The 144,179-nt window shown below is 36.7% G+C and overlaps 1 protein-coding gene across 1 annotated transcript; it reads left to right on the top strand.

The window, feature by feature from the left end:
• Nucleotides 1–45,787: 45,787 nt before the first annotated feature.
• On the top strand, nucleotides 45,788–48,323 carry LOC128659457 (beta-1,4-galactosyltransferase 6-like). The gene is given in 2 exon segments (XM_053713081.1): nucleotides 45,788–46,515; nucleotides 46,517–48,323. Coding segments are annotated over 2 exon segments (951 nt in total). The 5' UTR covers nucleotides 45,788–45,937; the 3' UTR covers nucleotides 46,890–48,323.
• The last annotated feature ends 95,856 nt before the right edge of the window (nucleotides 48,324–144,179 follow it).

Genomic DNA, 144,179 nt, shown 5'->3' with positions numbered 1-144,179 from the left:
TGATAATTCTGATATTTAGGAGTGTGATGGTATTAATGAATTTGTTGTTCTGATAGCTCCTGGAGATAGAGTAATATCTTTCTGACTTATCAGTCCTATTACCATAATAACTGTGAGGTGTAACCTTTATAGGTCTCCTAGGTGGCATCCTTGGTTGATTATAAGTATTTTCATACCTCTGTCTGCTAGGTGGTCTTTGTGGTGTTTCTTCCCATCGGGACATCTCATTTGACTCTGGGTTATTTTTAGGTTCTATAGTCAAATCTTCTCTAGATTCATTTTTTGCTAGTATATCTCTATTGAGTTTTTTTAGTCTTTTTAGACATAATATTGTCTTTAAAGGTATTCATTTTTTTGTAGAGATTGTTTAGTTTCTCTTTAAAGGTTTTTGAAGATCTAAAGTTGTCAAATTTAGTTTCTTCAAGAGATATTTCTTTATCGAGATCTTTGATTAGACTCTCTCTATATTCAATAATAATCTTCATTAATTTAAATGAGGCTTCTGAGGTGACATTAGTCCACTTTTCGGTATATTCTAGTGTGTTAAATGGGAAAGCACAATCTTTTTGAATTATGAGACCCTTAGGTATAATTTTTAATTCAATATATTTCCTAAGGAAAGAGACTTCTGTATTTAGTCTGATTTCTTTAATTAGGAGTTTTTCTAGAGTATTGAAGACCGTGTTTATATCTACAAGATGTGTGTCCAGACTATATTTTTGTCTTGTAGTAGGACTGTGGAAATTTAGACCTTTTCTGAAGTCCCTGATAATAGGAGAATTAGAAGAAATGTCTTCATTACATATTTTGATTTGGTTATTAAAAAGAAAATAGATATTATAAAAATGTCAGCTAAAGTCTACTACTTATTGGGTATCAAAATAACTAAGAGTAAAAATGGTATGTAGTGGACAGCGCCAAAGAATAACAAAGTACTAGACTCAACTTCTAGAAAACAGCCGCCCAATACGGTCGTTATATATTATAGTGAGAAATGGAAAGAATTAGAAGGAGCGCCAAACAAAGAGGCTTTAGTACTTGTTATGTAGTTAGAAATAATAATGACTTAACCTTTTCTTGATAAATAGCTCTTGGGCTAGACAGATTAGGGTTAAGGTTTATCCCTATAGGTTATGTAGATAGCAATAATTTGAGAGGAAACAAGGAGTATTCTAATAATCAATGGATGATTGATTAATGGGTTAAACACTAATTGGATGAGGAATGGATCACTCTAAAATGTATGTTAAAAGATATATTTGATACAATTATAAATAAGTTCAAATAAACATAATACATATATGGATAGGTTACCGAACACAATTTAAGAAACATCTGCGCTAATCACTTTATATGCGCAAAGTACAATTTAAAAAGCCTAAATTGCAATCTAAAATATCTTATGAAATCTGTGAACAAGTGAGTCCACTAGAAAGGTATCTAATAGAACAATAATACAAATGAGTGTAATTTCAAAAAACAAATAAATATAGTGAAACAGTGTTATCAATGTGAGAACGACCACTCGTTAAGTGTGGATAGAAAAGATGCTATGTATCAGTGTAAGAACGATAATAGAGGATTTTTATTTTATATATTTATTTTATATCGCTATTACTAATTTTGTGCCCATAAGGCAGTTTCTATCTATGTGTTTATAGTTAAGATTATCTGACATTATTTGTATTTTTAATGCGGTTTTTAAGTTTCATTGCTTATTAGATCTAACAGCTTTTTTAATAACACAAATCTGTGTCGGATTGGCCAATCCATTTATACATTGTTGTCATAATTTGCAAAATCTTTTTAAGTCCTATTATTAAGCAGAGGTTTATCTATAGGAGTGCCGTCTTCTTCATGTTCAAAAATAATTCTATTTACTGAATTTGTCGCAAACCAATTGTTTTCTTTTGCTGGATACTTAACTTATCCATTATACATGAATTGTAGTTGAGAGTGGCGCTACTAAAAGCTAAAAAGTATTAAAAACTAGGATATGAAATAAATATGTTACCTACTGATTTTATGTATATATTTTACCCAAATTAATAAAAAATCAAATTTCCTTAAAAAAATACGTATACCTCTGATAGATTATGAATTTAGAAAAAACACAAATGTTCTATTCATATAAATTTCAAATACATTTTAGTATAATCAAAAGTTTTTATTAAATTACAATCATATGCTAAAAATAAACTAAAATTTATCAGATAAAATACACAGCTGTATAAGGGCATCACAGACCTGTTATTGCTCGATCTCGCGTGGCTGAACGCCACTTGTCCCTCTAAGAAGTTGGACGCCGACCGCCGGGGGTCGCGTAACTAGTTAGCACGGAGGAGTGGTGGTGCATGGCCGTTCTTAGTTGGTGGAGCGATTTGTCTGGTTAATTCCGATAACGAACGAGACTCCTCCGTGCTAACTAGTTACGCGACCCCCGGCGGTCAGCGTCCAACTTCTTAGAGGGACAAGTGGCGTTCAGCCACGCGAGATCGAGCAATAACAGGTCTGTGATGCCCTTATACAGCTGTGTATTTTATCTGATAAATTTTAGTTTATTTTTAGCATATGATTGTAATTTAATAAAAACTTTTGATTATACTAAAATGTATTTGAAATTTATATGAATAGAACATTTGTGTTTTTTCTAAATTCATAATCTATCAGAGGTATACGTATTTTTTTAAGGAAATTTGATTTTTTATTAATTTGGGTAAAATATATACATAAAATCAGTAGGTAACATATTTATTTCATATCCTAGTTTTTAATACTTTTTAGCTTTTAGTAGCGCCACTCTCAACTACAATTCATTTTAATTTCGTGACCAGGAAGGGGGTTCATAGAGAGAGGCAAAAGTATTTTAAGTCCAAGCGTTGTTTTATATATATCTTTATCCATTATACATATTCCACGAACATTGAGCACATATTTATTTTTACAACAATATTGGATACAAACCTTTCTACTATCACACAGTTACATTAGTGTAACGCTTTTCTATTGATCACGCAGTTGCATTAGTGTAACGTTTTTTATCCAGTTACAATAAGTATCGATTCTAAGCACATTATTCAATAGCGTTCACGCCCATTCTTATTTGCGACGCCAACCAGCTGTCCTCTCGTTCTGCATCTTACACATCTAAATATTTAGCAAATTGGAAGTATATTCCTCAACAACGTTCTCTTATAACGTTTAACCTTTTCCTGTTATTTGCACACAATAAGTGTTCTCAGAAAATCCTCTATTATCGTTCTTACACTGATACATAGCATCTTTTCTATCCACACTTAACGAGTGGTCGTTCTCACATTGATAACACTGTTTCACTATATTTATTTATTTTTTGAAATTTACACTCATTTGTATTATTGTTCTATTAGATACCTTTCTAGTGGACTCACTTGTTCACAGATTTCATAAGATATTTTAGATTGCATTTTAGGCTTTTTAAATTGTACTTTGCGCATATAAAGTGATTAGCGCAGATGTTTCTTAAATTGTGTTTGGTAACCTATCCATATATGTATTATGTTTATTGGAACTTATTTATAATTGTATCAAATATATCTTTTAACATACATTTTAGAGTGATCCATTCCTCGTCCAATTAGTGTTTAACCCATTAATCAATCATCCATTGATTATTAGAATACTCCTTATTTCCTCTCACATTATTGCTATCTACATAACCTATAGGGATAAACCTAAACCCTAATCTGTCTAGTCCAAGAGCTATTTAGGAAGAAAAGGTTAAGTCATTATTATTTTTAACTATATAACAAGTACTAAAGCCTCTTTGTTTGGCGCTCCTTCTACTTCTTTCCATTTCTCGATTGCACTACTAGCCAGTAGTAGATCATTTCTATTGGTGCTTTTTTTGAATAGATCCACCCTAATTCTTCCATTCTCTTTAATCACCAGGATGTCTAAGAATGCTAAACTCTCCTCATGGACCAATGTGAATTTAATATTCAATGTTGCTGAATTTAATGTCTCTACAAATTACAATAAGGCTTCCAATGTCACCCAGCCATATGCCAAACACATCATCAATATAGCGCCACCATGTGGCACCATATTGCTTAAATAAATCGTTATTGTATACTAATATCTCTTCATATATACTCATGAAAATGTTGGCATATGTAAGGGCTACATTGGAGCCCATTGCTGTACCCTGTTTTTGTATATAAAAGTTGCCTTTGAATTGCATTCTACAACATTAGCAGAATATTACCGGGTGAGAAGAATTCCCCAGGGGCTACAAATGAGTGCGAGACCAACTCTGATGCTGGACAATACAGAGTACTGCAAGAAGTTTGAGCTGATATTAAATAAGGGCTCTTTTGATCTAATTGTACTGTGGATTGCCTGCAAAAGAGCTTGATCTACAAAGAACTGAGGTGAATCGGTTAGAGACAGAGTTGAGGGCTTCACTCACCGTAGATGAGATTTATGGATTTCTGGCAAGTGTGAATTCCCAAGTGGCGGAGTTGCTCAAAATGCTGGAGGAACGGAAACGTTCCAAATTCCTCCGTGATGAATAGAATTACTCGACTGATTGAGTCTATCGCTGGAAGTATGACCCACTCCTTTTGCCATCAAAATAAATGTAATTTTTTTCAGCTTGATCAAAATTTGTATCGCCTGTTTAGAAATATTAAAGTCATTTTTTGCATTGAAAAATGAGGGGAATGCTATTCCATCAGGTAATCACACAATAGATACATCTAGTGCTATGGGAATGTTAAGCATTAAACGATTACATTTAAAAACCAAGAAGAAATTTAACCCCCAGCATTATCATAAGTGTTGATACATTTATGTCCCTAGTACATTCAGATGTCAATAAACTGTGGAAGAAGAACAGTGATATTGATGCTAAATTTGAACATAGAGTATCAAACTTCTCTAGAAAGGAGAGAGACAGTTTATTGAATATTAAAAAGAATGATCAGATAATAATTAAATCAGCCAATAAGGGGCGGGCCACAATAATCCAAAATAAAAGTGATTATGTATCGGAAATTTTATGCCAATTATCTGATAGAGAGATATTTCAGCCAGTCTCATATAATCCTGTTTTTGTTGTTCAAAAATAAATTAATAATTGTATTGATTGTGCAATCCAGAAGGGCATTATTGGGCTGGAGGAAAAAGAGTTTCTGATCAATAAACATCCGAGAACACCAGTCATATATACATTACCAAAAGTCCATGTTAAAACCCCCAGGTCGCCCAATTGTGGCAGGTGTGGACTGTGTGTTCTCGAATGTTTCAGTATATTTAGATTTAATACTAAAGAGGTTTGTGATTGAATCCCAATCATATATCAAGGATACTGGAGACTTCTTAAATAAATTGGAAAATATCTCTGTCCCTTTAAACAAACGTATTTTGTTTAGTATGGATGTCTCCAGCCTCTATACCTCCATCAGTCATGATGGGGGTGTGGGAGCTGTAAAAAAGATAATGACAGACTCTAATTTATACACCAGAGAGGAAAAGGAATTTATATTAAAATTATTAGACATCATATTAAGGTGCAATTACTTTTTATTCCAGGATCAATTTTATATACAAAAACAGGGTACAGCAATGGGCTCCAATGTCGCCCCTACATATGCCAACATTTTCATGAGTATATATGAAGAGAAATTAGTATACAATAACTATTTATTTAAGCAATATGGCGCCACATAGTGGCGCTATATTGATGATGTGTTTTGCATACTGTATGGCTGGGCGACATTGGAAGCCTATTGCAATTAGTAGAGACATTAAAATCAGCAACATTGAATATTAAATTCACATTGGTCCATAGTGAGGAGAGTTTAGCATTCTTAGACACCCTGGTGATTAAAGAGAATGGAAGAATTAGGGTGGATCTATATAAAAAAGCACCGATCGAAATGATCTACTACTGGGTAGTAGTGCCTATCCTCAGTCCTTAAAGAATTCCCTTCCCAAAAGTCAATTTTTGCGGGTTCGCCACATTGTGTCAGATGACAAAAGAAGTGAAGAAAGACTCAGGGAAATGGGTAATCTCTTTATGGACAGAGAATTAATTGAGAAAGGGATTAGTAATTTTATGGAGATCCCCAGAGATAATGTGCTAAAACCACATGTAAAAATCAAGGAAAATAGTAAAGACAGGATAGTATTTGTTTCTAAGTATAATGAATTAAGTACGAAAATTCAGAGGATTATCTGTAGACATTGGTATATTTTAAAGAACTGTAATCCAAATATAGCAGAGTTCCAAAATTTCCCAATGCCAGCCTATAAAAGAGGGGTTAATTTGAGAGATACCTTAGTGAAAGCTGATATTGGCACTGCCAAAACAAACAGGCAAAATTATATAACAGAAAAAAATAGGGGTTGTTACCCCTGTCTGGGATGCTCACATTGTAATAACATGACAATCTGGGAAAAAAATTTGGATTAAAGATTTCTTGACCTGTAATACTGACTTTGTAATATATCTTCTTAAATGCCCGTGTGGGCTTATTTACATTGGTGAAACGACCCACAGGGTTAGGGATAGGATTACTGAGCATAAGTCGAGTATTAGGAGAAAAAAATCTAAAATCACCAGTAGCTACTCATTTTTTAGAGGCCCAACATGGAGTCAGTCAACTTAGATTCCAAGTAATAGAGCATATTCCCCCTTGTAGGCGAGGGGGTGATAGAGAGCAGTACCTTAAACAATGAGAGATACCTTAGTGAAAGCTGATATTGGCACTGCCAAAACAAACAGGCAAAATTATATAACAGAAAAAAATAGGGGTTGTTACCCCTGTCTGGGATGCTCACATTGTAATAACATGATTAAGGGGCCAAATTTTGTACATCCTCAATCTGGGAAAAAAATTTGGATTAAAGATTTCTTGACCTGTAATACTGACTTTGTAATATATCTTCTTAAATGCCCGTGTGGGCTTATTTACATTGGTGAAACGACCCACAGGGTTAGGGATAGGATTACTGAGCATAAGTCGAGTATTAGGAGAAAAAAATCTAAAATCACCAGTAGCTACTCATTTTTTAGAGGCTCAACATGGAGTCAGTCAACTTAGATTCCAAGTAATAGAGCATATTCCCCCTTGTAGGCGAGGGGGTGATAGAGAGCAGTACCTTAAACAAAGAGAGGCATTTTGGATATTTAATTTCAACTCATTAGCACCAATGGGTATGAATAAGGATTATAAATAAAAAGAGAGAAGCGCTCAACATGGGAACGAACAATAGCATAATAACTTGTTCTATGGCTAGTTACCACCCTAGAAGCAGCCTCTTTTTGCTCAATATATGCCTTTCACAGAGAAGAACTTTCCTGTAGCATATCAGTCTGATCCTGACTTCACAGTACAGTCCAGCCCCGAAATACCAGGCAATCCCTCTCTGAACAAGAGAAATAGCAAAACCCCAGACGTACGTTTCGGCCTATTGTGGGCCTCGTCAGTGAGGTGCAGCCATATCCCTCTAGGCAAACTGAGCAACGGGTCCACATCTGGATTCCTGCATCACACTTAGGGAGACTTCCCTAAGTGTCATAATTTGCATAAATAAAAAGAGAGAAGCGCTCAACCTGGGAACGAACAATAGCATAATAGCTTGTTCTATGGCTAGTTACCACCCTAGAAGCAGCCTCTTTTTGCTCAATATGTGCCTTTCACAGAGAACTTTCCTGTAGCATATCAGTCTGATCCTGACTTCACAGTACAGTCCAGCCCCGAAATACCAGGCAATCCCTCTCTGAACAAGAGAAATAGCAAAACCCCAGACGTACATTTCGGCCTATTGTGGGCCTCATCAGTGAGGTGCAGCCATATCCTTCTAGGCACACTGAGCAACGGGTCCACGTCTGGATTCCTGCATCACACTTAGGGAGACTTCCCTAAGTGTCATAATTTGCATAAATAAAAAGAAAGAAGCACTCAACCTGGGAACAAACAATAGCATAATAGCTTGTTCTATGGCTAGTTACCACCCTAGAAGCAGCCTCTTTTTGCTCAATATGTGCCTTTCACAGAGAAGAACTTTCCTGTAGCATATCAGTCTGATCCTGACTTCACAGTACAGTCCAGCCCCGAAATACCAGGCAATCCCTGTCTGAACAAGAGAAATAGCAAAACCCCAGACGTACGTTTCGGCCTATTGTGGGCCTCGTCAGTGAGGTGCAGCCATATCCCTCTAGGCACACTGAGCAACGGGTCCACGTCTGGATTCCCGCATCACACTTAGGGAGACTTCCCTAAGTGTCATAATTTGCATAAATAAAAAGAGAGAAGCGCTCAACCTGGGAACGAGCAATAGCATAATAGCTTGTTCTATGGCTAGTTACCACCCTAGAAGCAGCCTCTTTTTGCTCAATATGTGCCTTTCACAGAGAAGAACTTTCCTGTAGCATATCAGTCTGATCCTGACCTTACAGTACAGTACAGCCCCGAAATACCAGGCAATCCCTCTCTGAACAAGAGAAATAGCAAAGCCCCAGACGTACGTTTCGGTCTATTGTGGGCCTCGTCAGTGAGGTGCAGCCATATCCCTCTAGGCACACTGAGCAACGGGTCCACGTCTGGATTCCCGCATCACACTTAGGGAGACTTCCCTAAGTGTCATAATTTGCATAAATAAAAAGAGAGAAGCGCTCAACCTGGGAACGAACAATAGCATAATAGCTTGTTCTATGGCTAGTTACCACCCTAGAAGCACCCTAGAAGGGTGGTAACTAGCCATAGAACAAGCTATTATGCTATTATTCGTTCCCAGGTTGAGCGCTTCTCTCTTTTTATTTATGCAAATTATGACACTTAGGGAAGTCTCCCTAAGTGTTATGCGGGAATCCAGACGTGGACCCGTTGCTCTGTGTGTCTAGAGGGATATGGCTGCACCTCACTGACGAGGCCCACAATAGGCTGAAACGTACGTCTGGGGTTTTGCCGTTTCTCTTGTTCAGAAAGGGATTGCCTGGTATTTCGGGGCTGGACTGTACTGTGAAGTCAGGATCAGACTGATATGCTACAGGAAAGTTCTTTTCTGTGAAAGGCACATATTGAGCAAAAAGAGGCTGCTTCTAGGGTGGTAACTAGCCATAGAACAAGCTATTATGCTATTGTTCGTTCCCAGGTTGAGCGCTTCTCTCTTTTTATTTATGCAAATTATTACACTTAGGGAAGTCTCCCTAAGTGTTATGCGGGAATCCAGACGTGGACCCGTTGCTCAGTGTGCCTAGAGGGATATGGCTGCACCTCACTGACGAGGCCCACAATAGGCTGAAACGTACATCTGGGGTTTTGCTGTTTCTCTTGTTCAGAAAGGGATTGCCTGGTATTTCGGGGCTGGACTGTACTGTGAAGTCAGGACTGATATGCTACAGGAAAGTTCTTTTCTGTGAAAGGCACATATTGAGCAAAAAGAGGCTGCTTCTAGGATGGTAACTAGCCGTAGAACAAGCTATTATGCTATTGTTCGTTCCCAGGTTGAGCGCTTCTCTCTTTTTATTTATGAATAAGGATTATGTCCAGTGTTCCCTCTAAGACCAGTTTTGTGTGCGGCCCTGCAGTGAAACAGTTAATTAGGTAACCACACCCTGCAATAAGCAAACACTACACAATGCAGATGGCAAGGTATGGTTCTCTTGTTAACTGTTTCACTGCTGGGTTGCACACAAAACTGTCCTCAGAGGGAACACTGATTATGACCTGTCAGTATTCCTATGAAAGATTATACTTTGATTTTTGATATATATATATAGTAAAGTTGCTTACTGATGATTAAGGGAATTGTCTTTTGAGAATATTATTCTCATAGAATGGTTATTACTGCACATTAATACATTTAGATTTATTTATTTTTTAAATAGTAAAAATATTCTTGATATATATTGTTTTCTCCATATAACTGTGTATTGTTTCATTTCTCTTTTGTTTAGGAGAATAAAGTTATACTGTGTATATAGTAATTTTAAAAAAAATTGAATACTGTTTGGGGTATATTGAGAGTTAATTGATATGAGGTAGGTGTGTCTTTTAGGGTATATAAGGTGGAAGAGGAAGTGATGTATGTATAGCATGATTAAGGACATGTAGTCCGAAACGTTGCTGCTGTTTTTTGTGCTCCTGGCTGCAATAAAGATTTGGTAAATATTATCTGTTGGAGTGCTGCTATTCTTTGAACATTTGGATATCAAGACCATACAAGCACTTAATAGAATACACATGTGCATAGTGTAGTCCAGAGAGGCTAGTAAGGGTAAATGTGTTCCCAGAGGCTCCAAACACCATCATGGAGTATTTCCCTTAGTCATGTTGTAGAGCATTTTAGCCACATCTTCGTGCAGCAGCGACTGCTGGGGCCCCAAGGCGTCGCCACAGCCGTGGTATATAGCGTTAGAGCAGGCTTGGCCCTCTTGTCCGAAGGGATGTAAGGGGCCTTGCAAAGCTTCTAGAAATGTGGATTGATAGCCCTGTAGTAAGTTACCGATCTCCGTCAGGAGGTACTCCGCCATTGCTTTAGGAACGTTTAACAAAGCTTATTGTAAAAAAACAGATATATCTAAAGATAGAGATATGTTTAAAGAACCTACTATCTCAGTCTAAGATATATCAAAAGTGCATTGGTCACAAATAAAATCTATAACTCTCTTCAAGAGGAATATCTCCCAAAAAACCCTCTATATAACAGAAAAAAATACTAAGGCCTAGATTTAGAGTTCGGCGGTAGCCGTGAAAACCAGCGTTAGAGGCTCCTAACGCTGGTTTTAGGCTACCGCCGGTATTTGGAGTCAGTGATTAAAGGGTCTAACGCTCACTTTTCAGCCGCGACTTTTCCATACCGCAGATCCCCTTACGTCAATTGCGTATCCTATCTTTTCAATGGGATCTTTCTAACGCCGGTATTTAGAGTCGTTTCTGAAGTGAGCGTTAGAGCTCTAACGACAAAACTCCAGCCGCCGGAAAATAGCAGGAGTTAAGAGCTTTCTGGGCTAACGCCGGTTCATAAAGCTCTTAACTACTGTACCCTAAAGTACACTAACACCCATAAACTACCTATGTACCCCTAAACCGAGGTCCCCCCACATCGCCGCCACTCGATTAAAATTTTTTAACCCCTAATCTTCCGACCACCACCTACGTTATACTTATGTACCCCTAATCTGCTGCCCCTAACCCCGCCGACCCCTGTATTACATTTATTAACCCCTAACCTGCCCCTCACAACATCGCCGCCAGCTACTTACAATAATTAACCCCTAATCTGCCGACCGCAAAGCGCCGCCACCTACGTTATCCTTATGTACCCCTAATCTGCTGCCCCTAACACCGCCGACCCCTATATTATATTTATTAACCCCTAATCTGCCCCCCTCAACGTCGCCGACACCTGCCTACACTTATTAACCCCTAATCTGCCGAGCGGACCTGAGCGCTACTATAATAAAGTTATTAACCCCTAATCCGCCTCACTAACCCTATCATAAATAGTATTAACCCCTAATCTGCCCTCCCTAACATCGCCGACACCTAACTTCAATTATTAACCCCTAATCTGACGACCGGAGCTCACCGCTACTATAATAAATGGATTAACCCCTAAAGCTAAGTCTAACCCTAACACTAACACCCCCCTAACTTAAATATAATTTACATCTAACGAAATTAATTAACTCTTATTAAATAAATTATTCCTATTTAAAGCTAAATACTTACCTGTAAAATAAATCATAATATAGCTACAATATAAATTATAATTACATTGTAGCTATTTTAGGATTAATATTTATTTTACAGGCAACTTGGTAATTATTTTAACCAGGTACAATAGCTATTAAATAGTTAAGAACTATTTAATAGTTAACTAGTTAAAATAATAACAAAATTACCTGTAAAATAAGTCCTAACCTAAGTTATAATTAAACCTAACACTACCCTATCAATAAATTAATTAAATAAACTACCTACAATTACCTACAATTAACCTAACACTACACTATCAATAAATAAATTAAATACAATTGCTACAAATAACTACAATTACATAAACTAACTAAAGTACAAAAAATAAAAAAGAACTAAGTTACAAAAAATAAAAAAATATTTACCAACATAAGAAAAAAATTACAACAATTTTAAACTAATTACACCTACTCTAAGCCCCCTAATAAAATAACAAAGACCCCCAAAATAAAAAATTCCCTACCCTATTCTAAATTAATAAATGTAAAAGCTCTTTTACCTTACCAGCCCTGAACAGGGCCCTTTGCGGGGCATGCCCCAAGAAAATCAGCTCTTTTGCCTGTAAAAAAAAACATACAATACCCCCCTCCAACATTACAACCCACCACCCACATACCCCTAATCTAACCCAAACCCCCCTTAAATAAACCTAACACTAAGCCCCTGAAGATCTTCCTACCTTGTCTTCACCATCCAGGTATCACCGATCCGTCCTGGCATCCGGTGCTGAAGAGGTCCAGAAGAGGCTCCAAAGTCTTCCTCCTATCCGGCAAGAAGAGGACATCCGGACCGGCAAACATCTTCTCCAAGCGGCATCTTCGATCTTCTTCCATCCGGTGCGGAGCGGGTCCATCTTGAAGCAGCCGACGCGGATCCATCCTCTTCTTCCGTTGTCTCCCGACGAATGACGGTTCCTTTAAGGGACGTCATCCAAGATGGCGTCCCTCGAATTCAGATTGGCTGATAGGATTCTATCAGCCAATCGGAATTAAGGTAGGAATATTCTGATTGGCTGATGGAATCAGCCAATCAGAATCAAGTTCAATCCTATTGGCTGATCCAATCAGCCAATCAGATTGACCTCGCATTCTATTGGCTGTTCCGATCAGCCAATAGAATGCGAGCTCAATCTGATTGGCTGATTGGATCAGCCAATCGGATTGAACTTGATTCTGATTGGCTGATTCCATCAGCCAATCAGAATATTCCTACCTTAATTCCGATTGGCTGATAGAATCCTATCAGCCAATCGGAATTCGAGGGACGCCTTCTTGGATGACGTCCCTTAAAGGAACCATCATTCGTCGGGAGACAACGGAAGAAGAGGATGGATCCGCGTCGGCTGCTTCAAGATGGACCCGCTCCGCACCGGATGGAAGAAGATCGAAGATGCCGCTTGGAGAAGATGTTTGCCGGTCCGGATGTCCTCTTCTTGCCGGATAGGAGGAAGACTTTGGAGCCTCTTCTGGACCTCTTCAGCACCGGATGCCAGGACGGATCGGTGATACCTGGATGGTGAAGACAAGGTAGGAAGATCTTCAGGGGCTTAGTGTTAGGTTTATTTAAGGGGGGTTTGGGTTAGATTAGGGGTATGTGGGTGGTGGGTTGTAATGTTGGAGGGGGGTATTGTATGTTTTTTTTTACAGGCAAAAGAGCTGATTTTCTTGGGGCATGCCCCGCAAAGGGTCCTGTTCAGGGCTGGTAAGGTAAAAGAGCTTTTACATTTATTAATTTAGAATAGGGTAGGAAATTTTTTATTTTGGGGGTCTTTGTTATTTTATTAGGGGGCTTAGAGTAGGTGTAATTAGTTTAAAATTGTTGTAATATTTTTCTTATGTTGGTAAATATTTTTTTATTTTTTGTAACTTAGTTCTTTTTTATTTTTTGTACTTTAGTTAGTTTATGTAATTGTAGTTATTTGTAGCAATTGTATTTAATTTATTTATTGATAGTGTAGTGTTAGGTTAATTGTAGGTAATTGTAGGTATTTTATTTAATTAATTTAATGATAGTCTAGTGTTAGGTTTATTTGTAACTTAGGTTAGGATTTATTTTACAGGTAATTTTGTTATTATTTTAACTAGGTAACTATTAAATAGTTCTTAACTATTTAATAGCTATTGTACCTGGTTAAAATAATTACCAAGTTGCCTGTAAAATAAATATTAATCCTAAAATAGCTACAATGTAATTATAATTTATATTGTAGCTATATTATGATTTATTTTACAGGTAAGTATTTAGCTTTAAATAGGAATAATTTATTTAATAAGAGTTAATTAATTTCGTTAGATGTAAATTATATTTAAGTTAGGGGGGTGTTAGTGTTAGGGTTAGACTTAGCTTTAGGGGTTAATCCATTTATTATAGTAGCGATGAGCTCCGGTCGTCAGATTAGGGGTTAATAATTGAAGTTAGGTGTCGGCGATGTTAGGGAGGGCAGATTAGGGGTTAATACTATTTATGATAGGGTTAGTGAGGCGGATTAGGGGTTAATAACTTTATTATAGTAGCGCTCAGGTCCGCTCGGCAGATTAGGGGTTAATTATTGTAAGTAGCTGGCGGCGACGTTGTGGGGGGCAGATTAGGGGTTAATAAATATAATATAGGGGTCGGCGGTGTTAGGGGCTGCAGATTAGGGGTACATAGGGATAACGTAGGTTGCGGCGGTGTACGGAGCGGAAGATTAGGGGTTAATAATAATATGCAGGGGTCAGCGATAGCGGGGGCGGCAGATTAGGGGTTAATAAGTGTAAGGTTAGGGGTGTTTAGACTCGGGGTACATGTTAGAGTGTTAGGTGCAGACGTAGGAAGTGTTTCCCCATAGGAAACAATGGGGCTGCATTAGGAGCTGAACGCTGCTTTTTTGCAGGTGTTAGGTTTTTTTTCAGCTCAAACAGCCCCATTGTTTCCTATGGGGGAATCGTGCACGAGCACGTTTTTGAGGCTGGCCGCGTCCGTAAGCAACTCTGGTATCGAGAGTTGCATTTGCGGTAAAAATGCTCTACGCTCCTTTTTTGGAGCCTAACGCAGCATTTGTTTGAACTCTCGATACCAGAGTTAATTTTATGCTGCGGCCAGAAAAAAGCCCGCGGAGCGTTAACAGCCCATCTACCGCCAAACTCCAAATCTAGGCCTAAGAGAGTTACAGGTAGAAATATGTTTACAATTCTACTATTTTATTAACATCTATATAAAAACATGTAATTGCTGTACCACCGGTGATTTCACATATAAAAAGCTGATAATTCGGTAAGAAACTCTTTATAAAACATGGGAATATTTTCCCTTTTTTCAAGGGTATATGTATATAAAACAGTAGAAAATACTGGTTTAAAAATAGGGCTAATGAAACCTTTTTAGGCAAAGTCTTATTAAAAATGGGTCAGGCATAACACTTTTTTTTAAAGTCTCATTTAGATCGTTGATAAATACTATTGGATTCAGTTCATTGTTTACAAGTCTGTTTTATACAAGTGCCCTTAAGCCACTATGTGTTCACTCACTCTTACCCCACTTGTAGTTCCTGGTGATAGATACCCCAATCACAAACACCAACCTCCAACGGAAATCTCGTGACCGTACTATTCGCCGTCTCTCACTCTAAATCAGAAATTAAACGCCATTTTAAAAAATACAGAAGAAATTAGCATTCTAAATAAAAAAGAACGCAAATTCATCATAATCACACATCCAAGAACACCCATCTTTTTCTTCCTCCCTAAAATCCACAAGTCCCTAGAAAACCCCCCAGGTCGCCCAATAATTTCAGGGATTGACTCAATTACCTCCAATCTATCAGAGTATATAGATCATTACCTTCAGAGATATGTAGTGACACTCCCCTCCTATATAAAAGACACCACTCATTTTTTAAATTAAATAGGACAAGTTAACTCGGATAAAAATTACACCCTAGTGGCATGCGATGTGAATTTGCTATATACAAATATAAAAAATAACTTGGGTATAAAAGCAATGGAATATTATTTGAACAAAGACACATCAATAACTAAAATTCGATCAAATTGTCTTTTGGAATGTATCAAGTTTATCCTAACAAATAATTATTTTAATTACAATGGTAATTATTATTTACAAATAAAAGGAAAGGCGATGGGCACCAAGTTTGCACCAAGCTATGCAAACCTATTTATGGGGTGCTTTGAGGAATTTTTCCTCCCAGCTTGATGGGAAAACTTGGTGATCTATCGTCATTTCATAGAAGGTATTATAGTAATCTGGATTGGAGACACAGAACTCCTAGATATGTTTCTTGAGGACATGAACTTTAATGAATTAGGATTGCCATTCACTCATGAATTAAGCAAACAAACAATAAGTTATCTAGAAATAAAGGTTGAAATAAAAAACAACACTATAAAGACCACAACTTTCTTTAACCCCTTAATGACCACAGCACTTTTCCATTTGCTGTCCGTTTGGGACCAAGGCTATTTTTACATTTCTACGGTGTTTGTGTTTAGCTGTAATTTTCCCCTTACTCATTTAATGTACCCACACATATTATATACCGTTTTTCTCGCCATTAAATAGACTTTCAAAATATACCATTATTTTCATCATATCTTATAATTTACTATAAAAAAAATTATAAAATATGAGGAAAAAATGGAAAAAAAACACACTTTTTCTAACTTTGACCCCCAAAATCTTTTATACATCTACAACCACCAAAAAAAAAACCATGCTAAATAGTTTCTAAATTTTGTCCTGAGTTTAGAAATACCCAATGTTTACATGTTCTTTGCTTTTTTTGCAAGTTATAGGGCCATAAATACAAGTAGCACTTTGCTATTTCCAAACCACTTTTTTTCAAAATTAGCGCTAGTTACATTAGAACACTGATATCTTTCAGGAATCCCTGAATATCCATTGACATGTATATATTTTTTTTTAGAAGACATCCCAAAGTATTGATCTAGGCCCATTTTGGTATATTTCATGCCACCGTTTCACCGCCAAATGCGATCAAATAAAAAAAATTGTTAACTTTTTCACGAACTTTAGGTTTCTCACTGAAATTATTTACAAAAAACTTATGCAATTATAGCATACATGGTTGTAAATGCTTCTCTGGGATCCTCTTTGTTCATAAATAGCAGACATATATGGCTTTGGTTTTGCTTTTTACTAATTAGAAGGCTGCTAAATGCGACTGCGCACCACACGTGTATTATGCCCAGCAGTGAAGGGGTTAATTAGGGAGCATGTAGGGAGCTTCTAGGGTTAATTTTAGCTTCAGTGTAGTGTAGTAGACAACCCCAAGTATTGATCTAGGCCCATTTTGGTATATTTCATGCCACCATTTCACCGCCAAATGCGATCAAATTAAAAAAAACGCTAAATTTTTCACAATTTTAGGTTTCTCACTGAAATTATTTACAAACAGCATGTGCAATTATGGCACAAATAATTGTAAATGCTTCTCTGGGATCCCCTTTGTTCAGAAATAGCAGACATACATGACTTTGGCGTTGCTTTTTGGTAATTAGAAGGCCGCTAAGTGCTGCTGCGCATCACACGTGTATTATGGCTAGCAGTGAAGGGGTTAATTAGGTAGTTTGTAGGGAGCTTGCAGGGTTAATTTTAGCTTTAGTGTAGAGATCAGCCTCCCACCTGACACATCAGACCCCCTGATCCCTCCCAAACAGCTCCCTTCCCTCCCCCACCCCACAATTGTCCCCGCCATCTTAAGTACTGGCAGAAAGTCTGCCAGTACTAAAATAAACGTGTTTTTTTTTAAAAAAAATAAAAAAAATCTTTAGCATATTTACATATGCTTTGTAGGATCCCCCCTTAGCCCCCAACCTCCCTGATCCCCCCCAAAACAGCTCTCTAACCCCCCCTCTGCATTATTGGGGGCCATCTTGGGTACTGGCAGCTGTCTGCCAGTACCCAGTTTACAATATATTTTCTGTTTTTTATTTTATTTTTCTATGGTTTTCTGTAGTGTAGCTTCCCCACGACCAACCCCTACCCCCACCCCCTCCCAGATCCCTTAGATTACTTTTTTTGGGGCATGTATTCCCCCTCTTCCTCCCACTTACATAGTGTAGTGTAAGTGGTTCCCACCCGCTCCCTCCCCGTGCACGCGCCCGCCCGCCGCCCCCCGTGCACGCGCGCGTGTCTGTGCGCGCCCCTGACTTTGCCGCCCCCGATCCCGCCCCCCTCTGTGTGTCAGCAACCATCGATGGCCGCCCACCCGCCTCCCACTGCAGCTCCCACCCACCAACGATTGCGGCCATCGATGTCCGGTGTAGAGAGGGCCACAGAGTGGCTCTCTCTGCACCGGAGGGGTAAAAATTGTTATTGCAGGATGCCTCGATATTGAGGCATCCTGCAATAACCGGAAAGCAGCTGGAAGTGATCAGGATCGCTTCCAGCTGCTTTCCAAACCGAGGACGTGCAGGGTACGTTCTCAGGCATTAACTGCCTTTTTTCTGAGGACGTACCCTGCACGTCCTCGGTCGTTAAGGGGTTAAGAAAATTGAGGCAAATAATTAAATCCATCAGGACAGCTGCCACCATAAAAAATGGGTGGAAAATATCCCCAAAGGACAGTTCCTTAGAATTAGAAGGAACTGCACTGATATAAAAGATTTCAATGAACAAGCAAACATTCTAGAAATGAAATTTAAAGAAAGGGGATATGACGATACATGCATAGAGAAAGCTAAGAATTTTGCATATAAACAAAATAGGGAGACACTTCTAATTACTAAACCTAAAAAAGATAAGGAGGCAAATTTAGACTTCACTATTCCTTTCATAACAAATTACAAATGTAAATCATAGACAAATAAAAACAATTTTAAACAAACACTGGTACATTATGAAAAAAAAACCTATTATTGGCAAAGAACTACCAATACATCCACAAGTATTTTTCAGAAAAGTGAAAAAACTTAAAAGTATGCTAGCTCCCAGTGAGTTTAAATCAGAGAAAAATAACACAAGAACTTGAAAGGCCAGAAATTAACAGGTTTCTATCCATGTATAAGTTGTAAAGCCTCTAAACATGGGACAAAAAGAAAATAAGGTAGTATCTAGAGCAGTGTTTTTCAACCAGTGTGCCGTGGCACACTAGTGTGCCATGAGAGATCCTCAGGTGTGCCGCGGCAGACTGACAAGAGTGAGGGGGTGTCCCTCTTTCAAATTTTGAAATATTGGGAGATATGTGACAGGCTCATCAGGCATCATTTACAACCATGACATTGACATTCATTCACAGACAATCATTATGATTGTTTGTGAATGAATGTCAATATGTCATGTATAGTTTGTAGGAGGCATGGCATGAATGCACAGCACAGTGTGTGTGTATATATATCCTGTATTAGGCTACAATGTGTGATTTTCTAAAATTTTGGGATGGTGGTGTGCCGCAGGATTTTTTAATGTAAAAAAGTGTGCCACGGCAAAAAAAAAGGTTGCAAATCACTGATCTAGAGTAACAGTCAGAGAATTTGAAATAAGAAAGAACCTTATCAGATGTAGTGATAAGAAGAACATGATGGGTTAAAATATTGGGGAATAAAGAAAGTACACAAAAACTGGAGAGGAGGACATTTTGAGAACAAACTGCTGAAAGCAGAAGCAGAATTAATAAACCTCTTCAAGACACTTCACCCAAGAGGTTTCAATAAAGAATTTTATTTAAGCTTCATTTACTAAAGAAAAGAATAGACACAGTTTTTATTTCCTTTTTATTTTATTTATTTCACTGCAACAGATTAATACAGCCATATTTTGTGCTCCACTCGTAATCTGGCCCTTAAAGTTTAAAAAGGATTCGGTAAAGGAAAGACAATTTTTTGGAGCTTTTACAGAATATTTTTTGATAAAGTTGATCAGATATGTAAGTTATATTATTTAGTTTGTCATTCATTTTTTGGTGGTTTTATCATTTCTGTCACAGAATAAAAAAGTTTAGGTGGTTTGAGAATGTTTTCTTGGAGCTTTATTAATTTACTATTTTTATCAGGCAGTCAAATTTGGACATTTATGATAAGGGACATTCTTTTCTTTTTGTCTATATATTCCTCAGTTTTTAATGTTAGCAATTATTTACTGTTCTGTCCTTGGCTCCAGAATAAAAATTTAGAGTGTCCCCAACCTGTATCCATAAAGGGTTAAAATAGGAGACGTCTTTAAAGTGATCAGAAGGATAAACACTAATATGGTGAGCAGTTTCCGTGCTAATGTAGTTGTGGCCAGCAGTACCTCAAGTAATGCATAATATAACCATGCATATTGCAAGTACAATAGAATAACTGGCCTTAAAGCTGCACTCTGTGTGGGTACCAAACATGTAAATAAATCTGAGTATATAACATCATAGATATACCAAAATATCTTTAAATAATTTTATAAGTTGAGAAGAAATGTATTAAACTGTTAGCTAATATAACCATTATCAATATAGCTTATAATTCATTGAATTCTATAGTTGCACTGTCCTTGAAAAAAGCCAAAAAGCACTTCCCATAACTTTAAAAGGAAAACATTTTAGGTGTGATGTATCTGAAAGAAGAACGTTTTTGTGCTTTGTCTTTGTCTTCCAATACTAATGTGATAGTCCCCTAGATGCACTAAGTCTGGAATGATCTTTACAGTCTCTTCAAAACCTATTATCATTCTGCCCAACATTTCCACTAAAGCTCACTCATTTATAATAAAATCCATTTTAAAGTTTATATCACATTCAAAAAAATAACTTTGAAAATACTTTCATTCTTTATTGTGATTGCTTTCCCTATAATTTAACTCTAAAATTTTTTCCTCTGTCCCCATAAAGACTATAGTGACAACTAACCCTGCAACATCCGAACAGTGATTGCTTTATCAGTTCAACATGAATAATTTATATATATCCCTAATTGGGCAACACAAGGGATATAGGATAACTATACTCAAGAGGATTTAGCTGAGAACATTTTTTTCCCCTGTGGATCTGTTACCATGCCATATCTATCTGTTTATATATTGTTTATATATGTTATGCATATGTTTAAAAAAAAAACAATATCCCTTTAACAATTAATCCTTACCGCTACATTTTATACCTAACCCTAATCTCTAAACCTGTACTAACCACTAATACCTGTAATTTCTTCCTAGGGGATATTTTGTTTTGTTTTGTGCTTTAGCTCCTGAATGCGTTTGAATTTGCCAATATCCCAGATAAATGATTTCACTTTCTAAGAGTAAAAAATTGATCAAATCTATTTATTAATAGTTGTGGCTGCCCCAAAGCTTTCTTAAGCTTGGTATATTATTTATATAAATGTTTATATATTTTCTAAATATTTATTGAGGGTGACTGAAGGTAACTATTCTACACTCAACATTCTTAAAGTATCAAGTATCAACATTGTATTACTGTGTTTTTAGTCATAAAGAAACATCACTTTCTAAATACTCGGAGCTATAGAAAATGAATTAAGATTAAATGAAGATGAATTACATTATTGATTATGTAAACCAGAAACATATTGATAAAATAGATGTTTTTATAAACACTGAATTGTGGCTAGAAGGAGAGGAAAGTTTGCTGATAGACCACTATTCACTTTCAAGAGACATATAAATGGATTTAGTTATTTACAGAAGCTCTTGACAAAATCAACACTTTACAGCAAGTGTTTGCCAGATCTTTCAAAACAAAACAAAAAATGAAAAAACATGTATCCATCTAGTGAGGCATTGCAAATGCTTCTTTAATTCTATGGGGACTGTTTTTTTTCAGTTAGGTGTCCTTGGTTTAAAGGGTATGTAGGGCAAACATCATGAGCTATAAAATCTGACAATGAACATAAGAGTACAATTAGGAACTGACATCCAGAAAGCTCTTGAGAAAATGTTTTTTGAAATTTTGTAGAACGTGGCATAAATGAGTAAGATTTTGAATGGAAATAACCCATACATCTTCACATTAATCTCAACAAAACACTGCTGGGAAAAATGTTCATTGTAGGTGATGATGTTAAAGTTTTTCAATAAATGACTCATCAACTTCCCTTAAAAAACTGAGATTCAATATTGAACATATGATTTTAACTATGGCAAGTGTAATGTTTGTGTTGTGTATGTGTGGTGTGTAGTGTGTGCTTTGTATGTATTGTGGGTGTGTAGTCTTAGTAGTGTGTGTAGTGTGAGTGAGGAAAGTGTGTGTAATGTGTGTGTGTTTGTGTTGTGTATGTTTGTGTAGTGTATGTGTGAGTAGTTTGTATGTGTAGCATATATGTAGAGAGCATGTGGGGGTAGTGTGTGTTTGTGTGCAGTGTGTGGAGAATGTGTGTAGTATAGTGTGTATCTGTTCTGTGCATGGTTTTTATGCAGTGTCTGTGGTGAGTGTGATGTGTGTGTTTAGTCTGACTTCCCCTTATACAGTGATACATTAAATAGATTTAATGGAAAGACAGGCGGCTTCATATTTTGCACCAAATCTTTACTGAACAGCAGCAAAGAAAATGTACAGAGAAAAAAATAACATACTAACAAGACTTCACCAATCAGCACCCTAATAAACTGTTATGAACAAGTCCATCACTCCCTCTTTTCTTTGCTGCTTCCAGACAGCAGGTCATGTATTCATTTTCCCCTTCAAATTTTAATGTATTTTGATTATCTTTGCTTAAAGGGCCATGATACCCAAATGTTGAAACACTTGAAAGTGATGCAGCATAGCTGTAAAAAGCCGACTAGAAAATATCACCTGAACATCATTATGTAAAAAAGAAAGACATTTTACCTCAAACATTCCTCAGTAGCTACATCCCATTGTAAAGGACTTCTAAGCAGCAAATCAATATGTCTGTCCCGAGACAGCTAAGGAAGTGAGCTTTCGTAAACACTCATCTTATTTCCCTATTCAGTTTAAGGAAGCTTACTATGAAATCTCATGAGAGTTAAGTGAAATCTCATGAGATCACAGTAAAAGAGTTCATGACCTCAGCACTGTTGAGGCTGATTGGCTGCTGTTCATTTCTTCATTTTTTATTTTTTTTACCTGCAGCTGAGTATAACTTTTTACACAGAACTTACTCTAGTGAGCTGAGGAAGTTGTGAGGTAAAATATTTTCCTTTTTTACATAGAGATGCTCAGGTGATATTTTCCTGTCAGCTTTTTACAGTTATACTGTATCAGTTTCAAGTGATTTAGCATATGAGTATTATGTCCCTTTAAGATCACTAATCTGTTTATCTTTGTTTTAGAGTATACTATAAACCATTATATACAGGTGAAACTCGAAAAATTTGAATATTGTGCAAAAGTTCATTTATTTGCCTAATGCAACTTAAAAGGTGAAACTAATATATGAGATAGACTCATTACATGCAAAGCAAGATAGTTCAAGCTGATTAGAGTGGGACACTTTGAGCCTAGAATATTGCACCTTTTCACAATATTCTAATTTTCCGAGATTGTGGATTTGGGGTTTTCATGAGCTGTAAGCTATAATCATCACAATTATGACAAATCACGGCTTGAACTATCTTGCTTTGCATGTAATGAGTCTATCTCATATATTAGTTTCACCTTTTAAGTTGCATTAGTGAAATAAATTAACTTTTGCACAATATTCTAATTTTTCGAGTTTCACCTGTAGGTTTCTTTCCTAGGTTCTTTAGTCTCTATTCTGTTTATCTTGTTTAAGACTTTTCTGTAAAACTATTATATATGGTTTCTTTCCTAAGTTCTTTATATTCTTATCCCTTTATTTTTCATATTCTTACCCTATATAAAATTGTTGTTTTATATTGGAGCAGGCAATAGGTTTACAGCCTGCTTGCCTGCATGATGTTTGTATATTAGGCCGGTTTCCAGGCCTTATTTCTTTTCTTGCAAAGCTTTATTTAGTACAGTGTGCAGAGTGTGTGTGGCCAGTAGCCAGGCCTCATTTTATTTTTCATAGAACTTCTTTCCATCAGGTGCCGTGCTTTTTTCTGCTCATATTAAATTTAGACAAGTCTGTATTTGCTAAACTTGTTTTCTAGCTTGCCTTCACATGGACGCGCCCCTGACCAGTGTTATAAACCGGTCGGTCACGTGAGACACGCCTCAATACGACCCTGGATGGCTGTGTGGCGGTAGTGTTTTAGGCCCTCCTTATTGTCTTAGTATGATGTCAGCCTTATGGTCTAAGATTATATATAGTAATTTTAGGGCCGTGTCACTCCTTTTCTAGCAGCCCCTGGCAGCCCCATCTGAGTGACCTATCTATTTATATAAAAATCTCTCTTAATGATATGAAATCCTTTATGCCTTGCCTTCCAGAGCTTTCATATGGGGGATTTTTAGACTGTTTTAATCTAAGCCCTTTCACTTGTTAGACCCAGGTTTGATGGCCCTCTGGGTCTGACAGAATTAAAAAGTATTTCTTGTTATAGACTGTAAAGTATTATAGACTCAGATGCTGATCTAAGGATCCAGTATTAACCTTTTAAAAGCCTGCAGGAATCTGTATTTAGGTGAATATTTGTGTGTGTGTATGTATATATATATATATATATATATATATATATATATATATATATATATATATACATACACACACACACACACACAGGTCTTTGTGTCTAGATGTACTAGATGTACCTATGCATGTTTTTATGTAGGTATATTTATGTGTGTATGTACATATTGATGTGTATGTGTGTTCCTATACATGTTTTTATGTAAGCATGTGTAGGTGAGTATATGCGTGTATGTGCGTGTATATTCACATGTCTAAGTGTATACATGTACATGTTTTTATGTATACATATGTATGTATATGTACGTGTGTATTTTGTCTCTTAAGGCTTGGTTTGGAGTCTGTGGAGTCGTCATAGAATAATGCTATAGAAGCTTGTTTTACTTAAATAGTAATATACGTTCAAATTGTTTTTTATGCACATATATACGGCTTAATTTTGGAAACTTGTATTGCACAGGCTATTCAACCTAAATTACTCTTAATACATCTCTATCAGAGCGCAGTTTTAAATTCAATAAAAAATGTCATATATATATATATATATATATATATATATATATACACACACACACACACACATACACATTCAGCTGCTTCATATTCAGCTGCTTCAGTTTCATTGAATATAAGGTGTGCTGCCTCAATGAGGCATAGAATATTACATAGCCTCTGTTATGTTCATGTTGTTATAGTTAAGAAATCATATATTTTATGCCATTGTTTTCAAGGCTTCCCTGTGTTTGTTCTGTACTGCCATCTAGCGACCCTTTTTGGTAATGCTCCTGTTTTCTAGAATGTCTAACCCCTGACCATATTATGCATTTCCTTTTTGTGTATTGCTCCACCCTTGTAGTTTTATGATGTTTTTCCTGTGTCATGGCCACAGCTAACAGGCCTCATGTAACAAGCACTCATGTTAATTCATTGCAAGCTACGATCAGTATCATCTTTTGACCGCAAAATACTTTAACCATTCATTCATCTGCTGTATTTATTATCTGCTGTAACCTGATATTCAGAATAAAGCAACTTTGTGGATGAACAAGGTATTGGTGAGTTCAGCTTTCTGACAAGGATTGTCTGCAGTGATTGTATCTTCTTATACAGGCCAGGCATAGAGGTCTCAGCAAGGGATAGATCATTATTACAACTATCTGAGTCAGAATAGTCAAAAGATGTATAGAATTCCTACAGCCTGCTATGTATATGTGTGTGTTTAATCTGCAATCAAGCTCAGGGTCATCCGCCATCTTGTGAAAGCACATGTCGCACAAGTTTACTGCACTTCATCTGAATGTTAAAAACTGTTTCTCTGCATTGAACTGTTACCCCACCTGTCTAAGCTGCTGTTTGTCTTCTTAAAGAGACAGTACCATTTTTTGCAAAACTTGAAAAAATATCTAGACAAGGCTCTGAGCACTCTTTTATAGCCGAACCTACGCAGATACATCATGCCTCTGAACCCACAGACGTACAGGAAGCAGATCCTGCAGATATTGCTGAACAGAGTTTAAGACCCAGACGTACAATAAAACCGACACATAAACTCAGAGAAAACTATGAATTCACTAGAGATGAGTTCTCCAGCAATCTGTCAGACCTATGGGACAGAATTTCACAATGCATGTCAGTTTTGTCACACTTTAATGATCAACCAGCCAAATTGAGAGACTCTATAGATCACCTATCTGCTGCATATGAACGCTACTAGCGGCTGTCTGCAAAATACACAGCCTTCTTACAGGACTTTAATATAGAGGACTCTTCAGCAGAACTTACTAGGACTGATGCACTGGACCAACATAGAGATCTCTTAGTACAAATGGCTAAAGAAAAGGCAGAGTTCCGTATTGCTCAACTGCAAGAGACCAGATCTCATAGATCCACATCAACTAAGCTCACTGCACGTTCTTCTAGATCCTCTCGCTCCAGAAGTTCAACATTAAGCGACAAGCTAATAGAGGCCCGTGCTGATGCAGAATAAAAAAAAGTGCAAATCTCCTTTATCAGAAGGGAAGCAGAAATGGCTGCCCAGCAAGCAGAAATGGCTGCCCAGCAAGCAAAGGTGGATTCCCAAATAAAGGTTTTGCAAATGGAAAAGAAAGAAGCAGCAGCCATAGCAAGGCTGAAAGTCCTTGAACAAGCAATGGGAGAAAGTACTAATTCAGATTGCCATATCCCAGCAGATCTGGAAGACCCAGTTGAACGCACTAGTAAATATGTGCTAAAGCATAATATTTGCAACGATACAGAGTCATCTCTTGTGCCTACTACTAACACCATCGTTCTCAATCTCAACACAGAGACCTCTCAGCACCAAATGCCTGAGCCTCTTCAAATCCACAACACAAGTGCATCTAAGCAGCAAACCGCATCACCTCCCGCTGACAATAAGGTGACTTCCAGTGACAAGCCACAGCTCAAGCCACAGCTAGCAGAAGCCTTAGAGACTACACCACAGTTGAATGCTCTTGCAACATCATTTTATCCTGGTAAACTTCACCCTTCTTCACCAAAGAACTTTCACACCCAAGGGGTTCCTCAAGTTACTTTGGCACCAAAGAGTGAGAGATCAGACTTGACTGACTTTGCCAGATACATGATACGCCGTGAGCTCATTAACACAAGCCTCTCAAGGTTTGACGACTGTCAGGAGAGCTACAGGGCCTGGAGATCAACCTTCAAGGCTGCTACCGATGATCTCGACCTTACAACCAAGGAGGAACTTGATTTGCTCATAAAGTGGCTGGGGCCAGAATCTGCAGATCGTGTTAAGACTGAGAACAGTACATGTTGACCACCCAGATGCAGGCCTTGTTGCTGCATGGGCAAGACTTGAGCAAGCCTATGGTAGCTCTGAAGCCATAGAAAGCGCTCTGTTCAAGAGACTGCAAAACTTCCCAAAAATAGGAAACAAAGACTATCGCAAGCTCCAAGAATTAAGTGACCTCCTCATGGAGCTAGAGTTGGCAAAGACAGACTCACGTCTACCTGGACTAAGCTTTCTGGACACTGCTCATGGTGTCAATCCTGTGGTGTCTAAACTGCCATATAACCTGCAAGATAAATGGGCACAACAGGGCTCAAGATACAAAAGAGACTATAACCTATCCTTTTCACAGGAAGCCTCACCCTCTTAAGAAATGTCGTGGGCTTAGGGCAAAGACTTTACAAGAGCGCAGGGAGATTCTCCAGAAACTTGGAGTATGCTATAGGTGTTGTGCTTCTTATGGTCACTTTGCTAAAGACTGTAAAGATGTTATAAAGTGCACAGAATGCAGTAGCGACAGACACGTTACAGCTATGCATCCTACTCCACTTCCAGACAACCCACAGCAGCTAACTGACTCCACCCCTGTCGCAATTCATGGTGGGGAGCAACAAAGTCGTGCTCCAGTCACAGCGAGTGTTTCCTCTGCATGCACAGAAGTTTGTGGAGAAGGCTTAGACTACAAATGCTGTGCCAAGGTATGTCTAGTCAAGATTTACCCACAGAATCAACCTGAGAAAGTTGCTAGGATGTATGCTATAATAGATGAACAGAGCAACAGATCCCTGGTTAAGCCTAAATTCTTTGAGATCTTCGGCATAGAGGGTCATGCAACACCGTATACTCTTAGAACCTGCTCTGGTCATGTAGAGGCCTTTGGCAGAAGGGCCAATGGATTCATGGTCTCTTATATCAAAGGAAATGAAGGCATACCCCTACTAACATTAGTCGAGTGTGACCAGATACCAGGCGAAAGGGAAGAGATTCCTACTCCAGAGGCTGCCTATCACCATCCTCACTTAAGGCACCTTGTTGATGAGATTCCGGCAATGGACATGAATGCTGAAATCTTGGTCCTGCTAGGAAGAGACATTCTCAGAGTACATAAAGTACGCGAGCAGTGCAATGGACCTGACAATGCCCCTTATGCACAAAGACTTGATCTAGGCTGGGTGATAGTGGGCGATGTAAGCTTGAATAGTTTGCATACATCATCTGAGATCCACTCCTTCAAAACTTACATATTAGAAAATGGACGTGCATCCCACTTCAAACAGTGCTCTCGCCATCATGAAGTAAGGGAGAAGCCTCCTGACATCATCCAAATACCTGATGTTACTCCTATCCTTTGTGATGACAATCCGGGTACCACAGTGTTTTGTACTACAAGTGATGACAACAAAATAGCCTTGTCAGTTGAAGACAGGAAATCATCTAAGCCCAAACAATGGCATTATGTTCCATCTGAAATTAATCCTGCAGATCATGCCACCAGGCCAGTGTCTGCAAGTGTCTTTGCAAATTCTTCTTGGTTAACAGGCCCTGAATTCCTGCTGGATCATCCAGAAGAAACCACAGCTGATGTCTTCAGTCTTCTAGAACCTGACAACGATCCAGAGATTCGTCCTGAAGTAAAAACCCTTGTCACCAGAATTGAACAAAGACTCGTCTTGGGCTGTCAACGCTTTGAACGTTTCTCCAAGTGGACAAGGCTTGTACGTACCATTGCAAGGTTAGTCCACATTGCACACTGCTTTCACACAAAGCCCACAGATGCTCACTGTCAAGATTGGCACATGTGCCAAAGGTTTCTTTCTGCAAAGGATATTGCTGAAAGTGAACTGTTCATAATACGCAGTGTACAACAGGATGTCTTTGGCTCTATCCGTGACAAGAGGGGCATTCCAAAAAACAGTCCTATAGCTAACCTGAACCCATTCTTTGACAATGATCATTCAGAGCCAGCTCCACCACTTCAAAAACTCCAAGAGTGCTGGTACCTGCCTTTCTTCGAAGTGTATCATCCACATAAGCCAAAACAAATCAGGGTAGTGTTCGACTCCGGTGGCCAAGCAAATAGCAAACGATGGGCAGTGCTGTTCACTTGCATGAGTGTGCGTGCAGTACACATTGAAGTAATAGAATATATGGATGCCTCAAGTTTCATAAATGCTCTAAGGTGATTCCTTGCCATCAGAGGACCAGTCAAAACATTAAGATTTGACTGTGGAACTAATTTCGTTGGAGCTTGTCGAGAGCTACATCTCAACACTAGGCCAATTCAAGACCTTTTAGCTGAAAGGGGCTGTACATGGATTTTCAATCCTCCTCATTCTTCCCATATGGGTGGCTCCTGGGAGAGAATGATAGGCATCACACGTAAAATACTGGACTCCATGCTTATGGACTTGAAATCCACAAGACTCACCCATGAGATTCTAACCACTTTCCTGGCAGACGCATCTGCCATAATCAATTCAAGACCACTTGTTCCAGTTTCTGTAGATCCAGAGGCCACAACTCTCCTCTCTCCAGCTACTCTCCTTACCCAGAAGCTTGGGTCTGTTCCTGTTCCCCCTGGAGACTTTAAAACAGGAAATCTGTGCTACAATCAGTGGAAGCGAGTACAACACCTTGCCAACTGCTTCTGGAATCGTTGGAAGATGGAGTATTTCTCTACTCTGCAAGGACGCAGGAAATGGCAACGTCTGATCCCTAACATCAAGGTTGGAGATCTTGTTCTCCTCAAGGACCAGCAAGCTGAAAGAATTGAATGGCCCATGGGACTGATTGTAAAGAGCATTCCTAGTGATGATGGAAAGGTGCGTAAGGTGGAGGTGAAAGTTGCAAGACAAGGGACTATAAAAACTTTCATCAGACCGATCACGGATCTTATCTTGCTCTTGCCCCTTGGAGACTGAACTTACTTATGTATGCTGTTGGATCCTTCCTGTGACTTCAAGAAGGAAGTATCTTGATTCTTGAACTTTAATTGACACAACTTGAAGTTTATATTATAGTAGTTGCATTATATGTATGTTCTCCTTACATCTTTCAGGTCTTCAAGACATCTCTGCAAATTACATTGTTATGCATAACTTCCGTTATGATTTAAATAGTGACATTTATTATGCCAGACGGGGAGTGTGCTGCCTCAATGAGGCATAGAATATTACATAGCCTCTGTTATGTTCATGTTGTTATAGTTAATAAATCATATATTTTATGCCATTGTTTTCAAGGCTTCCCTGTGTTTGTTCTGTACTGCCATCTAGTGACCCTTTTTGGTAATGCTCCTGTTTTCTAGAATGTCTTACCCCTGACCTTATTATGCATTTCCTTTTGTGTATCGCTCCGTCCTTGTAGTTTTATGATGTTTTTCCTGTGTCATGGCCACAGCTAACAGGCCTCATGTAACAAGCACTCATGTTAATTCATTGCAAGCTACAATCAGTATCATCTTTTGACCGCAAAATTCTTTAACCATTCATTCATCTGCTGTATTCATTATCTGCTGTAACCTGATATTCAGAATAAAGCAACTTTGTGGATGAACAAGGTATTGGTGAGTTCAGCTATCTGACAAGGATTGTCTGCAGTGATTGTATCTTCTTATACAGGCCAGGCATAGAGGTCTCAGCAAGGGATATATCATTATTACAACTATCTGAGTCAGAATATAAGGAGATTATCTTGTATTAGGCTATATATATATATATATATATATATATATATATACACACACACACATACTCATTCAGCTGCTTCATATTCAGCTGCTTCAGTTTCATTGAATATAAGGAGATTATCTTGTATTAGGCGCTATATATATATATACACACACACATACTCATTCAGCTGCTTCATATTCAGCTGCTTCAGTTTCATTGAATATAAGGAGATTATCTTGTATTAGGCTATATATATATATATATATATATATATATATATATATATATATATATATATATATATATATATATATATATATTTATTAGGTCTTTATTTTCATTTTTTAGCCTATATGATCCTATATTATAAGTTCTTTTGGCCTGTTTTCAGGCTATATATTTTAGGTTATATTTATATAGTATTTTAGCTGGTATTATGTCTATATTAGATATAAGTCAGTATAAAGGTTTTTCTGAATATAGTAGATCTGCCTAATTGAGGCATCATTGTATAATAAGCTTGTATTAGGATACTTTGAATATAAGTATATTAGGCTATATTATGCAATGAACCCTTATTAAAGGGACAGTCTACACCAGACTTTTTATTGTTTAAAAAGATAGATAATCCCTTTATTACCCATTCCCCAGTTTTGCATATCCAACAGTTATATTAATATGTTTTACCTCTGTGATAATCTTGTTTCTTGGCCTCTGCAGGCTGCCCCCTTATCTCAGTGCTTTTGACAGACATGCATTGTAGCCAATCAGTGCAGACTCCTAAATAACTCCACAGGAGTTAGCAAAATGTTATCTATATGACACACATGAACTAGTACTGTCTAACTGTGAAAAGAGTTATAATGTTCAAATAAATAATTTGCACCTACTTGCAGTTTCAAATGATCCTTCTAATATATATATAAAATTTAGTTTTAAAATCTTCTAATGATGTAGGCTAAGACAGCCCACAAATATGGGCTATACAATCGTCCGTATATTCAACCAATAATATTCAGCTTTTATGAATCTAATTAAATGGATGGATATTTTGGAGTTTGTTTTGTTAATGACTGGTTCTGCTGTCTTATGATCAAAGAAAAAAAGCAAGTGCTGGACTTGTTCATTACAGTTTATTAAGCTGCTGTGTGCTGATTGGTGCAGTCTTGTTACTATGTTATTTTTTTCTCTGTATGTTTTCTTTGCTGCTGTTTGGATTCAGTAAAGATTTGATGCAAAATATTTGCCTCCTGTCTTTAATAAAATCAAGATTATTTATTCACCATAGGCTATAATAATCTGAATTAGTGCAGCAGGAACTCACTGCCCTGCAGGCTAAAGCCCCAAACAGACCAATATCCGTTACTTCAACTCTCAAAAACTTCTGCTGCCAAACCACAAATTAGCATGTTTAGACTTATTTTTAAATCTATTTGCTTCTACTGGCCATGATCTATATATTTTACAATAAAGGCTTTAACCCTTTATATCTCTGCATCCACTCTGGGGGGTTTTCTAAACAAATTTAAAAAAAAAAAAACACGTATGAGACAATAAAATCTGTTTACATAACAAATTGTAAAGATTTATGCAACTACTTTTCCTGTAGCTTAGATAATTGTTTTTATCTTTAAGAAATAAGGAAAAGTGCCTGTTTTTGAACACTTAGCAATTCACTAAACCAACTCAATTGACTATCCACCACCACTTGCTTGATTTAAGGGAGCCCCCTCTTTCCTCTTTTCCTCCATAATACATTTGCTGTATGGTGCATAGTGGTTCCAAAGTAGCCAATATCCTCTAAAGACAGCATACAACCCACGCACAATACGCCTCAATAAAAGAGGAGATAACCAAATTTCAAATAAGGGGTCTCATACACATCTAGGTAGCAGGTCATAACTATAGGATTTGCAATTACCTGTCTACTAGGTGACTTTTAGGGTGCCCTAGACTTTAAAAGGGACAATAACACCACCATGTAAGAACTAGAATATGGCAAAAGGCCCCTCTATTAAAAAAGTAAAGGTTCCTCACTGTTTTCACCTGTAATCACCTAATAAAACCATATGTATATGGAACAAATTCATGAGGGTTTGGGGTAGTCACTCTGTTTCTCCCCACAGTACATAAAAGGATGGGAGACCTCATGGTAAAAAGAGACGATCATCCTCTTTCAAATGAGTGAGCTTTTGTCCGAATAGCTACAAGGTGATTGTCATACCACTACCAGTCATTAATAACTCACAGCATTGGTACTATTTTGGGGATTCTGGCAATGGCCTCTCATTCATTCCATGGCAAAGTAATACAGATACATACAATGGATCTAATAAACCAAATTAATGCAAGAGGACTGTAGGATACTGCTTTGAAGGGCTTACAATAAACAGGTTGAAGTGCAGGAAGACATGAGTAGTTTGTCACATGGATTGTAGTTGCAGCAGTTAGGCAATGCAGTCCATTAACTAAAGTTAATTTGTAAAAGAGCCTGATTTGCTGAAAAAATAAAGGTGTGATTTGTGTGGGTATCTTTGCAAAAAAAAAAAAAAAACAACACTGAAATTTATGTTTCAATGCAATGAGTGTAAAAGGCTAAAAACAGCTTTAGCAAAGTGTGTGAAATTACTTAGTAGAAAAAAAGTATGAAAAATGCCCTCCTGGCTAGAAAAGCACAAATTTACAGGTTAATAATGGGGAAAGAGGGCATAATAAATTAGAAATGTTTTTTTAACGGGTAATAAAATATATTGGGCTAGATCACAAGTTGAGCGTAAAATATCCTCAAAAGCGATATTTGCACTCAACTTAATAATACAAACACACACAAATGTGCACTGGCATTATGGTTTTACAAGTGATGTGCAATGTAAACGGGACCTCGTGTTCACATTGCACGGAAGCATTGCGCTCATGAGAGCACGCTTCCATTGGCTCAAATGCTTAGGGCAGTTTTTTTAAATAAAAAAAATACTAATATTTATTTTACTAAAGCCTCTAGACACTTACATTTGGGGCAATTGGGGGACATTAAAAAAATTAACCAGAGGTCTGACCTCTGGTTCATTTTTTGAGCGTGAATTGCTACCGCAAGCTCACGGTAGCAATAACCAGCCAGTTGTAATGGCTAGTTATTTAACGCACACTCGTAAACGGGTTTGCAGGCCCGCAATAAAGTAGGGCTCCCCTGTTATTTAGCCCTTTATGGGGAATTTAAATTAAATTTCTCTTTAATTTAAAACAAACAAACAAAAAAACACCTTAAGATAATTAATTTAGAATAATAACCTAAAAATGTTGAACTTATTGAATAAAATATTTGAAATGCCCTTCTTGTGTGTCAGTGCTCAAGTGAAGTATGTGTAGTTTTCATATAAAAAATTGCAAAGAAAGTTGGAGTTTATGTCCTTTTATCTAGGGAGTTAAACTCAATCCTACAAAAGAGAGTTTTAGAAACTTGTTTCCTCTGCGGTTACATAGTTTATATAGCCTTAATATTTAATATTGTATTTCAGAGCCCTACTTCTCTCATCATGGAAAAATAACATCACAGTTTCCCAGCGGTATGTGACATTTAATTTACTAAATGATATTTCATGATCTTTTCTTATCTAGCTGGTGGTGCTAGTTGTCCTTGATATGAATTATTTGTCTTCCCTGATAATATCTTACCTCTATTGAAGCATCATGCAAATCATTTTGAAAAAAACAAAAATTACCTTAAAAAAACAACTTAGAAAAATATACTTTAGATCTTCCTTTTTTTTCAAGACTGCTTTTTCAAAACAGCTTTCACTCTCTTTTTTTATTCATTTAAAGTAGAACATTTGTTTTGTTAACGTGTCCTTCATTTGACTATATTTCTGTTTGTCAAGTCAGGAGTTAAATAAATACTACATTTGAAATATATCTGTGATCTATATGAAATAGCAGCATTGTTGAATTTATTACGTTTTACTTTTTTAACGTGAATTATAAACGGTTTGAATTCAAACTGAAACAGCTGTATTAGTTATGTACTTCCTACTAATGCTTAGTGGCTGATAGGAACTTCCTGATAATGCTTATTGGCTGATAGACTATTCATACTAATGCTTATTGGCTGATAGACTATTCATACTAATGCTTATTGGCTGATAGGCACTTCCTACTAATGCTTATTGGCTGATAGACACTTCCTACTAATGCTTATTGGCTGATAGACTATTCATACTAATGCTTATTGGCTGATAGGCACTTCCTACTAATGTTTCTTGGCTGATAGGCACTTACTATTAATATATATACACAAACATGAGACAATAAACGCATGAGCTTTAATATGATGTTTTGGGAGGCTTTAAAGCAAGCGGTCTTGGGGCCTTTTTGATGGTTTATTATAACTGCCTAGAGACTCCCCTTATTTGCATAACATAGATCTACATCCATACTGTTGGCAGCCCAAGAAGTCTCAGTTGTAGGCTGACCATATTGCCGCTTTAAAAAGGGACAAATATGAAAAATACATATATCAGGGCTGTTTAAAGAAATGGTTTGGAATAATGTTCCATTATAAGAACCCTGACTTATGTATTTTTCGTATGTATCCCTTTTTGAAGCGGCAATATGGTCAGCCTACTCAGTTGTCGACAGACAATCGAGGCTTGCTGTTCGTGGGCTTCCAGCATCTACTACATGAAGGCAAATTGCCAGATCTGTGTCACTGTCTGTATCGATCTCCATTCGTGCTGGCAGGAGCTGTGGATGGGAAGGTGTGAGTGTGGCCCAGCAGCAGAGGGGGGAGGGAGTGTAAGGGAACCTACGCTACAGAAAAATGTCAGATAAGTGGCTCACCTAATTGTATATGAAAGCCTGTATCCAATAAACTTATGGATATACTATGGGACCCAGCGTCTTTTTTTTCCTCGCTACAGAAAATTACTTTGAAGGGAGAAGGAGGAATAGGGGACTGCACCACAAAAAAAGGTTGGAATAGGGGGGCACCATGCATAACAATTGTAGGCGAACCATTACACTACAAAACATTTTTTTAAATACATTAAAAACAAAATGAAAAATGTTCTATAAATTAGGTAAACCAAAGATCGCCGCTGTTAGTAGTAGGATAGTTAGAGTGTGAAAGGGGGACAAGAGAGCTGTTTGGGAGGGATCAGGAAGGTGGGAGGCGTCAGGTAGGAGGGTAATACATACATTACTATACTATTTCCCATACCAGTCAGTGATGTGCAGTCACTAGAGGCAGGTGAGGCAGTGCTTCACCTCTCATATGGGCAAATATATATATATATATATATATATATATATATATATATATATATATATATATATATATATATTTTATGGGCTTTAAAAAATAAAATAAAAAAATTGCAATTTTTTTCCCCAGCATTTTTTTTCTTCACAGATACATGTTGTGCAATGGAGAGGCACAAGCAGGTCTGCCCACCATTACACAACATGCTGCGCCATCTACTGGATGACAGTGGTTAAGATCATTGGATGGCCCATTAACTGCTTATTTGAGGCAGTCCTATTTGGGCTGAACCAATCCAGTGAGAGGCATTAGTAAGTGGAACTTAGGGTTGGGGCTGGATGTTAAATCATATAAAACAAAACAAAAACGGAAAAAAACTACTTTAATTTATTTTGTTGCTGTGCTGTGAAGCTGCCAGCTTTTGCTAAAGTGAAAAAGAGAGTTCTGTACTTCCCCTCTAAGTGCAGTGGAATGTGCCACTGTCACTTCCTTAATACAGACAGAGGCAGAGCAGGAAGAAATTCAGTCAATAAGCAGTGTTTAAGACACATCTTTGAAGTAAGTTCTACAGCCTTAGATTTCACTGAAAGGGATTCTGTTAGTGAAAATTATAATTTAATGAATGTGGTTTAGTGTTTTTTTACTCTTTTACAGCAGGGTCGTTTTTGTATTTTGTTTCCTCAACCTTTACACCCACTAACTTAACAGCTTGCCTTCACTTTCTGAACTCTCTGTAGCTCTGCTGTTTTATTACTTAAAAATGCAGTGGTCTCTCTCCCTCCCCCCTTGTATGTGTGTCTCTCTCTCTATCTATCTATATATCTATATCTATCTATCCATCTCTCTCCTTATGTGTTGTTCTCCCCATGGTCTCTCTTCCTCCCCCTCTGACTCTCTCATCCCTTATGTGTCTCTCTAACCCTCTGTGTTTGATTGTGTCTCTCTCTCTTTCTCTAACCCTCTGTGTGTGATTGTGTCTCTCTCTCTCTCTCTCTCTCTCTCTCTAACCCTCTGTGTGTGTCTCTCTCTCTCTCTTTCTCTCTTTCTCTAACCCTCTGTGTCTCTCTCTTTCTCTCTCTCTCTAACCCTCTGTGTGTCTCTCTCTCTCTCTCTCTCTCTCTCTCTCTCTAACCCTCTGTGTGTGTCTCTTTCTCTCTCTCTCTCTCTCTCTCTCTCTCTCTCTCTCTCTCTCTCTCTTTCTCTCTAACCCTTTGTGTGTGTGTGTCTCTCTCTCTTTTTCTCTCTCTCTCTCTAACCCTCTGTCTCTCTCTCTCTCTCTCTCTCTAACCCTCTGTATGTCTTTCTTTCTCTCTCTCTTTCTCTCTCTCTAACCCTCTGCGTGTCTCTCTCTCTCTAACCCTCTGTGTGTGTCTTTCTCTTTCTCTCTCTTTCTCTCTCTAACCCTCTGTGTATGTGTTTCTGTCTACCATTTATTTATTTAATTAATGAATTGGTAGTGCCATCTGATGGTGTGGCTTTATTTAAAGGGGTGGGGTCAAGCGCCCCACCATCTTTAAATTTCACCAGCCGCCACTGGATCAAGACATTTTTATATTTACTGAATAATGAAATAATCTATAAGCATAATTTGCAGCATTAAAGTAAAAAGTATGTTTTAAACATATTTTAATGGGCATGGATTTCTAGATCTCATAATCAGAGCAAGCATTTTGTTATCTGGCAAGTGTTTCTGTTACAATCCTTTAGACTAAAATCAGATGTTTACTAAGTTGACCAGTTTTCCAAGACACCATTTAAAAGAACATGAAACCCATATGTTTTCTTTCATGATTTAGAAAGAACATGCAATTTAAATAACTTTCCAATTTACATCTAATATCTAATTGTCTTCATTCTTTTGATATCCTTTGTTGAAAATCATATCTAAATATGCTCAGTAGCTGCTGATTGGTGGCTGCACATAGATACCTCATGTGATTGGCTCACCCATATGCATTGCTATTTCTTCAACAAAGGATATCTAAAGAATGAAGGCGTATCCAAGCCACTGCCTCACCAGCCTCTGATGTCACTGCACGTCACTGACCAGTTAACAGGGATGTTAGAAGTGTGGTGAGCAGCTGCAATTAGCGGCCTTCTATATAAATAATTTCAGTGAGAAACCCAAACGGCTAGATTACGAGTCTTGCGTTAGGGATAAAAAGCAGCATTGAGAGGTCCCAACGCTGCTTTTTAACGCCCACTGGTATTACGAGTCTGGCAGGTACAGGCTCACCGCTCACTTTTCTTCCGCGATTCGAGCTTACCGCAAATCCCCTTACGTCAATTGCGTATCCTATCTTTTTAATGGGACTTGCCTAACGCCAGTATTACGAGTCTTGGAAGAAGTGAGCGGTAGACCCTCTCCTGTCCAGACTCCTACCGCATTTAAAAGTCAGTAGTTAAGAGTTGTATGGGCTAACGCCGTAACATAAAACTCTTAACTAAAGTGATAAAAAGTACACTAACACCCATAAACTACCTATTAACCCCTAAACCGAGGCCCCTCCCCATATCGGAAACACTTTTATAAAAATTTTAAACCCTAATCTGCCGACCGGACATCGCCCCCACTTTAATAAATATATTAACCCCTAAACCGCCGCACACTCCCGCCTCGCAAACAATAGTTTAATTGTATTAACCCCTAATCTGCTGTACCTAACATCACCGACACCTATCTACATTTATTAACCCCTAATCTGCCACCCCAACATCGCCGCTACTATATTAAAGGTATTAACCCCTAAACCTAAGTCTAAACCTAACCCTAACCCCCCTAACTTACATTGTAGCTAGCTTAGGGTTTATATTTATTTTACAGGCAACTTTGTATTTATTTTAACTAGGTAGAATAGTTATTAACTATTTAATAACTACCTAGTTAAAATAAATTCAAATTTACCAGTAAAATAAATCCTAACCTAAGTTACAATTACACCTAACACTACACTATCATTAAATAAATTACCTAAACTACCTACAATTAATTACAATTAAATAAAATAAACTAAAGTACGAAAAACAACAAACACTAAATTACAGAAAATAAAAAAATAATTACAATTTTTTTAAACTAATTACACCTACTCTAATCCCCCTAATAAAATAAAAAAGCCTCCCAAAATAATAAAATTCCCTACCCTATACTAAATTACAAATAGCCCTTAAAAGGGACTTTTGCGGGGCATTGCCCCAAAGTAATAAGCTCTTTTACCTGAAAAAAAGACAATACGGCCCCCCAATATTGCAACCCACCACCCACACACCCAACCCTACTCTAAAACCCACCCAATCCCCCCTTAAAAAACCTAACACTACCCCCTTGAAGATCACCCTACCTTGAGCTGTCTTCACCCAGCCGGGCACAAGTGGACCTCCAGAGGGGCAGAAGTCTTCATCCGATCTGGGCAGAAGAGGTCCTCCAAGCGGCAGAAGTCTTCATCCAGACGGCATCTTCTGTCTTCATCCATCCGGAGCGGAGCGGGTCCATCTTCAATCCAGCCGACGCGGAGCCATCCTCTTCAAACAAAGTCCAAGCGAAGAATGAAGGTTCCTTTAAATGACGTCATTCAAAATGGCGTCCCTTGAATTCCGATTGGCTGATAGGATTCTATCAGCCAATCGGAATTAAGGTAGGAAAAATCCTATTGGCTGATCCAATCAGCCAATAGGATTGAAGTTCAATTGGATCAGCCAATAGGATCGAGCTTGCATTCTATTGGCGGGGTCCGGGATCGGCAGGATAGGGGTTAATAACTTTATGTAAGTGGCGGCAGGGTCTGGGAGTGGCAGGATAGGGGTTAATAACTTTATGTAGGTGGCGGTGGGGTCCGGTAGCGGCCGGATAGGGGTTAATAACTTTATGTAGGTGGCGGCGGGGTCCGGGAGCGGCGGTTTAGGGGTTTATAAGTTTATTTAGTTGTGGGGGGCTCCGGGAGCTGTGGTTTAGGGGGTAAAACTGTATAGTATAGTGTGGGTGCTTAGTGACAGGGTAGCAAGAAAGCTGCGAATAAGCCAAAGAGCAGCGAGATCGATGACTGTTAGTTAACACCAGTCCACTGTTCATCACACCATACTTGGTGCGCAGCTTTTTGACAGCTTTCTTGATAAATTTGGCAAACGTATTCAGGTCAGCGGCGGCGATGTTAGGACGTCATTTAAAGGAAGCTTCATTCTTCGTTAGGACGTTGATGGAAGAGGATGCTCCGCGTCGGATGGATTGAAGATGGACCCGCTCCGCTCCAGATGGATGAAGATAGAAGATGCTGCCTGGATGAAGACTTATGCCGGTCTGGATGTCCTCTTCTGCCCGGATCTGATGAAGACTTCTGCCCCTCTGGAGGTCCACTTGTGCCCGGCTGGGTGAAGAGGGCACAAGGTAGAGTGATCTTCAGGATGGTTAGTGTTGGTTTTTTTTAAGAGAGGTTTGGGTGGGTTTTAGAGTAGGGTTGGGTGTGTGGGTGGTGGGTTTTAAAGTTGGGGGGGGTTGTATTTCTTTTTTTACAGGTAAAAGAGCTGATTACTTTGGGGCAATGCCCCGCAAAAGGCCCTTTTAAGGGCTATTTGTAATTTAGTATAGGGTAGGAAATTATATTATTTTGGGGGACTTTTTTATTTTATTATGGGGCTTAGATTAGGTGTAATTAGTTTAAAATTCTTGTAATTTTTTTATTCTCTGTAATTTAGTGTTTGTTTTTTTACTTTATTTTATTTTATTGTATTTAATTGTAGGTAATTGTAGTTAATTAATTTAATTTATTTAATTGTAGTGTTAGGTGTAATTGTAACTTAGGTTAGGATTTATTTTACAGGTACTTTTGTATTTATTTTAGGTAGGAAGTTATTAAATAGTTAATAACTATTTAATAACTATTGTACCTAGTTAAAATAAATACAAACTTGCCTGTAAAATAAAAATAAATCCTAAAATAGCTACAATGTAACTATTAGTTATATTGTAGCTATCTTAGGGTTTATTTTATAAGTAAGTATTTAGTTTTAAATAGGAATAATTTAGTTAATAATAGTAAATTTATTTAGATTAATTTAAATAATATTTAAGTTGGGGGGGGTGTTAGGGTTAGGGTTAGACTTAGGTTTAGGGGTTAATAAAATTAATATAGTGGCAGCAGTGTAGGGGGCAGATTAGGGGTTAATAAATATAATGTAGGTGGCGGCGGTGTAGGGTAGCAGATTAGGGGTTAATAAATATAATTTAGGTGGCGGCAGTGTAGGGCGGCAGTTTAGGGGTTAATAAGCATAATGTAGGTGGTGGTGGGCTCCGGGAACGGCGGTTTAGGGGTTAATAAGTTTATTAGAGTGGTGGTGGGCTCCGGGAGCGGCGGTTTAGGGGTTAATAAGTATAATGTAGGTGGCGGCGGTGTAGGGGGGGAAGATTAGGGGTGTTTAGACTTGGGGTACATGTTAGGGTGTTAGGTGTAGACATTTCCCATAGGAATCAATGGGATATTGGGCAGCAGCGAACATAAGCTTTCACTGCTGTCAGACTCCCATTGATTCCTATGGCATCCGCCGCCTCCAGGGCGGCGGATTGAAAACCAGGTACGCTGGGCCGGAAAAGTGCCGAGCGTACCTGGTAGGATCTTGATAACTTCCAAAAGTAGTCAGATAGTGCCGAACTTGCGTTCGGGACATCTAGAGTGACGTAACCATCGATCTGTGTCGGACTGAGTCCGGCGGATTGTATGTTACGTCACTAAATTCTACTTTTGCCGGTCTCTAGCCTTTGATAACTAAGACGAATCAGGCTCGCCACAAATACGCTGCGGAATTCCAGCGTATTTGCGGTTGACAGCTTGATAAATAGAGTCCTCTGTATCAACTTTGTATCAGCAGCTCACCGGATTCAATTGAATCTGAGTATTGCGGTCAGAAAAATGTCAAGACTCACTGTGTATTACAGCATGAATTAAAAAGCCTTTTTACCACCAACATCATGTGTTTCACCCCTAAGGCAGACTCACACTGGGGCTTTTTCAGGGCAGTAATCTGCTGGACTCACAACAGCCTTTTTAAACCTTAATTGGCCCAGCCTTCTTTGTGCAGTTTTACCTATTGCCCTTAAAGGTACATATCACAATAAATTTCACATGCTAAAAAGTATGTTTAAAGTCAGATAATCTATAAAACTTTTTACAAAAAAAGCCCCACACCTCCCCTGAATAGACATTTACAGTTGCAAAATCTATTACCTCTGATAAAATTACTTTATCTACAAAATATAGTATATTACTAAGACCCAGAATGACAGAAAACATGCATAATCTACTTTATCATTAAGGCTTAATGGAAGCCTTGTCTTCAGTACAAAAATCCACATCGCTTCCTTCTGAAGTAAAATTTTGTCAACATCACCCCCTTTATTGCTGGTATCTCCCTTATCAATGGCAATAAACTTTAAAGAACAAGGATCTCCTGCATGATACTTTTTAAAGTGTCTAGCAACATTGGTATCTCTTTTATAAAAAATATCATCCTTATGTTCCTGAATTCTATCTTTAAGAACATGTTTTGTTTTTCCTACATAGAACCGAGGGCAGCCACAGTGTAACAAATATACCACCCCCACAGAATCACAATTCAAAAAATACCTAATGTCATATTCTTTACTCCTATTATCATTTTTTTCGTTCTCTTGCTATCTTTATTTGAAAAATAAGGCATTTAAACTTTTTTTTTTGGTTGAGAACTCTGGACAGCAGTTTTTTTTTTATTGGTGGATGAATTTATCCACCAATCAGCAAAGACAACCCAGGTTGTTTACCAAAAATGGGCCGGCATCTAAACTTACATTCTTGCATTTTAAATAAAGATTGCAAGAGAATTAAGAACATTTTATAATAAGAGTAAATTAGAAAGTTGCTTAAAATTTCATGTTATATCTGAATCACGAAAGAAATTTTTTTGTGTTCAGTGTCCCTTTAAGCGCGGTGGACACCGCGGTTGAATTTACTGAAGTTTCTGCTTGGTTCTATGGTTATCTCTCCATGCCCATAATGACTACTTTCACCTTTTAAACGGACGGTTGTTTTCGTGTAATTTTTTATGCACATCATAATAATGCAGGCTTCTCTGTTTTGTACCACGATTATATAGTCAGCTCACATATAATTGTTACATTAGGTATGAGATTTTGTGTGCAACATGATGTATCCTAAATGTTTCATATCTTTGGTTTATGCATGAATGGGTTTGCGTATAACTTTTTATGGAAAGTGTAACAAAGAGACCCTTTTTGTAGTTTTATTGATTAATAAAATATAAACGGTATTCAAATTTAAAAGAGTGCTGAATTCCCTTTCTTTATTAATAAGGAATACTTAACCTCCTTATATTCTTCTTTAATATGGTTCTATCTATTTTATAGGATCTGCACCATTGCCTTTTAAAAAAGGTTAATAGTTAAACACTATTTACCAGGTTATTTAATCCTGGTATGGGATATAACTTTTTTTCCTCTCATTTATATATATATATATATATATATATATGCATATAGATATATAGGTATAAATATATATTTTACATTTATATCAGCAGAAATATATATTTAAAAGTAAAAAGAACATTTTTTTTCTATGTGACTAAAAATTTAACCAAATGTGCACAAAAAAAAACATGATATATATGAATAAAAAAGTGTTAATACCAAACATATAATGTATTATACAGACCAATGATTGGAAACAAAAAATGCTAGAGTCCTTAATGAGGAGTCTTTATTGGGAATTCAATCAGGATCTACCTCAAAGAGAAGAAGAAACAGATACATCCATAGCGGGATTCTGCTTTCAATATAATTCAGCACACTTTTACTTTGCAGAGTTTCTACTCATGTGATGCAGAGCTCTCATCACCTCTGGTTATAGTGCTCTATTCAAAAAACCTCTGGCAAAACTGGATACCAGGTATTACATTTTTTAAAATATAGACAGGTATATACTGTAAATCAGCAAGCACAAACAGCTATTGTACACCTGCAACGTGCTAAAGTCAACTCAACAATTTTAATCCACACAGTGTCCAAGCTGCTGCTGTCATGTAGTGCAGGCCCTTCTATGTGATTCACCTGCTGGTAACTCCAACGATTGTTTCACTATTTGATATAGCTATATCAAGGAGTCGATTTTTTTCTATGTGAAGAACATTAGAATATAAATTTGCCAAAAATAATGATATAGCTGCACCACCAACTGTATTAAAACATCATTATTTTATTGTGCCACTTAAAACAGACAACGTTTCGGACCCATGTCCTTATTCATGTCTAGACATGAATAGGGACATGGGTCCGAAACGTTGTCTGTTTTAAGTGGCACAATAAAATAATGATGTTTTAATACAGTTGGTGGTGCAGCTATATCATTATTTTTGGACTGACTTCTTGGGACCTTGGTGCAGGTCCAATAGTTGGCACACCTGCAAACAAGCTGATTTATACCCTTGGTGCTTGTGCAATTCTTTGCTTTCTACAGAATATAAATTTGCGTAGCACGCTTCGGGTTTCGTGCTGTAGGCCTAGGGCAGTGTCGGGTTAGCGCACTTGAAGAATTCCTTTTTCTTTTTTAATATATATTTCTACATATCTCATGACGTAATTGTAAAACATACAGTATATCTATATGAATATATACATGTATAGATATATAGAGATAAAAATAGGAATATTAATTTAATAATACAAAGAACCTTTCCCCTATATAAAGAACTGGTTATGGGTAATTGTTATGAGTGGACCCTAATATATGTACCTCTAGCTCCCCTCTGGAGTTTCCCTAGTAAACCTCAAAATTTAACGATAGTGTAAGTGATGAAGCGAGCGCCAAAAAGGCAGAGGTAGGTGAGTGAAAAACTTGAGGAATTCCTAGACTTCTAAATAACAATATGATATACAATTTAATACAATTCAATCTAAAACAATAAAATTCATGGATCCATGTTTTACAGAAATAAAATACAATAATAAAATTACAATAATAAAATCACATATAAAAGTTAATAAATACAAGCAGTATCTAAGTAAGAAGCAACTGTGTATACGTGGTAGATCTAATGGTAAATCCCCCAAAAATAGATGATATATAGAATGTAGTAAATGTGTATTCCAAAGAGAGTCCCAGTTCAATATGTTAAAAGTTCAATATGCTAAAAGTTATGTCCATTGTGTTCTTAGAGATAAAGTACAAATTGGTGATAGGTGGTGAAAAAATAAAAATAAAAATTGCTGATGAGTGGTGAAAAAATGGAAATAAAAAAGAAAAAGAAAAAAATGTGAAAAAAATCCTGAGTGTGGTTAGTCACAAGAAAATCATCATCAAAAATGTGAAATATGTGATGACATAAATAACATCATAAAAAATAAAAAAAGATGTAAAAAATGTTATCAAATTTGTGAAGGAAGTTGCAGGTGTTGAAAGAATGAAGTAGTGAACTTCTTATGTCTTCAAAATCAGTAAATATCGCCAATGGATATACAAACTCTCCTAAAATAACCTATTGGAGAAAAACAAAAACAATACTGCAGAATACATAAACCATTAAGTTCAAATAAAGGTAATTGGCTTACTTGTGGTTATGTCGACGTGTTTCGGCCTAATACTAGGCCTTTATCAAGACTGAATAACCAAGTAAGCTAATGAGATATAAATAGGGTAAATTATCCAATGATTACTGGCTGTTTGAGAGCCAAAGTTAAGTCTCGCCTCTTTCCTGTGAATTGCATTCTGGGTGTGGGCACACAATCTGGTGTACATACTCAAAATGGTCCTGGATCTGGCCCTTCCCCTTCTTGCATTGCTGCTGTCCTGGGGGTCTGTGTCAGGTCTTTCCTTCCCGCATCTCCTCTTTTCTTTCCTCCGTGTATCCTCCTCCCCCCCTCCCGTCACCCGATGGGATTGCCTTCCCGGAGTTATCAGGCCGCCCGGGAGCTCCGCTGAGAGCAGCCTTTATCTCCCCCGGGCATCATGTGGCCGCTGTTGCGGAGGCTGCTACGGGTCTCCAATCGATCCATCTTCGCCTTCCTGTTCTTCTTCTCATTGTCATCGTCTTGCCTGTACTTCATCTATGTGGCCCCCGGAATAGCAAATACCTACCTCTTCATGGTACAAGCTCAAGGCATAATGCTCAGAGACAATGTTAGAACAATCGGGCATATGATAAGACAGTACACCAGTAAAAACACTACACTCAATGGAACAGATTATCCTGACGGTACCAATGCAACTGACCTTACTGCTCAGGCCCCAGTATTTCTACCATATTCTCCTCACCTTCCATGTCCAGAAAAGCTGCCTTTTATGCGTGGACATGTAAGTGTCAATATGAGTGAAATTACTTTGGATTATGTAAGTGAGCTATTTTCAAAGAATATGAATATTAGACCAGGTGGCCATTGGAGACCAGTGGATTGCACTCCAAGATGGAAGGTGGCCATTCTTATTCCATTTCGCAACCGACATGAACACCTCCCTATTTTCTTCAGACATCTTATACCAATTCTGCAAAAACAGCGTTTGGAATTTGCCTTCTATGTCATTGAGCAGCCTTCCCTCCAATGAATTCTTTGGCGGTGTTAGTGGCTTGACCGTGCACCAGTTTAGAAAGATAAATGGATTTCCCAATGCCTTCTGGGGATGGGGAGGTGAAGACGATGATCTGTGGAACAGGGTCCATTTAGCTGGTTTCAACGTGTCTAGACCAGAAGGGGATATAGGAAAATACAAGTCAATTCCTCATCATCATAGAGGAGAAGTCCAATTTCTTGGCCGATACAAATTATTGCGGTATTCCAAAGAACGTCAGTACCTTGATGGGCTAAATAATTTAATATATGCTCCAAACATTGTGATTGATAAACTGTTCAAAAATATAACTGTAAATCTTGTACCAGAGCTGGCTCCTGTAAAAGACTACTAATGGATGTACACTGTCATGAACTATGCCTATCTGTGGGTTATCTCACAAGTACTTCCCCAAGTTGAATTTTGGTAGCTCAAGTACTATTATTCCTAATGAATGTGTGACCATGCATTCTGAAGCCAGCAGCTGCTATATTGATGTTTACAGCAGAAGACTTCTCGTAATGCAAGCCTTGTCTCACTCACCAAATGCTACGTTTTTATTCAGATTCACTGTATATAAATGGGAACCGATTTTGAAAAAAAACGAAGACTTTTTTGTTTTGCACCGATCAACTGTAATTTGGTTAAAATAATTGCTTTATATTTCTGTTTTAAAATGTGATTGCATTGAATTGGATTTATATACCAGTTTGTATGTAAATATGTTTGTGTGTGTGTATATATATATATATATACATAAATGTTGCAGATATTTGGATACACACACAATACGTTTCTATGTTGTAAACTTCTTTTTTTCTTTATAGTTTCTTTCCATTTTTCCCCCTATCCACCACTTTGTTTAGCATGTATCGGTTGCATTAATGTATTTTGCTTTGTTTTAGGATAATACACATTTGTTGATAATTGCATGGTAAAGAGTGTAAATATTAGAATTTTAAAACCTATTTAAGCTTTACATATAATGAAGGAATACTTTGTAAGTAATGGCCAGCTATGACTGTAAACTGTTAAATTGGTTTGTGAGCTTCAGGCCTTTTATAGATATGTCTTGGGGTTTATCCTCAGAACTTGGATCTGCAATATGACTATCCCATGCAAATTTCTTCTTGTGTGCACAGAAAAGGCTAATGCTATGAACAGTTGTTTCCAAGATTTGTAATGGCGTAATTTATTCTTTGGCATAATAATCATTCAGTATGTCTTAAATACATATAATTTATATACAAGTTGTCAACAAAATAATGTGCCAACTGTTTCAAACGTCAGGGAGCTTATGCCAAGAATTATTTTTTATATATATATTTTAGGTTGCTAATTTATTTTCATGATTTCTTGTTTTATCTGTATATTTTGGTAGAGCATACTTTTAGTTAAAATGTGAATGAACCAACATGTTTTCTTCCATCGAAGACTGACATATTGGTGATGTTTTCCTAAAAGTATACAATATAATTAATGTTGCTTGCATTTTAAGTGCTTTATTCTCCATTTTTGGAGGTGAATACATTTGGTATTTTATTTTTTTATTGTTGACTTTAATTTTCAAAGTTGAAAGAAATGTCTTTTACCATTTTTGTGTGTGAGGTGAACTTTAATTACTTTATACTGAAGAATGCAAAACAAAAATGCCTTTTAGATTGGAACATTTAATATATCTTGTGTTAGGAAGTTTATATAATCTGCATACATTGCTAAATGTGGAGCACAAATATGTTACTTTTTTTTTTATTTATTAATAAAACTGCTCTGTGATATCGAATAAGGATATTATGTATTGAGCTTTATTCTTACATTCACCTACTGCACTCCTAGAAAGTTTAAATGTGTTGTCACCTTTCAAAAGTAGGGTGAAAACACGGCCCTGGTAGAAACCTATACGGTCTCAAATTTAAAGAACTGAAATAATCTAAAAAAATCTTTCAGGCACGATAATATTGCCTTACAAAAATATGGCGCAAGCCATGCACTTATTTATTGGCATTTAGTAATCAAACAGAAAATGCAAACTAAATGGTAAATCTTTTTTTGTTATTTAACATTTATAAATCATATAGTAAATGTATCTCTGCCAGATAAAATCACATTTGCATTATACTAGTACTTTAAACTGTTTGTTAACACAATATTACATGCATTGTTATGAAAAAAAGTGGTCACATTATTGTTAGTCCTAAATAAGCATCTTTAAAGTTAAATTATTAATGGGACAGTAGAGTGTTAATGAAACAAATTGACTGGATAAAGCATGAAATAAATAAACACCAGTTTCCAAATTACTTCTTAGTCAAATTTGCTTAGTTCTCTTATTAAAGAGTAATCCTACGTGAGCTCAGGAGCGTGCATGTGTCAAGTCATCTAGCAGTAGTGTTTTCAACATTGTTAATAGCAATGCTATTCAATATACATAGTTACAAACACTGCTGCCATAGACTGTTATAGATGTGCATGCTCCTAAGCTACTACCAGCCTACCTAGGTTTAATCTTCAACAAAGAATACTAAGTGAACAAAGCATATTTGATATTAAAAGTATATTGGAAAGTTGTTAAAAATGTCATGCTCTGTCTGAAACATGAAAGTTTAATTTTTACTTTACTGTTCCTTTAACTAATAAAGTTAAACCTAGTAGATGATATCACATCCTTATTTTGATCCTCTACACCCAGTTTTGCTGTAGTTTACAATTTTTATTTTTTGTTAGAGAATGTAGGTCATCTTTTTTTCTTGCTCTTTTAAATTGTTTAAACAATTTAGCCTTTATCATGGCATTATACTGTGGTTATTTTTTTAACTTTTTTTGCACTTTTTAATAACCTACTGAAGCTTGTATGTTGCATATTGAACACTCCATGCATTTTGGTACAACACTTATCCAAATATGCAGACTAATGGTTTTGGTATCTTGGAAGAGAATGTTGCTCTTCTATACTAGCAATAATGTCTGTGAACAAGGGTCCATACATGATCTCATTTGTAGAAGAATATGAATGAAATATACAGTAGGGTTACCATTTGTTTGCATTGCATGTTTTAATTATGGTTACATTGTTTTGCTATTCTTCCAGTGTAATTGAGTATGATTAAACATTGTCAAAAAAAAAAACAAAAAAAATGGTCCTGGATCTATCTTAAATCCAAATCTGTCTATTTCTCTAGGTCTGAGCTTAAGAGTAACTTTTCACCTTATTACTAGGTGCCATTCACTATTCGGATACTTTAGACTGTTTTAGATTTTTAGTCCTACTTCCTGAATGCCATTTCCATTTTTTTTTGGTGTTTAGCGTAACTTCTGGAATATAATTTCTGGTTCCGGATGTATGTCATCATTTCCGGAATAAACACTTCCGGTTTCGAATTGACCGGATGCTCTTTGTGGGAAACAAAACTAAAATTTTGTCATGGATTTCATCTACCATTTAAATTTAAAGTTAAAAAATGTAAAAACTTGATTTGGTTACATAATGGAATTGATACCTCAATCATTAAAACAGTAGTTTACAGAGTGGATAATAGTTGCATATGTTCTACAAATCTTATCAATACGAACAGCAATTGTAACTTCATAAAAACAGATTGGTAAGCTAGAAAACGAATTGATAAGCTAAAAAATAATGATATAGACTCAAAACATGATAAATAAATTATAAGCGTTAATGGGCTAAAAGAGCAGACTATTAGACAGTACTTGCTAAACTCACATGTTTATAGGGCATTTGCTCCCACATAGTGGTATGACTTTAAATGGAATAGAGAAATAAATATTTTATATAGTGGATGTTAAGGTGTAAAATACAGTCAGATGTCCAATGTTATAGTTGATCTACATATAGAGACATATCAGCCCCTGTTCTATATCACTTTGGGGAAAATCTCAAATAGTGCCAGTGAGTGAATTACATAACATCTATCTTTCAATAATCCTGTTAATGTGAATTGCAAATGGTAATGGTCTAATATTGCAACACTGAGGCTAAATGTGTTAGTCTAGTGCATTGAACTAAAATTGGGAAGTGTGTTTCTTAAGTTAATAGTCTCTGAAGTTATATGCCTTTTAATAGGTGAATTAGAAACGTGTCCCACTTATGATTCCCAATGTTTGTATCCGGTTTGTTTTACAATGTGCGTGATATTAGTGCATATTCAAGTGGAAAAGATCTAATAAATCTTCTTTATTGTTTAATCCTTTTGGATATAGACAATCTAATGCGAAAATCCATTTGGACTCGTTCAATAGCAGTTTATGTTCGTAATTGCCACCTCTCCAATTCTTACTCACTTTTTGTATCCCACAATAGTTAAAGTCTTTAAGGTTTCCACCATGTTTTGTGGTGAAATGTCTATGTTCTTTTTTCTATGCAAAGTATATGCTCTCTAATTCTGTCCCTTAATAATCTAGTAGTCTGTCCTACATACTGTAAATTGCATGAGCATTGGATTAAGTATATGACGCCCTTATCACAACACCTAATCAGATTTATGATCATATATTTCTCTTTATTGTGTTGTGAGGAAAAGGTGTTGGTTTTCCAACCATTTTTACATGCCTTACAGCTTGGACAGGGGTAAAATCTTCTTCGTTTAGGGATACTTGGAGCTGGCATATTTTTCAGATTATTCGTTTTTTTTGTATATAAATTGTCGGTGCGGGGTCAATTTTTCTCCAATTATGTTGTCATCTTTTAGTAATGACCAATGTTTTTTAAATATTTTCTCCATTATGTGTTTATTGGCACAGTATTCTGTAATCATTGGGACATTGATGGTGTCATCTTCAGATTGTTTTACTTTTGTGTTCTTATATTTTATAAGGTATTTGCGGTCAACAGTCCTGACTTCCTCAATCTTCCCATCCAATATTGCCTCTCTGTATCCTCTTTCTAGGAATCTCTGTTTCAAAACACTGACTTGCTCCTCTTACTTCTTGGGGTTGGAGCAATTCTTTTTCACCCTTAATAATTGGCCCTTTGGAATATTTTCTTTACAGGTGGCATGATGACAACTTAAACTATGGATATAATTATTACAATCGACCTCCTTAAAGAAGGTCGATGTTTCTATTAGCCCATCTACAATCTCTATTTTCAAATCTAGAAATTGGATTGTCTTTTTGCTGTATTCATAAGTGAATCTTAGATTCATCCTGTTCATGTTCATTACGGCAATGGTATGTTGCAGATCTTCAAGTGTACCTATCCAAATAAGAAAGATATCGTCAATATATCTTACATATAGGACCAGGTCCGCGCTAGCTGGGCAGGAGTCCCAAAATATTTGCTCCACTTGCCCATATAAAGATTAGCATAGCTCGGTGCAAACCTGGTCCCCTGGTATATATATACACACAGTTACACAAACACACACACACACCTTTACACACATGCATAAATACACACATACACTTACATACACACATTATACAATATACATACATACACACACATACAGTACATAAACACAAATACATACACATAAATACACATAGTTAAACACACACACACCGACACATACATACACAAATACACATACACACAAATTAAACATACACAGACATATACATTATGCAAATTATACATACACACACCTTATACATACATACATACACACTTACACATTATACAAATTATACATACACACACACACACACACACATAAATACACATACATACACACAAATTATACATACATACACACACATACACATTATACAAATTATACATACACACACATACATACACATTATACATACATACAAATTATACATACACACACATTATACATACACACATACACATTATTCCATTTACAACCAACTTATTCACACAGTCCCCAGTATTTATTCCAATCACTGCAAAGTCAATACATCTTTTGTGAGTTCACACAAACTGGTTGTAAGTTATCTCATCTTGGTCCCACCTGAACTAATTATAGAGCCTGCCCTGTGACACACACACACACACACACACACAAGCACCTGCACTAAACAAGCAGTTGGAGTAGAATGTTGCAGGGTCCCAGCTCTGAAACATGCAAGCTGCTTTCCTGCTTGGTCTGTGTTCATATGAACATGTCAGTAATTTTTTTGTAACAAATTGTCCATTTACTACAAATGAAGCAAAATAGGTAAAGCAGTTCCACAGTGCATCACACCCACACAAAACTGCATTCATTTTAAGATGTTATCCATCTAATGTACTTAGGTGATATTTAAGTAGTAATCAAGTATTACTATACAATTTAGGAGTAATAAGATAAATAACAGTATCCCTTCTATATTGAAAATATGTGAGAATGAAACTTTATATGTATAATGCACTTTTTAAAATCACTTGTGAGCAACTGTATATTATTAGAATATGGCGACAGTAAGTCATTTTTTAAATAAATAATCTCAATATAAACAGTACAAAAACATTGAGACGGGGGTAAACACTTTCCCACATAACAATGTATTTGTTAAACAGGTGAGGAACTATCTATAATCCCATGAGGTAAACAAAACAAGGAAATGAAAACCGAGTCTTCACCAAAGTCTCCTCAGTGTTGTCCCGGCAGGGCACACAAAGGCAGCTCGGTGCAACGAGTATGTGAGCTGTTAGCTTTAGCTATGTCCACTCCTGTTGTGTGACTTACCCCGGCCCCAGATCTTCGTTTTCTGTTGTAGCCTGCTGATCCTGCTCTGCTCGGCTCCTTCCCGTGCTCTCTAGCTCTTTTCCTGACCTGCACGCCAGGTGGCTCCTCCCTCTTCCTTTCCAGTCTCCGGTCATGTTCCTGTTGTGTAGGAAGGAACGTGACCGGCTGGCTGGAACTGAAGGAGGCTACTAGGCTAGCAGTGTGGGGGTTCTTCTGCTCCTCAAACTGAGCACAGGGAGGCACGCTGTATTATTTATTACAAATCGGTCACTCAGTCATTCACGCTCAAAATAAAAAAACACCGGCCATTCACAGATTTCACACAAGCGCCGGAGCTGGCGTGGGGGCAGACAGGGGGGCAAAGGTTTTTCTATGGGGGAAATTGCCCCCCTGTAGCGACACCACTGTCTGTTACATTCTTCCTCATAGTTATTCATCACCACTATACCGCCTCCTTTATCGGCTGGTTTTATGGTCAGGTTGTGGTTACTTTCCAGTTTTTTAATAGTATCGAATTGGGACTTTGATAGATTGTATTTGACATTCTTGAGTTTATTTCGGCTCAGCTTTCTGATATCATGACACACATTTGTCTCAAAAGCTTCGATTGCACAGCCTTTACTACCAACTGGGTAAAAAGTGGACCTCGGTCTTAAGTCGGTGTGTAGAAATTCATTATCCATAGGTGGTTTAGGGGGTATGTAGTTCCGTTCAATTGGTGATCTTAGAAAATATCGTTTTAATGTTAGTTTTCTGACAAACTCTTTCGTACTGATAAATGCCTGGAATTTGTCCAAACATTTAGTAGGTGCAAAGCTCAAACCATACGTTAGTACAGATTCTTCTTTTGTTGATAATTCTATTGAGCTTAGGTTATATATACCATTCACTCCTTTGTTAGTGTTTCCTGGGTCCAAGTTTGATGTCTGTGGGACTGGATCTTGAGTGGCATCTTCAATATGTGGCTTATGTTTTTTTTTAATTTTGAACCTCCTCTTTTTCCTCTATGGGTCTTCTTTTTTGTTGAGTGGTACTTTCCTGGTCTTCTAAATCTGTGTTTTTCCTTTTCTTTGTTGTTCTCTCCTTCTCCTTTTCTCTGGGAAGCAGGGGATTTACCCCTAAAAAAACTGAGTCAGAAGTAGAGGCTAAAGTGAGATCTTGTTATATAATGGAGATGGCCTTCTTGGGTTTTTCTGTAATGCTAAGTCAGGGTAATGTTGTATACTTTCATTTGAATCTTGGTGATCATTTTCATATCGGATATTGTTGAACCTGTTGGAATCATTATGATATCTCTCCAACTGGATCTTTGGTATGGGTTCGCATAATAGTTGTCTCGACGATAATGATTCCTATGGTCAAAATTTCTTCTCTCATATCCTGATGTATCATCTCTGTGGTCGGCTAAAAAAATCTTCCTTTCTTGTATATTTATTGATGTAAATCTTGGCTTATCAAAATTTCTTTGAGCGTTGTTATAATTGGAGTAGTATGGCCTGTTATGGTTTTAATATGGTCTACTACCATTATAAGGATAATATGATCGGTTCTCATAATTTGATTGATTGTCATAATTAGGGTGATGTCCCTCATTGTACATCCTTTGATTGTTTTGTCTGTAGCCATATCTATTATGGTATCATGGAGCTCTGTCATGGGTGTTAGCCCAGTCTCCGTTATGGTATTGGACATTGGCTCTAGATGGAGCTTGGTTACTTGAATTTCACCTTTGAGATAGTTGATTATTACGGTCTCTATAATGATTTGTATATGTATTAGTAAGATAGTTAGATTGCCTCTTATTCTATCGTACTTCTTTCCATTCCTTTGGTTCCTCTGTGTTCGTAATCTTATTTTCAAAATGTGAGGTGTGGCTGACTGGTCCCTCTGAATTATTGTTAATCAGTTGTGTTTCTAGCTGATTTTCTTGGGAGTCAATGTTCTTACTATTCTCCAATTTTCTATTTAGTTTCTTCGTCTTTTTTAGTATAATGTCTTCCCTGATTTTGGTGACCCTTTTGACCATATTCTCTTTTCTTTCTGTTATCTCTTTTGCTCTGCCTCTGTGACCTCAATATTGTTTAGCATGATTTTGTCGTCTCTTATTTCTAAATCTATCTGTTTCATAAGTGAGGTTCTATACTCTATAATGAGTTTTATGAGATTTCTGGATGTTTCTAAGAGTATATTCATCCATTTATCTATAAACCGTGAGTCAGTTGATTGAAAGGCACAATCTTTGTTAATACTAAGTCTCTTGGGAATAAGATCCAATTCCAAACATTTGTTTAGAAAGGAAATTTCTGCCTTATATTTTACTTCTGAAATCAGTAACTTCTTGAGATTTCTAAATAAGTAATGTGATAATGTGAGTAGATCCTCCATATTTACTTCAATAATGGAGTAGGAGTTTAAGTGAACATATATATATATATATATATATATATATATTTCCTCACGTGAAGATAATAATATAATCTCAATATGTACTGCTGCTGGGTCAACAATCTAGGTAAGGACTGGTTATGGAAATTGTTATGAGTGGACCCTGCGCTAATATATGTACCTCTAGCTCCCCTTGGGAGGTTCCCTAGTAAACCTCAAATTTTAACGATAGTGTAAGTGATGAAGTGAGCGCCAAAAAGGCGATTGTAATAATTATATCCACAGTTTAAGTTGTCATCATGCCACCTGGAAAGACAATATTCCAAAGGGCCAATTATTAAGGGTGCAAAAAGAATTGCTCCAACCCCAAGAAGTGGGAGGAGCAAGCCAGTATTTTGAAACAGAGATTCCTAGAAAGAGGATACAGAGAGGCAATATTGGATGGGAAGATTGAGGAAGTCAGGACTGTTGACCACAAAGACTTAATAAAATATAAGAACACAAAGGTGAAACAGTCAGAAGATGACACCATCAATGTCCCAATGATTACAGAATACTGTGCCAATAAACGCATAATGGAGAAAATATTTAAAAAACATTGGTCTTTATTAAAAGATGTCGACAAAATTTTAAGAAAAATTGACCCCTCATCCACAATTTATATACAGAAAAACAAATAATCTGAAAAACATGCTAGCTGCAAGTATCCGTAAACAAAGAAGACAGAGTATGGTAAATCATCTTAATAAAACAATTAAAGGATTTTACCCCTGTCCAAGCTATAAGGCATGTAAAAATTGTTGGAAAACCAACATTTTTTCCTCACAACACAATAAAGAGAAATATATGATCATAAATCTGATTAGGTGTTGTGATAAGGGCGTCATATACTTAATCCAATGCTCATGCAATTTACAGTACGTAGGACAGACTACTAGATTATTAAGGGACAGAATTAGAGAGCATATACTTTATATAGTGGAGTGTCTATGTTCTTTTTTTCTATGCAGATATTTCACTACAAAACATGGTGGAAACCTTAAAGACTTTAAATATTGTGGGAAACAAAAAGTGAGTAAGAATTGGAGAGGAGGCAATTACGAACATAAACTGCTATTGAACGAGTCCAAATGGATTTTCGCATTAGATTGCCTATATCCAAAAGGATTAAACAATAAAGAAGATTTATTACATCTTTTCCACTTGAATAGGCACTAATATCACGCACATTGTAAAACAAACCGGATACAAACATTGGGAATCATAAGTGGGACAAGTTTCTAATTCACCTATTAAAGGCATATAACTTCAGAGACTATTAACTTAAGAAACACACTTCCCAATTTTAGTTCAATGCACTATACTAACACATTTAGCCTCAGTGTTGCAATATTAGACCATTACCATTTGCAATTCACATTAAAAGGATTATTGAAAGATAGATGTTATGTAATTCACTCACTGGCACTATTTGAGATTTTCCCCAAAGTGATATAGAACAAGGGCTGATATGTCTCTATATGTAGATCAACTATAACATTGGACATCTGACTGTATTTTACACCTTAACATCCACTATATAACATATTTATTTCTCGATTCCATTTAAAGTCATAACACTATATGGGAGCAAATGCCCTATAAACATGTGAGTTTAGCAAGTACTGTCTAATAGTCTGCTATTTTAGCCAATTAACGTTTATAATTTATTTATCATGTTTTGAGTCTATATAATTATTTTTTAGCTTATCAATTCGTTTTCTAGCATACCAATCTGTTTTTATGAAGTTACAATTGCTGTTTGTATTGATAAGATTTGTAGAACATATGCGACTATTATCCACTCTGTAAACTACTGTTTTAATGATTGAGGTATCAATTCCATTATGTAACCAAATCAAGTTTTTACATTTTTGAACTTTAAATTTAAATGGTAGATGAAATCCATAACAAAATTTTAGTTTTGTTTCCCACAAAGAGCATCCGGTCAATTCGAAACCGGAAGTGTTTATTCCGGAAATGACGACATACATCCGGAACCGGAAATTATATTCCGGAAGTTACGCTAAACACCAAAAAAATGGAAATGGCATTCTGGAAGTAGGACTAAAAATCAAAAATCGGAAGAACAGTCTAAAGTATCCGAAATGTGAATGGCACCTAGAAATAAGGTGAAAAGTTACTCTTAAGCTCAAATCTAGAGAAATAGACAGATTTGGATTTAAGATAGATCCAGGACCATTTTGAGTATGTACCCCAGATTGCGTGCCCACACCCAGAATGCAATTCACAGGAAAGGGGCGGGGCTTAACTTTGGCGCTCAAACAGCCAGTAATCATTGGATAATTTACCCTATATATATCTCATTAGCTTACTTGGTTATTCAGTCTTGATAAAGGCCTAGTATTAGGCCGAAACACGTCGACATAACCACAAGTAAGCCAATTACCTTTATTTGAACTTAATGGTTTATGTATTCTGCAGTATTGTTTTTGTTTTTCTCCAATAGGTTATTTTAGGAGAGTTTGTATATCCATTGGCGGTATTTACTGATTTTGAAGACATAAGAAGTTCACTACTTCATTCTTTCAACACCTGCAACTTCCTTCACAAATTTGATAACATTTTTTACATCTTTTTTTTATTTTTTATGATGTTATTTATGTAATCACATTTTTCACATTTTTGATGATGATTTTCTTGTGACTAACCACACTCAGGATTTTTTTCACAATTTTTTCTTTTTATTTTTTATTTCCATTTTTTCACCACTCATCAGCAATTTTTATTTTTATTTTTTCACCACCTATCACCAATTTGTCCTTTATCTCTAAGAACACAAAGGACATAACTTTTAACATATTGAACTGGGACTATTTTCGAACTGGGAATACACATTTACTACCTTCTATATATCATCTATTTTTGGGGGATTTACCATTAGATCTACCACGTATACACAGTTGCTTCTTACTTAGATACTGCTTGTATTTATTAACTTTTATATGTGATTTTATTATTGTAATTTTATTATTGTATTTTATTTCTGTAAAACATGGATCCATGAATTTTATTGTATTAGATTGAATTGTATTAAATTGTATGTCATATTGTTATTTAGAAGTCTAGGAATTCCTCAAGTTTTTCACTCACCTACCTCAGCCTTTTTGGCGCTCGCTTTATCACCCTATATAAAGAACATTGGATGTAAAATATTTACAGTAAATCATGTTATTAGACATAATAATTGAATAAAATGATTTTTCATGTTTCAAGGTATTTGAGTGTAAAGGGCTCCAAAGTGTGTGTGTGTGTATATATTTATATATACACTTTTTAACATAAAATATATTATTTTAATATAGAGAAATATGTTTGACTGGAAAGGGCACTAGTGTATATATAGATATGTCTAACGTTGTGGGTATATATGTATATATATATATATATATATACAGGTAGCCCTCAGTTTACACCAGGGTTAGGATCCAGAAGGAATGGTTGTAAATCGAAACCGTTGTAAATTGAAACCCAGTTTATAATGTAAGTCAATGGGAAGTGAGGGAGATAGGTTCCAGGCCCCTCTCCAAATTGTCATAAGTAACATTTAATACATTATTTTTAAAACTTTAAAATGAAGACTTTAAATGCTAAACAGCATTATAAATCTAATAAAATAATCACACAACACAGAATATATAATTAAACTAAGTTAAATGAACAAAAACATTTCCTAAACAGCATTATAAACCTAATAAAATAATCACACAACACAGACTTCACTTGTATTTTTCTGCAAACAGTTCTTTCTATGCATTCCAATCTGGACTGATTTATAGACAGGAAGATCTTGTTCCTTTGAAATCTGCTCGATAGTTCAGAACTGGTTAAACTGATTTAATTTAATCTTACTTGGCTTTGCTGCAACACAAGCGGACAGCTCAACCTACTGGCTATTTTAATAAATGCACTGCTTCTCAATGCTTTTCAATAGCAGTCACATGACTGGAAAAAAAGGTTGTTATTCTGAAACGGTGTAAATTGAGCCGTTGTAAAACGAGGGCCACCTTGTGTTTGTATGTATGTGTATATATATATATATATATATATATATATATATATATATATATATATATATATATTGTATGTATGTGTGTGTGTGTGTATAAAAGTTTATGCATGTGTTTTTATATGTGTAAATAGTGAATGCCTATGTATATCTTCCCTAGAGCCTAACTATATCAAAGCCCCAGAAGTTAGTGCCAGTGTGCTCTTACAAATGCACAAAAGCCAGGGTTCCACCATACTCCAAAATCTGGCTAAACATGGACACTGTCAAATCAAATGTAAGATGCCTTGTCAGGGAAGCTGCACAGTTTAGGTGTTATATATGCATGTAACCGTTTAGTATGAGATTCACAGAGTTTTGCACAGTCAGTTTTGCAAAATATGTTATATTTGAGCATCGGATACATGTGAGCCTAAGAACCTAGATCACGCAAGGCTTATCCTTTGTAAAGTGAGTTAATTTTCTCTAGAAGTATATAAATAGATGATATGGTGTTTATACCACATCTAAAAAGTGCTATCATTCTAGAGATATCATCAGTAACTAGTCTCAGCAGTAGCAATTTTACTAATGAAGTAATATTGTGTGTTGCCCTGTAAATATGTAAAATGGTTAGTGACCAGTAAGGAATACTGCTCCTGCAAGATCCTAAACCTGGGTACCAGATGCCCATCCCTGGCCAAAATTTGCTGAACAGAATGAAACCATGCGGTTGCCATAAAATAGGACTAGTGGTCTAACCCATTAAAATCCTGGGCTCCCCTGTAAACAATTATCCCTTTTTATAATTATTTTACCTAGTGAATAAGGCTCTTAGTCCATCCTAGATGCATAATTGTTAGCAAATTAGTTTTCTATGCAAAGTATCTACCTGACAGAACTAAGTGCCCATAGCAACCAGTCTTTAGATAGGCATGTGTAGAAAGTCTACAATATTATTTTATTTGATTATCTACTTATCTATCGATCTATCCTTAAAATTATTATACAGAGCAGGATGTATAGGATTACTTTTGCATACTACTGAGTTACCATTAGACATTTTGCACCAGGTCTGCTACTGGTATCTATAGCACAGATTTGTCTGTGATCACTGATGAAGCCATGCACTTAGAACCTATTTTAATTCTTCTTTTTACAGATTGACTTTGAAATTCTATTTTTTAAATTGTTTTTATTAGCATTAAAAATACCTTAGGCTTTCTACGGTAAATAATATATCTTTAGGCAGCCATATACACCAACTAGGCTAATTAATAATCTTGCACATCTGTCCAAAACTATAGACCTCAAATATGCTGATCTTGCATTTCTAATTTGATTTTATTATACCATCCAAAATTAAAGACAAAATGAACATAATTAACATAATTTCGAGATTCAATATAAAAAAAGTTTATCTGGCAATGAAATCATATCTATACTATAATCACGTTTGTAACGCGCCCATTGGTGTCGCCAGTTGCGCACACATCCTGCCATTTTCGGAAACCACCTGGATGCAGCGTAGGCAAATCTGAAGCCTTAAAAAACAAACCAAAAAAAAACATGCAACCGCCCACACGAAATAAAAAACACGGAACCGCCCACACGAAGTATAACAAAAAAAAAAACTAACCTCCTGCACGAGGTATTAACAAACACCGAAATCGCCAACCCCCACATTGCAAAATAATAAAGTAATTAACCCCTAATCGGGAAATAACATAATTAAAATATTATCCCCTTAACCGCCAACCCCCCACATCACAATAATCCTAATTAAAATATTAACCCCTTAACCGCCAACCCCCCACATCGCAATAAAACGAAATAACCTATTAACTCCTAAACCGCCAACCCCCCAACACGCAAATAGCTAATTCAATTTCTAAGCCCCCTAACCTAAAACCCCCTAAATTACCCCAAGTACACTACAGTGCATAGGCTCCGCCCAACAACATGCTTCATTACCAAAACATATGTATTTTGAGTAAAGAAATAAAGAACGAGTGTTGATTTTTATATAGGGCTTCTAGCAAGAATTTGGCATAAGGGATTAATCAATACAGAGATGCTTGCAGTCAGGAGGTTGTTTTTGAGCACCTAGACATGCAAGTTATGTCATAGGGAAATCCTATACCCCATCATAGAGAATATATTTTGAATGAACAAATGTTTGCTCAATTTGATTCAATTGGTGCCCAGACTATCCTCTTGTTTTTAAGTTTCTATGTGAGATTTACTTCCAAAGTGGTTGATGAGGAAGTGAATCTCATTGAATCGCTCATATTATCTTTTCTATTCTCTAAATGCTTTTAAGTGGGCTTTCAATAAATTTATATGGCTTTTTTTTTATCTTTTTTTCAATTCTCATTGAGATGCAATTTAATATTAGTAGGGAAGAAACAATACAAAATGGCTCTGGCAGGTATAGCGGAGACTACATTTAGGTAAGGGATGAGCAGCAGGAGATGGAGGGTTTATAGTTGTACTGATTATTGTAATACATAACTTTTAGATCCTAACAAATTATTAAAGGGATAGTCTACACCTTAGTCATCTTAAAGTCTTACCGTAGATTAAGCTACAAATAGCCTCCTGCGCCTTTTCTATATCATGCAGTAGGAATAGTAAAAAGTTATTTTAAAATTAATGTTTCTGGCCACTTTAAAATGGCTGCCAAGCTCTGCCCACTGATGACATCACAATCTAGGCTGCACATGGCATCCAATCAGAAACGGCTCACTAGCTGGATTTAACAGACTGTCAATGCTATTCAGCAGAGTGCCTAGCTGTAGCCCAGATTGTGATGTCATCAGTGGGCAGAGCTGTGCAGCCATTTCAAAGTGGCCAGAAACAATATTCATTGTATAATACCTTTTTTACTGTTCCTGCTGCATGATATAGAAAGGGTGCAGAAGGATATTTGCATCTTAATCTAAGGTAAGGCTTTAAGGTGACTAAGGTGTAGACTGTCCATGTAATGTATTTTTTTCAGCAGAACTGCATGGTCATGTATCAGTTTACAGACATGTCTGTTAAGATTCATTCTGACAAGTCTTAACTATATTATGTATATTTGGCTAGACAGGGACCCATTCATCATAAAGCCCTTTAGATCCAATGATATATATTCAATATTTTTAATATTGTTTTGAATATGTCTAATTGTTAACTTACATATCTATTTATTGGGATTTAATTCCTGTCTTTTAAATGTGATTATTTTGTGTATTGAAGCAAAAATGTACTAATTTGTATTAAGATAACTAATAAGAAAACAATAGCAATGCAACATGAAATGAGGTAAATATTATAATATACAAATAAAGAAAACATTGGCTGGTGCGCAACAAACTCATTTAAGAATGTTAAGTGGCAAATTACTGCAGAGATTACACATGCAATAACAATAATAAAAATGAACACTGTGTACAAATGAATAATAGGACAACATTTATATGTGCATTTTCAAAGAACCCAAGTCATGCCTATTATTAATTAATTATTACTTATTAATTACTTTACATAAAAATATTAAGCATTCACCTTAACTAGGTACCACTTCATCTATCTGAATTGCTTAAACATTAAAGGGACATAAATCCCAATTTTTTTCTTTCATGATTAAAACATACAATGTTAAACAACTTTCCAGTTTACTTCTATTATGAAATTAGCTTCATTCTCCTGGTATCCTTTGAAGATGGAGCAGCAGTGCCCTACTGGGAGCTAGCTGAACACATTTATGGGCCAATAACAAGAGGCAATTAGGTGCAGCTACCAATCAGCACCTAGTTGCCAGTAGTGCATCACTGCCAATTAAAAAAAGCTAGGTTTCCTTTTTAACAAAGGATGCCAAGAAAACAAAGCAAACTAGATAATGAAAGTACAATGGAAACTTGTTTAAAATGATATCTTATGTATGAATCATGAAAGTGAAAATTTTGGGTTGCATGTCCTTTTAATGCCAAACTTGATCACACTGCCATTTTTTCCTGAAAAATGTTGTGCGTTTATATTTGAGTGTACATGCTTTTCCTAGGAGTTTTGAAGTCTAACTGATATCTTTAGTTTTGAACATATTAATATTATTGTTTATTTGCTATATGAGAAACAAGAAAATGCAAAAGGAAATTCTAGAGAGATTCAATTTACTAAATGCACACCATAGAATCAGACTATTAATGGATTACACATCAAATTTGAGAGCATAATATAAAGTACATTTGGTATCATGTCAGGTTACTTCAAACTAATTTAAAGGGACATTGCACTCCTTTTGTAGAAAGCTTAATTAAGGTAACTTAAACAACATTACTATTCACATTAATAAAAATTGTGCTTGCTTTCACTGAAATTTACCGCAACCTGCAACATTCTATATGCAGTGATTGGTTAGCTCGGTGCACAAGATTATTTACATCTATTTCTAATCATAGTCCAATCACAATTGTTATCTGCTACCACTTAATTTAAATAATACCCCAAATTCTGACCCATGGGCTTATTTTTGCATAGGCCGCCTAAAATAGCACTTAAACAGGGCAGTTTTTGGGGGGTGCAGGCCAGTGTTCTCTCTAAGGACAGATTTTTTGAGAAGCCCAGCAGTGAAAAATTAATAAGGTAACCATACCTTGCTGTCTGCCTTGCGTAGTGTTTGCTCACTGCAGGATGTGGTTCACTAATTAACTGTTCCACTCCTGGACTGCTCACAAAATCTGGCCTCAGAGGGAACATTGGTGCAGGCTTTTTTTGTGGCAAAGTGCACAGAAGATTGGTAGTTCCATTGGCGATCAGTAGATGGCACTGTAGCAGAGGAATCTTGAAGCTGTCATTTCTGCTGTTCCGTACATCTTCTTTCCCTTTCCTCGCCAGCCTGAGCTCAAACACTGTGACCTCCCCTCCTTGGCTCCACATGAAATCTATGTGTGGTCATAAGTAACTGTTTATTAAGTGTGTGAACTGGCTATTTGAGGATGGAGAGCCATATTTCAAGGTGCAACTGCGGAGTTGTGATGATGTAAAGCAGTCATGGACGAACACACACAAGCACAGTACACTCGCTATTAAACATAGGAAAAAGCAAAACTTCTTATTTGTTCAGGACTAGTTGATATTTCCAGCCCTTTGTGTTTAAGTATGTATATGTATGTATATATATATATATATATATATATATATATATGTGTGTGTGTGTGTGTGTGTGTGTATATATATATATATATATATATATATATAATTTCCAGTTCTCACTCCATATGAGTAAAATAATGCTGCACTCACCGGTCTTGTAGAAAAATGTTTCTTTATTGTACACAAATGACAGTGTCCATAACACAAATACCCCCAGTTTCGGTGCGCCTCTGGCACCTTTCTCAATGGGTCTGCTTCCAATTTTCCGACAAACAATCTAACTACCCGCCACCCTTATCCCTCTATTTAAACCCCTAAGCGTGCTCTTCACTTCCGGTATTACCAAACCGGTGCAGATACGCTACGTAACTACCGCCGACCAGGATGAGCGAGGGGAGCAGCCGCAATGGAAATTGACAAACCTATTATCTACTGACCAGATATCAAAACTGGTAAATAATAGTGGTCAAAGAACACAAATCCCTCTTCCAGTCTCTCAAGGTATGGTAAAACATAATTTATTAGCAACACACTCACGCCAGAGTCCTTGGTCTCATATATAATGCAACCCTCTAGGAGAGGAAAAAATGTCCATATGACAGAAAAATAATGGTATATGTCCAGAAAAAGACCTAGACCGTCCAATCATAGCCTGATCCAGTTAGATAAACACATTATAATCAAGTTGGGCATTTAATCCTCTAGGAGTGACCATGTCCAAGCGGTATATCCAGGATGCTTCAACCTGTAATAACCTAGTATGTCTATCTCCATGGACATTTTTTCCTTTCCTAGAGGGTTGCATTATATATGAGACCAAGGACTCTGGCGTGAGTGTGTTGCTAATAAATTATGTTTTACCATACCTTGAGAGACACGAAGAGGGATTTGTGTTCTTTGACTGGCAAAGACATTTAGAAAAGATTGAAGGGAGGAGAGGCGGGAGAGAGGAAGGCTAGTTAGTAGGTTATTGCATTAGTCAACTCAGGAAATCTTAAGGGAGTGGATTAGTTGCTCAGTGATGTCAGCATTCAGAAATGGGGGTGACTAGGGATGGAGATGGAAGATTGCAGGCTTGTGTCAGGATCTTGTTTTATATAGTATGCATTTTGTTTAAAATGTAGTCTGCCAGGTCTTGAGCACTATTGACAGACAGGGATGGTGCAGGTGGGTGGAAGAGAGGGTTGAAAGTAAAGAAAAGTAATTTAGGGTTGGAGGAAAGAGTAGATATAAGAGAAGAAAATAGGTTTGCTTGGCTAAGTGAAGGGCAGATGTGTATGAATGTAGATGTGTATGAACTTATAGTGGATGAAATGAGGTTCAGAGTAAGATTTCCTTCAGACACACTCAGCAGTATGGGATTATTTTTGCAAGTAGCACATTTGCTGTAACTGAAGGCACTGGGTTTTGTGCAGCTGGGGAGGTGTGAGAGTGTCTAGTGCAGAGGAGAGGGTATAGCTATAGTGGCTGTGGTTATAGTGGAAGTGTGAGGGAGGAGATGTTGAATTAGTTTGGAAAATTGGAGAGGATCCACAGCATGTACATTTCTACAGGTGCAAGGCCAAGATGGAGAAGTAGGTTTAGCTAGTACATTAAAGGGACAGTCAAGTCCAAAATAAACTTTCATGATTCAGAAAGGGCATGTAATTTTAAACAACTTTCCAATTTACTTTTATCAGCAATTTGCCTTGTTCTCTTGGTATTCTTTGTTGAAAGCTAAACCTAGGAGGTTTATATGCTAATGTATTAGCCTTAAAGGGACAGTCTACACCAGAATTGTTAGACCAAGGACTCTGGCGTGAGTGTGTTGCTAATAAATTATGTTTTACCATACCTTGAGAGACACGAAGAGGGATTTGTGTTCTTTGACCACTATTATTTACCAGTTTTGATATCTGGTCGGTAGATAATAGGTTTGTCAATTTCCATTGAGCTAATCAAAACCTTTCTATGTTCATCATATTTTATTGAATTTATCTGGGGATTGTATTTACCCCAATTGTTGATTAAGATAACATTAATATAAAAAATGTGATGAAAATATCATCATGGATATTTATACATGCTTTTCCAGTAACATAGCTGAGTTAGTGCTAAGTTTAGCCGTTTTATACTTTATATTCTCACTACTTATGGGGTTTGTTTTGACACTGCTGTTATCAGTGATTACCAGCCTTTTGTGGCGCTACGTGTTCACTACTCTACGCCGCTGTGATGATGTGCTCATTCATCACAGGAGGTGGGGATATGTAAATTAGCCATGCTGCTGCTCCCCTCGCTCATCCTGGTCGGCGGTAGTTACGTAGCGTATCCGCACCGGTTTGGTAATACCGGAAGTGAAGAGCACGCTTAGGGGTTTAAATAGAGGGATAAGGGTAGCGGGTAGTTAGATTGTTTGTCGGAGAATTGGAAGCAGACCCATTGAGAAAGGTGCCAGAGGCGCACCGAAACGTCTGGGGGTATTTGTGTTATGGACACTGTCATTTGTGTACAATAAAGAAACATTTTTCTACACGACCGGTGAGTGCAGCATTATTTTACTCATATGGAGTGAGAACTGGAAATGATATGTATTGTGCATGCAGCACCACGGCAATTGGACTGTGTTTGATGGAGTGCACCTTATTTTGAATCTGTATATATATATATATATATATATATATATATATATATATATATATATATATATATATATATATATATATATATATATATATATACACACACACACACATTCATGGCAAAAAATATTGTCACCCCTTCGTTTCTGTCAGATAATTTACTACTTCGCCCAGAAAATTTTTGCAATTACAAATGTTTACGCATTCTCATGTTTATTTCTTTTGTTTGTATTGGTATGACACAAAAAAGTGGAGAAAAGAAAAGCCAAATCTGACATATTGCATGCAAAACTCCAAAAATGGACTGGACAAAATTATTGGCACCCTCAATTTAATATTTAGTAGCACACCCCTTGGAAAAAAAAATAACTGAAATAAATTGCTTCCTGTAACCATTAATGAGTTTCTTACACTTCTCTACTGGAATTTTGGAACACTCTTCTTTCGCCAACTGCTCCAGGTCTCTCAGATTGGAAGGGTTCCTTTTCCCAACTGCTGTTTTGAGATCTCTCCACAGGTTCTCTATGAGATTGAGATCTGAACTCATTGCTGGCCAGTTCAGTACTCTCCAGCACTTTGTCTTAAACCATTTCTGGGTGCTTTTGTACATGTGTTTTGGTTAATTTTGCTGCTGTAGGACCCATAACCTCTGATGGCCTACATGGCACAACAGAATTCTTTGTTAGTCTTCAGATTTCCAAATGCCATGCACACAGTCAAGACACCCAGTTCCTGAAGCAGCAATGCAACCCCAAAACATCAGTGAACCTCCACCATGTTTGACTGTGAACCTCCACCATGTTTCTTTAAAAGCCTCATTTCTTTTTCTGAAATCAGTAGAATGATGGGCTTTACCAAAAAGCTGTAATTTTGTTTTGTCTGTCCACAGCACATCCTCCCAAAAGGATTTGGCAAACTCCAATTTGGCTTTTTTATGTTTCCGTGTCAGCAGTTGGGTCCTCCTGGGTCTCCTATCATAGCATCCCTTTTCATTCAGATGGTGATGTATAGTGCAAGCTGACACATTTGTACCCTGTGCCTGAAGGTCAGCTTGAATTTGTCTGGAAGTTGATTGAGGTTCTTTACCCACCATTCGAGCAATCCTTTGTTGCAATATTTGATCAATTTTTCTTTTTCGTCTAGGGAGATTAGCTGCAGTGCTATGGGCTGTAAACTTCTTGACAATGTTGCGCACACTGGACTCAGGAACATTAAGATCTCTGGAGATGGACTTGTAACCTTGAGATTGTCCATGCTTTTCCACAATTTTTGTTCTCAAATTCTCAGACAACTCTTTACTGCTCTTTCTCTTCTCCATGCTCAGTGTTGCACACAACAGAAAGGTTGAGTCAATTTTCACAATTTTAACTGGTTGCAGGTGTGATTTCTATATTGTCAGCACCTGTTAATTGATACAGGTGAGTTTAATTACAAATTACAGGAGCATCAAAAACTTGGAATGCAATTATTTCTTACAATTTTGAGATGGTGCCAATAATTTTGTCCAGTCCATTTTTGGAGTTTTGCGTGCAATGTGTCAGATTTAGCTTTTTTTTTTTCTCCACTTTTTGTATCCTACCAATACAAACAAAATAAATAAACATGAGAATGCCTAAGCATTTGTAATTGCAACAATTTTTTGGGCAAAGTGGTGCATTAGCAGGCAGAAATGCAGGGGTGCCAATATTTTTGGCCATGACTGTGTATATATACAGTATATAGATAGATATACATACACAGATATATATATATATATATATGTATATATGTGTATATATATATATATATATATATATATACACATACACACAGAGATTTATATAAATATATATATATATATATATATATATATATATCCTCCATTCCTCCATGTGTATCTGCGCTCACAATGCAATAGGGTCATCAACCAGGGTGCCAAGTCGATAGTATTTACAGTCTGTTTCAATAAAGGACTGCACTCACTGGATTTAGATACAGAATTTTAAATATTTATTGTGGTAACGTTTTGGGGTTTGCAGACCCCTTCCTCAGACCAGACAAAAGTGCAAGTGAACAATGTGCAATATAAAGGTACTAAGCCCCACCCATCAAACAATTACTGAAAATTGAGCCAAAACTGTGTTGTCATGGCAACATCCTGGTTGCCAGGTAATAAATCTAACACACCAGTTAATAAGTATCTCATCTTATCATTATATATATATATATATATATATATATATATATATATATATATATATATATATATATATATATATATTTAAAAAAAACAAAAAAACAAAAGTCAATCCATAAATAATGACATCAGTACAATAAACAAACAATGAAATAATAGATAACATTGATCAGCATATACTCAAAAACAGCTCTAACTATTCAGCTTATAGTATTCCTCATTTTATAACCCTCATAGTACATCTGGGGCCCGATCCGATATGCAGCGTCGCCCGCAAATGCCGGCGACGCTGAATTTTGTGCTGGTTTGGTATCCTATATACGGCGTAACCTAGAAGTTACGCTCGTATATTTCTGCCGTCGCCCGTAGTTTTTTGGGCCATAGGCAGGTATACCAAACCAGCGCAGTTTGGTATCCAATATACAGCGTAAGGACTTACATGGCGAAAATGGAGAAATCTTACTCCATTTTCACCTCGCCACAAAAAGCAGCCGTAGTAAGCCTTACGCTGTCTATTGGAGCCCCGTAACTCCCTAAACTAGCTACAAAATAAACCTAACGCATGCGCAATGTCTATCTCCTGTCAACCGCGATCCCCCGCCGCAACCCCTAATAAAATATTCAACCCCTAAACCGCCGCTCCCAGACCCCGCCGCCACCTACATTAACTACCCCCTAATGTGATCCCCCTACACTGTCGCCAACTATATTAAACTACCCCCTAAAGTGAGCCCCTTACACCGCCGCCATCTACCTTACCTACCCCCTAAAGTGAGCTCCTACCCCGCCGCCATCTATATTAAAATTATTAACCCCTAATTTAATCCCCCTACCCGCCGCCACCTATATTAAATTAATTAACCCCTAATTTAATCCCCCTACCCCGCCGCCAGCTATATTAAATTATTTAACCCCTAAAATACTGAACTATCCCTACCACTAAACCTAAGTCTAACCCTACAAATAGCCCTGAAAAGGGCTTTTTGCGTGGCATTACCCCAAAGTAAACTGCTCTATTGCCAGCCCTTAAAAGGGCTTTTTGTGGGGCATGCCCCAAAGAAAACTCCTCTTTTACCAGCCCTTAAAAGGGCTTTTGGCGGGGCTTTGTCACAAAGTAAACTGCTCTTTTGCATCTAATCTAAATCCCCCTACACCGCCGCCAACTATAATAAATGTATTAACCCCTAATCTAATCCCCCTACACTGCCGCCACCTATATTAAACACATTAACCCCTAATCTAATCTAATCCCCCTACACCGCCGCCAGCTATATTAACTATATTAACCCTAATTATATTAGGGTTAATATAGTTAATATAGTTATTATATTATATATATTAACCCTAATTATATTAGGGTTAATATAGTTAACATCGTTATTATATTATATATATATTAAGTATAATAACCCTATCTAACTCTAACATCCCTAACTAAACTCTTATTGAAATAAATCTAATATTAATATTATATATATATTCCTATTTAAATCTAAATACTTACCTATAAAATAAACCCTAAAATAGCTACAATGTAATTAATAATTACATTGTAGCTATTTTAAAGTTTATATTTATTTTACAGGTAACTTGGTATTTATTTTAACTAGGTACAATAGCTATTAAATAGTTAATAACTATTTAATAGCTACCTAGTTAAAATAATTACCAATTTACCTGTAAAATAAATCCTAACCTAAGTTACAAATACACCTACACTATCAATAAATTAAATAAACTACAAATATCTAAACTAAAATACAATTAAATAAACTAAACTAAATTACAAAAAAAAAACACTAAATTACAAAAAATAAAAAAAGATTACAAGATATTTAAGCTAATTACACCTATTCTAAGCCCCCTAATAAAATAATAAAGCTCCCCAAAATAAAAAAAAATTCCCTGCCCTATTCTAAATTTAAAAAGTTAGCTCTTTTACCATACCAGCCCTTAAAAGGGCCATTTGCGGGGCATGCCCCAAAGAAAACTGCTCTTTAGCCTGAAAAAAAAAACACAATACCACCCCTCAACATTACAACCCACCACCCACATACCCCTAATCTAACCCAAACCCCCCTTAAATAAACCTAACACTACCCCCCTGAAGATCTCCCTACCTTGTATTCACCCAGCTGGGCAGAACTCTTCATCCGATCTGGGCCAATCAGCCAATCGGATTGAACTTGAATCTGATTGGCTGATTCAATCAGCCAATAAGATTTTTCTACCTTAATTCCGATTGGCTGATAGAATCCTATCAGCCAATCGAAATTCGACGGACGCCATCTTGGATGACGTCATTTAAAGGAACCTCATTCATCGGGAAGAAGTCGTGCCGGATGGATGCTCCGCGGCGGAGGAGCGAAGAAAGAAGATTGAAGATGCCGCTTTGCTTGAAGACATTGCCGGATGGAAGAAGACTCTCTGCCGCTTGCTTGAAGACATTGCCCGGATGGAAGAAGACTTCTTTGCCGCTTGATTGAAGACATTGCCGGATGGAAGAAGACTTCACTGCCGCTTGATTGAAGACATCGCCCGGATCGGATGAAGAGTTCTGCCCGGCTGGGTGAATACAAGGTAGGGAGATCTTCAGGGGGGTAGTGTTAGGTTTATTTAAGGGGGGTTTGGGTTAGATTAGGGGTATGTGGGTGGTGGGTTGTAATGTTGGGGAGTGGTATTGTGTTATTTTTTTCAGGCAAAAGAGCAGTTTTCTTTGGGGTATGCTCCGCAAAAGGCCCTTTTAAGGGCTGGTAAGGTAAAAGAGCTAACTTTTTTAATTTAGAATAGGGTAGGGATTTTTTTTTTATTTTGGGGGGCTTTATTATTTTATTAGGGGGCTTAGAATAGGTGTAATTAGCTTAAAAATTTTGTAATCTTTTTTTTATGTTTTGTAATTTAGTGGGGGGTTTTTTTGTAATTTAGTTTAGTTTATTTAATTGTATTTTAGTTTAGATATTTGTAGTTTATTTAATTTATTGATAGTGTAGGTGTATTTGTAACTTAGGTTAGGATTTATTTTACAGGTAAATTGGTAATTATTTTAACTAGGTAGCTATTAAATAGTTATTAACTATTTAATAGCTATTGTACCTAGTTAAAATAAATACCAAGTTACCTGTAAAATAAATATAAACCCTAAAATAGCTACAATGTAATTATTAATTACATTGTAGCTATTTTAGGGTTTATTTTATAGGTAAGTATTTAGATTTAAATAGGAATATTTTAATTAATAATATTAATATTAGATTTATTTTAATAAGAGTTTAATTAGGGATTTTAGAGTTAGATTATACTTAATATACATATAATATAATAACGATATTAACTATATTAACCCTAATATAATTAGGGTTAATATAGTTAATATATATAATATAATAACTATATTAACTATATTAACTCTAATATAATTAGGGTTAATATAGTTAATATAGCTGGCGGCGGTGTAGGGGGATTAGATTAGGGGTTAATATGTTTAATATAGGTGGCGGCGGTGTAGGGGGATTAGATTAGGGGTTAATACATTTATTATAGTTGGCAGCGGTGTAGGGGGATTTAGATTAGATGCAAAAGAGCAGTTTACTTTGTGACAAAGCCCCGCCAAAAGCCCTTTTTAAGGGCTGGTAAAAGAGCAGTTTTCTTTGGGGCATGCCCCGCAAAAAGCCCTTTTAAGGGCTGGCAATAGAGCAGTTTACTTTGGGGAAATGCCACGCAAAAAAAAGCCCTTTTCAGGGCTATTTGTAGGGTTAGACTTAGGTTTAGTGGTAGGGATAGTTTAGTATTTTAGGGGTTAAATAATTTAATATAGCTGGCGGCGGGGTAGGGGGAATAGATTAGGAGTTAAATAATTGAATATAGGTGGCGGCAGGGTAGGGGGATTAGATTAGGGGTTAAATAATTTAATATAGGTGGCGGCGGTGTAGGGGGATTAAATTAGGGGTTAATAATTTTAAAATAGATGGCGGCGGGGTAGGGGCTCACTTTAGGGGGTAGGTAAGGTAGATGGCAGCGGGGTAGGGGCTCACATTAGGGGGTTATAGATTTAATATGTGCAACTATTGTTGCCTCGGGGATCAGGAAGATACACAAAAATAAGTAAAACTTAACTTTTATTGGGTCACGAATAAAAACTGGGAATTTACACTAAAATTACAACTAATGTGCAGGATAAATAGAGCAGGGTGGACAGTGTCGAAACTTTAATGATAAGGAGAGGAGGAGTTCAGGATTGTGTGGTGGGTTCTAATGTATCAAAAGGGTTCATATACACCATATAAATGAATCCAGAAAAAAATGTATGCAAGATATGAACATACTTGAGTATAATGGTGAATGCTGTTTCCAGATATGATCAAAAGAATACCCAGTATGTTTATTCACCCCCTAATAAAATATATAAATCACAAATGGGATATAATGCTGGTGTGTTACTTGTTTTGCATTTAGTAGTAATCTGGTCAGGTGCAAGTGATTGGTGCTAACTTCTGGATAAAGAACCAGTATGGTACCTATATTTAGCGTGAAATAGCCCAGTTCTTAGAGTATTACTGAGCTAATAATGATTAAACAATTGGATTCAGATATCTCTGCAGAGATATTGGTTATGAATATGTAAAATAGAACAGTACGTACTAAATATTGCAACAAAGTATAAAGTAAACTGCAATCGTTGCTAATCCCACATACAATCTCTGGAAATACTACTTACATGTATCGAATTAACAGAGTAACAAGATTGTATTATGTTTGCAAGTTGGAACTCCACAGTAAATACTGCGAGCATGTTTATATTGATTATAAATCTCTAATACAGAATATGCAATGTGTATCCCCTTACATACAGTTGTATGCAAAAGTTTAGGCACCCCTGACAATTTCCATGATTTTCACTTATAAATAATTGGGTGTTTGGATCAGCAATTTCATTTTGATCTATCAAATAACTGAAGGACACAGTAATATTTCATTAGTGAAATGAGGTTTATTGGATTAAAAGAAAATGTGCAATATGCATCAAAACGAAATTAGACAGGTGCATAAATTTGGGCACCCTTGTCATTTTGTTGATTTGAATACCTGTAACTACCTAGCACTGATTAATTGGAACACACAATTGGTTTGGTGAGCTCATTAAGCCTTGAACTTCATAGACAGGTGCATCCAATCATGAGAAAATTATTTAAGGTGGGCAATTGCAAGTTGTTGTTCTCTTTGACTCTCCTCTGAAGAGTGGCAACATGGGGGCCTCAAAACAACTCTAATATTATCTAAAAACAAAGATTATTCAACATTATGGTTTAGGGGAGGCTACAAAAAGCTATCACAGAGATTTAAGCTGTCAGTGTCCACTGCTAGATTTAGAGTTTGGCGTTACCCGTCAAAACCAGCGTTAGAGGCTCCTAACGCTGGTTTTGGGCTACCGCTGGTATTTAGAGTCAGTCAGGAAAGGGTCTAACGCTCACTTTCTAGCCACAACTTTTCCATACCGCAGATCCCCCTACGCCATTTGCGTATCCTATCTTTTCAATGGGATCTTTCTAACGCCGGTATTTAGAGTCTTGGCTGAAGTGAGCGTTAGAAATCTAACGACAAAACTCCAGCCGCAGAAAAAAGTCAGGAGTTAAGAGCTTTATGGGCTAACGCCGGTTTATAAAACTCTTAACTACTGTGCTCTAAAGTACACTAATACCCATAAACTACCTATGTACCACTAAACCGAGGTCCCCCCACATCGCGCCACTCTATTAAAAATCTTTAACCCCTAATCTGCCGCTCCGTACACCGCCGCAACCTACGTTATCCCTATGAACCTCTAATCTGCTGCCCCTAACACCGCCGACCCCTATATTATATTTATTAACCCCTAATCTGCCGCCCCCAATGTCGCCGCCACCTACCTACAATTATTAACCCCTAATCTGCCGACCAGACCTAACCGCTACTATAATAAATGTATTAACCCCTAATCCGCCTCACTCCCGCCTCAATAACCCTATAATAAATAGTATTAACACCTAACTTCAAGTATTAACCCCTAATCTGCCGACCGGACCTCACCGCTACTCTAATACATTTATTAACCCCTAAAGCTAAGTCTAACCTTAACCCTAACACCCCCCTAAATTAAATATAATTTAAATCTAACTAAATAAATTAACTCTTATTAAATAAATTATTCCTATTTAAAGCTAAATACTTACCTGTAAAATAAACCCTAATATAGCTACAATATAAATTATAATTATATTGTAGCTATTTTAGGAATAATATTTATTTTACAGGTAACTTTGTATTTATTTTAACCAGGTACAATAGCTATTAAATAGTTATTAACTATTTACTAGCTAATTAGCTAAAATAAAGAGAAATTTACCTGTAAAATAAATCATAACCTAAGTTACAATTAAACCTAACACTACACTATCAATAAATTAATTAAATAAAATACCTACAATTACCTACAATTAAACCTAACACTACACTATCAATAAATTAATTAAATACAATACCTACAAATAAATACAATTAAATAAACTAACTAAAGTTCAAAAAATAAAAAAGAACTAAGTTACAAAAAATAAAAAAATATTTACAAACATTAGAAAAATATTACAACAATTTTAAACTAATTACACCTACTCTAAGCCCCCTAATAAAATAACAAAGACCCCCAAAATAAAAAAATGCCCTACCCTATTCTAAAATTAAAATAGAAAAGCTCTTTTACCTTACCAGCCCTGAAAAGGGCCTTTTGCGGGGCATGCCCCAAAGAATTCAGCTCTTTTGCCTGTAAATAAAAAACATACAATACCCCCCCAACATTACAACCCACCACCCACATACCCCTAATCTAACCCAAACCCCCCTTAAATAAACCTAACACTAAGCCCCTGAAGATCTTCCTACCTTATCTTCACCACACCGGGTATCAGCGATTGGTCCAGGCTCCGATGTCTTGATCCAAGCCCAAGCGGGGGGCTGAAGATGTCCATGATCCGGCTGAAGTCTTGATCCAAGCGGGACCTGAAGAGGTCCATGATCCAACTGAAGTCTTCATCCAAGTGGGAGCTGAAGAGGTCCATGATCCGGCTGAAATCTTCTATCAAGCGGCATCTTCAATCTTCTTTCTTCCGGATCCATGTTCATCCCGCCGACGCGGAACATCCATCTTCACCGACGACTTTCCAAGGAATGACGGTTCCTTCCAATAGAATGTGAGCTCAAACTGATTGGCTGATTGGATCAGCCAATCGGATTGAACTTGAATCTGATTGGCTGATTCCATCAGCCAATCAGAATTTTCCTACCTTAATTCCGATTGGCTGATAGAATCCTATCAGCCAATGGGAATTTGAGGGACGCCATCTTGGATGACGTCCCTTAAAGGAACCGTCATTCGTCGGGAAGTCGTCGGTGAAGATGGATGTTCCACGTCGGCGGGATGAACATGGATCCGGAAGAAAGAAGATTGAAGATGCCGCTTGATAGAAGACTTCAGCCGGATCATGGACCTCTTCAGCTCCTGCTTGGATGAAGACTTCAGTCGGATCATGGACCTCTTCAGCTCCCGCTTGGATCAAGACTTCAGCCAGATCATGGACATCTTCAGCCCCCCGCTTGGGCTTGGATCAAGACATCGGAGCCTGGACCAATCGCTGATACCCGGTGTGGTGAAGATAAGGTAGGAAGATCTTCAGGGGCTTAGTGTTCAGTTTATTTATGGGGGGTTTGGGTTAGATTAGGGGTATGTGGGTGGTGGGTTGTAATGTTGGGGGGGGTATTGTATGTTTTTTTTTACAGGCAAAAGAGCTGAATTCTTTGGGGCATGCCCCGCAAAAGGCCCTTTTAAGGGCTGGTAAGGTAAAAGAGCTTTTCTATTTTAATTTTAGAATAGGGTAGGGCATTTTTTTATTTTGGGGGGCTTTGTTATTTTATTAGGGGGCTTAGAGTAGGTGTAATTAGTTTAAAATTGTTGTAATATTTTTCTAATGTTTGTAAATATTTTTTTATTTTTTGTACTTTAGTTAGTTTATTTAATTGTATTTATTTGTAGGTAATGTATTTAATTAATGTATTGATAGTATAGTGTTATGTTTAATTGTAGATAATTGTAGGTAGTTTATTTAATTAATTTATTGATAGTGTAGTGTTAGGTTTAATTGTAACTTAGGTTAGGATTTATTTTACAGGTAATTTTGTAATTATTTTAACTAGGTAACTATTAAATAGTTATTAACTATTTAATAGCTATTGTACCTGGTTAAAATAAATACAAAGTTACCTGTAAAATAAATATAAATCCTAAAATAGCTACAATATAATTATAATTTATATTGTAGCTATATTAGGGTTTATTTTACAGGTAAGTATTTAGCTTTAAATAGGATTAATTTATTTAATAAGAGTTAATTTATTTTGTTAGATTTAAATTATATTTAACTTAGGGGGGTGTTAGTGTTAGGGTTAGACTTAGCTTTAGGGGTTAATACATTTATTATAGTAGCAGTGAGGTCCGGTCGGCAGATTAGGGGTTAATTATTGTAGGTAGGTGGAGGCGACGTTGGGGGCGGCAGATTAGGGGTTAATAAATATGGCGGTGTTAGGGGCAGCAGATTAGGGGTACATAGGTATAATGTAGGTTGCGGCGGTGTACGGAGCGGCAGATTAGGTGTTAATAATAATATGCAGGGGTCAGCGATAGCGGTGACGGCAGATTAGGGGTTAATAAGTGTAAGGTTAGGGGTGTTTAGACTCGGGGTACATGTTACAGTGTTAGGTGCAGACTTAGGAAGTGTTTCCCCATAGGAAACAATGGGGCTGGGTTAGGAGCTGAACGCTGCTTTTTTGCAGGTGTTAGGTTTTTTTTCAGCTCAAACAGCCCCATTGTTTCCTATGGGGGAATCGTGCACGAGCACGTTTTTGAAGCTGGCCGCGTCCGTAAGCACCGCTGGTATTGAGAGTTGCAATGGCGGTAAATATGCTATACACTCCCTTTTTGGAGCCTAACGCAGCCCTTCTGTGAACTCTCAATACCAGCGGTATTTAAAAGGTGTGGGAGAAAAAAAGCCAGCGTTAGCTACGCGGGTCGTTACCGACAAAACTCTAAATCTAGCCGATAGTGAGGAAATGGAAGACCACAGGCACAGTTCTTGCTAAGGCCAGAAGTGGCAGGCCAAGTAAAATATCAGAGAGGTTGAGCCCAAGCGCCCGGATATGGACCTCTGGTTATGCACAAAGGCCCCCCCTAGCTGGCCAAATAAGGGTGTGGTGTGCAAAGCGCCTAAAGGAAGGCAGAGGTGGCTATAAATAAGTGTCAAAATGGAGGTCAAATGGACCGCTGAAGAAGCTTGTGAGTGTCAATATGGTGGTAGACAGTGGACTGATTCACACTTCTTATCTAAATAAAAATCACAATTGATAAAAGCATTGAGCCAATGACAGCATATAAACATAAAAATCATGGATCCATGATACTTAAATTGAAATGGCTTGAATAAACAATGTGAGTTGTTTCATGAGTGGTTTCATGAATATGCAATAGATTGTCTCAGCTTCACTCTTGGCATTGAAATGATTAAGGATAAGTGAATGAGACCAAGCTGGTAAGCACTACTCCATTATTATCTCTCATATCTGTACAATCTACACTATTGGGTTTATTTCCATAGGGGCACTCAGTATTGGAAAAGAACACATAAGGAGCATCTAGGATCTTATTTGAGGACAACGTCTATCAAATAAACAAGTTGGTTCACTCACTTTTTATTCAAAACCCGGAGTCACAACATTGTCTTTTTCTCATTATTTCTAATTTTTCTGCACAAGATATGGATGGTACAGTACACCACTTTGAACACTAATCACATTACAACATCATCCATCCTGTTGGACACTTTCACTAGGACTTTAGAACACTTTTAATTATGGTTCTCCTTTATTATTTTCATATCATTATCCTTTATAGTGTGGATAGTACTAAGTTGTATTCACACGAACGAAGTTGCACCAACACATGGGAAGTTGTATTAAAACTTGAAAAGCGGTATCAACAAACACAAGATAGGAGTCTCATTCACTTATCCTTAATCATTTCAATGCCAATAGTGAAGCTGAGACAATCCATTGCATATTCCTGAAACCACTCACATTGTTTATTCAAACCATTGATTTTTATGTTTATATGCTGTCATTGACTCAATGCTTTTATCAATTGTGATTTTATTGATGTATTGTAATTAAACACTCTTTTTAGATAAGAAGTGCGAATCACCACACTGTCTACCACCATATAGACACCCACAAGCTTCTTCAGCAGTCCATTTGACCTCCATTTTGACACTTATTTATAGCCACCTCTGCCTTCTTTTAGGCGCTTTGCACACCACACCATAATAAAATATTGGAGAGTCAAAGGATGGAGAGAACGGTCAAAAACAGCCCACAGACCACCTCCAAAGACTCACAACATCATCTTGCTGAAGATGGTGTCACTGTGCATCGTTCAACAATTCAGCGCACTTTGCACAAGGAGAAGCTGTATGGTAGGTTGATGCGGAAGAAGCCTTTTCTGCACACACGCCACAAACAGAGTCGCTTGAGGTATGCAAATGCACATTTGGACAAGTCAGCTTCATTTTGGAAGCAGGTGATGTTGACAGATGAAACAAAGATTGAGTTATTTGGTCATAACAAGGGGTGTTATGCATGGCGGCAAAAGAACACAGCATTGCAAGACAAACACTTGCTACCCACAATAAAATTTGGTGGATGTTCCATCATGCAGTGGGACTGTGTGGCCAGTGCTGGTAAAGTAAAGTAAAAAAATTAAAATAATAAAAAAACAGAAAAATATTAAATTCAATTAGCACTCAAAGGGTTAAATGCACTAAAATGCCTAATAATGTTAACAGCACTTGCTTTGTTTACTAGAGTGGTGAGCTAACACATTACTTGTACAGATCTGAACATGAGACTATTTTCTTCTCTGACCTGAGGTGATTGTCCTTCCTTATGTTTTATTGATTGACTGAGGCAGCATGTTACAGTTATGGCTAACAGGGATGTTAACATTTTCCATTTAGAAGAAGTGAAAGGCACCCTATAGCTTGATTACAGTTATTACAATAATAACAGATTATCCCCCTGTGTAAAATCACAGGATAGTCATTGCTAAACAAGTGCCGCTTGGTGTGAGGTTATAGACTACTGTGCAGTGACACTATGTAACCTCAATCACAGCAGGGGATCTGACAAATTCTGTGACCACCTATGAATCATTATTTGTCAAATTCAGCATCAGAAAACACATTCACCCCCATGTGCACGTACTAGTTAGAGTCCTTGGAAGAAAACAACCTGCTGAGACCAAATGTGATGTGAATAATATTTGCGTATGTTATCTACAATACTATAATTAACATTGATTATTGTGTGTTTCATTCTCATATCCCTTCTGAAATATGCTTTAGCAAATAATTATTTATCTAAAATCATAAGTATTTTGTGGGGGGGCGGGGGGCAATATTTTTTTACTGATTTATGCATTAAAGGGACATCAGAGTGTAAAAAGTAAATTCTCTGATATGTTATAGCAATTTAATATTGCACTGTAGCTTGCATATAACTGGTTTAAAATCCCTTAATGAAAGCCCTGTACATTGGCTGTCCATTGTGCTTCAGACAGTGAGGTATGCTGAAATAACAGTCTTGCCACTGTAGACAAGACACATGCTGTTACAGCCCTGGAAGCCCCTTGCAACAAGAGACATACAAGGGTAAAGGGTTAAACACATAGTTAAAGTCAGCTCCACAGCAGCAACAGACTACTGGGAGCTAGCCAAACTCATTTGAAGGGCCAATAACAAGAGATAAATATGTGCAGCCATTAATCACCAGCTAATTCCTCGTAGGATATGTGCATATGCTTTTAAACAATGGAAGCCAAAAGAACAAAGAAAATTTGATAACATAAGTGAAATTGAAAGTGTCTAAAAGAGACAGTCAGCACCAAAAATGTTATCGTTTTAAAAAGATATATAATCACTTTTATTTACCATTACCCAGTTTTGCATAACAAACACAGTTATATTAATATACTTTTTACCTTTAATGGTTACCTTGTATCTAAGCCTCTGCAGACTGCCTTCTTATCTCAAATCTTTTGACCGACTTCCATTTCAGCCAATTAGTGCAGAGTCCAGACTCTTAAATAACTCCAGTGGAGTGAACACAATGTTATCTATATGGCACACATGAACAAACAGTACATGTTATTAGCTATTCACAGCCTGAAAGGGAAATAAGAGGTAGACTACAGAGTCTTAGAAATAAGCCTATGACAGATGAAGAGTACGGCTAGGTGGTCCTTGGCATACTGGGAGCAACAGCATATAAGGCCATAAGGTCCCAAAAAGTGCAGGACGGTTAATAGCTCTTCTAATACAATAAAATTAATATGAGATAATACCATTCTTGGGGTGCTACATGCAAACACAAATCATATAACAAGCAAAGGGCTAGATTTCGAGTGAAGCGCAAAATTAGTGCTCGCCTGGTAACTCCGCTAGAAGTAAGCTTTTTGCATGCATCAGGTAGCATGCGTATTACAAGTTGAAAGTGAGAAGTTTTCGCATGAGCACTAAAAAAGTCAAACTTCGAACATCCCAACCACTTTAACGTATTCCCCCATAGACTTCAATAGAGGGCATAAAGTGGAAAAAAAAACTATCAATCTACTTGTGCACAAACCCGATAGCGTTTAACTAAAGTGCGCTAATCTGATATGAAATATAAATATTTTACGCTCCAATGTTCTTCACATAGCAGAATATGTTCTATTTATTCTTAAATAAAAAAAAAAAAAAAAAAAAAAATATATATATATATATATATATATATATAATGTTTTTTTGGTAAAATATATATATACCCTATATACTGTATATATGTGTGTGTGTGATTATATATAGGTAGGTAGGTATGTATATGTATATATATATATATATATATATATATATATATATATATAAAAGAATATCTATTTAAAAATACTTAGAACATAGTCCCCTATGTGAAGAACATTGGAATGTAAAATACTTACAGTAAATACATCAACACTTTATTAAATATGAATATTGCATAAATGTGATTTTTCATGTTTTCCGCTACTTGACTGCAAAGGGCTCCAATGCACTTATGTATATGTCTATATATGTACATATGTATTTATGTGTTTATATGTGTATAGTATATATGTCTGTACATAGATATATACACATAAAATGGATAAATGCATGTGCACTTTTTTCCAACACCTGAGACCTCATATGTTTGAGCCCTTATAACTTTTGTATGCAATATTTTTTTTTAATTTTTTTAGTGTTATTATGAGTGTGAATGTACTTTTGATGTGTGATGTGCAACTTTTTTGACTCACTTAATAGTTAGCCAGAGCTCTGAAGCTGCAATAACCCGTCGTTCATTAATTTCAGTCCCGGGCCGCACTCATAAAAATTACGTTTTTTCATGGGTCTTCCATAGCGCTGCCATTACGAGTTTTGCGGTGAGGCTAAAAAACCTGCGTTACAGCCTAAAACGACAAGATCCGTAACGCCATCTAAAAGCAGTAGTTATATCTGTAACATAAAACTCATAACTAAACTGCTACAAAGTGCACCAAACACCCATAAACTACCTATTAACCCCTAAACCGAGGCCCTCCCGCATCGCAAACACTATATTAAAGTTATTATCCCCTAATCTGCTGCTCCCGATATCGCCGCAACTTAAAAAAAAAATATTAACCCCTATTCCACCCCTCCCCGACATCGTCACCACTATAATAAATGTATTAACCCCTAAACCACCGCCCTCCCGCATCACAAACACTATTTAAATATAATTAACCCCTAATCTGCCATCCACCCACATCACCCCCACTATACTAAAGTTATTAAAGGGATACTGAACCCAATTTTTTTCTTTTGTGATTCAGATAGAGCATGCAATTTTAAGCAACTTTCTAATTTACTCCTATTATCAATTTTTCTTTGTTCTCTTGCTATCCTTATTTGAAAAAGAAAGTCCAGAACCCTGGACAGCACTCATTTATTGGTGGATGAATTTATCCACCAATCAGCAAGAACAACCCAGGTTGTTCATCAAAAATGGGCCGGCATCTAAACTTACATTCTTGCTTTTCAAATAAAAATATCAAGAGAATGAAGAACATTTGATAATAGGAGTAAATTAGAAAGTTGCTTAAAATTGCATGCTCTATCTGAATCACAAAAGAAAAAAATTGGGTTCAGTGTCCCTTTAAGCCCTACACCGCCGCCACTATAATAAACCTATTAACCCCTAAACCGCAAACCCCCCACAACAAAATATACTAAAGTAAACTATTAACCCTTAAACCAAACCCCCCCACATTGCAATAAACTAAATTAAACTAGTAACCCCTAAACCTAACGCCCCACTAACTTTAGATTAAAATTACAATTTCCCTATCTTAAATTAAATTAAAATTTACCTGTGAAATTAAAAGAACTAAGTTTAAACTAACAATTAAACTAATATAATTATTAAACTAAAATTAAACTAACTACCAATTAAATAAAACTAAACTACACATTAAAAAATCTTAACACTACTCTAAAAATTACAAAGTATCTAAATACAAAAAATAAAAAGACTAAATTATAAAAAATAGCAAACACTAAATTACGAAAAATAACAAACAAAATTATTTAAAATAAAAAAGAATTACATCTAATCAAAATAAAAAAGCCCACCCAAAATAAATAAAACCCTAGCCTACAATAAACTACCAATAGCCCTTAAAAGGGCCTTTTTTAGGGCATTGCCCTAAGTTAAACTGCTCTTTTACCTGTAAAAAAAAATACAGACCCCCCCAACAGAAAAACCCACCACCAAACCAACACCCCAAAATAAAAAACCTAACTCTAAAAAAAACATAAGCTACCCATTGCCCTGAAAAGGGCATTTGGATGGGCATTGCCCTTAAAAGGGCATTTAGCTCTTTTACATGCTGAAACCCTAATTTAAAATTAAAACCCACCCAAAAACACTTACAGTTTTTGAAGTCCCACTTAAATTATCTTCATCCATGCGGCCTCTTCAATCTTCATCCCGGCGGTGAAGTCCTCATCCAAGCAGCGAGAAGTCTTCATCCAAGCGGCCTCTTCAATCTTCGTCCATCTTGATCCCGGCGGCACGGAGTGGGTCCATCCTGAAGACATCTGGTGCGGAGCATCCTCTTCATACGGTTGCCGCCGTACTCTGAATCCTCAATGCAAGGTACGCAATTCAAGATGGTGTCCCTTGCATAAATATTGGCTGAAAATTTTGAATCAGCCAATAGGAATTAGAGCTGCTAAAATCCTATTGGCTATTCAAATCAGCCAATAGGATTTAAGCAGCTCTCATTCTATTGGCTGTTAGTAGGGGGTTTGTATTTATTTTTTTTCAGAAAAAGAGCTGATATATTTAGGGCAATGTCCTACAAAAGGCCCTTTTAAGGGCCATTGGTAGTTTATTCTAGATTAGGTTTTATATTTTGGAGTCTTTTTTTTTTTTTAATGAGTATTAGAGTAGTGATCATTTTTATTATTTTTGATTATTTATTTGTTATTTTGTGTAATGTATTTTTTCGTTTTGGGGTAGATTTTTATTTTTAGAATAAGGCTTGGGCAGAAAAAGAGCTAAATGCCCTTTTAAGGGCAATGCCCATACAAATGCCCTTTTCAGGGCGATGGGTAGATTAGGTTTGGGTTTAGGTGTTAGGTTTTTTGGGATTAGGTGTTGTGGGTTTGGGGGGTTTTTGTAGAAAAAGAGCTGTTAACTTTAGTGCAATGCCCTACAAAAGGCCCTTTTAAGGGCCCCCAAAATGCCCTTTTAAGGGCCCTTGGTAGTTTGGGGGGTGGGGGTTTGTATACTGTTAGGGGGTGTTTGTTTTGTAGCAAAAGAGTTGTTAACTTTAGGTCAATGCCCTACAAAAGACCCTTTTAAGGGCCCCCAAAAGGCCCATTTAAGGGCCCTTGGTAGTTTATTCTAGATTAGGCTTTCATTATTTTGGGGTGAGTTTTTTTTTTAAAAGGGTATTAGAATAGGAATAATTTTATAATTTTTTTTGGATATTTTTTTTTTTGTAATGGTAGTTTTTTTTATTTTTTGTGATTTTAGTGTTTTTTTATTTTTTGTAATTTTAGGTTTTATTGTAAGGTAGCTTAGGACTTATTTCAAAGGAAGTTTGTATTTATTTTAACTAGGTAGTTAGTAAATAGTTAATAACTTTTACTAACTAGTCTACCTAGTTAAATGAATACAAACTTACCTGTGAAATAAAAATAAAACCTAAGCTAGCTACAATATAACTATTAGTTATATTGTAGCTATCTTCGGTTTTATTTCACAAGTAAGTATGTATTTAGTTTTAACTAGGTATTATTTAGTTAATAATTGTAACTTTTATTTAGCTCTATTGTAATTATGTTAAAGTTAGGGGGTGTTAGGATTAGGTTTAGGGGTAGGTGTAGAAGTTAATAGTTTAATTTAGATTTTTGCAATGTGGAGGGCTGGTGGTTTAGGGGTTAATTGGTTTATTTAGTGGTAGTGATGTGGGAGGCCAGAGGTTTAGGGGTTAATAGCTTTATATAGTTGTGGCAATGCCGGGGAGCGGCAGAATAGGGGTTAATAGATTTATTATAGTGTGGGCAATGTTGGGGTGCAGGGGAATAGGGGTTAATAGATTTATTATAGAGTGGGTGATGTTGGGATTCAGGGGAATAGGGGTTAATAACTTTAGTATAGTGGCAGCGATATCGGGAGTGGCAGATTAGGGTTTAATAGCTTTATTTAGGTGGCAAGGATATCGGGGGTGGCAGATTAGGGGTTAATAACATTATGTAGGTGGTGGCGATGTCGGTGGGGGGCAGGTTAGGGGTGTTTAGACTCGGGTTTATGTTAGGGTGTTATATTTAAACGTAACTTTTCTTTCCCTATAGACATCAATAGGGCTGCGTTACAGAGCTTTTCTTTCCGCTATCGCAGGTGTTAGGCTTTTTTCTGACACCTTCTTCCTATTGATGTCCCTGGGGAAAGTGTGCACAAGCACGTCAAAACAGCGCTTGTTTTTTGTGCGGTATAGAACTTAAAAGCACCATACCACACGCACAAGCCGGGTTTTGGAAAACTTGTAATGGCTGCGCTATAGGGGGTTAAATAATGCAACTTTTCTTGCATTCATTAATTTCCCTATAGTGCGCATAACTCATAATCTAGCTGAAAGTCATTGCAAAAGGGTGTGAGTGCATCACGGACGAGCAAGCTAATGCAAAAGAGCCCAATGCTGAGTTAATTCCTGAGCCATGATCTCTACATACACGTCAACCGCCGGGACAAGTTGCTGACCTGTAGTTGCGGGCTTAACCATTTTTTTCTACACAGAAGGATTAAGCCAGAGCAAAAAATGTTTGGGGCAGCAGAATTTTCCCACCGATTAACAGCATGCTGGATTAAAAGAGAACCACTGTGAGTCGGCTACTACATCCCGTAGAGGGCTAGCAGTTGAGTATTAAACTTGCCTCTGGGGAAAAAGCAGCAGGTCTTTATACAAGGTCACATTGTCTCAGACACCTGAGGCTCTAAATTAGAACCCTCAGGTACTTCTTTAAAAACTGAATGAGCACAAGGTAAGTTGGAGATAATCAGTGCAAGGTTTGCCTACATGTGATGCTGCCTGGCTTGTAATTTATGTTAAAGGGGAAGACCCTGAAGCGTCACTTATTCGTTTTTTATACCAATAAAGTGAATACTTTTATAATAGTATAACATCTACATGTTTTATCCCTTTTTTTGGGAAAAGGTAGTACCCCAGGTCTCCACGTGCACTGCATTGGTTCTACTTACTGCTGTAAAACATTTGGGGACATGTGTTGAGAAGTGCTGAGAAGGGCAGGATGCTATACCCTTTCTCTACAAAAGTCAAAATATTGCCTGTACTATATATCCTTGCTGTATCTGGAAGATTTTCTTGGGATGAACACACTTATAAAGTCTTGCTCTTTGCCTGCTGTACTTAAAATGGGACAATTATTATTATCTATTTGCTAATATTTGCTCTTAGAGTGCTTTTTTGTTCTGTATCTGCGTAGTCTATTAATAAGTTAATCTTGTTGCGTAATTGAGTGAATAAAAAAATTATATATTTATAACTTTAGATATAGAATCATTGCACCATGTATTGCATTGATTTATAATTTTATTTGGCAAGCATATAACCCTCAAAGATTAAGGTGTTTTATCTTTTCCCCCTATTATTACCCATTTTTCAAAAGGGCTATTATTTCCCCTTACTGTTACACTTTTTTTTTTTTTTTAAATTTATTTTTTATTGAGGTTTAGTTAACAGCATACATATAGTGCCTTTCAATAGAATCTTTGTACAAAGTTGGTTACAATTATACACGCAAGAGAAGTGCAATCAAAATATACATGACAGAGCTAAATGGCATTGCTTAACAGAATCAATAGACAACATGCTGGCTGGTATATTTGTATGTCTTCCAGGTAAAATCTGAGGCCACTTTTGGACCTCGCTATATAATATAAAGCGACAGAAGACAATTCTGAACAGTAGGGGACCACTTTTGGATCCCCACTGATGAACCTCTATTTTACAGAAATAGAACTGTATGAACATAACACATCAAACATAAAGTAAATTGTAAAATATGAACTAGGTGTAATTAAAAGTAAGATAGTAAACCCCTTATTCAGAAGTGATCAGAAGTGAACTGACCTATAAAATGAAAACCTTCATAACATGGTAATAAGACTGGGGGATTCTAAAGTTTGAGTGGCAGAGCTCGCTAACCTCCCAAATTTCTAAGGGAGTTTGTAAATGAAGGTAAGGACTGGTATCACTAAATAGCATTGTAGGTGCAGCTTGGATTAACTATTACTCTAACTTGGTATTAGAACATATGTGGTGCATATATATGGGAACAGAAGCATGCCCAATATCAATGCTAAAGGGGTTAACTCGACCCGCGGTGCTTAATCTCGGGATAAGTCATATGTAATAGTAAGCGCTCTCCTCAGTGTAAAGGGTGACGTCATATTTAAACCTAAGCAAATAGCACATATGGCCCGAACTGATACCCACCTCACTATTCCTAAACACCTAACAGGGCAGATTAATAGTTATGTCAGGAGCCCTAGCTAAAAGTATATAATGCTCTGGGCTGTGTTTGTATATGAGCTCTAGATAGATGCGAACAGAGATATTCAATTCATATTTTCAATGCACATTCAATTGATATACCAGTGAAATGACTATAAATCAGCCCATATATACTAATAAATATTGTAAAAAAAATGACGAAAAATACATAAGAAACCTTATATCTACTAATGGTCCCAAAGGGGTAACAGAAACATCCCATACCATTATGGTGCATGACTACAAAAGACCCCCCTCTCAAGCATCAGTTGCATGAATATACCGATAAGTTTAACACTAGCATCTATGACCTATGTGGAGTGTATTAATGCATCAAGTAATCTATGGTTTAACAAGTATTATACCTTATGCCCAGTAAAACCTCAACCATAGGAGCCAGCAGCTTAGTTTGTTTTACTCTAGGAGGTTTTAAAACAAAATACTTTCAAACTTAGAACAAAACCTTAAATGGTGCAGCTAAATATAAGTAATACGGAGGAGACAGTCTGTATTTACGTTTAACAAACATTGCGATATATGCATAGATACAGTAATCAACTTTAAAAATCCCTGATGTGTCACTTACTGACTAGTCTAGTCAGAGGCTGCACCGGATATTTACAAAAATCAACAAAGAGGGTGCAACATAAAATGAACGTCCAGGCTGGCTTACTAGTTAAATTTATCCCACTCCATGCCTGTAGAATGGGGTATTACGTTGTGGTATGCAGATTGGGGATAACTTCTCCGTATCACAATTGACTTCGGCTGCATAATCCGCTAAGGACATAGTCCCCCAACAAAGATAAGGCAGGGTTCTGGGCAAGTAACGCAAGTCTGGTAAGCTTGCTGCGGATATCTTGTGTCTCTGCAGAGGGATCAATGAAGACCTTTGGGGGAGGTAGTCTCGGGATTGCCAAGGTATCGTGTCCCTGTCGACCGTTACCGGCTGTTGACCCGTGGGAAGAATCAGTAGAGGCTTTTGGGGGAGGTATAAGTGGGACTGCATATATGTTATGTCCCTGCCGCCCGTCACCTGCAGTTAAGCTGAGATAAGTACCTTCGGTCGGGCTCAGATATGAGACGGCTAATGGTGCGTCAGTCCAGCAATCCATTCGGCCCCTCAGCACAGGGTAAGTCACAGCTGAGTTCCAAGCATCCGATTCCTGGGTTGGTGAGGGCAGGTTTACTGTATCACTCTCAGCAGCGGCAATGATCTGTACAAAATGTCCACCTTCTCTTGGATCTGCAGGGATGGTGGCTTGCGAGTCGGAGGAAGTTGCCACTGCAGCGGCTCGCCTATCGGGTGTACCATGTACAATCAGAGGCCGGAACGATGGCTGAGACCTGTTGGTAGAAAGTTTGCAGACTTCTTTCAAAGAGTCCCATTCCGCCAATAGCACTGCCTGAAGTTTCACAAAATGGGCATCCAAAAGTGCTCCGACCACTTGTAAACAAAGTTCGGCCCCCGCCATTTTTAATAGGCCGCAGGTCGAGCTGATATGCCAGATGGTTTGCAAGGTGTTCTGATAGGGGTATGAGTAGCGAAGTTCTGTAGAAAAGTACAAAGCAGTTCTGGCAGTGGTTTAACACTGCTATACCCCGTTTACCGGGGGGGGGGGTGTTGAGACCTCTCCTAGAAAGGGCCGCTGTAGGCCTCAACCCTCCGGATCGGCAAGATGATGCAGTTTCTCAATAAGCTTAGTATCACTCAACTGTGCTCAGTTTCCTGGAAAACAGGCTTAAGGTTTTAGGAATATTGTTGAAGAAATGCTGCTGATAAATAGCGAATTTCAACAGCAGCCTGCACGCAGCTTCCAATATTGCATCCATTCAGGATGCTGCCCAGAGACACGCCCCACACTTTTTTTTTTAATATGAATGAATATAGATTTTTAAAAATAGAACATGCCAGCATATCATTCTTTTATTTTTTATCAAAACTTAACAATGATCTTAATAATCCACCAGACCCATTATATCAGGGATCAATTCCCTAAAATCCAATCTTTCTAGATAGATACTTTTTTTGCAAAATTATATACAGAAACTACCCTCCCAATTAAGTGATTCTACTCACTTTTTGAATATTTTGGAAGATATAGAATGGAAAGAGGAATATATTCTAGTGACCTATGATGTTAGCTCCTTATATACTAATATAGATCATAAATTAGGACTAAAGGCAATAAAAGTTGTTTATATAATGATACAGAAATGACTAAAGATCAAGTAATAATTGCTTTTATTTTTAATGGGGAACAATTTTTACAGATTAAAGGTACATCAATGGGCACAAGATTTGCCCCCAGTTACGCTAATCTCTTCATAGGTGTCTTTGAAGGTGAGCAAATACAGAAAGGTCCCTGGGTGGCAAATCTTGTGCTCTATAAAAGGTTTATAGATGATATGCTTGTTATTTAGAGAGGTGATTGAGAACTATTAGAATTATTCTTTAAATATTGGAATGCAAGTTAAAAATGTTTATCTTTTACACATGAAGCTAGTTAAACATGAATTGCATTTTTAGACATTCAAATAGATATTACAGACAATAAGATAAACAAAAGAACCTTTTAAGCAAGTGGATACAAATAATTATGTCCATTCATTTGGGGAGATGGGAGAGGAATATCCTCAATGGAAAAATTTCTATGTATTAGAAGAAATTGTTCGGATGTGACCACCTTTGATGAACGATCATTAATTTTACAAAATATATTTGAGGAAAGGGATTATGACACTAAAGTAATTAAAACAGCAAAAGAAAATGTTAGATTGACAGAGAGAACAAGAACTCTGATGAAAAAAGAGAGAAAAAAAACTAAAATAGAAATAATTCAACAATTCCTTTTACAAATGATTTAATGCATGGTACATTCTTAAGAAGGATCCTCTGATATTTGGTCATCTTAAAGAAACTCCAGAGATGATATATTGCAAAGCAAAGAATTTTAAAAATATGTTTATTTTAAAACCAATCAAAAAGAAAAGTATAGATGCCAATATATATGGTGGGAAAATAAAAGGCTTCATTTTCATGTCACACCTGTACACCCTGTAAATTTAGTTCTACAACAGACTAAATACAGGTTACTAATACAGTACAAAATAAAACACTAGATAGGATGTACTGATAACAATTTCTTATACATAATCAAATGTTCATGTCTGAAACAGTATTAAAGGGACAGTCTAGTATAAATTAAACTTTCATTATTCAGATAGGACTTTTAATTTGAATCAACTTTCCAATTTACTTTTATCATCAAGTTTGCTTTTTTCTCTTGGTATTCTTAGTTTAAACTAAACATAGGTAGGCGCATATGCTAATTTCTAAGCCTTTGAGGGCTGCCTCTTATCACAGGCTTTTTAAATCTCTTTTCAACACAAAGAGACAGAAAGTACACGTTGGCCATATAGATAACACTGTGTTCAGACACAGGGGGTTATTTAAGATTTAGCACAAAACAATGCGAAATTTAAGACAATAGATAATAAACAGTCACAGTCATGTGATCAGGGGGCTGGAAGTAGGTTCCTAGATACAAGGTAATCACAGAGGTAAAAAGTATATTAATATAACTGTGTTGGTTATGCAAAACTGGGGAATGGGTAATAAAGGGATTATCTATCTTTTAAAACAATAACAATTCTATGGTAGACTGTCCCTTTAAGGAGTCAATTTTAGGACATCCTTGATCCCTCCTCCAAAACTCCCTCCTCCCTCCATGGTCCCTCCTGTAAAACTCCCTCCTTTCTCCTCCCTCCTGTAAAACTTCCTCTCCCATCCTCTAAACTCCATGCTCCCTCCTCTGAAACTCCCTCCCTCCTCCTCTCTATAATAAAACTGCCTTCTTTCTGCTTCATTCTCCCTGCATTCTGCTACTTCCTCTGCCCTCCATGCTCCATGCTGCCTGCTCTATCCTCCCTGTTTCATGTTCTCTCCTGTCTCCTCCCTCCTCCATGCTGCCTGCTCTATCCTCCCTGTTTCATGTTCTCTCCTGTCTCCTCCCTCCTCCATGCTGCCTGCTCTGTCCTCCCTGCTTCATGTTCCCTCCTCCCTGTTGCCTGCTCTATATTCCCTGATTCATGCTCCCTCCTCCATGATGCCTGCTCTATCCTCCCTCCTCTGTCCTCCCTGCTTCATGCTCTACTTCATGCTGTCTCCTCTGTCCTCCCTGCTTCATGCTCAACTCAGGAGAGACAACTCAACCAGTAAGAGATAGAATTAGACAGTGTTTTTTAATATCAAACATGGGAATAAGGAACACCTTTTATCTAGACATTTTAAGGAGGTACATGGTCAAAATCCCAAGGGACTAAGATTTTGGGCAATCCACAAAATAAAAAAAAAGACATCAGGGGTAGAAATATTGAAAATAAATTATTATACAAAGAGGCTAAATTCATTTTTTAATTTAAAACGCTACATCCTATTGGCTAAAATTCTGAAATAGATTTAAATCATATTTTCTAATTATTTGTTTTTTTAAAAGGATTGGTTTTATTATTATTTTTTAACTTCTTATCTTTATTTCCTAAAAAGTGGAGTATTTGTTTAATCAATGTTTATAACAATGTGATCTTAATGTATTATAATATGCCTGATGTTTTAAGAAAATATTTTTTAAAAAGTCTGTTATTTGAAATGAAATTATAAAGTTATGAGCAGGGCAAAAAAAGTGTTAATAGAGCATTTCAAAGAGAGGAAATTACATCATGGAAGGAGTATATTTAAAGATGAATGTTTTTTAACCTAAGGCTGCAGGTCAGCTGAAATGTGTAGATGCACACCCTCTTGTTGTCATATGTTGGAGCAGTAAAGGACATACAAAATTGTAAACTGGTAAATTAATGGTAAAATAGACTGCCTAATCCTTAAACTGTAGCTAAGGCTACACAAACTGATACTGGGAGAAAGCTGAGGAACAGGGCAGAGTATATTGCAATACTAAGCTGATTGCTACAATCCAAATTGGCGTAAAGGCAGCACAGTATTGTATCAAAGGGATCAATACAAAGTAAGAACTGAGAACCCATGCAGAGCAACTTTAGAATACATAGCCATGATGTCACGTGACACAGAGTACAGAGCTACACCAGAGCAGTTAATCTAAAAGTCTGCCTTTACCAAATTAAGTAAACATGAGGCAATAATTATTTGGAAACGGAGATTAGCTCTTCCTCTATTTAATACATTAGCAATTGGAACATTTATCATTGGATCATAATCCAAGTGACTGCCTTCACCAAACTAATAATTATTTGGAAACAGAGCGCTATCCTAACTCTAGTTAATACATTAGAAACATTTAACATAGGATCATGTAATCTGGGAATGCTAAAGTAATATTACTGTATATATAAGAGGGGGTTGAACACTACAATAATACATGTTAAATTAAGTAATAAACAAAATGTATGCTTACCTGATAAATTTATTTATTTCCAGATATGGTGAGTCCACGGCTTGAGTAATTACTGTTGGGAATGTCACTCCTGGCCAGCAGGAGGATGTAAAGAGCACCACAGTTAAACTGCTAAGTTTCACTCCGTTACCCACAACCCCCAGTCATTCGACCAAAGGGAAATGGAGAAAAAGGAGTAACACAAGGTGTAGAGGTGCCTAAAGTTACAGTCAAAAGAACAACTGTCTTAAAATAAAGGGTGGGGCCGTGGACTCACCATATCTGGAAATAAATAAATTTATCAGGTAAGCATACATTTTGTTTTTCTTTCCTAAGATATGGCGAGTCCACAGCTTGAGTAATTACTGTTGGGAACCAATACACAAGCTAGAGGACACGGATAAATAGGGAGGGACAAGACAGGCAGTCCTAAACAGAAGGCACCACTGCTTGAAGAACCGTTCTCCCAAAAGAAGCCTCAGCCGAGGCAAAAGTATCAAATTTGAAAAATTTGGAAAAAGTATGTAGAGAAGACCAAGATGCAGCCTTTGCAAATTTGTTCCACAGAAGCTTCATTTTTGAAAGCCCAAGAAGAGGAAACAGCTCTTGTGGAATGAGCCGCAAATCTCTCAGGAGGCTGCTGTCCAGCAGTCTCATAAGCCAAACAAATTATACTTTGTAACCAAGAAGAAAGAGAAGTAGCAGTAGCTTTCTGACCTTTACGTTTCCCAGAGAAACAGACAAAGAAGGCAGAGGACTGGCGAAAATCCTTAGTCGCCTGCAAGTAGAATTTAAGAGCACATACAACATCCAAATTGTGTAACAAACGTTCCTTGGAAGAAGGATTAGGACACCGAGAGGGAACATCAATCTCCTGATTGATATTAATATTGGAAACAACCTTAGGAAGGAAACCTAACTTACTACGAAGACCCGCCTTATCGGCATGAAAAAAAGGATGAGGGGAATCACACTGCAGAGCTGATAGTTCCGAGACTCTTTGATCAGAAGAGATAACAACAAGAAACAAAACCTTCCAAAATAACAATGTCTATGGAATGCAACGGCTCAAACTGAGCCAGCTGTAAAACTTTAAGAACAAGGTTAAGGCTCCAAGGAGGAGCAACAGACTTAAAGACAGGCCTGATTTTGACCAAAAAGATTGTACATCTGGCACATCCGCCAAACGTTTATGTAGTAAAACTGATAAAGCAGAAATCTGACCCTTCAGGGTACTGACTGACAATCCCTTCTCCAGGCCTTCCTGAAGAACAGATACAATTCTAGGAATTCTAATTCTACTCCAAGAGAAGCCCTTGGATTTACACCAATAAAGATATTTACGCAATATCTTATGGTAAATCTTTCTAGTAACAGGTTTGCGAGCCTGAATCATGGTCTCAATGACCGACTCAGAAAAACCATGCTTAGACAGAATTAAGCATTCAATCTCCAAGCAGTCAGCTTCAGAGAAACGAGATTTGGATAAAGGAAGGGACCCTGAATCAGGAGGTCCTTCCTCAGAGGTAGTCTCCAAGGTGGGAGAGATGATATCTCCACTAGGTCTGCAATCCAGATCCTGCAAGGCCATGCAGGGGCTATTAGAATCACTGATATCCTCTCCTGTTTGATACAAGCACTGACTCGTGGAAGGAGAGCAAATGGAGGAAACAGGTATGATTTGGAATCAGCTGCAGATTTCTTTGATTATTTCCCCTTGTTCCAAGACTGATTGAGTTTCCAAGAAGACTTGGATTGTTCCTGCTTGGAAGAAGAATGGGAAGGCTTTCCTCTGAAGTTACGAAAGGAACGTAAATTACTCTGACATCCTTTAGGCCTATTCTTCTTATCTTGAGGTAGAAAATACCCTTTTCCACCCATAATATCAGAGATAATTTCTGCCAAACTGGGTCTAAACAAGGTTTTGCCCTTGTAAGGAATCGCCAGAAGCTTGACTTTAGAGGAAACGTCTGCAGACCAGGATTCCAACCATAATGCCCTGCAGGCTAGGACAGCGAAACTAGAAGTTTTAGCTCCTAGTCTAACAACTTGTAAAATGGCATCTGCAATAAAGGAATTGGGCAACTTAAGAGCTCTAATCCTATCTTGAATTTCATCCAAGGAAGTCTCTACTTGAAGAGAATCAGACAAGGGTTCAAACCAATAAGATGCCGCACTAGTCACGGTGGCAATACACACCGCAGGTTACCATTGGAGACCTTGATGAAAATTAAATCTTTTTCAAATAAGCCTCTAGGTTCTTGTCCATCAGATCCTTAAAAGAGCAGCTATCCTCAATAGGAATAGTGGTTCTCTTAGCCAGAGTGGAAATGGCCCCTTCAACTTTGGGTACAGTACACCTTTAATGGAGTCCTCGACAGGAAACATTTTCTTAAAAATGGGAGACGGGGAAAAAGACACCCCTGGTTTCTCCCATTCCTGTGAGATAATCTCCCTAGCACAGTCCAGCACAGGAAAAACCTCTGAAGTGGAAGGTTCATCAAAGAAACTATTAAGTTTACTAGATTTCTTAGGAGTGACAACGACAGGGGTATCAGAGTCATCTAGAGTAGCTAAAATCTCCTTTAACAATACTCAAAGGTGTTCAAGCTTAAATCTGAAGGATACCACCTCAGTTTCAGAAGAAGGAATTATACAGTCTGAATCTGAGATTTCACCCTTAGAAAGTCCCGATGTATCTTCCTCATCAGACTTATGAGAAAGGGCAACTTGGGAAGCAGAACTGAGGATAGGCACCTCACTTTCTGAATTTCTAGATTTCCTCTTGCGTTTTCCCTGTAATCTGGGAATGGCAGCTAATGCTGCAGATACCGCTGAAGATACCTGGGCAGCAATTTTTGCTTTTAAATAAACTCCACTAGGAGTTATAGAGGAACCGCAGGGAACTGCATGTGACACCATTGAGGCTTGGGACGTAGCAGGAGAAAGCTAAGGTATTATTTTAGCAGCATCATCCTGAGAGACATTAGGCTAAAAAATTCACACATGAAGAACAAAATTGCATAGGAGCTGCAGTTTGTGCATCTAAACATAATACGCATAAATTCATGAGAGCAGGCTCTTGCTCTATATCAGACATGTTGTGAAACAGTAAATAAACTTGTACAGATAAGGAAAAAATACACTTTAAATTTTATCCCAAATTCGGATCGATCCCCAGCTAAAATTATGTGAGAAAAGTTAAGAAAAAAACATTTAAAAAACATCAAATAAACTTCTAAAATACCCCTCAGGCAACCCCACACCTCAATTACTGAGGTGCCTTACCGCTACTAATTAAGACCGAATCACCCAGAAATGAAGAAAAACAACTTTTTCCTCAGAAATGTTATGAAGTAAAGCCGGTCATGTGACCGCAACTGCCATGCTCAAATTACTGCTGTGACACAGAGAGGCACTGAAAATAGCTTCCTGGTACACTGAGTACCAGAAATATCCATTTTTTTCAAACCCGACAGTTTAAAATGTTGCATCATTTTATTTTAAAGCAAAGGGGAAATTAATAAGCTGCTGAAAAAGAAAATTCAGCTTTACTTTCAGTTTATCAAGTAAATATGTGTCAGAAAATAAAGTCTAATAAAAACATTTTACCCTTTCTGTTTAAGAGTTTAAATGTTAGTCTTACACATGCTACAGTGCCTGCTTCATGCCCCAGTGTAACCCATACAACAGGATTATCTATGTCCCTATTTAAAAGCAGTGTCTTTTAATGTGTTAAGTGTATATTCTCTCCTTCAACTTAAAGAAAAAGCACTTACCTGCTCCACTGTCCGGCATGTAAACAGTTACAAGGTATGAGAGGACACAGTTCCTCACAGAGACCTTTGAAAAACAGAGTAGCCAACTCTGGCTTTCTAAACTAGGGCAGCAATTGTTAGGAAAACGCAGTAAGTATCTCTTTACAAGTTCCTAACTGCTTTAAAGCCAACACTACCCGACTGCAATAAATGACGTGGAATACGGCTATACCCCAAAACTTGCTTGTAGATTAAATCAACATTTTTCTTCAGACACCTAAACTTCACCTCCTCCATGCACCGAAGACAAAGAGAATGACTGGGGGTTGTGGGTAAGGGAGTGATACTTAGCAGTTTAACTGTGGTGCTCTTTGCCTCCTCCTGCTGGCCAGGAGTGATATTCCCAACAGTAATTACTCAAGCCGTGGACTCACCATATCTTAGGAAAGAAATAACATTTTACCCATATTGGACTATTAAAAAGAAACATTAATTTTATTTGTTATTAGATATTAGTTATTGAAGCTCATAAATTGTGTGTATTTATTATTTTTGTAATAAACGTTTTAACACCTTTATATCTCTAAGACATTGGGGCCAATTTAATGTAACTGTTTCCACGCGAGCCTTCAAGAGTTAAGAAGCAGCGGTCTTAAGACTGCTGCTCCTTAACTCGTCCGCCACCTCTAAGGCAGCGGACAGCAATCGCCCGATCTCATAAGATCGGTTGATTGGCTGCGAATCTACAGGGGGCGGAATTGCACAGCAATGATAAATGCTGACAGCGTATGCTGTCAGCATTTATTGATGTGCGGCGGACATGATCCTCTATAGCCGTTCGCTCTTTAATAAATCTTTAATAAATCGGCCCCCATGAATATCTTTTATATACAATTAATATCTGGAACATCCACATGAATACCAGGACCCAAAGTTTCCCAGCAGAACATTGCCCAGAGCATAACACTGCCTCCTGCTTAACATAGTGCATCCTGCTGTCATATCTTCCCCAGGTAAAGGATGCACATCCTCCTGTTCTAAAAGAATACATAATTCATCAGACCAGGCAACCTTCTTCCATTGCTCTATGGTCCAGTTCTGACACTCACGTCCCCAATAAAGGCACTTTCGAAAGTAGACAAGGGTCATCATGGGCACTCTGTCCGGTTTGTAGCTACGCAGCAGCAAATGCAGCAGACTGTGATGCACTGTGTGTTCTGACACCTTTCTATCATGCAAATACAAAGTTTGGCTTAGCACACCTTATAAAAAGTTTATATACCCATATTTGGGAGTGCTGCCAATGTGACCAAGTAGTTATACAAAATAGGGGGTATTGGCACACATCCATTTGCAAATAAACAACACATTTTTAAATGCTGCAAAATATTGCAGAAGACACATTTAAAATTAATTAAAATTTGGATCGGTTGGAGAGGTTATTGCCACCCCGTGTCATTTCTGGGAAAAGGGAGTTGCAGTCTTATTTAATAATAATTGTACATATAAGTTCATTTATCAAGCGCTATATCCAAAGAAAGATTAATTATTCTTAAAATATAGATATATTGTATGTAACGTCTATGGGCCTAATAATGTAGATAAAGATTTCTGCAGCCAATTACAATCAACATTTTTGAATTTATAATTGTGGCAGTTGATTTAATTATTAATTTAAAACTAATCTAGATAGATTAGGATTACGAAAAAAAATTGTCATAAATATGATGAGGCAGGAATCCAAAGTTTTTGGAGTTTTGTAGATTCCTTCAGATTGAGATATTTGGAGAATATTAAACCCAGATTTTAAATCTTAAAAAAGGCTAGTTTCTAAATGGAGAGTTTTGTGTCTTTAAAGGGACAGTCAAGTCCAAAAATTTTTTTCATGATTTAAATAGGGAATGTAATTTTAAACAACTTTCCAATTTACTTTTATCACCAATTTAGCTTTGTTCTCTTGGTATTCTTAGTTGAAAGCTAAACCTAAACCTTGAAGACTACCTCTAATCTGAATGCATTTTGACCACTAGGAGGCATTAGTTCATGTGTTTCATATAGATAACATTGAGCTCATGCACGTGAAGTTACCCTGGATTGGCTAAAATGCAAGTCTGTCAAAAGAACTGAAATAAGGGGGCAGTTTGCAGAAGCATAGATAAAAGGTAATCACAGAGTTAAAAAGTGTATTTCTATAACAGTGTTGGTTGTGCAAAACTGGGGAATGGGTAATAACAGGATTAACTTTCTTTTTAAACAACAAAAATTCTGGTGTTGACTGTCCCTTTAATCACCCCTATGTTCAGAAATCCAAAATATTTTGGGAAACAGTCAAAGTGGTCCTTCAGGTTGAAATAAAAGCATATGTTGACAAATAGAGGAAAATTACAAAGGCCCAAGAAGTGCAGCTTTCTAATAAACGTAAAAACTGTTATAAACTTATATTGCTAATCCTTGTAGAACTTTATTGGATAAATATATTAAAATTAAGGATGAGTGGGAGGTTTTTACCAGACATGTGCATTCAGCAGTTTCATTCATTGCTAAACGGAGAATGATGCGCCCACTCAATGGCTAAATGGAGAATAATGCGCACACTCACTGCATTCAACTGTTTTCGAACCTTGGATTTCTTCTTGTGAAATTTTTAACACACTAAGATCTGGATTTGCACAGATCTTAGTGTGTTGCCCTTTCACAAAAAGAAATTTGCCTACGAAAAAGCTGAATGCAGTGAGCAGCCAGCTTCTTCAACATTCGGCAGTGAATAAAACTGCTGGATGCACATGTCTAGTTTTCACCAGGCAGAAAACAGCTCTAAGTGATTTTTAGATCTAGAGCTCAATTTTTAGATTTGGGAATAGGGATGGTAAACTCTTAGATGCATGTGTGAAAGCGAAGAATAAATCTAATAATATGCAAGCAATCATAACAGCGGGGACTAGGTATTTAAAAGTAGGAGAAATCCGAGATATGTGTTTTCAATATTTTCAAAAGTTATATTCAGTTGAAGGTATTAATTAAATGAATATGAAAGATTTCTGGGGAAATATTCATTTATCAAACCAATCTCAAGAAGATTTGGTTGAGGTAAATGCATCTGTTTCTGAAATATCCTAGCCCTGATCTTCTGCCTTCAGAATTCTATAAATTAACGAGCTCAAAAATTATTTTTGTACTTTAACAATTATTAACATATTTGATACATGGTAAACAACCATCTACAGTATAAGGGTGCGGCTACCTCTTTATGTAACAATGGTATACAAACCCCTAATATAGCAAGAGGAACTCAACAGGGTTGTCCCCTGTCCCCACTTTTATTTAACCTAGCAATAGAGCCCTTTGCTATATATTTGACAAGAGAACTAGATGGTATCCCACTAGATGGAAAACAAGTCAAACTTTTGCGATATGCAGATGATTTGCTGTTATTATTTTGGTAATGCTGAAATAATCTTCCCTACATTCTCCAAATAATGGAAACATTTGTCTTTTTTATCTATAAAGGTAATCTTTAGAAATCAGAAATCTCCTGGATTGCTAAAAATAAGTTTCCCCCTGTAAATAGGCCATTTAGTGAGGTCAAGGAGATTATTACATATTTGGTTATTAAAATCATCAAAAACCCTCAGTTTTCGTATAGTGATGACAGTCTCCCTCTAATTGGGAAAATTGCTTAAGGCCTCAATAACAGGGCTCGCTTGCCTTTATTATTAATGGAAAAAGTTAATTTAATCAAAATTAATATCTTTCAGAAATTTTATATGTTACAGAATATACCACTGCTGATTGAGAAAAAGAACTAAATAATTTTAGATAATTATATAGTGCTTTTCTATGGAGAATAAATTCAGTTATCCTAGAGCTCTAGAATGATTTACTTTCTCCTCTTTCCATTGATATCATCTGGTGTTTTTAGCTAAGGTTGCAGTCAATTGGATTACAGATGCTAACTATATTACCAATTCTAAATTAGAGGAGACATTTTGTTAGCTCCCTGTCTCTGAAAGCTTTACTACATTCCCCCATTGATAAAGTTCCAAAGGAGATTAAAAGCACTAGAACTTTCTTTAATGTGGAAGAGTATATTGCAATCATGCAGTCTCAGACTTCATGCTTATAGCTGCTAACCCTTTGTTTATAGATTGTATTAATTTTCTTGGGCTGGGCAGAGGAAGGGCTGAAAATATAAATATCAGATCTTTAGACTCTTTAAAAAAAAAAAAAAAACAATCTACCTAACACATATTTTTATGCATTTGCTCTAAGTATGTCACTGGCTACAAAGCCTGATTAAGACCCATGGGTCCCATAGGCGTCATACTGGAGATAATCATTGCTTAAGTTACTATATATATATATATATATATATATATATATATATATATATATATATATATATATAAAAATAGGAAGCACTATATCTCTTTTTGGATTAAAAGTATTTCACAGGCACAGGATAAACATATGCAAAAGTTTATATAGTATTGGAAAAAAGAGTTTCCAGATCTAGAGATGGAAATGATGAGCATCAGAATGTATCTAGAGTAGAAAAAGCTCATCTGTCTGCATCTTGGCAAGTATCTCATTCTAATCTAAGTAAAGGTTACTATTTGACTCCTGCCAAGATGAATAATAGAATAAAATGTCACAGTTGTCCTGTGCTCAATATAGTCTTATTGGGTCTGAAATACTCCACTTGCTATGGGATTGCCCCAAGATTAAAAAAAAAAAATTTTTAATAATAAAATGTTTGAAAGTTGAGGGTACTATCTCTGGGTGGCACCTTGAATAGTAGAGCTATTGGTTGCCATTTGTGGAATGCCAATGACTTGTCAATTATCAGCAGTTTGAAGAAAAAAGGAGTATAGGCAGCTGCTCAAAAGAGTGAACAAATGTGAGGGCTGGCAAAACAAGGTAAAAACAAATAACCTTTATTGTACCATTAAAAAATGCTTAGGCAGTACAGGGCACACAAACTCCCTGACTAGGTTCGTGCTCCATTGAGCACTTAATCATAGGGTGAGTTTGCATTAGTGTTCATAGCCTATTTAAAGGCACAGAACACCTGAAAGAAATTGTGCATTAAAAACAAAAACAATAATAAAACAATGACAACATACCTAATTGCAAACACTATGGGTGTGGAAATGAAAAAAAGTGAAGTACTTCATCTATATTTACTTAAACTGAATTAAAGATATGCTTCATATTGAAGCTATTTATAATATCTATATTGGGACAAAAGGCTGAATAGCAAAAATTGAATAACATTGTCAATATGAATACCACCTAAAGGACAAAAAATTCCAATAAGAGGTACCCATACTAACCAACCAAGACAGAGACAAAGTTTAAAGCTAAAACCAAAAAACTAGAAAATGCCCATAAAGGGGATAAATGCAAGAAAACCCCTTCTAGGGGATAAGTGAAATAACATGTCAAATAGATAAACCTAAATGCCCATATAGGGGATAGACAATTATAATAACCCATAAAGGGGATAGACATTGTATTTGGCATCATAATGTGAGAATAAAGAAATAAATAAATTAAATAAATTCAACTAACCAAATTCACATTTCATTTCTCAACAAAATAACTCATGTCCCATTCTCTGTTTAGACCCAGGGGGGGTTATAGTTCTTAATTTGTATATCCAATACAATTCTTGCTTAAGCAACAAACTACCCCTATCACCCCCTCTGGGTGGAAACATAACACGGTCTATAACCTGAACCTTCATATCAAAAATGTTAGTCATATGTACCAAATTAAAATGCCTGGCTATCGCTGATTCTTTAACATATTCTTTAGTGTCCCTAACATGTTCTCTAATTCTTGACCTAAGTTCCCTACTTGTTTGACCTGTGTATTGCAGGTTGCAAAGTTTGCACTCTAGGAGATAGACCACAAAAGTTGTTCTACAGTTAGCGTAGAATTTGTGTTTGAATTCCTCTCCTGTCTTGTTGCTCCTAAAACCATCACCCACATGTACAAAACCACAAGTTATGCATGAACCATGGCCACATTTATAAGTTCCTCTTCTCCTGATCCAATTGCTCCTATCTGGGTTATTGGAACGGATTAAACTTGGGGACAATTTAGATGCTAATGTAGGCGCTCTTCTCGGTACAAATTTTAATGAACCAATTATGGGTCTTAAAACATCATCATTTTCTAACAAATGAAGATTTCTCTTTAGTATGGAACAAACCTGATAGTATTCTTTAGAGTACTCGGTTGAGAATACTACAGTATCTGGTTTTATGATGTTATGTTTCCTCGTCCCTCTCATTAGTTCTTGCTGTGATTTTTGTCTCACCTCATTGAGAACCTCATTCAAGAGGTTTTCGGCATAACCCCTTGCTTTAAGGCGCTCAATGAGGGTTTTAGCTTGTGCATCAAAATGACCATCTGAGTTTGTGTTTCTTCGAAGTCTCATAAGTTGACCCCTGGGAATTGACCGTACCAAGTGTGGTGGATGACATGATTCAGCATGTAGAATGGTATTCCCAGCTGTTAACTTACGATAAGTATCACTGATCACTAAACCTGTTTCAAAGTCACCATATAGAGTAAGATCCAAAAAATTCACCACATTCTCGTACAAATCTCCCACAAATTTTAAGTTAAACTCATTTAAACACAGGTAACCTAGGAAATCCTCATACACAAAAGGTTCCTTGACTATGAAAATCAAATCGTCAATGAAACGCATGTAGAAAACTATGTTTTCTTTAAATGGATTACTCTCAGTGTATAAGTAAAGATCCTCCCATAATCCCACATACAGATTCGCGAATGAGGGGGCAAATTTAGCCCCCATGGCAGTTCCGCAAACCTGTATGTGGAATTCTCCATTGAACATAAAAAAATTATGTTTCAATAGAAACTCTATTACTTCACATAGTATAAGTCTTACATCCTCAGTGAATCTGGTGTGCTTGTCAAAAAAGTACCTGATTGCTCGTATCCCTGTATGGTGGGGTATGCTTGAGTAAAGTGCAGTGGCGTCCACCACTACCCACTTATACTCCTTTTTCCACTTAAGATTCTTAAGCATCTGTAAAAGATGTGTCGAATCTCTCAAGTAACTCTTGAGACCCCTCACCAGGGGCTGCAAAATAGAATCAATCCACTCTGAGGTGGGTTCAAGCAATGACCCAATCCCCGAGACAGTAGGTCGCCCCGGGGGTTGGGTCAGGCTTTTGTGCGTTTTGGGTAAGTAATGGAAAATCGGAATCCGTGGATTCTCAGGGATCAAAGCCTCCAGCTGTTCCCTGGTGAGGAGTCCAACAGAAACAATCTGTTCCAACAATCTAACCAACTTGGTTTTAAATATAAATGTAGGATTAGAATCCAATTTTCTATAGGTGGAGTGGTCATTCAATTGTCTGCTACTTTCTTGCAAATAGTCACTCTTGTTAAGAATGACTACATTGCCACCTTTATCCGAATTCCGGATAACCAAATTTGTATTATTCTCCAATAAGGCCAAGGCAGCTTTTTCTTTCCTAGTTAAATTGGTTCTAACCATCTTCTTTTGTTGTTTCATAGTGTCCTCTAAGGCCAAAATTTCCCTCTCTACCCTCTTCTGATAAAGATTCAACGCTGGACCCCTGAACTGGACTGGATAAAATTTTGAAGATTGTTTTACAGGAACAGGAATATCACAATTTTCAGGGCCATATTCACCTTCCATGTCCCTAAGTCCCTCTAACATGATATTATCTACAAAACTCAATGTCTGATCTACCTCTGTGTACAAACTGTGTGCATTGTCACTCAACTCAACATGTGAGGTAACCTCACTGGACTCTGAACTAAAACCTTGAACATCAATAGATTGGGAATTGGTATCTCTCACCGAAAAGAACCTTTTCAGAGTCAACTTCCTTACGAATTTGTTGACATCCAACAATGTTTTAAATGCTGAAAATGTGTTAGTCGGTGCGAAACCCAATCCCCTAGACAACACAGAAATTTGTTCAGTTGTTAATTCAATGTCCGAAAGATTAAGAACAGTTAGTCCTTCTTGTTGTGTTTGGGTTTCCTTCCTGGTTTTCTTTTCTCTCTTCCCTGCTCTCCTTGTTTTTTTCCACCTAAAGGGATATCCCTGCTGTCGCTTTCTTTTGGATGTATTTCCATTTCTTCATCTTCAGAACTCCCAACAGCACCACTACCCGGTACCTGCAATGACAAAGATGAACCAGAAGAGACAGAAGAGGAAGAGAGCAAAGAAGAGGAAGAAGAGGAAGAAGAAAGAGAAACAGAGATAGGTGCTGATGCTCCACTGTCATCAGACATGTTGGACTCCATTTCTGAGTTTTCTGTAGAAGAAAACACCACATGGCGCTTATTATCTTTTTTCTTTTTCAATATGGACTTTGGCACCCAATCGGTCTTCTCATCTGTTTCAGTCTCTTGTCTGGTCTTACTTTGGTTATTGCCTGCTTGATTTTTCGGGCCTTTGCCCCTCTTGAAATGTTTGCCTTTATGCCTTCGCTGGAACTGAGACCAGTTGTATACCCTATTGTTGGTATAATCCTCCAAGTCCCGACTGAACTTGGTGCCTTTCCTCTCAGCTAGCTCCTCGTCCGATTTTTTTATTTTGGATTTCAACACTGATTTAAATTCTTTATACTTTTCATCAGACTTCAGAGCCTTTAGATCTTTTTTGACTGTTATAATCTGCTCATTGAGTTTACTCCTTTTATGGTTCTTGCTCCTGTTAGCAATGTCCATTAACTTTAGGGAACATGTGGTGAGAGCTTCATTCCATTCCTCTAACAGTTCTGGGACCTCCAAATCAAATGAGGGATATTTCTTAATACGTAATCCACGAGGGATTCGTTTAGCCTCAATATAATGCTCAAAAGATACCACATCCCACATAAGCCTTAGGTCATTCAATAACAATTTCTCCAGTTTGAAAAATAAGCCCTTGAGAGAACTAACAGTCCCCCCTGCAGTCTCATTTTTCATAAATATTCTTTTAAAGAAGCTTCTTCTGTGTTCCATGTTGAAAATGGATTTGTTAAAACTTGTTCCTTCCTCCTCCATAGTGTTAGCAAAAAAGTAAAATTGAGCCCAAAATGTACTGCCAGAAAATTTTTAATGGTACAATAAAGGTTATTTGTTTTTACCTTGTTTTGCCAGCCCTCACATTTGTTCACTCTTTTGAGCAGCTGCCTATACTCCTTTTTTCTGTTGGCATTTGCGGTCACACCGGCCGCTTAACTGGCAGCTTGCACCCCTGCAGCCCAAGCATTTGGTTTGCTCTGTTCTCCCCCGGATTCGGCAGCCACTTCCGCATCTGTAGCGGCTTGGGATTTTGGAATTATCAGCAGTTTGTAAAGCCCTCTACCCATTAAACCAAGGTTTCTGAAATCGACAGATTGTGCTTTATCTCCAGATGTCAGATTGTGCTGAATCCTACACCAGATAACCGATCCGAAACGTTGAGGCATACTGCAACCATCACAAGGAGAAGCCTTCAATATCCCCCAGTAAGTCTTAGAAGGGGTATGAGCAGCTTATACACTGCATTTTTTATACATGGCTATGATCCACATCAAAATAAGAGGACAGGTTATAGCTATGTCAGCCAATGAGTTTAATGTGTTAAGAAGTATTGAGAGTCTACTTATTGATCACTTTAACAAGCTTGAGGAACATATGCTTGGTATTTGCCTTCCTGGTCTAACCTATACCTCAACAATTGACATGGATCCTGATTGGATGACTGCAGGACAATGATAGGCTGCTTTCTCTATGTAAGTTGAAGAAGAGTGGGCAGTATAAAGAGAGGAAGCTGGCTAAGTTGCTGTCTGCACCAGCTAATAATAATATAGTGGTCAACATTGAGGCCCCCTGTATGTCAGTGGATGATGAGGGTAATGACAGAAGGGGGATTGTCTTCGGCACAGTGCTATGGCTAGGTGAAGAGAATGGCCAACAGATGAAACTATGTGTGACAGTCACTGACAGACCTAGCGCTGCAGGGGCACTAGTTCTTTGTTGAAGCGACTGGCTTATCTTTTGTTAGTAAAACATGTCCCCAGACATGTAGACTCCACAAAGCTTATCACTGATAAGAGAGGGTCTAGTGCCCAGAGGCAGGGTTGGGTGTTGTATGTTTATACAACAGATTATAGACATGCCTATTGTCCTGCCTAGATTCTAATCAGGGTATTCATGAAGGGGGATTGTCTCTGGAAAGGTATATAAGTGTATGTAACCTTCCAATAAAGTGTTGTTCCTGTTTCTGCTCCAAAATCGATCTTGTCTGATTATTGGGGTATTTTTCTAGTGTTTGGTGGTTTTAGCTTGGGGGAAGTAGTAGCTGGTGGACATACCCAGTTAGGGTACCAAGGAGGTTCGTCACACTATTGATCTTTCATATCCCTAACTTCAGATTAGAATTAGATGATCTCGCTCTCCTGCGAACTCCGCCCAGCCGGGTATTCACAATGGTGCACAGAGCTTGTTCCTGGGTCATGGGCTGTTTGTCCCAAAGAATTTACTCACAGGATTGTGTGACCAACAGTACAGGGTGCAAGTATGCTTGTCAGTTCCACTACACAGTGTCTGAAATGGAACTGCTCTACTTAGCATGATCCAGATCCTTCTTCCATGTGGAACTTCTATGTTATTGTTTCCCCTGACTGCTGCCTCAAAACTGGGGTCAGATTAAATCCATGCTGTATAAAGTCAGGCGGAAGTGGGTCTAACCTATTTTTTTGGCCAGATATTTTGATACAGCCTACAGTTGGAAAACAGAATTAGGATGATTCTAGGATTCTGCCTTTTAGTGAGATTTTGAGATTACCTTGATATTTGGCTGCTCACTAATGATGCTTGCATGCTGATGTTTATGTGACTTTCATATACATAAATCTCAGAAGTCCTGCTTTAATCAAACCTTTCACAAGAGGCCTGGTTTGTGTTTATTGGGACTCTATTTTAAGTGTTGATATTTTGCTTTCTGTTGCAAATTGTATACTTAATGTTCTTATAAAGTAAGTGTGCTTTCATTTTACTGTCTTTATATTTCTCATTTATGCTAGCACACTCTCTAATGTTAGGTGACAAAATATGAGAAAGATTCAAGTTATATATAGGTTTAATGAGGTGGAAATGTAAATTAGCAAGGAACCCTAGTTGTACTTACCAGTGTACAGGGTATCTGTATCATTTTAAGGCTCTTTGTTCTGCTAGTAACATTTACCAGTCGTATGCTCCTAAGATAGCTATATCAGCAACGCCTGTTTTCTTTAAGCAAAACCACTCTATAAGATCATATTTTTAGAGGCTTTATGGTCTGACTGTGTAGCCTAAATGTACTATAGCATCTTCAATATTTTACGCTGGTGAGTGAGGCATTGATCTACAAGTAATAAATTACAGGTATTGAGATGCTTTAATTCTCAACAATTTTAAGCAAGTATTAGATGATAATTTCTGGTATGCTTTTAAGTTTCTAATTAGCGTTGCTTATCCATGAGCAAACCTTTACACTCATCGGGAAACTCCAAAGCCTATATATTGCAACTTAAAGGGACATAAAACCCAAATTCTTTCTTTCATGATTCAGATAGAGCATGTAATTTTGAACAACTGTCCAAATTACTTATATCATCAAATTGGTTTTGTTTTCTTGGTATCCTTTGTTGAAAAGGGTTAAAAAGGATACCCAGGTAGGCTCAGGAGCTGTTGATTGGTGGCTGCACATATATGCCTCATGTTATTGGCTGAAACAATGCATACAGCTACCTCCCATTAGTGCATTGCTGCTTCTTCAAGAAAGGATACCAAGAGAATAAAGACAATTAGATAATAGAAGTAAATTGGAAAGTTGTTTATAATTGTATGCTCTATCTGAACCATGAAAGAAAAATAAAAATGGATTTCATGTCCCTTTAAAGGTGAAATAATTAGCTGGCACCCACAGTTATTTGCTACGCATTGTTATTCATACATATTTTTTATAGGCATCTGTTGGTAGAAATTACATACCTTAATATGCTGCTCTATAAATAGCTGGCCCTTGTTGTTTTTTCTTGTTTTTTTACGTAGGCCTCTGTAATTTGTATAAAGTAGTATACTGCCTGGTGCAATGTTTAGTTCAATACCTAACTAAGGGGTATTTATTGCTAGTTTTAATCATCACATTTACTATAGCATTTTTCATTATAGGACCCAAGAGGGGTCCCCCTATTTTTTCAGATATCTTCTTAGCTTCTTGGATTGGGATAACTTTGGGTCCAAATGTGGTTCTTTATATCAAGTAGAAGGAATCCAAGTATACATTATATATTTTACATGTTGCTATATATTTAAATCTAAGGTTTGTCAACTATTTTTTCTCTCTTTTTGGAATGTTACAGAGATAAGAATAAATGTGTGGTTTGGACTAATTTATAACTAGCAAAAAATGTTACACATAAGCACTACATTACAAGTGTATAAAATAACTGCACTATAAGTTTCTCTCCTAACTTTAAGACTGTATATCCTTTGTATTGGGTTATAGAGGCGCGCCTTAAAAACATTTTTTGCTAGAATACGTCTTTTTCTCCAATATTGAGGTTTTTGGGTATTTTAAGGTGTTTAGTTAAGGTTTCTAATAGTCCTTTTTATTGAGTGATCCCTTTTGATTTAATACTAATTTAGAACGGCCATGTCCATAGCTGAAAAAAACAATTTCTTCATTTGTAATTGTACGGACAAAATACTTATGCTGCTCTATTCATTTGTTCTGGTGATGGTTTATGTTTTATAATTTATGTATCTTCTTTATAAAACCTCAATAAAAATATTAATAATAATAAAAAAAATCTTCAGAAACATTTTATTTTTCCTGTATGAAAAAGGAAGTAATATGCTTAATGAGAGATTTATTAAAACATCAGGTCTTCGTGATAGACAGATAATGTTTAGCTATAGGTAGAATAAGAAAGAACACAACATTGTTCAATTTATTTAAAAAAAATAAAAAAAAGCAATCACAAGCAATTATAGAACAATTTGATCTGTCTAATCCTTCAGAAAGAATTCTTAAATGATATTTTAAAAAGTGGTTGGCTCTGATTGGAAGCTATCCAGAGAATGTTTACCTACAATTTATCTTGCTATTTTTTTAAGATAATGAAGAAGGAGAGAGAGAAGAGTGTAGAAGGGCAGAGGTGGGAGAGAGTGGAAGATGGGAATTGAACTAAACAGATTTGAAAATGAAGTAAACTGAAAAGTTGCTCAAAATTGCATACTCCATCTAAATCATATTGTCACATTTAAATGTCCTTTTTATAGGAATATTTATGTGAATCGGTTCAAAATCAATAGCACAAATCTTATTTTTATTCTGGCATTAAGGGGTCATAGTTTAAAACTGAAAATACATTTTATCATCAGTTCCAAGAGTAATTTCTCTAGAAATCCCCTCTGCTTGGTAGGGAAACATGAATACCTATCATTGGATAGAACATGGTGGGAAGGAAATGGAATTGGACTTAGTGGATACCAAATGAGATGCTGTTGATATAAAGATACCTGTAGTAAATTTATCTATCACATCTATCTATAAGATAAATAATAATTAGGAAATTACTTGATTTAATGTCTGGAAACAATTTAACAGAAGATAGACCATAGGAACTCGACAAAAAGATAAAAAAATAATCCCTAATAGGCCAGGGGTCCGTTCCAGAAGAAACTAAAATCAAGCATTAACAGGAGGATGAGACAAGATCTTTATCTAGAAGACAGTTCCAATAATCTTTAGCCAGTACATCAGTCTGTGGGTAGTGTATCTCAGTAAAGGGGTCAGACAGGTTGATTAAACCAGAAACTTTACCAGGGTCAGGAACAAGAAGTCTTCAGTTTTCATACAAAATAACCAAGCATTGTGTGGCAAACCTAGCCACTTCTGGACTATAACGTAAGAAAGGTTGTCTGTGACAGACCCTTCGGTCAGGACTGAAAGTGTTAACTTTATTTTCTAACCACAAGTGGCTGGCTCCAGCTACAATCTAATTAATGCTTAGCATTCTATTGTTTGATCACCCCCAGAGAGAAACGCCTAAGTGATAAGGAGAGTCAAGAGTGTCCTGTGGTTGAAGTGTTTAAGTAATATAATCCTATTGTATCATGTCAAGGGCGCTTCTCCCTTTTATCTAATGTACAACATTCTTTCCACCCCCATCTGGGGGGGGGGGGGGTCAAAAACCTGTATAAATCTGTATGCTGCCTTCAAATAAAGTGTTATTCTGTTTAAAACCTGAAAACTGGCTGGGTTGTGAACTGCTGATTCCCTATGCAGGACATTGTTCCCTGGTGTTAACCCTTGGTATCCGGTTGGTACCGTTACAATTGGTGGCAAGCGACGGAATGAACCTTATCGCCCAGAAGAGCAACTACACAAGCCAGTAACCTCAGGAAGAGGGGGATTACTACAATACTGACTAAGATGGAAGGAACTGCTAGAAGCCAGGGGAAAGATAGGCAGCAGCAAACCCAAGGCTATATTAATTGCTGAGCTGATGGAGGGAGACAGAGCTCGCAGCGCTACGCCTCCAGCAGCCATGGAGGAGACCCTATACCAGAGGGAAATGAGGACCAGGCTGGAATTTTTACCCCAACCTGTACCACGGGATATGCTATCCGTGGTAATGGCAGATGTGCAGGAGTACGTGATGGCACACAGTCCGCGGAATGCATCCTCCCGAGCAGAATCCATTTTGGACGCACTCAGCAACCCAGTAAGACCCAAAATCCCATACCATGCATTTAAAATGTTTTGTGAGGAGAAGGATGAGATTGATGGGTATTTACAGGATTTTGAGAGACTGTGCGAGTTACATGATTTGGAGCAGTCCGTATGGGTGCCGGTGCTAGCAGGCAAGCTAGCCGGTAGGGCAGCGGAAGCGTATCGCGCTGTACCCAGGGAGGACAGCAAGGATTACGCTAAAGTGAAGAGAGCGATCTTGGAAAGATATGCCATTACCTCAGAGGCATACCGGCGCAAGTTTAGAGGCCTGCGCAAGCCAGAAAGAGATTCCCATGCAGAGTGGGCCCACAAGCTGGATCAAGCATCTCAGGGGTGGATACAAGCCAGCCAAGCTACCACCATGGAAGAATTGCGACAACTGATGCTGTTGGAGCAATTCTTTAACGGCTTGTCCCCAGAAGCCCAAGAATGGGTGAGAGATCGAAAACCCCTCACCTTAACCGAAGCAGCCAGATTAGCAGACCAGCATTTTGATGCCAGGAGGCACCATGGACTACAGCCTAACAACGGACGGGCTAATATACAATGCCACACCTGCAAGCAGTGGGGACATATGGCACGTGAGTGCACCCAAAATCGGAGCAGACAAGCTTGGAACCAGGTCAGACAGAACCTGGCCCCAAGGGCGGCTGCTCACCATTACCAAACGGAGCCAGCCGCTCATGAGGTGTTGAGCACCCAAGCCGAGGAACCCCTGGGAATTCTGCATGAGGTGATGTCGGTCCAGGGACTTCGGGATTCGGGAGCTACTTTAACCCTGATAGCTCCCCATTTGGTGCCGGATACAGCACCCACTGGCGGATCCGTGGCAGTACGAGGGGCAGGGGGAGCAGTATACCGATTGCCCACTGCTAGAGTGGAGTACAGACCCCCAGTCACCCCAGCAGCTGCCAGTTACCAACCCCCGGCGCACCGCTATACCACACGGCCTCCGGCCACGAACTACCCTCAGAGAGCCCGGTTCAATTCGCGGGGCTACTCACAACCTATTCGGTGCTTTGGATGTAAGCAACTAGGGCACAAAAGACCAGAGTGTCCCCTAAATGCAGCGAATCAAGCACAGTCCTGGAGAAGACCCGCTGGCGGAATCCCACATAATCCTCAGCCTGTGGCCCGCTACGTAGAGGCGCCAGAATGCTGGGGCAGCCTACATGAAGCAGACCCCGTGCAAGCTGCCCACCGGAATAACCGGCAACGGGTTAAAGTGAATGGGAAGGAGGTCAGTTGTCTACGGGATACTGGTGCTACCATGACCTTGCTTCAAGAGAACTTGGTGCCTGAGAAACAGCACACTGGAGACACTGTGGCTGTGAGGGTAGCAGGGGGCACTGTGTTCCGCCTACCTGTTGCCAGGGTACATTTGGATTGGGGAGTGGGCGCTAGACTTGTGAATGTGGGGGTCAAGAAGGACTTACCTGCTGATGTTCTCCTTGGAAATGACTTGGCCCCCCTTGTTTCTGCCTATGCTCCCATGGATCCCGCTAATGTTAACCCTGTGACTACCCAAGCCCAGTCCCTCCGGGAAGAGACGCTTCCATGTTTGGGGTGGGGGCAGTACTGAGCCAAGTTGGAGCAGATGGCGGAGAACACCCCGTAGCTTACTTGAGCCGAAAGTTGTTGCCCCGGACATCCCCAAGCCGATCCGTTGGGATCAGACTGTGTATGCCGGCATGGTTCTGGGGGAGCATTGTGGCAAACCTAGCCACTTCTGGACTATAACGTAAGAAAGGTTGTCTGTGACAGACCCTTCGGTCAGGACTGAAAGTGTTAACTTTATTTTCTAACCACAAGTGGCTGGCTCCAGCTACAATCTAATTAATGCTTAGCATTCTATTGTTTGATCACCCCCAGAGAGAAACGCCTAAGTGATAAGGAGAGTCAAGAGTGTCCTGTGGTTGAAGTGTTTAAGTAATATAATCCTATTGTATCATGTCAAGGGCGCTTCTCCCTTTTATCTAATGTACAACATTCTTTCCACCCCCATCTGGGGGGGGGGGGTCAAAAACCTGTATAAATCTGTATGCTGCCTTCAAATAAAGTGTTATTCTGTTTAAAACCTGAAAACTGGCTGGGTTGTGAACTGCTGATTCCCTATGCAGGACATTGTTCCCTGGTGTTAACCCTTGGTATCCGGTTGGTACCGTTACACATTGAATGGGAGTCTGAGATTTCATTTTAACACCTCCCATTCAGGCTTGGTGCCAGAAACAAGACCAGGGTCACTTCCGATAAGAGAAAATATAAAAAGCTCTAAACTACGCACTAGCTTCCATTAATGGAATTTAAGAAGGCAGACAAACATCCGAGTGTGCTAATCTAATACTACTTAGCGAGCCCCCCGGCTCTTACCTCAGCTTCCTTTCCTCCTTTAGCTTGCCTGCAAGCCCTGCTCTTAAGAACAGCATGGCTTCTAGCGAGCTGCACTGAATGAAAAACAGTAAGTACAATGTGGCTCCTGCCGTGCTTTAGGTCATGACACTATATTTGTTGAAAAGCATACTTAGGTAGGAAGTGTTCACGTATCTGGAGCACTACATGGTCATCTAGGATACCAAGAGAACAGTGGTGTCTCCAATAATTATATATTTTGGGCAACTTCCAGGAGGCTCACTGGTAATTTGTTGGTTGAGGTTGCAAGTGAAATGTTGGACGGGGCGTGTCATGGAATGGGCCAGATGAGTTGGCGAGTGCAGTGGTCAAGACCAGTCATGGAAAAATAGCAGCTGAAACCTCTGCAGTAGCCACAACATCTTAGTGCTAGGTTAAAGGGACAGTATACTGTAAAATAGTTTTCCCTTAATGTGTTTACAATTGCTTTTTTTTACCAACTGCAGAGTAAAAAAATTATGAAAATTATCTTTTTAAGGTTTATTTGTGTATATTAAAGCTCTGATTTTGTGTTTTGAAGCCACAACCTAATAAAATGGGTTGAGTTTGTAGGTATAATCAGACCTCATTACTGTATCACATTGTGTACATATACATGTTTCTTTATTTTATATCTGTCCATAAAACAATCACCAGTACTTGGAGAGAACAATGGAAAATCAATATTTTATTACCTTATCTCTGCTTTATCCCACTGGGAGTGTAATTTCTCCTGCTGGCTGTGTTTACAAAGCTTATCTATAGTTTGGACCTGCGGCCACAAACTTTCAGAATAGGTGGGGATACCACATGCTAAATCAACTATTTAAAATGCCAATATAAGGGTAAAGGAGCTACTTGTAAACAATTCAATACACTCCAGCAGGTAAAGTGGATCATTGGGAACAAATTAAAGGGGAGAACATTTTTGAGTAAACTGTCCCTTTAAGACAAGAGTATTGAGCAAGAATTAAGGAGCTTGCCTTGAAGAATTCTGTCTCAGCAGTTAGAGGAAACCACTGTAAAGGCGTGACAAGACCGCCTGTGCACAAGCTTAACTTCTGTAACGAAAGTCCTGAAAGAGTAAAAGTTTATATACGGAGAAACTATATACCTATACAAAACCATTACACTAACACAAATAAAGAGAGATATCATTAAAGGGAATTGAAACCCAAAACATTTGTGTGATTCAGACAGAGCATAAAATTTGAAGAGAGTTTCCAGTTTACTTCTATTATCAAATTTGCTTTGTTCTCATGGTATTCTTAATTGAAGAGATACCTAGGTAGTTTGTCTGGAGCACTACATGTCAGGAAATAGTGCTGCCCTCTAGGGCTCTTGCATATGGATAACATTCTTGCAAAACTGCTGGCAGTGTTTCTCAAGTCCTCAAGTACCCTTAACAGGCCAGATTTCCATATAATCTGAGCTTGATCACACTGAAATAATCAGCTGATCAGTAACCATGGTTACTAACCTGCTCTTACACATCAGCTGATTATTTCACCTGTGCTCTAGTTTATTCATTATAAAAATCTGGCCTGTTAATCAACAGGGAATGTAGAATTATTCTGCCAGTCTTGTCATCTACAACTATAAAGATATCTGTTTGTGCTTTAAGAAAGTATAAGGGGAATGCAACACCAATGCCCTCCATAGCACTTGAGAGGAGATATTAATTTAAACTGCACAAGATGTGGAAAATTGCTCTTAGGGAATAGGTATTCCTCTGACCTCTTAGATGTAATGACATACTGAACAATCCACCGAGAAACCATAGCCTTTGCAAGTATACAATATCTGCAACATCCACAATATATTAGATTAAGACGAAACTCTACAAATTGTGAGGACTTAAAAATTTTTGTCCAACATTCCCCATTATTTTTCAAAGACAAAGGTTACAATAAGGGATTACTAATAACATCTAAGGAAAGAACAAAACCTTTAAATAGGAGTACCCTCTTAAATCAGAAGAAAATTAATAAGAAAAATAATATCAGGGATGTCCAATTGATAACAACGTACAATGAAGGGAGTATCCTGATAAAAAATAGTATTGGAAAAACATTGGGGGATTCTACAAACAGACCCCATCCTTAAAGGAATAATCGGAGACAGACCACAAAAAGTGTATATGAAAAATAGAAATTTGAAGAACATCCTAGCCCCTAGTAAGTTACTGAAAAAAACTAACATATTACAGACATATAATTGGCACAAAAAGGAATTACTAAGTTTGGAAGAAAAGACTAATATGTGCAAACACATCAAGGCAGGTTCAATTTTTCACAATTCAGAAAGGTCCAAAGAATACAATATGAGATATAGGTGAAATTGTAATACCACCCGTGTACCTATTAAGCTACAAATTCAATTTATTATATGTAGGACAAATGAATAGAAATATCATATATATATATATATATATATATATATATATATATATAATTAAGAAGTTTGATTAACTATAATTATATATAGACCTAAGGAAAGCTTTTGGATACTGAGTTGAAAACTCTATTACCGAATGGTTTAAATATTGACTTAGACTTAGCTGTTTTTTTATGAAAAGACGCATGAAAAACAAAATCCCTAAATGTGATTTTAAAACTAACAGAATGGAAGTAATATCTATAATTGGGAGACAACACCAGACATTACCCTCTATTAAGATCAATGCAAATACTAATAAGGAAAATCAAAAGGAGAGTAATTAAAGGCTATTACTATAACCCTCTTTTAATGAACAAAAAAGCTTATAAGAGTAATAATCATAGTGCTAATAATTAAAAAAAAAAAAAAAGTGAATTACTGACTGTGTATCCCCGAAGTTATATGAATTAAAAATGTAGTTTTTACTAAGATCATTTTTAATTAAATACGTTAAACAATTTTAAAAGTCAAACGAAAGGCATAGAAGCTGTTCCTATGTGCAGATACCCATACCCACGTGATGACATAACGGCAAGTGAAGACTCCAATAAACGCGGAGGACGCCGAGTGGAGCCATTCTGGTGGAGAAACATCCCAAAGGACTAAATACTGTCCAGGAACTGTGGTAACATGAGGTTGTTATGTGATATGCCTGCATATATACTTTTTAATGCAAGTGCAGGTAAATAGCTGTGCTGTTAAAGGGATATAAAACCCACATTTTTTTCTTTCATGCTTCAGATAGAGGGGCCCATTTAACAAGCTTCGTAGGGAGCTTGTGGGCCCGTGTTTCTATCTAAAGACCGCTGCTCCATATAGGTGTACTGCTAAAGATCTTGTCTAAAGACCGCTGCTCCATAACCCTGTCCGCCTGCTCTGAGCAGGCGGACAGACATTGCCGCAATTCAACCCGATCGAGTACGATCGGGTTTATTGACAGCTCCCTGCTGGCGGCCGATTGGCCACGAGTCTGCAGGGGGCGGCGTTGCACCAGAAGCTCTTGTGAGCTGCTGGTGCAATGCTGAATACGGAGAGCGTATTGCTCTCTGTATTCAGCGAGGTCTGGCGGACCTGATCCGCACTGTCGGATCAGGTCCGCCAGACCTTGTTAAATATAGGCCCCAGCATGCAATTTTAAGCAACTTTCTGATTTACTCCTATCATCAATTTTACTTCATTCTCTTGGTATCGTTATTTGAAAATCAGGAATGTAAGCTTAGGAGCCGGACAATTTTTGGTTCAGAACCTAGGTAGCACTTGCTGATTGGTGCCTAAATTTAGCCACCAATCAGCAAACGCTACCCAGGGTCCTGAACCAAAAATGGGCCAGCTCCTAAGATAATTTTCCCTACTTTTCAAATAAAGATACCAAGAGAATGTAGAAAATTGATAATAGGAGTAAATTAGAAAGTTGCTTAAAATTGCATGCTCTATCTTAATCATGAAAAAAAAAATTGGGTTTCATATCCCTTTAAGCTTTTTACACTATTAAACTTCCTTGAATCGGAGGGGCACTGTGGTTTTTCTTTTGCAGTGTATACTTGTACATGGCAAAAAAACGGGAACAAATCTGCCTTACTCCAAGCAGCACACTGAACAAGCAACATTGCTGATTGATGAACAATCTAATGTGGACGTTTTTAAACTGATACTGGTGACTTTTTAGGAATGTTTATATTTGAGGCATAGTCTAGAATTTACTTTTTATCACACTAAGAAATATATTTTAAAGTGGCCCAGTTTTTTTGTATTGTTTAAACTTAATCTGGTTTTAATTCGGACAACTATTTGTGAGTTCTTGATTATGTGAGCATTTTTGTTGCAGTATTACAAACTGATAAACTGATCATCTATGCGATTTACTAGGTGAAACAAAAAGATCAATGTTGCCCCTTATAGGACCACTATGTTCAAATATAACCATGAGACATTTGCTATATAAGACCTGTAAGAGATGAAGACCTGATGAAGTGACCTATTAATGGAGCACTGTTGAATTTTATCAAACATTTCTTTCTGATTACATCTAGCATCCATTCATCTGAAATTGAGGCATTTCAGTTGGCTGTAAATGACAGGAATTCTCCAACTTAAAAGTTCTTGGGAACTTTAACTACTGGAACACAAATAATAGGTAGCAGAGCTTGGGAAAAAAAGCTTGATTTATTTACGCATGTAGACAATTAATGCATGGACAATAAAGAGTTTGAAAAATACTAAATGCAAGTAGAAAACCAGGCAGATGCGTTTTGGCTCACGCCTTCTCCTGTGATCTATAGTCATACACATTTTCATATGTATACCCTTAGGTTGTTCCTGATTGGTTCTAGCAAAACATCATAGTAAGCACCTGTATTCCCCTACTTAACCCCTCCATAGCCTCTTAAAGGGAAAACTATGTTACATATCAGTTAAGTGAAGGCATCGTTAACCTCCAACTTAACCGTTCTATAGCTTCTTAGGAGAGAAATTATTGAAAATAAATTAAAAAAATTGTAGGTACAACATAGCAGTCAGATATAAATTAATCATTTCATGAATGTTATTGTGAAAACTTTTTCTATTTATATTTTGACCACAGGGGAGACAAGATTAGTGCATGGGGGGGTGTGTGTTTTTTTTTTACTTTCATACAAAATACAGTATATTGGTCTTCAGTGCCATACATTTATTATTTCAGCTTCAGTATTAAAGCCTAGAGGAATTCAAGTCCTTAAGGTAAAGATCCAGAAAGTCTCTCTACAGGAAAGAAGGTATTCATGTCTCCACCTCTAATGGGCTGCTTAATCTGGTGCATCACCATCCATGGGAAACGCCTCACCTGGCAACTGTGCTTTTTAATTAAATGGGCAGCCAAACAAATGCTGTTCCCCTCCAATTAAATATCAAATCATTAATAAAACTGTATTTTATAAAAATAAAGGGGTTATTATGCCCAAAGACGTGGGACAGTTCGCACCAACTCATATACAGGTTGGCATACGATGGGGCAAATTTTGCCCCCATCGCTGTCCCATGCCTTTGGAGGTAAAACCTTCCATCAAAAAGAAAATAGCTATGGTTTAACAAAAACTCAATCACACAAACCAAATATTTTTGAACATTTCTAAAAGGATTTTTAAGTGTATATAGCGCTGGACTTAAAATGCTTAAGCCTCCTTAATTACTGTCCTCCTCCTAGACAGAAAATAAAAAATAGAAATCTTTTAAGAAGGCGCTGGGCAAGCTCTAAGCATTAAAGACAGGGATATAGAATGATGTGGCAATAGGAATTTTAGTTACACAGACAGATATTCCCTTATTATATGCTTAATCTAAAACGTTTTGCCAAGATGGTTTATTTTATAATTTATGTCAATTGCGGTTCCTTTGCAAAAGAATTCTATTTCTTTGTATAGTTATTATAACTAATATCAAATCATTCCTAAATTTTATATTTCTTATTTCAGCTTAGAAAAAATAAATGGATAATTGAATCGATCTTTTAAAATATCATCTTTACTGGTAATACTTTTAAAAACAAAATATATACAATATGTCAATCTAAAACAATTACAATATGTCAACCTAAAATATATTGTAACTACGATACAAATATGAACAGTGATTGAAATCAGGTTTACAGTTGAATATTCACTTTTTAAAATTTCACTTTTTAAAACTTAGCATATATTATTGTCAGAATATGCTTGTATATAGCCCAAAAATATGTATCAATGTTGCGGTACCTCCTTTATTTTATAGATATTGAGTAGATTAAACAGAGTCTCTCCTAGTATATTGTCTTGGTAATTTGACAATGCCCCCTCTTCTTGACAGGTATAATATCGATATGTTTGACAACAAAGTCTCTCCTGATGCGCTCTGTCGAAACAATAGGAAACAGTAGTGGCCAACTACTTTTTATCTTGTTTGTCTCTCCAAATCGCTACAGAGTGAAGTGTAAGTGGTAATAATGTCAAATACTGACAGTTTTAAATTGAAAGCACCGTACCTTTGGTAGACTTTGTTGGAGTCCTGCTATGCAGGTAGTCTTACCCTTCTGATAGGTGATTTCCTCCCAAGGACTTATGCTTATTCTACCGCTCTGACAACCCGGCAGTTTAAAGGTATCTTTCTTTCGATATTTCTGAACTTGCGCAAGTTTCTTCTTGACTCCTTTCCCTGCACTTAGTACTGGATGTACGCAAGGGAATATATGTTTGCAGTCTTTTACTCTCACAGGTGTTTGTTCCTGACTCCGTTTGTGGGTAGTCACCAGCCGTCCTTTCTCACAGATGGAACTCCAGGCTGCACAATCCCAACGGACATCGACAATCCACCTGGCTATTAAGTGGTAATCACAGCTTCTACCAGTTTCACCCTAATTACGGGCTTTCTCAACATGCTGTGTATTCTTAGCTTTAGCATTCAAATATTGTTCCAATTCATTTAATTGGTCAGAATTTTTCATGTCAGGAGGAGGGGGAGAGAGAGGGGGTGGTGTAATTTCTTTGTCATCTCGGGGCTTGCTGAATTTTATTCAGTAATATGAAAATACTATTATAATATTTTTAGAAAAGAGGACCTTATACATTTGACAACTTGCTTAGGTATTTTAGAAAAACCTTGAAGCCTTTAAAAGAGTAAAAAGAATAAAAATAATAAAAAATAAAAAAGTGAAAGGGGATTTCTCTCTATATTAACATTGGTAAATTGGTCGCTTTCTTATCATTATATGCAGAAAAAGAAAGCTAAAACATTTAGAAATGTTGTTATACATTCAACATAATTACTTCGTGGATACCCGCATTTTTACCAGTTCTAATATGTACAAAACATTGGACAATAAAACATTTAAAAAAATTGAGCAATAAAAAATTTGAACAATAAATTTTTTTTCAATGATTTTACCACAGTCTTAAATCAAAGTCGTTTAGCCTAATTCTATGGCCTATATAATGAGCTATTGTTATTAATAGTCAGGTTATTCTTAGATTCATTAAAAACTTTTAAAATAACTTGTTGCAAGTTCTATATCCTATACACTGGGATAATATTATTTGTTCCATTAAATAATTTCTCAAAATTCTATGACCTGTATAATGGGCTATTATTATTATTAGTCAGAATATTCTTAGATTCATTGAAAACCATTAGAATTCTATACAATGGGCTAATAGTATTCTTTACAACTTGATGTTATGCCTTATATATTAATTATATTGTTTATGGATCCGTTAAAAACCTTCTAATCGATATGTCTTTCTTTCTTTGATTTTAATTTGGTCATGCTAAAAGTGGCATATGTTATTATAATTGTGACAATAAGTGAAAAAAACAAAAAACTTAGTACCAATAAGTGAAGAAGAAAAAACAAATGTTGTTGCTAATGGGTACATTTGTATAATATATCTATATAAATTTATATTTAGTTATTAAAATTATTTGAACTTTTTATACGTATTTGTTGATTTTAGCATTTTTAACTTATTAATTGAATTTTTATGTTTAATCCTTATTAATGTCTTATTAATTAATTTTTGTTTAATCTTTATTTATGTGTCTATGTAATATGCAATAAGTGAAAAAACTTGGTGACGATAAAAAATAGAAAAAGAAAAAACAAATGTTATTTCTAATGAATACATTTGTATGATAGTATTTGTGTGGATTTATATTTATTATTAAAACTATTTCAAGTCTTAATATTTTTTCTCCTTATATTTTTAAGTGCAATATATAGTGGCTATATGTATCAAATTTAATTATACGTGTTGGTGCTTATTGATTTTACCATTTTTAATTATCTGAATTTCTATGTTTAATCTTTATTCTTATATCTCTATAGTGAATTAGATTTGTATCTATTAATTAGTTTTTTAAGTTCTAATGTCCTGTCCAAATGAGTGTGTATTGATCTTTTGAGTACATTTCTAAAAATTGAAGATTTTCGATTGAAGGGGAAACAAAGGGGAGACTATTTGGGATTATGTACTCAGGAAAGGGGATAGGTCCAATTCGGAATTTAGACCTATTGGGTATATGGTATCAAAATTAAATATAAATTCTGCTTCCTTTCTTAATAAACTCTGCTCAAAACTGCCACCTCTCCAGTTTTTCTTGACTATACATAGGCCCCAGAATTTTAGATCTGATAATTTGTTATGATGTATTTCTCTGAAATGTTTATATAATTGAGTGTCTAAGTTCTCTCTTTTGATATTACATAGATGTTCTCTTATTCGATCTCTTAACATTCTGGTTGTCTCGCCTATGTAAAACAAATTACACGTGCATTGCAACATGTACACCACCCCTTTGCTGCTGCATCTAATGGTATCTCTAATTTGAAAAACATCCTTCTGTCCTGGGAAATTGATACTTTTCTTTTTTGAACTATATTTACATGCCCTGCAAAGGTGGCAAGGGAAAAAAACCTTTTAGGTTTTGGCCTACTATGTCATATTGTGTCTTTTTCTTATGGTTAGATTTGAACTCACTGGGTACCAGTATAGATTTTAGATTCCTTGCTTTTCTATAAATTATTCTAGGATAAGGGGGTACTTTATCTCCCAATATTGGATCAGTCTTCACTAAATGCCAATGTTTATGTAGAATTTTGTTCATTGTTTTATAATCTTGACTATAATCATTAATAAATGGTATGTCATATTCATTAAATTTTGCTGTAACTGGTTTTATTTTAGGTTTAAGTAATTCTCTTCTTTCTGTATCTTTGGCTCTGTTTATAGCTGTGTCTATAGTTTCAGATTTATATCCTCTTTCTCTGAATCTCTCCTCAAGGATGGCTATTTGAGTTTCAAAATCTTCATAGTTAGAGAACATTTTTTCTTTATTCGAAGGCATTGGCCCACTGGTATATTGTCTTTCCATTTACTGAAATGACAACTTGAGGCATGTATCAGGTTATTGGAGTCCACAGGTTTGAAATGTGTGCTAGTCTCTAAAAGATCGGATACTACTTTGATGTCTAAGTCTAGAAATGTAATAGTTTCACGACTATAATGATGGGTGAATTCAATCCCTCTATCAATGTTATTCATTAACAGGAGAAATTCTTTCAAATGTTCTTCATCTCCCTTCCATATATAGAAGATGTCATCTATGTATCTCTTAAATAGCACAAGGTTCGCGCCAAGCTCGCAGTTTTCAAGGAAACTTTGTTCCCATTCTCCCATGAAAATATTCGCATAGCTTGGCGCGAACCTTGTGCCCATTGCTGTTCCTTCGATTTGTATATAATATTTCTCATTGAATGAGAAATAATTATGCTCAAGAATGAATCTTATACTCTCAAGCAAAAATTCTTGTTGTTCCCTTAACATTTCATTATCTCTGGATAAACAATTGTCTATTGCTTCAAGTCCTAAGTTATGATCTATTAACGTATATAAGGAAGAAACATTGCAGGTGACCAATATCATACTGTTATCCTATTTTATTTCCTCTAAAATTCTCAAAAGACTGGAATCTTTCAAATAAGATTTCAAATTAATTACATATTTCTGTAAAAATGTATCGACATATAAAGATAAATTGGAAGTCATTGATCCTATGCCTGAAATGATGGGTCTCCCCGGTGGGTTATTAAGATTCTTATGAATTTTAGGTAGATGATACATTACTGGTATTCTAGGGAACTTAATGTTGAGGAAATCAAATTATTTTTCTTTTAATATTCTGATTTCCTTTCCTTTTTCAAGTATCCGTAACATTTTCTTTTTAAATTTGTCTGTAGGGTCTAATTCCAATTTTTTATATGTCTTTCTATCCCCCAAAAGTCTATCTGCCTCCGCACAATACTTATCTGTTTCCATCAGGACTAGGCCTCCGCCCTTATCGGCTGATTTGATGGTAATCTTATTATTTTTTCTTAGTTCTTCTAGGGTTTCTCTTTCTTTTTTGTTTAAATTAGAGATAACTTTCTGTTTTTCATTTTTTATATTTAATTTTCTTAAATCTGCAAGAACTAATTTTTCAAACATCTCCAAATTGCTCCCTTTGTCCTGGGTGGGAAAAAAGTGGGATTTAGGTTTTAAATTTGTATGTTGGTACTTGTCTGGTTGGGTGACACTGACATGATTATAGTTTTCTAGTGGATGTTTCAAGAAGAACCTTTTAAGTGTTAGGTTCCTAACAAATCTTTTCACATTGATATGTGTGTTAAATTTATTTATGGTTTGAGTAGGAGCAGATGATAGACCTAGGCTTAATACACGTGATTCTTCTGCATTTAATTCTTTTGTGCTTAAATTGAAAATGCCATTATTTTTGTTTTCTGGGACTTCTTTTTTTATTTCTGTCTTTTTGTGTCTATTCTTTCTTCTCTGTCCTCCTCGACTTCCTCTAGACCTTGTTTTCTTATTTTTGGGGTGTTTTCTAATCTCATGTTTTCTTTTTGCATTATAGATGTGCACTCCATTGGAGTGCTTCTCTCTAAAAAAACCTACCTCCCTAGTGGTCAAACTTGTATTTTCCTCTCTGTCCCTTTCTAGAGGTGTAAATCTGTTTTGAGTACTTACATTCCAATTCCCTTCATTTCTCTTATTTGTATTATGATTCATGGGGGTGTTGGGGCCCCTTCTTTCTTTTTCAAATGTATTATATCTGTCTTTGTAATAGTGTGTCCTATGATAGGGTCTTTGATGCATTTGTCTAGTATCACTATATGGTCTATTCCAGGCATATGAGTTGTCCCAATTTTGATTTCTATTCCAATTTGGGGGTCTGTTCCAATTGTTTGATCTATAATTAAAACCATTGTTATTATGTGTTGGATTAAAATTCCTCTGATATGAGTAATTTTTTTGATATGAATGGTTATAGTAATTATCTCCCTCTCTTCTCCCTTCATAGAATCCATCTGAATTTCTATTCTGATTTTTATAACTTCTATTCCTATTCTGATCAGTCTTGGCTTGTTTTTTTCGGTTCTTTGGTATGGGTCTTGTTCGTCTATATTAATAATTTGTTCTTGTTCTAATTCCTTATCTTTCTGATCCCTTGACATTTTTTCCATTTATTAGTTAAAATTTCATTTCTTAAGGTCTCTAATCTCTCAATAATCAATTTTCCTTATTTTTCAAGATATATTGTTCATTACTTATATCTATTTTACACTTAATTTCCAATATTTCTTTATTAATGTTTTCCAATGATTCATTTCTAGATTTCTTTATAATCCCAATAAGTGTTTTAGATGTTTCAATAAGGGCTTTATCCCATTCCTCTTGTAATTGCTCACTTAGTTTAAAAGTACAAGCTTTCTTCAATTTAAGACCTTTAGGTATGGTATCATTATCTAAATATCTATTTAGAAATGAGTTCCATTTTCTGTTTGAGTTCTTTAGTTAAGTTTTTTTTCTAAGTCTAAAACTAGTTTATTTGTATCCAATCTTTCATAATTGCCTTTTGGATCTGTGTTTCCTTTAATGTCTAATTCTGACATAAGTTTATCTCTATAAGAGAATATCTCCATATTCTGTCCTGCTGCTATTCCACTCAATGGAAGAGAGGTATATTAAAATTTCTAAAAGGATTTTTAAGTGTATATAGCGCTGGACTTAAAATGCTTAAGCCTCCTTAATTACTGTCCTCCTCCTAGACAGAAAACTTACAATAAAAAATAGAAATCTTTTAAGAAGGCGCTGGGCAAGCTCTAAGCATTAAAGACAGGGATATAGAATGATGTGGCAATAGGGATTTTAGTTACACAGACGGATATTCCCTTATTATATGCTTAATGTAAAACCTTTTGCCAAGATGGTTTATTTTATAATTTATGTCAATTGCGGTTCCTTTGCAAAAGAATTCTATTTCTTTGTATAGTTATTATAACTAATATCAAATCATTCCTAAATTTTATATTTCTTATTTCAGCTTAGAAACAATAAATGGATAATTGAATCGATCTTTTAAAATATCATCTTTACTGGTAATACTTTTAAAAACAAAATATATACAATATGTCAATCTAAAACAATTACAATATGTCAATCTAAAATATATTGTAACTACGATACAAATATGAACAGTGATTGAAATCAGGTTTACAGTTGAATATTCACTTTTTAAAATTTCACTTTTTAAAACTTAGCATATATTATTGTCAGAATATACTTTTATATAGCCCAAAAATATGTATCAATGTTGCGGTACCTCCTTTATCTTATAGATATTGAGTAGATTAAACATAGTCTCTCCTAGTATATTGTCTTGGTAATAATTTGACAATGCCCCCTCTTCTTGATAGGTATAATATTGATATGTTTGACAACAAAGTCTCTCCTGATGAGCTCTGTCGAAACAATAGGAAACAGTAGTGGCCAGCTACTTTTGATCTTGTTTGTCTCTCCAAATCGCTACAGAGTGAAGTGTAAGTGGTAATAATGTCTATTCAAATACTGACAGTTTTAAATGGAAAGCACCGTACCTTTGGTAGACTTTGTTGGAGTCCTGCTATGCAGGTAGTCTTACCCTTCTGATAGGTGATTTCCTCCCAAGGACTAATGCTTATTCTACCACTCTGACAACCCGGCGGTTTAAAGGTATCTTTCTTTCAATATTTCTGAACTTGCGCAAGTTTCTTCTGGACTCCTTTCCCTGCACTTAGTACTGGATGTACGCAAGGGAATATATGTTTGCAGTCTTTTACTCTCACAGGTGTTTGTTCCTGACTCCGTTTGTGGGTAGTCACCAGCCATCCTTTCTCACAGATGGAACTCCAGGCTGCACAATCCCAACGGACATCGACAATCCACCTGGCTATTCAGTGGTAATCACAGCTTCTACCGGTTTCACCCTAATTACGGGCTTTCTCAAGATGCTGTGTATTCTTAGCTTTAGCATTCAAATATTGTTCCAATTCGTTTAATTGGTCAGAATTTTTCACGTCAGAAGGAGGGGGAGAGAGAGGGGGGTGGTGTAATTTTTTGTCATCTCGGGCTTGCTGAATTTTATTCAGTAATATGAAAAGACTATTATTATATTTTTAGAAAAGAGGACCTTATACATTTGATAGCTTGCTTAGGTATTTTAGAAAAACCTTGAAGCCTTTAAAAGAGTAAAAAGAGTAAAAAGAATAAAAATAATAAAAAATAAAAGTGAAATTTTAAAAAGTGAATATTCAACTGTAAACCTGATTTCAATCACTGTTCATATTTGTATCATAGTTACAATATATTTTAGATTGACATATTGTAATTGTTTTAGATTGACATATTGTATATATTTTGTTTTTAAAAGTATTACCAGTAAAGATGATATTTTAAAAGATCGATTCAATTATCCATTTATTTTTTCTAAGCTGAAATAAGAAATATAAAATTTAGGAATGATTTGATATTAGTTATAATAACTATACAAAGAAATAGAATTCTTTTGCAAAGGAACCGCAATTGACATAAATTATAAAATAAACCATTTTGGCAAAAGGTTTTAGATTAAGCATATAATAAGGGAATATCTGTCTGTGTAACTAAAATCCCTATTGCCACATCATTCTATATCCCTGTCTTTAATGCTTAGAGCTTGCCCAGCGCCTTCTTAAAAGATTTCTATTTTTTATTGTAAGTTTTCTGTCTAGGAGGAGGACAGTAATTAAGGAGGCTTAAGCATTTTAAGTCCAGCGCTATATACACTTAAAAATTCTCTTATAGAGATAAACTTATGTCAGAATTAGACATTAAAGGAAACACAGATCCAAAAGGCAATTATGAAAGATTGGAAACAAATAAACTAGTTTTAGACTTAGAAAAAAACTTAACTAAAGAACTCAAACAGAAAATGGAACTCATATTTCTAAATAGATATTTAGATCATGATACCATACCTAAAGGTCTTAAATTGAAGAAAGCTTGTACTTTTAAACTAAGTGAGCAATTACAAGAGGAATGGGATAAAGCCCTTATTGAAACATCTAAAACACTTATTGGGATTATAAAGAAATCTAGAAATGAATCATTGGAAAACATTAATAAAGAAATATTGGAAATTAAGTGTAAAATAGATATAAGTAATGAACAATATATCTTGAAAAATAAGGAAAAATTGATTATTGAGAGATTAGAGACCTTAAGAAATGAAATTTTAACTAATAAATGGAAAAAAATGGAAAGGGATCAGAAAGATAAGGAATTAGAACAAGAACAAATTATTAATATAGACGAACAAGACCCATACCAAAGAACCGAAAAAAGGTTAGAAAATGATTGGGAGACCCAAAAAAACAAAAAACAAGCCAAGACTGATCAGAATAGGAATAGAAGTTATCAAAATCAGAATAGAAATTCAGATGGATTCTATGAAGGGAGAAGAGAGGGAGATAGTTACTATAACCATTCATATAAAAAAAATTACTCATATCAGAGGAATTTTAATCCAACACATAATAACAATAGTTTTAATTATAGATCAAACAATTGGAACAGACCCCCAAATTGGAATAGAAATCAAAATTGGGACAACTCATATGCCTGGAATAGACCATATAGTGATACTAGACAAATGCATCAAAGACCATATCATAGGACACACTATTACAAAGACAGCTATAATACATTTGAACAAGAAAGAAGGGGCCCCAACACCCCCCATGAATCATAATACAAATAAGAGAAATGAAGGGAATTGGAATGTAAGTACTCAAAACAGATTTACACCTCTAGAAAGGGACAGAGAGGAAAATCCAAGTTTGACCACTAGGGAGGTAGCTTTTTTAGAGAGAAGCCCTCCAATGGAGGGCACATCTATAATGCAAAAAGAAAACATGAAATTAGAAAACACCCCAAAAATAAGAAAACGAGGTCTAGAGGAAGTCGAGGAGGACAGAGAAGAAAGAATAGACACAAAAAGACAGAAATAAAAAAAGAAGTCCCAGAAAACAAAAATAATGGCATTTTCAATTTAAGCAAAAAAGAATTAAATGCCGAAGAATCACGTGTATTAAGCCTAGGTCTATCATTCGCTCCTACTCAAACCATAAATAAATTTAACACACATATCAATGTGAAAAGATTTGTTAGGAACCTAACACTTAAAAGGTTCTTCTTGAAACATCCACTAGAAAACTATAATCATGTTAGTGTCACCCAACCAGACAAGTTCCAACATACAAATTTAAAACCTAAATCCCACTTTTTTCCCACCCAGGACAAAGGGAGCAATTTGGAGATGTTTGAAAAATTAGTTCTTGCAGATTTAAGAAAATTAAATATAAAAAATGAAAAACAAAAAGTTATCTCGAATTTAAACAAAAAAGAAAGAGAAACCCTAGAAGAACTAAGAAAAAATAATAAGATTACCATCAAATCAGCCGATAAGGGCGGAGGCCTAGTCCTGATGGACACAGATAAGTATTGTGTGGAGGCAGATAGACTTTTGGGGGATAGAAAGACATATAAAAATTGGAATTAGACCCTACAGACAAATTTAAAAAGAAAATGTTACGGATACTTGAAAAAGGAAAGGAAATCAGAATATTAAAAGAAAAAGAATTCGATTTCCTCAACATTAAGTTCCCTAGAATACCAGTAATGTATCATCTACCTAAAATTCATAAGAATCTTAATAACCCACCGGGAAGACACATCATTTCAGGCATAGGATCAATGACTTCCAATTTATCTTTATATGTCGATAAATTTTTACAGAAATATGTAATTAATTTGAAATCTTATTTGAAAGATTCTACCAGTCTTTTGAGAATTTTAGAGGAAATAAAATGGGATAACAGTATGATATTGGTCACCTGCGATGTTTCTTCCTTATATACATCAATAGATTATAACTTAGGACTTGAAGCAATAGACAATTGTTTATCCAGAGATAATGAAATGTTAAGGGAACGACAAGAATTTTTGCTTGAGAGTATAAGATTCATCCTTGAGCATAATAATTTCTCATTCAATGAGAAATATTATATACAAATCGAAGGAACAGCAATGGGCACAAGGTTCGCGCCAAGCTATGCGAATATTTTCATGGGAGAATGGGAACAAAGTTTCCTTGAAAACTGCGAGCTTGGCGCGAACCTTGTGCTATTTAAGAGATACATAGATGACATCTTCTTTATATGGAAGGGAGATAAAGAACATTTGAAAGAATTTCTCCTGTTAATGAATAACAATGATAGAGGGATTGAATTCACCCATCATTATAATCGTGAAACTATTACATTTCTAGACTTAAACATCAAAGTAGTATCCGATCTTTTAGAGACTAGCACACATTTCAAACCTGTGGACTCCAATAACCTGATACATGCCTCGAGTTGTCATTTCAGTAAATGGAAAGACAATATACCAGTGGGCCAATGCCTTCGAATAAAGAAAAATTGTTCTAACTATGAAGATTTTGAAACTCAAGTAGCCATCCTTGAGGAGAGATTCAGAGAAAGAGGATATAAATCTGAAACTATAGACACAGCTATAAACAGAGCCAAAGATACAGAAAGAAGAGAATTACTTAAACCTAAAATAAAACCAGTTACAGCAAAATTGAATAAATATGACATACCATTTATTAATGATTATAGTCAAGATTATAAAACAATGAACAAAATTCTACATAAACATTGGCATTTAGTGAAGACTGATCCAATATTGGGAGATAAAGTACCCCCTTATCCTAGAACAATTTATAGAAAAGCAAGGAATCTAAAATCTATACTGGTACCCAGTGAGTTCAAATCTAACCATAAGAAAAAGACACAATATGACCTAGTAGGCCAAAACCTAAAAGGTTTTTTTCCCTTGCCACCTTTGCAGGGCATGTAAATATAGTTCAAAAAAGAAAAGTATCAATTTCCCAGGACAGAAGGATGTTTTTAGACATGTGCGGTTCGTTTCGGATTTATTCGGAAATTCGGTAAATTCGGTAAATTCGGAGATTCAGATTGATTCGAATTTCCGAATTAAAATACTTCCGAATCTACCCAATGAATCCGAAATAGCTGCCGTATCTCCGAATAAATCCGAATTAGCTCTGTAAAATTCGGCATTTCCCCATAGGAAACAATGGGGAGTTTCGACTGAAAAAAAACCTAACACCGCAGCCCCTATGGGGAAACACTAAGTCTGCACCTAACACCCTAACATGTACCCCAAGTCTCTAAACACCCCTAATCTAACACTTATTAACCCCTAATCTGCCGCCCCCGCTATCGCTGACACCTGCATTATTTTATTAACCCCTAATCTGCCGACTGGATATCGCCGCCGCCTACATTATAGCTATTAACCCCTAATCTGCTGTCCCTAACATTGCCGACCCCTACATTATAGTTATTAACCCCTAATCTGCCCCCCCCCAACGTCGCCGCAATCTAACTACAAGTATTAACCCCTAATCTGCCGACCGGATATCGCCGCCGCCTACATTATAGCTATTAACCCCTAATCTGCTGTCCCTAACATCGCCGACCCCTACATTATAGTTATTAACCCCTAATCTGCCCCCCCAACGTCGCCGCAATCTAACTACAAGTATTAACCCCTAATCTGCCGACCGGATATCGCCGCCTACATTATAGCCATTAACCCCTAATCTGCTGTCCCTAACATCGTCGACCCCTACATTAAAGTTATTAACCCCTAATCTGCCCCCCCCCCAACGTCGCCGCAATCTAACTACAAGTATTAACCCCTAATCTGCCGACCGGATATCGCCGCCGCCTACATTATAGCTATTAACCCCTAATCTGCTGTCCCTAACATCGCCGACCCCTACATTATAGTTATTAACCCCTAATCTGCCCCCCCCAACTTCGCCGCAATCTAACTACAAGTATTAACCCCTAATCTGCCGACCGGATATCGCCGCACTATAATAAATGTATTAACCCCTAAACCGCCGCACTCCCGCCTCGCAAACACTATAATACATTTTATTAACCCCTAATCTGCCCTCCCTAACATCGCCGCCACCTACCTACAATTATTAACCCCTAATCTCCCGCCCCCAACGTCGCCGCTACTATAATAAGGTTATTAACCCCTAAACCTAAGTCTAACCCTAACACCCCCCTAACTTAAATATACAGGGAGTGCAGAATTATTAGGCAAATGAGTATTTTGACCACATCATCCTCTTTATGCATGTTGTCTTACTCCAAGCTGTATAGGCTCGAAAGCCTACTACCAATTAAGCATATTAGGTGATGTGCATCTCTGTAATGAGAAGGGGTGTGGTCTAATGACATCAACACCCTATATCAGGTGTGCATAATTATTAGGCAACTTCCTTTCCTTTGGCAAAATGGGTCAAAAGAAGGACTTGACAGGCTCAGAAAAGTCAAAAATAGTGAGATATCTTGCAGAGGGATGCAGCACTCTTAAAATTGCAAAGCTTCTGAAGCGTGATCATCGAACAATCAAGCGTTTTATTCAAAATAGTCAACAGGGTCGCAAGAAGCGTGTGGAAAAACCAAGGCGCAAAATAACTGCCCATGAACTGAGAAAAGTCAAGCGTGCAGCTGCCAAGATGCCACTTGCCACCAGTTTGGCCATATTTCAGAGCTGCAACATCACTGGAGTGCCCAAAAGCACAAGGTGTGCAATACTCAGAGACATGGCCAAGGTAAGAAAAGCTGAAAGATGACCACCACTGAACAAGACACACAAGCTGAAACGTCAAGACTGGGCCAAGAAATATCTCAAGACTGATTTTTCTAAGGTTTTATGGACTGATGAAATGAGAGTGAGTCTTGATGGGCCAGATGGATGGGCCCATGGCTGGATTGGTAAAGGGCAGAGAGCTCCAGTCCGACTCAGACGCCAGCAAGGTGGAGGTGGAGTACTGGTTTGGGCTGGTATCATCAAAGATGAGCTTGTGGGGCCTTTTCGGGTTGAGGATGGAGTCAAGCTCAACTCCCAGTCCTACTGCCAGTTTCTGGAAGACACCTTCTTCAAGCAGTGGTACAGAAAGAAGTCTGCATCCTTCAAGAAAAACATGATTTTCATGCAGGACAATGCTCCATCACACGCATCCAAGTACTCCACAGCGTGGCTGGCAAGAAAGGGTATAAAAGAAGAAAATCTAATGACATGGCCTCCTTGTTCACCTGATCTGAACCCCATTGAGAACCTGTGGTCCATCATCAAATGTGAGATTTACAAGGAGGGAAAACAGTACACCTCTCTGAACAGTGTCTGGGAGGCTGTGGTTGCTGCTGCACGCAATGTTGATGGTGAACAGATCAAAACACTGACAGAATCCATGGATGGCAGGCTTTTGAGTGTCCTTGCAAAGAAAGGTGGCTATATTGGTCACTGATTTGCTTTTGTTTTGTTTTTGAATGTCAGAAATGTATATTTGTGAATGTTGAGATCTTATATTGGTTTCACTGGTAAAAATAAATAATTGAAATGGGTATATATTTGTTTTTTGTTAAGTTGCCTAATAATTATGCACAGTAATAGTCACCTGCACACACAGATATCCCCCTAAAATAGCTATAACTAAAAACAAACTAAAAACTACTTCCAAAACTATTCCCCTTTGATATTAATGAGTTTTTTGGGTTCATTGAGAACATGGTTGTTGTTCAATAATAAAATTAATCCTCAAAAATACAACTTGCCTAATAATTCTGCACTCCCTGTAATTTAAATAAAACAAAATAAATTTACTATAGTTAAATAAATAATTCCTATTTAAAACTAAATACTTACCTGTAAAATAAACCCTAATATAGCTACAATATAACTAATAGTTACATTGTAGCTATTTTAGGATTAATATTTATTTTACAGGCAACTTTGTTTTTATTTTAACTAGGTACAATAGCTATTAAATAGTTAATAACTATTTAATAGCTACCTAGCTAAAATAAATACAAATTTACCTGTAAAATAAATCCTAACCTAAGTTACAATTACACCTAACACTACACTATCATTAAATTAATTAAATAAATGAATCCTATTTAAAACTAAATACTTACCTGTAAAATAAACCCTTATATAGCTACAATATAACTAATAGTTACATTGTAGCTATTTTAGGATTTATATTTATTTTACAGGCAACTTTGTATTTATTTTAACTAGGTACAATATCTATTAAATAGTTATTGACTATTTAATAGCTACCTAGTTAAAATAATTACAAAATTACTTGTAAAATAAATCCTAACCTAAGTTACAATTAAACCTAACACTACACTATCATTAAAAAAATTAACTACAAGTACCTACAATTATCTACAATTAAATAAACTAAACTAAAGTACAAAAACAAACAAACACTAAATTAGAAAAAAAAAAAAACACTAAATTACAAAAAATAAAAAAATATTACAAGAATTTTAAACTAATTACACCTAATCTAAGCCCCCTAATAAAATAACAAAGCCCCCAAAATAAAAAATGCCCTACCCTATACTAAATTACAAAAGTTAATAGCTCTATTACCTTACCAGCCCTTAAAAGGGCCTTTTGCGGGGCATGCCACAAAGAAAACAGCTCTTTTGCCTGTAAAAAAAAACACAATACCCCGCCCCCCCACATTACAACCCACCACCCACATACCCCTACTCTAACCCAAACTCCCCTTAAATAAACCTAACACTACCCCCCTGAAGATCTCCCTACCTTGAGTCGTGTTCACCCAGCCGGGCCGAAGTCTTCATCCGATGGGGCAGAAGAGGACATCCAGACCGGCAATTTTAAACTAATTACAGCTAATCTAAGCCCCCTAATAAAATAACAAAGCCCCCCAAAATAAAAAAATGCCCTACCCTATACTAAATTACAAAAGTTAACAGCTCTATTACCTTACCAGCCCTTAAAAGGGCCTTTTGCGGGGCATGCCCCAAAGAAAACAGCTCTTTTGCCTGTAAAAAAAATACCACCCCCCAACATTACAACCCACCACCCACATACCCCTACTCTAACCCAAACCCCCCTTAAATAAACCTAACACTACCCCCCTGAAGATCTCCCTACCTTGAGTCGTGTTCACCCAGCCGGACCGAAGTCTTTATCCGATGGGGCAGAAGAGGACATCCAGACCGGCAATTTTAAACTAATTACAGCTAATCTAAGCCCCCTAATAAAATAACAAAGCCCCCCAAAATAAAAAAATGCCCTACCCTATACTAAATTACAAAAGTTAACAGCTCTATTACCTTACCAGCCCTTAAAAGGGCCTTTTGCGGGGCATGCCCCAAAGAAAACAGCTCTTTTGCCTGTAAAAAAAAACACAATACCCCCCCTCACATTACAACCCACCACCCACATACCCCTACTCTAACCCAAACCCCCCTTAAATAAACCTAACACTACCCCCCTGAAGATCTCCCTACCTTGAGTCGTGTTCACCCAGCCGGGCCGAAGTCTTTATCCGATGGGGCAGAAGAGGACATCCAGACCGGCAGAAGTCTTCATCCAAGCGGGGCAAGAAGAGGTCTTCCATCCATCAGAAAAGTACCAAAAAACAAACAAACACTAAATTACCAAAAATAATAAAATATTACAATAATTTTAAACTAATTACACCTAATCTAAGCCCCCTACTAGCTATTAATATAGCTACAATATAACTAATAGTTACATTGTAGCTATTTTAGGATTTATATTTATTTTACAGGCAACTTTGTATTTATTTTAACTAGGTACAATAGTTATTAAATAGTTAATAACTATTTAATAACTACCTGGCTAAAATAAATACAAATTTACCTGTAAAATAAATCCTAACCTAAGTTACAATTACACCTAACACTACACTATCATTAAATTAGTTAAATAAATTAATCCTATTTAAAACTAAATACTTACCTGTAAAATAAACCCTAATATAGCTACAATATAACTAATAGTTACATTGTAGCTATTTTAGGATTTATATTTATTTTAAAGGCAACTTTGTATTTATTTTAACTAGGTAAAATAGCTATTAAATAGATATTTACTGTTTAATAGCTACCTAGTTAAAATAATTACAAAATTACCTGTAAAATAAATCCTAACCTAAGTTACAATTAAACCTAACACTACACTATCATTAAATAAATTAAATAAATTAACTACAAGTACCTACAATTAAATACAATGAAATAAACTAAACTAAAGTACAAAAAAAAAAACACTAAATTACAAAAAAAAAAATATTACAAGAATTTTAAACTAATTACACCTAATCTAAGCCCCCTAATAAAATAACAAAGCCCCCCAAAATAAAAAAAATGCCCTACCCTATACTAAATCACAAAAGTTAACAGCTCTATTACCTTACCAGCCCTTAAAAGGGCCTTTTGCGGGGGCATGCCCCAAAGAAAACAGCTCTTTTGCCTGTAAAAAAAAAAACACAATACCCTCCCCACATTACAACCCACCACCCACATACCCCTACTCTAACCCAAACCCCCCTTAAATAAACCTAACACTACCCCCCTGAAGATCTCCCTACCTTGAGTCGTGTTTACGCAGCCGGGCCGAAGTCTTCATCCGATGGGGCAGAAGAGGACATCCAGACCGGCAGAAGTCTTCATCCAAGCGGGGCAAGAAGAGGTCTTCCATCCATCAGAAGTCTTGATCCAGGCGGCATCTTCTATGTTCATCCATCCGGAGCGGAGCGGCAGCATCCTGAAGACATCCGACGCGGAGCATCCTCTTCTTTCTTGATCCGACGACTAAATGACTGTACCTTTAAGTGACGTCATCCAAGATGGCGTCACTTGAATTCCGATTGGCTGATAGAATTCTATCAGCCAATCGGAATTAAGGTAGGAAAAATCTGATTGGCTGATTCAATCAGCCAATCAGATTCAAGTTCAATCCGATTGGCTGATCCAATCAGCCAATCAGATTGACCTTGCATTCTATTGGCTGATCGGAACAGCCAATCGAATTGAACTTGAATCTGATTGGCTGATTGAATCAGCCAATCAGATTTTTCCTACCTTAATTCCGATTGGCTGATAGAATCCTATCAGCCAATCGGAATTCAAGGGACGCCATCTTGGATGACGTCACTTAAAGGTACAGTCATTTAGTCGTCGGATCAAGAAAGAAGAGGATGCTCCGCGTCGGATGTCTTCAGGATGCTGCCGCTCCGCTCCGGATGGATGAACATAGAAGATGCCGCCTGGATCAAGACTTCTGATGGATGGAAGACCTCTTCTTGCCCCGCTTGGATGAAGACTTCTGCCGGTCTGGATGTCCTCTTCTGCCCCATCGGATGAAGACTTCGGCCCGGCTGGGTGAACACGACTCAAGGTAGGGAGATCTTCAGGGGGGGTAGTGTTAGGTTTATTTAAGGGGGGTTTGGGTTAGATTAGGGGTATGTGGGTGGTGGGTTGTAATGTGGGGGGGGTATTGTGTTTTTTTTTTACAGGCAAAAGAGCTGTTTTCTTTGGGGCATGCCCCCGCAAAAGGCCCTTTTAAGGGCTGGTAAGGTAATAGAGCTGTTAACTTTTGTGATTTAGTATAGGGTAGGGCATTTTTTATTTTGGGGGGCTTTGTTATTTTATTAGGGGGCTTAGATTAGGTGTAATTAGTTTAAAATTCTTGTAATATTTTTTTTTTTTTGTACTTTAGTTTAGTTTATTTCATTGTATTTAATTGTAGGTACTTGTAGTTAATTTATTTAATGATAGTGTAGTGTCTATTTAATAGCTATTTTACCTAGTTAAAATAAATAGAAAGTTGCCTGTAAAATAAATATAAATCCTAAAATAGCTACAATGTAACTATTAGTTATATTGTAGCTATATTAGGGTTTATTTTACAGGTAAGTATTTAGTTTTAAATAGGATTCATTTATTTAATTAATTTAATGATAGTGTAGTGTTAGGTGTAATTGTAACTTAGGTTAGGATTTATTTTACAGGTAAATTTGTATTTATTTTAGCTAGGTAGTTATTAAATAGTCAATATCTATTTAATAGCTATTGTACCTAGTTAAAATAAATGCAAAGTTGCCTGTAAAATAAATATAAATCCTAAAATAGCTACAATGTAACTATAAGTTATATTATAGCTATATTAATAGCTAGTAGGGGGCTTAGATTAGGTGTAATTAGTTTAAAATTCTTGTAATATTTTATTATTTTTGGTAATTTAGTGTTTGTTTGTTTTTTGGTACTTTTCTGATGGATGGAAGACCTCTTCTTGCCCCCATCGGATGAAGACTTTGGCCCGGCTGGGTGAACACAACTCAAGGTAGGGAGATCTTCAGGGGGGTAGTGTTAGGTTTATTTAAGGGGGGTTTGGGTTAGAGTAGGGGTATGTGGGTGGTGGGTTGTAATGTTGGGGGTGGTGGGGTTTTTTTACAGGCAAAAGAGCTGTTTTCTTTGGGGCATGCCCCACAAAAGGCCCTTTTAAGGGCTGGTAAGGTAATAGAGCTGTTAACTTGTGTAATTTAGTATAGGGTAGGGCATTTTTTTTATTTTGGGGGGCTTTGTTATTTTATTAGGGGGCTTAGATTAGCTGTAATTAGTTTAAAATTGTCGGTCTGGATGTCCTCTTCTGCCCCATCGGATGAAGACTTTGGCCCGGCTGGGTGAACACGACTCAAGGTAGGGAGATCTTCAGGGGGGTAGTGTTAGGTTTATTTAAGGGGGGTTTGGCTTAGAGTATGGGTATGTGGGTGGTGTGTTTTTTTTTGTAATTTAGTGTGTTTTTTTTTTGTACTTTAGTTTAGTTTATTTAATTGTAGATAATTGTAGGTACTTGTAGTTAATTTATTTAATGATAGTGTAGTGTTAGGTTTAATTGTAACTTGGGTTAGGATTTATTTTACAGGTAATTTTGTAATTATTTTAACTAGGTAGCTATTAAACAGTAAATATCTATTTAATAGCTATTGTACCTAGTTAAAATAAATACAAAGTTGCCTGTAAAATAAATATAAATCCTAAAATAGCTACAATGTAACTATTAGTTATATTGTAGCTATATTAGGGTTTATTTTACAGTTAAGTTTTTAGTTTTAAATAGGATTCATTAATTTAATTAATTTAATGATAGTGTAGTGTTAGGTGTAATTGTAACTTAGGTTAGGATTTATTTTACAGGTAAATTTGTATTTATTTTAGCTAGGTAGTTATTAAATAGTTATGAACTATTTAATAACTATTGTACCTAGTTAAAATAAATACAAACTTGCCTGTAAAATAAATATAAATCCTAAAATAGCTACAATGTAACTATTAGTTATATTGTAGCTATATTAGGGTTTATTTTACAGGTAAGTATTTAGTTTTAAATAGGAATTATTTATTTAACTATAGTAAATTTATTTCGTTTTATTTAAATTATATTTAAGTTAGGGGGGTGTTAGGGTTAGGGTTAGACTTCGGTTTAGGGGTTAATAACCTTATTATAGTAGCGGCGACGTTGGGGGCGGGAGATTAGGGGTTAATAATTGTAGGTAGGTGGCGGCGATGTTAGGGAGGGCAGATTAGGGGTTAATAAAATGTATTATAGTGTTTGTGAGGCGGGAGTGCGGCGGTTTAGGGGTTAATACATTTATTATAGTGGCGGCGATATCCGGTCGGCAGATTAGGGGTTAATACTTGTAGTTAGATTGCGGCGACGTTGGGGGGGCAGATTAGGGGTTAATAACTATAATGTAGGGGTCGGCGATGTTAGGGACAGCAGATTAGGGGTTAATAGCTATAATGTAGGCGGCGGCGATATCCGGTCGGCAGATTAGGGGTTAATACTTGTAGTTAGATTGCGGCGACGTTGGGGGGGGCAGATTAGGGGTTAATAACTATAATGTAGGGGTCGGCGATGTTAGGGACAGCAGATTAGGGGTTAATAGCTATAATGTAGGCAGCGGCGATATCCGGTCGGCAGATTAGGGGTTAATACTTGTAGTTAGATTGCGGCGACGTTGGGGGGGGCAGATAGGGGGTTAATAACTATAATGTAGGGGTCGGCGATGTTAGGGACAGCAGATTAAGGGTTAATAGCTATAATGTAGGCGGCGGCGATATCCGGTCGGCAGATTAGGGGTTAAATAATGTTATTATAGGGTTTGCGATGTGGGGGGGGCCTCGGTTTAGTGGTTCATAGGTAGTTTATGGGTGTTAGTGTACTAAAACATAACGAATTTCGGAACCGAATAGAACCGAATTCAGCCGAATTCAGCTGAATCCGAATAAATCCGAAACAAATTTATTCGAATCCGAATAAATCCGAAACGAATTTATTCAAATTTTGCCGAATTCGATTCGATCCGAACCGAAATTCGAAAAGTCCGTATCGATCCGAACCGAAAACGAACCGAGTTTTTTAGCCATGCACATGTCTAGATGTTTTTCAAATTAGAGATACCATTAGATGCAGCAGCAGCAGCAGCAAAGGGGTGGTGTACATGTTGCAATGCACATGTAATTTGTTTTACATAGGCGAGACAACCAGAATGTTAAGAGATCAAATAAGAGAACATCTATGTAATATCAAAAGAGAGAACTTAGACACTCAATTATATAAACATTTCAGAGAAATACATCATAACAAATTATCAGATCTAAAATTCTGGGGCCTATGTATAGTCAAGAAAAACTGGAGAGGTGGCAGTTTTGAGCAGAGTTTATTAAGAAAGGAAGCAGAATTTATATTTAATTTTGATACCATATACCCAAAAGGTCTAAATTCCGAATTGGACCTATCCCCTTTCCTGAGTACATAATCCCAAATAGTCTCCCCTTTGTTTCCCCTTCAATCGAAAATCTTCAATTTTTAGAAATGTACTCAAAAGATCAATACACACTCATTTGGACAGGACATTAGAACTTAAAAAACTAATTAATAGATACAAATCTAATTCACTATAGAGATATAAGAATAAAGATTAAACATAGAAATTCAGATAATTAAAAATGGTAAAATCAATAAGCACCAACACGTATAATTAAATTTGATACATATAGCCACTATATATTGCACTTAAAAATATAAGGAGAAAAAATATTAAGACTTGAAATAGTTTTAATAATAAATATAAATCCACACAAATACTATCATACAAATGTATTCATTAGAAATAACATTTGTTTTTTCTTTTTCTATTTTTTATCGTCACCAAGTTTTTTCACTTATTGCATATTACATAGACACATAAATAAAGATTAAACAAAAATTAATTAATAAGACACATTAATAAGGATTAAACATAAAAATTCAATTAATAAGTTAAAAATGCTAAAATCAACAAATACGTATAAAAAGTTCAAATAATTTTAATAACTAAATATAAATTTATATAGATATATTATACAAATGTACCCATTAGAAACAACATTTGTTTTTTCTTCTTCACTTATTGGTACTAAGTTTTTTGTTTTTTTTCACTTATTGTCACAATTATAATAACATATGCCACTTTTAGCATGACCAAATTAAAATCAAAGAAAGAAAGACATATCAATTAGAAGGTTTTTAACGGATCCATAAACAATATAATTAATATATAAGGCATAACATTAAGTTGTAAAGAATACTATTAGCCCATTGTATAGAATTCTAATGGTTTTCAATGAATCTAAGAATATTCTGACTAATAATAATAATAGCCCATTATACAGGTCATAGAATTTTGAGAAATTATTTAATGGAACAAATAATATTATCCCAGTGTATAGGATATAGAACTTGCAACAAGTTATTTTAAAAGTTTTTAATGAATCTAAGAATAACCTGACTATTAATAACAATAGCTCATTATATAGGCCATAGAATTAGGCTAAACGACTTTGATTTAAGACTGTGGTAAAATCATTGAATACAAGAAAAAAGATGTTTCATTATAAAAAAAATTTATTGTTCAAATTTTTTGTTGCTCAATTTTTTGAAATGTTTTATTGTCCAATGTTTTATACATATTAGAACTGGTAAAAATGCGGGTATCCAGGAAGTAATTATGTTGAATGTATAACAACATTTCTAAATGTTTTAGCTTTCTTTTTCTGCATATAATAATAAGAAAGCGACCAATTTACCAATGTTAATATAGGGAGAAATCCCCTTTCACTTTTTTATTTTTTATTATTTTTATTCTTTTTACTCTTTTAAAGGCTTCAAGGTTTTTCTAAAATACCTAAGCAAGTTATCAAATGTATAAGGTCCTCTTTTCTAAAAATATTATAATAGTCTTTTCATATTACTGAATAAAATTCAGCAAGCCCCGAGATGACAAAGAAATTACACCACCCCCCTCTCTCTCTCCCCCTCCTCCTGACGTGAAAAATTCTGACCAATTAAACGAATTGGAACAATATTTGAATGCTAAAGCTAAGAATACACAGAATCTTGAGAAAGCCCGTAATTAGGGTGAAACCGGTAGAAGCTTTGATTAACACTGAATAGCCAGGTGGATTGTCGATGTCCGTTGGGATTGTGCAGCCTGGAGTTCCATCTGTGAGAAAGGACAGCTGGTGACTACCCACAAACGGAGTCAGGAACAAACACCTGTGAGAGTAAAAGACTGCAAACATATATTCCCTTGCATACATCCAGTACTAAGTGCAGGGAAAGGAGTCCAGAAGATACTTGCGCAAGTTCAGAAATATTGAAAGAAAGATACCTTTAAACCGCCGGGTTGTCAGAGCGGTAGAATAAGCATAAGTCCTTGGGAGGAAATCACCTATCAGAAG

This window comes from Bombina bombina, chromosome 5 (assembly GCF_027579735.1).
Source record: "Bombina bombina isolate aBomBom1 chromosome 5, aBomBom1.pri, whole genome shotgun sequence".
Lineage (NCBI taxonomy): Eukaryota > Metazoa > Chordata > Amphibia > Anura > Bombinatoridae > Bombina > Bombina bombina.
This window is presented reverse-complemented; position numbering and strand designations above follow the sequence as displayed.